Source organism: Cannabis sativa, chromosome 7, assembly GCF_029168945.1.
Source record: "Cannabis sativa cultivar Pink pepper isolate KNU-18-1 chromosome 7, ASM2916894v1, whole genome shotgun sequence".
Lineage (NCBI taxonomy): Eukaryota > Viridiplantae > Streptophyta > Magnoliopsida > Rosales > Cannabaceae > Cannabis > Cannabis sativa.
Genome location: NC_083607.1, coordinates 557583 through 701761, shown reverse-complemented (window position 1 = coordinate 701761; position 144179 = coordinate 557583). Strand labels below are relative to the sequence as shown.

Below are 144179 nucleotides of genomic sequence, written 5' to 3'. Positions count from 1 at the left end.
TAATGAAATATAATATGAGGATATTTTTTATTAATGAATACAAAAAAGAGGTATTTTTCAACTTATGCCTAAAAGTGCCAAGTAGCCATAGTGCCCTTTAGCATTTCTATATTTTTATTTACCCAAATATATATATATATATATATATATATATGGGATTGGGTGCACTCTTAATGGGTACTACCTATGAATGGGTAAAATTAGAAAATTTTGAGTTTTTATGCTTAATTTTTCTATCTAATTAAAAAAAAAAAAATCTCTCATTTTTATATCATATATATGAACTAAGATTGTTCCATCGGTAAAAAAAAATTAAAAAAAAAAAAAGTTTTTAGCAAGAAAAATAAGAAAAGAAAAAGTTGAGTTTGAGTTAAATATTTTTGTATTAACATATTTTTGATATAGTGTAAAAAGGATATTTTTTTATATTTTTTTAATTAAGTAGTTAAATTAAGCATAGAAATTTAAATTTGTGATTTCATTATTCGTTATTAGATCAAAATTCGATGGTTTGATATTTTTAAAATTAATATTTATAGTTAAATTTGTTTAGTAACCATTCATGGGTAATATTTTTAGTATTTATGATATTAAAATTCTTTGTACTCAAAAACTTTATTCTATCACGAACATCAATTTTAATGTTTGCAGTAGAATTTAAATACTGACCCTTGCACATTTTCATTTTATTCGCATGCAACTTATTATTTTGAACTTTGTTTCATGTATGGTAAATTATTCAAAAAATTTCAAAAACTGATAGAATATACTGCTGTATAAATAAAATATTTTTTTTTATTTTTACACTTCAAAGAATTTTTTGTTATATTTTTATCGGAATTCACATAGCAATTAACGGAACAACCTAAATCGCAATTCAAATCCACATAACAACTCACAGAAAAACTACAAGAGCAACCCAAACCGGTAAAATAAAAAATAATATATGGAGTGATTTTCTTAATAAATGTGATATACGTGGTATAGTTCCTCCAAATGAAAAGGTCTCTGCAAACGTTATTTCTAGAAAGTTGTTCACTCACGAATGCTAGTCCTAGAAGGAGTCTTATAGAGTGATAGTCGAGTTCCAAAGGAAGTTCCCGGATGACTATCGTGTCCACTACAGGTCCAGTCTTCAAGGTCCTTACTCTGGGATGGAGTTCCAGTTGGCTAGTTGTCCCTCCTAGAATGGTAGTTCTGAATAGTTGACTTCAGCAGGGCGCAATCCTATTCAGAAGCATCATCAACATGTGCCTTTGGTCCACGAGTCCGGAAGCTCATACATTTTCTCAAAGGCTCTGATACTTAAACTGTAGACTTCGCTCAAAGAGGAGTTGGTTAAGTTAGTTATTTCTAACCTCATTTCTTGCAGCAACTGACTTTATGATCTTGATCCTAAGCCTATAAAACCTACCTTGACTAATTATTTTAGAAAGTGCAAAATTGACACGAGATTCAGAACTTAGTTCAGATTGGGATTGAGAGTTTGAGAGTTTGAGGGAGAAAAGATTGGGAGGTAGAGAGAGAGAGGTGCAGAGAAAGAGAGAGATTGGGTTTTGGGTAGAAGAATCTTCTGTAGATGAAGAAGATTCTTGGGTGTAAGTGTGAGAGTTAAAACACTCAGTGAGAACTCAACAGAGAATCGCGTCTCCACTATATTGTATCTATTCTCGCTCAATCAATAAAGAAGGATTTCAATGGTGTTTCAGAACTGGAGTAGAGTCATAGATCACATCAATGAATCAGACTTGAACCAGTATATATTTTGGTGTTGATTTTCTTTATTTTTTGCATTTATTATTTTTTGATTTGTACGATCTGTTTACCCCTATTTTTTATCCAATTGTTGTACTCATTTTGATCATCTTATATCATTACTGATTGTTTGATTATTTAAAGTATAGTTAAATTGGTTCTACACTATTAGTCATATACAAAATTATTTTTATTTAGTTATTAGTCATTCACTAATGTTGATGATGTTTCATTGATTTTCTTTTGTAGGTTACTTTTTGGATTGATTCACTCTATGTGGCTGAAACAGTTAGTCTTAGCAGATTGTTTAGCAGTTTTTTATGCATTTTTTTAAACACCATTCTTTCTTCATTGAACTTGGTTCTTTGTTAGAGGATTTAGTAAGTTTGATGTTCAGTTTTTCTGGAGTGTCCCTAATTCATGTATGTTGAATGGTCAATGAGGCTGCATATAGATTAGCTCGGTATGCTCTTCGGGTAAATAAAGAACTTGTATTATTTGATGAGATTCTTTCTTTTAGTAGAGATTAATTTATAATACTTGAGGTTGTATGACATTATAATTTATTTTTAAATGTAGTTATTTTGTTGAAAAAAAAAATATATTCTAAAAATATATATATAAATAAATAATATATATTGGGTGATGATGATGAAATCAAGTGTAACTAAGCACAAACAATTAGTTGGTTACAGCTTGACAATGAAAATAAAGCTCCACGCGACAATGCCCTAATAAACACGTACGAAATCATTTATTGGAATAATATTCAAAGCCATGTCAAAATTTGATATGTACACAAACTTTTATTTATATATATATATAAATATATATATATATATTTATATTTATGTTTATATGCGATTAACGTTGTTACAGACTTAATATAATATTTTATTTTTATAGTGAAAACGACTAAGAAGGAAAAGCAGTTATTGTAATATTTGTTTTAGTATTTAAAAGAAATTTTTTTTTTTTATGTATATCGTAATTATTTAAGATATTTTATAAAATTTTAAAAATTTTAAAATAATTTAACTGAAAATAATTTTTTTAATTTTATATGCTTGTGAAATAACACTATTTTTTATATTGTAAATTATTTTAATTTTATTAAATTATTATAATATACATGATTGTGAGAAACTAAAATTTTTGTCCGAATTAGTCAATATCATTTTTTTAAGTATAACATTATATTAAGGGGGACCATCTACTTGCAAGATTCTTTTTTTTTCTTTTGAAATCATCCACTTGCAAGAATTTAATAGGGTAAAACTAATAATAATAATTTAAACAATAGTAAGTAATTAACAAAAATCTAAATTAATATTAGTTACATAATATTTATGTAATGAATAGTCATTAACAAAATTATAATTAAAATTATTGTGATGCTAATAGACTTTTGTAACAAAACACAATTATTTTTTTTTTTTTTTGTTTTGTTTTGTTACTAATAAAGAGTTCTTTTTTTTAATATTTATTAGTTGATTTAAAAAAGTGAGATGTAATTATTATTTATTAAAAAAAAAAAATCCATGTGTGATAAATCATATAAAGGAAAATGATGTATAAAATGTGGAACACATGTATATTATATATATTATTTTTTTTTTTTTTTTTTTTGAGAGAAATTATATATATTCATTTGAAAGCAAGAAAAGCAAGTGTAAGAAGTAACATCCACACCAACAAATATAAATGGGTAGTTTCGAAGAAATGAGAGAGAAATATATATATACGAAATAAAAATATAATAATAATAATAATAAAAAAAGATCTTTTTTCAAAAATAAATGGGAATCTTTTTTATTTATTTTCTTTCATTTTAATTTATTTACAAAGAAAAATGTTTATTTATGTTCTTCACATTTTCTTTCCCTCATATATACGTGTATGGAGTGTTTGGTACACTATGTGTTGACTTGTATTATATTATGTTATTTTAAAATAATATTATATTTAGTATTAATATGTAATAATAGATTGCATTAAATTATACTATGTTCTATGCAAAATAGTACTACACTGTATGTACCCTGTTGTGAAATGTGCTACAAATTAATCTTAAAATATTTTTCCTTGCTATGCAGAATGAATTTGAACTACTAAGATTGAAATATGTAAATAGGTTTCGTGTTAAATTTGCTCAAAATGTCCTCCTAATTAAAAAATAAAAAAATGTTATTCTTTTTAAGGTAAATATTAAAAGGTTTTTTCTTTACTCTAACGCTCGTTAGTATTCTCTTAAAATCTCACCCAACACATCTCGAAAAATTATAAAATTTTACAGGGAGGAAGCCAGGACTGCTGTCAATAACTTTTTCTATCAGACACACATGGAGAGAAAACGTTTATTTTTATCGAAATAGTGAAAATATCACTTTCCTAATTAGTGGTACCCCTTCTTGAAATGTGACTCGGACTCACCTCAAAATATTTTTCTTCGTTGGACAAAATGAATTCGTACTATTAAGAGGTGAATATGTAGATAGGTTTCGAGTTAAATTATTTTAAAATACCCCCCTAAATCAAAATTGAAAATGTTCCATTTAGAAGTAAATTTTAACAAGTTATCTCCTTACTCCTACACTCATAAGATTTCTCTTAAAATCTCATCGTACATATCTTGAAAAATCTTTAAATTACATAGGGAGAAGCCAAGATCGTTATCCAATCACTTTTCTATTATAAATGTGGAGAGGAAACGTAGATTTTTCTAACGCTAGTAATAATTTTTTACTGAAATAGTTACAATCTTACTTTTTTGATACAATTACTCCTTTGTGAAATGTGGCCCGGACCCATCTGATCGTAATATTTTTCTCTGCTAAGCACAATGAATTCGTACTACTAAGACGTAGATAAGTGGATAGATTTCGTGTTAAATTTAGTTAAAATAGCTCCCTAATTCAAAAATAGAAAACGTTCTTCTTTTAAGAGTAAATTTTAACAAGTTTTTTCCTTACTCTTACACCTGTTAGTGTTCTCTTAAAATCTTACCCTACACATCTCAAAAAATTGTAAAATTTCACAAGGAAGCCAAGATCGTTGTCTATCACTTTTCTATCGGACACGTGGAAAGAAATATAGTTTTCAAGCACAAATAATTCTTTTTATCAAAATAGTGAAAATTTCAGTTTTCTGATAGTGGTACCCCTTTGTGAAATGTGGCCAGATTGCATCTCATAATATTTTTTCTCGCTGGGTACAATAAATTTGTACTGCTAAGACGTGAATAAGCAGACAAGTTTTGCATTAAATTTTGTTAAAATAGCCCTCTAATTGAAAAATTAAAAATATTCTTCTTTTTAGGGTAAATTTTTTAAAAAGAAATCCTTACTCTTACACTCGTTAGTGTTATCCTAAAATCTCACCGTACACATCACGAAAAATTGTGAAATTCCACAAGGAGGAAGCCAAGACAGTTGTCTATCACTTTTCAATTGGACATGTGGTGAGAAAATATAGTTTTCAAGCACTAATAATTATTTTTATCGAAATAGTAAAAATCTCACTTTTTTTTATAGTGGTACCCCTTTGTGAAATGTTGTCCGGACCTAATATTTTTCTCTGTTAGGCGCAATGAATTTATACTACTAAGACATCAATATGTAGATAGGTTTCACGTTAAATTTTGTTAAAATGACCCCTTAATAAAAAAATTTAAAAATGTTCTTCTTTTCATGATAAAATTTAATAAGTATTTTTCTTGTTCTTACACTCGTTAGTGTTCTCTTAAAATCTCAGCATACACATCTCAAACAATCGTGAAATTATACATGGAGGAAGCTAAGACTGTTGTCTATCACTTTTTTATTTGACACGTGGAGAGAAAATGTAGTTTTTAAGAACTAATGATAATTTTTATTGACATAGGAAAAATCTCACAATTCTAACAGTGATACCCTTTTGTGAAATGTGGTTCGGACCCATCTCAGAATATTTTTCTCCGCTAGGTATAATGAATTCATACTACTAAGACATGAGTAAGTAGATAGGTTTCACGTTAAATTTGGTTCAAATAGCCCCCTAATTCAAATATTGAATATATTCTTCTTTTTAGGGTAAATTTTAACACGTTTTTTTCTTACACTTACAATCGTTAGTGTTCTCTGAAAATATCACCCTACACATCACGAAAAATTATGAAATTTCACAGGGAAGAAGCCAGGACCGTTGTCTATCACTTTTCAATCAGACACATGGAGAGAAAACGTAGTTTTCAAGCACTAATAATCATTTTTATCGAAATAAATCAAAAGAGAGTTTCTCTCTCCTCTCAATCTCTCTCATTAGGACTGCTATGCTATGGTGTAGGGTGCAAAGAAGAAAGGGCGATTGAAGAAAGTGGTGGCTCCGAGTGCCAAGAAGCAAGGTTTGACGTCGTTAGACGTTATGAAGAAAACTTTTAGGTGTGGATTTGCCTAACATTTTAGAACTAGATCTGGATGTTGAAGAAGAAGAGTTTGATGAGTTGGTGCTCACTCCACACGCGTTCCTCTGGCAGATTCAAAGAGAAGAAAACATTTGAAAAGACTTTTTCTACTTCATGGAAGCGTCTGCTCGTTGTGAGGATGCTTTAATTTTAGGTACCTTTGTTATTCCCCCAATCTTGATATCTGGAAAAATGGTGCAAAATCTGAATTCTATGTTTTAGAACTGAAACGAAAATATACACAATATAGGTAATGGAGTTAAGATTGAAATGGATGATATTTCTAATGAGATTAAATTTTGGAGCTTTACTTTGGTATGTTATGTTCTTAGAGCTAACCCTCCTATATGTGTTTTTGCTAGTTTTATAAGAAGAGTTTGGAAAGAAAAAGTGGATAAGGTTTGACTGATTTCTAATGGTGTGTTTATTGTGCGATTTGTGGATGAGGAAACCAGAGATTGAATTTTGACTAATGGTTTTATTTTCCTAGATAAGAAGCCCATTGTAATGAAAGCATGGGATGCTTCAGTGAACTTCAAGAAGGAGAATGTGAATTATGCTCCAACTTGGGTCCAAATTCATGAATTGGATTTAAGGATTGGAGTGAGAGAGCTCTTTTCAAAATCATTGGGCAAGTTGGGAAACTGATTATGCTAGATGACTTCATGAAAAAGAAATAGCCTTTTAATTTTTCTCAGATTATGATTGAAGTTGGATTGAATCAAGAATTTCTTGAGGAAGTCTCATTCAAGAATGAATGGGATGAAGAATTGATGGTTATAAGTTACATAATGAATGGAAACTGATACTTTGCAATCATTGCAAAGGATTGGGGCACTCTACGAATGATTGTATGAAGAAGAATGTGGAGAATGACCATGTTCGAGCTATATGGGTTCCTGAGAAAAAATTAGAAAAGGAAGTTAAGGTGGATTTAAATGTGGAAGTAGATCAAGAAAGGAATTTAATGGTACGAAATTGAGGAAACGTTAAGAGTATGGTAGCCACACCAACTAAACTTGGAAATAATTTTCAAGTTCTTGGAAAAGTTGGAAAGTGTTCAATGCTTATGGAAACTCAAGGTTGTCGAGATGGAACGAGGGGGAGACATTACTAATTGAGGGGGAGATCCTCCTCTTGGTAATGGATAGAATAATGGCATGGAATGTCTGAGGGCTCAATAAGTCTCAGAAACAAATGGAAGTCAAGAAATTAGTTGATAATATGAAAGTGGGGCTTTTTGGTCTCTTGGAAATGAGGATAAGACCTCATAACTTGGGGGCCTCATATGTTCGAATATTTTTAGGGTGGTTCTTTTCTTCTAATAATGTACGGTGTGACAATGGACATATTTTGATTAGTTGAAATTCAAATATATTTTCTATTAATATTCAATTTTTCACTAATCAACGTATGCATTTTGGAAGCAACCACGATTGCGACTAAGGAGGTATTTCTTATCACCTTTGTCTATCCTTTTTATAATGCTAATGAGAGAGAACCTTTATGGGCAGATCTAAAGCAATTGGCAGCCAACATTAATATCCCGTGATTAATTTTAGATTTTAATGATATTCTTAAGACAGAAAAGAGAGTTAGGAAAAAGGCGCAAGTGATGATCATCAACAGCTTTTCGTGATTGTGTTGAATGATGAAAGTTGGAAGATGTAAAATACACAAGCTTCTTTTTCACTTGGAATAATAAACAAGAGCAAGGGGAGCATGTTTATTCAAAAATTGATTGTGTTTTGGCAAACTAATTTTGGCTAGATAAGTACACTTCGACTGAAGTTATTTTTATGAATGAAAGCTTGTTTGATCACACTCCAACATTTATTATAGTGTATCTTGAATTGACCGAGGGGAAGAAAGCATTTTGATTTTTTAGAATGTGGTAAAAACTAGAGAAGTTTGATGAGGTTTTAAAAGAGAAATGGAATAATTTTCACTTAGGAACAGCTATATATAGGGTGGTCCAGAAGATCGAGAGTCTGAAATGAGTTTTACGCCAACTAACTCTACATGGTTATAGCAACATCCAAGTAGATCCTATGGATAAGGTCCTTATTGACAAAGAAAGAGCTGCCAAAAAGAAATACAATGAGCAATATATCTATCCTTCCTACATCAAAAAGCAAAGCTACATTGGGTTAAGGAGAGAGAGGAAAATTCAGAAATTTTCCATGCAAGCATAAGGCAAAGGAGGGTACAAAATCATATCTACTCGATTCAGGACATGAAAGGCAATTGGGTGTACAATTCAATAGAAATTTTTTATGCTTTTTTACAATTCTACCAACATTTGCTTAGTACTAAAATGCAGAATAGGAAGAGGGTTTTAGGGGGAATGTTCATTTGGGCCGATTTTAAGAGCTGAAGATGCAGATTTTCTCTTGCGAGAATACAATAAGGAAGATGTCAAGGAATCCATATTTTCCATTCCTAGGAGTAAGGCTCCAGGACTTGATGGTTTTGGGGCCTATTTCTACCAAGATAATGTTGGGTTTTGTGCCCTAAATAAAACCTATTTCAATATAATCAGATTTACTAATTAATAAAGATTAGAAATCATTTTATGTTGCATGGTTCACATGATTTATTTCATGTTTACATTTAATGTATGAATTCTGTTAAGTCCAGAACATATGTATTTGTTCATGATTATAGTGTTGTCAGCACAGTGAAATATAATCATGATTATTTGTTCAAAAGTTTAATTTCCTGATTTGTCAGTTTACTGAATTTAGACTGGCATGATAATCAACGATAGGTATACTTACACCTTGGATAAGTGTTATGTCTTTTCCAGGGCATTGTCAAAGTTTACCAGTATCGGATGTATGGAGTATACATTGGAAGGGACCGATATTGAACTTGGATTAGATATGATAAATTTACCGTAATATCTATTCAATTCAATATCACCTAGTTGATCCTAGATCAAATGATCTTAATCCTGACATGGTTAGGTTCGATCTCAAGAGTGTTATTTGTGTTCTTTAATTTGTTAGTTAAGCCTAATTTTTGGTCAGGGTGATACGTACATTTTGGGAACACAATAGTACAATTGAGTGGGAGCGCTAATCATAGATATGGAATCTATAGCTTCTATCCAGACATAGAAGTGAAACGATGATTTCCTTCGAGCTAGGCTAAATAAAAATAATTGATAGAGCACTCATTTTAGTGATTATATTAGTTCACTAAAATATCATTTATAGGTGGCCAAGTATTTTAACGATAAAATACATTGAAAGGGTGTAACGGTAATTTTGTCCTTATGCAATGTAGATCATCTATAGAGGATCAGTGATTATTGGGATTATAACAATGGATAATTAATGGTGTATCTATATCGTGGAACATATAGAGCGTTCTATGTAACTGAGAGTACAATTCCAAGTTCTATGGTGGATGCAATGAGGAATTAATAAGTTAGTGGATTTACTTTGTAAATTCTAGATCTGCTTATTGGAAGCTCGGTTATATAGGCCCATGGTCCCCATACTAGTTGAGAAAAAATACTTGTAAGACTCAGTTAATTGATTTTAGTTAATCAATTATAATTCTAAAACTAGACTATGTCTAGTTTATGAATTTTTTCACTAAGATATGGCTTGATTGTGAAGAAATAGTATTTTGGGGTTTATTTATTAATTAAGAGACTTTATGGAGTCTAATTAATAAATATTATAAATGATAATTTTATTTGATAGTTATTTTAATTATTAAATAAATAGTTTTGGCATTTATAGGGTTGAAGTTGTAAAAAGTGGTATTTGAGAAAAAAAAATAGATAAAATAGTTGAGAAAAATGACAAAGCCCAAACTAATGTAGGACCCACTATGTGGTCGGCCATTAGGGGTCAATTTTACTCTATTTTTATCAATTTTTTATTCCTAATAATTCAGCCCTAACCTTATTGAAGAATAGTATAAAAAGAAGGATATGATCTCATTATCCAACTAATGCCTCCAAAGCTAAAAACCTAGTTTTCTCTCTAGGTTGATGAGGGCTCTTCCTTTTCTTCTTCTTCAATTCGAAACACCATAGCCTCTTCTTCACAAACCAAAATTCAGCCATTAGTGATTGAGTACATGCCCACACATAACAAGTTGGTCCTCAATCATAGTGTGTAAGACTGTGAAGAATCCAAATTCAAGAGAAGGAGTTTCGGGCTCAAATCTTAGTGATACTCTGCTACAGAAAGGATACAAGGGTTAGAGATCTAAGCGGAATGAGTCATTTAATTCCGCTGTAACCACTGTAAGATTTCTCAAATTTTATATGTGTTTATTTACATTATTTTAGAAATTCATATTTAGGATGTTAAACAACATACATGGTAGTAAATCTAGATACTGGTAAAACATATTCCAACAGATAATTGGGATTTAGTGCTAGAGGATGTTTGTATGGAAGTACTAGATTTCTTGCATTTAGGCATGCTTCTAAAGGAGCTCAATACCACAACCTTGACACTGATTTTGAAAGTTCCTTACCCAAAAAATGTTAGCAATTTCAGGCCAATAGCATGTTGTAATGTACTGTACAAAGTTGCTACTTATAAGATGATATGTTCCAAACTGAGCCAGTTTCTACCTTCACTAACATCTCCTAATCAGGGATGGTTTGTGCAAGGTAGGTTTATTGCCCATAACATCATGATTTTTCAAGATTTTGTGCGATATTACGAAAGGAAGAATTCTAAGCCTTATTGTATGATCAAGCTAGATTTTCAAAAGGCTTATGACAACAATCACTTTGGCTTTGTCCTTGTAATCTGAAGAGGAGGTGAGATTGTCTGAATTGTTTGTCATATGGTGCGCGGCACCACTGTCAATGTACCAAGAAGTTGACAAATCTTGACTTGTGGTGGTTTGTGAGATGTGAGCTTGGCGATTTTCAGTTGGGGTGGTGGAAATTGAAGCTCCATTTTCAGCTGGTGGTCCTGTAAAGTTAATATCAAACTTGTGAAAACATTTCACAACCGTGTGACCTGTTCTGCCACAAAGTTGACATATGGGTCTATTTGATCCTTTACCTCTGCCACCATAGTTGGTGTTGCCTGCTCTTTCACCTCTGCTTGATCCACGATAACCACGGCCACCATAACTGTGAGAACCTCGATTGTTGTTGTTCAGTGACATGTTAGCAAGATTAGGTTAAACATTGGTGAGCGATTCTGTAGTTTGCTGGTTGATCCTCATTTCTTGACTTTGGAGCATAAGTTGTACTTCTTGGAGAGTCAGATTCTCGGATCTTGAAGTGAGATTGACAACGACTGCCTCATATTCAGCACCTAATCCTCCAATAATGTACATAATTAGATCATCATCGGAGAGAGATTGACCAGAAGCAGCAAGAGTGTCACTGAATTGCTTCATTTTCAGGATATATTCATCAATGGATAAGGAACCTTTCTTGGTGGATTGCAACAAGCCTTGATCTGAGCAATCTGGCTCTCAATCTTGTAGCAAACAATTGTTCAAAAATAGTCCATATTTTAGCAGAGTTTTGAGAGTTGATGACATGACCCAGCATAGCCTCGGTGGCAGAGTTCATTAACCAATGCATTAGAAACTGATCAAATCTCAGCCATGTGAAGAATGCAGGATTGGAAACATTACCTGCAAGATGTCGAGGAGGTTGTGGATTGGTTCCCAGAATATATCCATCGAGGTTGTATGCGCGAGTAGCAGGAAGAACTAAGGATCTCCATAATGTGTAATTTGATCGATCTAATCTGAGGTTTAATGGCAGTTGTTATTAGGAAGAGCGGCTTCTTGAGCTGGAGCAGCAGTAGGAGCTTGACGATTTGATGGATCTTGATCGCTATTGTTGGCCATTGAGGCTCTGATACCATGAAGAAAACCAGAACAGGGCAAGAAGAAAGGAAAAGAAGGAGAGAAAGGATGAAAGTGAACTGAATGGAAATGAGAAAAAATGATTACTGCTCAATGTGAACTATTGAGGCAATACTTGAATTTATATTGATTTGAGTACAGAAGAGAATACAAGATAACAAACTCAACTGAATTTTACACCCTGACAATTAATTACAACAGTAATAAATAACAGACTAATAACAACCTTAACTAACTGTCAGTATCACTAATATCATCGTCCTCTAATATTCCAATAAATACAATCAGCTTATTTACAAAAAAAAAATACTTTTGCATTAGAAAAAAAAAATGTGACTAAAAAAGATTATTAAGTTTATGTTATTACCCAAAAGTTAATTTGTGACATTTTTTTGTGATTAAAACAAAATTAGGGACCACTTATAAATATAGAGTTTGTAATTTTTATACAATATAATAAGTTCTTTGAATTCTAGATAGAATTAATAATTATAATAATAAAGATGAAACTCATAATAAGATCTTCCTTAATAATTGTTTTCACCAAAAAAAAAAACCTAAAGTACATATTTATACTTGTGATTAAGATATAGATATAATCAATAATGATTAATTATTTGATATTACGTATAATCTCTTATATTATATATATAATTTATTACCAATTGTACTTTATTTTATAACATATAGTACTATAACGTACATAATTATATATACTACTAAGAAAAACTCAACGGGCTAGACTTTCGAGATTGATTTATATCTCGATGGTCAAATGCCCGTTGAATTTGACCTATTTTCGATGGTTAATGATTATTTATAATTTAAAGTTTTTTAATATTATTTAATAATTATGAAGTTACAAAACATAAAGATGATTATATAAATATGGATGATTTTGCATGATCATGATCGAGTGGAGGGTAGAGATTGTCCTTTGAGAAATGATGTGAAAAGTGCTAAGGAGTTGTTTGGTTTAAAGCAAGGCACTGCATGACCAGCTCCTCTAAATGTTGCAAATGTAATTCCTTCGTATTCTTGATACCATCCACTTACCTATAATTATATTTATATATATATAACAACAAATTAAAATAAATATATGTTTATATATTGTTTTTGCTATAAATTATTTATATATGTATATTCCATATTTAATGTCATCATAATATATTCTAACAAATCATCAAATAAAGTTACAACACTTACAACATAAAATTACTTACAAAGCTTTTATTTAAAGCTTTCACCCACTCATTATCTATTGCACAAACACTATTAGCAATACAATTAAAAGTGACTTCAACAATAAGAAGTTTTTGCTCCCAAAAGACTTTATTTCTAGCATGTTAAATGAAATAAATTATGGTTATTATGAATAAATAGCATTATAATAAATATATAATTAAATATATTACCCGTTGATGGTTACTTAAAAAAAAAAAATCAATCCATATACTATTTTTTTAACTTTTTTATATTTTTACGATTTGGGTTGCTCTGGTGGTTGTTATGTGAATTTTCGTAAAAATACAAAAAAAAATGAAATAAAAAAAGAACCTTAAAAAAAATAACTACTATTCACTACGTCAAAAAAAAAAACAAGAAATATTGATTTTAGAAATATTAAACAATTAGATTTTGACCCAATGGTCAATATAATAAAAGAGAAATTTAAGTTTCTATGATTAATTTAGTTACTTAATTACACCAAAAAAAAAAATTATTTTTTTACACTATATCAAAAATATGTTTCAATCAAATGTATTTAACTTTAACTCAATTTTTTTATCTCTTTCAACCGATAGAACAACTCCAGTCATGTCATATAATAGTTCATTTAAGGCTAATTAGTAATTTTTCTCCCTGAACTTTGACATGTAGTAAATCGTGCCCCTTGAATTTTTTTGGGCGTTAAAAATTCCCCCTGAACTATTGAGATTGTTAAATTTAAGGACTTTTGTCTAATTTCATTCAATTTACTGTTTCAGTGATTGTTTATGTACTAAACCATGCTCCCCAAACTTTGATATCTACCAAATCATGCCCCTCAAACTTTGATATGTACTAAATCATGTCCCTCAAACTTTGATATGTACTAAATCATGCCCCTTGAACTTTCATCCATGTTAGAATTCTTTTACTAAAATTAGATAAAAGTCCTTAAATTTAACAATCTCAATAGTTCGGGGAGAATTTTTAACGGCTAAAAAAGTTCAGGAGGCACAATTTAGTACATGTCAAAGTTCAGAGGGAAAAATTACTAATTAGCCTTCATTAAAATGAGAGAAATTTTTTAATTAGATTACAAAACTAAATACAACATCTCAAATTTTTCTAATAATACCTGATTTTGGTAGTACCATGGTCTCCATGTCTTGATAATGGGAAGTCCAAGTGAATTCAAGCTATATCTTGTGGACAGTACTGGAACTCTTCCGTCTGTGTCCCCACTACATGCACGTGACATATATAATTTAGAAAAATTTACGGCATAAATACTGATCTTATTTATTTTGTTGTTAATAAATACCGCAAATTCTAAATATTACGGTAAAAATATTCAAATAAATTACCAATTTCTAAAATTCGATTAGTACCTAATTTAACAATTTTATACATCAAAAAGCTAGGGTTTCTAAAACTTATTATAACTTCAACAAAGGACAATTTGTATACTATATGTATTAAATCGATGATGATTACCTTAATTACTAAACCAAATTAAATTAATTAATTATAATATAATATAATATACCTGTAGACCCATATTCTAAGGCCTGCTGTAATGAGCTTCTTGTATATAGGAAGAACAGATGGCTTGGAATCAATCCATTGGCTAAATATATTGTGACTGAAAATCAACTAAAAAATAATTAACTAAAACACATATGTAATTTAAAATCATGAAATTAAAAATTATATATAATTATTAATTAATTAATTAATTACTTGCAAATGGTCCAATTTCTAGGGTGAACACCATCAGTGACATGAAGAGCTTTTTGAACATCTAATCTGTTGTAAAATGCTTTAGCATAATCATCTAGGCATGGATCATAATATCCACCCAAAATCCTAGGCATCTGCACATATTTATTTATAATGTTTAATTAATATATCAAATAATATAATTATATAGTAGGAATATTATTGTTTGTCCTTACTATGTGACTGTGCATATTGTAGTTATATCGTAGATATTTCATCCGTTTTTGAAAAATTTGAAATAACTCGTAGTATCGAAAAGGTTCAAACATTCATTTGCACTATTACGATGTTAAATTATTTTAAATTTTTAAAAATTTACAAAATATTTTAAATAACTACGATGTACACTGATGCACTCCTTTCATGTTTCTTTAATTTTATAAACGTGTGAAATAGATTGTTTGAATCCTATTTTTTATATTGTAATAAACTATTCTGAATTCAAGTCTGACCTTGGACATAGGCAAGCTAGTTAAGCCTGTGCCTAGGACCCACCTAGTCCAGAGGCCTAAAAAAATTCTTTTTAAAATTACACATTTTTTTATTAATTTTGAAAAATATTATTTTTTTAAAAATAAGGGCTCAAAAATAAATTTTTTCTTATGATCCCACTATTTTTAAACATCAGAAACACAACAAAAAGTGCATCGTAGAAGCACCCTAATTAGTAATTAGGGTTAGATAAGTTATTTAAAATTACCATAGTAGAGGATCTTTTGATGGTCATGATTTGATAGAGAGAAGTAGTAGTATTATTAGTAGTTGATGGTGAGTCATGATCATGATCATGAGGAATGCAAAGAGGTGTGTAGAGGCTGTAAATATCAATCTCTTTATATTGTTTGAGTACTTCATCCACACCATTGGTACAATCTTCATTATCCCAAGTCTTATTGCTATTGAAATCACATTTTTCCTTTATTATTTTGTGAGTTTCATCTGATATCACTGCATGGCTCCATGCATAATCCACAAGCCCTTTCCAATCCTCAGCATCACTTGTTTCAGGATTACCCAACTGTAAAAAAATTAATTCTACTTATTTAAAAGTGATTATATATATTATACACTAAAGATTATTTCAAATAACATACTACATACGCGATCATAAAATTGTGTCACGTTATTTACTATTTTGATACATAAAATATGTATTAAAATACTACGTCTAGTGACGTGACAAAAGCTTTTTGGAAACGAATAATCACACTTATTTCTGATAGCTATTGTCATATTGTCAGGGATGGAAATTGCACTCGTGAGTATGGAGCCCCAAGGACACTACTTGCCCTAGCGTGCTCGCCCTGTTTACCTTTTTTATTCATAATTTTTTTTATTTAAAATAAATGGGTCTCCTGTGGGTATTACCTGCCCCACCTCTGAGAATATGTGGGGTTGGGTCGCGGGGATAGATATTAAAATAGTTAACGAGGATAGAGGAGCACTAATCCTCGCCTATTACCCGTACAATTTTCATCCCTAGTGATCAGTGTTTTCGTATAGGATCACTGTGTGTAATATTTTTGTATTTAGGTGTATACACACATATATTATTTAAAATATACAAATATATTACATGTATATATGACTAACCAGGATACCCTTGAGATTAATATGAAGAGAAGGGTCTTTATTATTTTTGTCATGGATTAGCTCAGCCAGCTCAGGAACATATTTTCCTGTTAATAATAAAAATCATTTTCAAATATATATATAATGAAAAACAAATAAATAAATTATATATATATATATATATATATATATATATATATATACCTGCATAGCTCTCCCCAGCTATGTAAAATGAATGGTTTTTGTAAGAGGGGAACTTTAGGAACCATTCATGGAGGAAAGTATAGGCATCATTTGCTGATGAATATCATATAATAATATTTATTTATATATATAAAAAATATCAGAAAATTATTAATATAAATAAACAAAACTTCATAATCAATATAGTGATTAATAATTAATAATTACCAGTGAATTCATCTCCAAGATTTTCATAATCAGTGGTGGTATTTGAGTAGGAAAAGCCTACCCCAATTGGAGATTCCAAGAATAACATGTTGGCCTCTGATCATCACACAAAAAAAAATTATATTAATTAATTTCAAAATTTAATTCATATGATTATGTTAATTAAAATTAAATACCGAATTTATGTATTTTAATTTAATAATTATTATAAAATAAGTAGTAATGCATACTAGTTTACATATAGCTAAAGCATAACATTGAAATATTATTCTATTATTTTCAATACTTATATATAATTACTTTAAATTTAGATAATTAATAATGAATTAAGTAAATGATATTATTTATTTAATTTAATTTGAATTGATTTGAGTAGTGATTAATTGAGTGGGTTGAGAAATTAACCTTTATTCCATGAAGCTGGATTAAATTTTAGGGAATGGCCATTAGTGTCCACTATGAAAGGACCAATCTCTTGTGTTGCTCCATACCCCACAGAAGAGCACCCAGGACCTAATCATAATTAAACTATTAATTAATTTAATTTGTTGCACCTAAAGAATATTTAATTAAAAAAAATTAATATTTGTATGGTAATCATGATATATAATATTCCATTATGAAAATTTATTTATTTATTTTTGTATTTAATAGTAATATGTAGGATGCATGCATGACTGTCTAAAGATAAGGCAACATGAAAATTAATTATAATACCAAAAAAAATTATGATTAATATATTAAGTTAAGTTGCCTTTTCTCTTTCATATATTTATTATATATATATAGTAATTAATTTTAGGATTAATATTAAAATACATAATGACATGACAATTATTTTTGTAAACCCAAGCTAATCTTGCAAAAGAGAAGATCATAAAAAACCAACGAATAAATTTTGTAAAATTTCCAAAAATAAATTATAAATTTCTACCGAAAGCAAAATGAATAATCATTTGCTTTGAAGCATGACACACGTTGTGTCATGTGTCATGCTTCATAAAAAGTTATAGAACAAAGAAAAAAAACATAGGCTATTGTGAATATTTAATTAGATCAGAAATTAATTTTCTAATATAAAATTAATAGCATATATAAATTAAGATCATCATGATCATGAAAAAAGAAACCCAGTTGAGAGTACATATTAATTATAATTAGAACATGCATGCATGGAAATTAAGATATTATATACATAGATATATAGATATAAATATAGATATAGATATAGATATATATACCTCCATTGAGCCAAAGTACCAAAGGTTTTTGGTGAGGAAGAGAAGAAGCCTCATAGAACCAATAAAAAAGAGCTCTCCCATGAATTTTGTGGACAGTGATAAATCCAGCATAGTGTCTAAAATTATTATACTCATTATTATTATTATTATCATCATCATAATTCTGAGGTTGTCCAGGTAACTTAGTCACAAGATCGTCTTCATAATTATTATTAATATTATTCTCTAATAATTTCTCATGATGAAGATGATCTCTAGACCATAATTTCCAATCCCTAAACCCTAAATTAACACTCTCAACAAATTGCAAATAATAAGTACTAAGCACCAAAGTTAACACAACCAACTTTGACACCAAATTGATCATCATCATCATCATATATTTTTTGGAGTTATAAATATATATATATGGCTATTTATATATACTCATCGCTTGGTATATATAGTGGATATCCACCCAACCATGTCACTATTAAAAAAAATATTTTTAGTCACATTGTGTAGGACTTTTAGTCATAATAAAAAGTTACTTATAACTAAAATATCATATTTAGATATAAGTTATCACTAATTTATTTTTAGTTACACCAAATATTGTGCGACTGAAACTATAAATTGTAATTTTTGTAACTAATACCTTTAGTTATAGATTTTTTGATCACAGTATAAGAATGATGATTTATAATTATAACTTTTTTACTTTTAATTACAAATTTTGTTATGACTAAAAGTTAAAAAAATTATAATGAGTTATACAAAATATATATTTATTAAATGATGCTTTTTTATTATACTTTTTTTTCATGGATTTAGGTAGCTTATTAGGTAGGTAGGTATATATATAGTCATGAGTTTATAGAGTAGTACTATTATTGCATGAACAATCAAGGTTTAGTGGTATATCTCCTTTTTAGTCATGTGGGGGTTCGTTGAATCATATCTATGACTAATATCAATGTCTACCATACAAAAATATAATAAGAAAAAATAAAAAATAAGAAAAAAATGTAGGTACTTTTAGTATTTTTGATATATAGATAAGTTTAATTCAATTTTTTTATATGACGGTGCATATAATATTTTAAAAAATCAAATAGTTTCTATGACATAATGTATTTCAAGTAATTTGAATCATAAATAGACAAACGTGAAAGTAGAAGGGCTTTCAGCAACACTAAATATTTAATTAGGGTCTAGATGAATATTATTTGACATTATTTTATGGTTGGAATATAATTTTATTTTTGCTTAATTTTTATGTATTCTATTTAATTCGTACTTAATTGCTTTTAATTGTCTGATCACCAATTAAATGTCTATGATTTTGATGCGAGATTTTAGAAGTGAGTGTCAATTATATATGCTATAGTGAAATAAAACTGAATTTCGATATAAGACGAGAATATCTGTATGGTTTAGATAGCTTATAAGTTTATGTGTTTAATGTCTGTTGCATGTTTAACTTATTACGAGAGTAGAAAATTAGCATGTAATTGATGAGATTTATATATCTGAGAAAACTATAAATTACCTTAGTAAATCTGCTTTTGCATAGAAATCGGTAATAGGAAGACAATTATATTAGGTCATAATCAATAAATACAATTGAAATCGAAACTCTAATAACTTTAATCATGGTTAATTTTTCTGTTGAATTACTTGCTTTTTAATTTCATTGTCCTTTTAGTGTTTTTAAATTTAATTTTTTCTTAATTTTGAATTCACCAAATAGAAGTAAAGATTTGATTTTAAAGTACTTATATAACTACAATTCTTGTGGGATCGACCTCACTCCTGGTGAGTCTATTACTTATTACTATACGTACACTTGCATGTTAAAAATACCACAACATTTATCTATCTGAAAAATATTAAATTTAGGAAAAGAGTCTGAATATATGCTTTAGTTACCCATAAGAATGTTATTAAGGGTACTTTAAGGTTCATTACTGTATAAGTTGGTATACCATATTGTAGTCAGTGCAATTTAATATTAAATCTCGTATGTTTTAAATTTATTTTATATATTGTAATATATTATAATATATGATTAATTAGCTAGGGTTTGTGAGTCAATTGTTTATTATGTATTTGGTTAGTAGAAGTTAGGTCTTATAACCACTTGAATAATCCCAAAATAATAATATGTGGAAACATAATACCATAAGATGTATGGGTTACTCTTCACATAGTTAATTAGTTTTTCGATGGAATTTCATGTACCTTACTATACAGTCACCCTATTCTGCTTTCTCTACTGCCTTTCTACATTCTGACATGATATCAGAACTAAATAAAACTCTGATGAGTATCTAGTCTAAATTCAATAACCAATTCAAAAAGAAGAACCAAAAAAGTTTCTTGTGATTCTGGAATAGTGAGCTAAAAAAGATCATTGTAAAATAACTAAAATAATCGTGTGTAATTCGGAGATATTGAGCAAAAAACATTATTTGTGATTAAACTGTCAAAAATTAGTGAGCAAAAATAATAATCACTATCTTTAAAGAGATATCAAAAAATCTGAAATTAATAATGTGTAAAAATATAATATTATAAATAACATATGTGAGTTAATTTTCTTACGAATTAATTTTAAAATATAACACCATATCATAAACTCACTTTATTATACTTTCTCGAGCATTGTTCTTCTAACAAGTGTTTATTATCCACTAAAATTTTCCTTTTATTATCCTATTATATATATGTGGTCAAATTATATTAGTATACGTATCCTAATCACTCCCTCCAATTACTTTTTGTTTAGTATTTCTTTAAAATAGAAGAAAAACTAATCCAATACTTATATTCAACATGACCCCATTTTTAGTCATCTAATTTATAATTAATTGAAAGTCAAAGATAAGGTGGAGATTAAGAAGACTAGATCACTCCTCTTTCACCATCTTTTGTTCAGAAAAAAAAAAAAAGAGCAAAAAAATTAATAATTAATAACAAAAGAAAAAGTACAAAACTTAGGGCATATATATAAAAATAGAGTACCATTTTGAATCCTGTGTCTAAACTTAGGGCATGTTTGATAGACAAGATAATATGTTGTAAGGATAGAGGCAAAACAGATGAAAATTGAAAAATTAAGACAAATTTCGAGAAATATAATATAATTTATTTTTAACAAAAAAAAAAAAAGAGAGGCTAGGGAAAGGCCGCCCTAGTATGCACTCGCCTTAATCCTTCCAAGTTTAGGATTATTTTCTCGAGTTTTTTGTTTAGGTGTTTACAAAAGATTAAAAGTTGCTTGAATATAAGATTTTGATTAAATAGTATAGGAATCAAAGACAAAACTCAAAGAATAATTTTTTTTTCATCCATATTATTCTAATCAAGATTTATAATTAAGTATCAAGAAATCTCCATTAAAATAAATTTTAAAAAAAAAAAAAAAACATAGTGAATTAATTATATTTGTCTTCTTTGTTAATATTAATATTTTGGATTTTGTGTTTTTGTAAAAGTTAACATTGGACTCTTTAATTTGTTAAATAGTAAATTGGACCATGTATTTTCTAAAATAGTATTAATAGTACCCTAAACTAATTCTTTTGTAAAATAAAACTTAATAATAACCTGATATAGAGATGCTATGACAAATTTGTTACATTTTTTCTACATCTATTCGTGTTAAAATTATCTTCAAAAGTTAACCATATTATGAAAATTATTGAAAATTGAGTTCAATATCCTATTTATACTATTTTAAAAAATACTGAATTCATTTTATTATTTAATAAATAAAAAGTCCAATCAACAATTTTTATAAAATACACATCCAAGGTATTAATCCATAAAAATATATGTATCTTCTTGATCAAGTGGTTATTAATACCTAATTATATTAATTATTAGATAATTAATATGTGTAGTGGCTATTTTATTCTACCTATCAATAATAATAAGTACGTGGCAACAATTCTATTATATTTTGGTAAACATTCATATACTATATGGAAATGATTATATATCATGAGTACTCATTCTTATATTAACTAAGTGGGAAAATTACAATGCCAACATTAGTTGAATTGTATATATAATTTATAAATATATAGAGTAATTTATGGCGTAAATATATAATTAAGTTTAATTTTTAGTGATAAATAAATATTTAAGTTTAATTTTTTACAATAATAATATTTAAATTATATTTTTTAAAACTTCTGTAAGTACTTGACAATTAAGTGTCAAGTTAATGATCATATGACATATTTCCTAATTAATTAGTTCAGGTTATTAAATTTTTATTTTTTATTTAAAAATTTAATTAAATACACCAATAAAAAAATAATACGTGAATATTTTAACACTTAATGGTTAAGTACTTTCTTCACTACAGGCACATTAGTGATTCAGTCACTTGCTCTTTATGTTGTCAGGAGAACGAATCTACCATTCATGCCTTGTTTCGATGCAAAAGGCCCAGGAGAATATGGCAGCTATCATCTTTTTCGGTTCAAGATTATTTAACTCATAATATGTCTCTAATGGATCTTATGCAAAAAATGTCCCAGGTTTTGTCTTCAAAACAACTTCAGCAGTTTATTTGTATCCTTTGGAGCATCTGGAATGAGAGAAATAAAGAAAGGCATGGATCCAAAACAAAGCCTCCTGAAATGGCTTTGTATTTTGCTTTGGATTATATCGAAGAATATCATTCTGCTCGTGGCCACAACACCTCTGCAGGTTCTGTCACGGCTGCTTCTATAAGGCTTCGACAACATGATATGTCGTGGATGAATCCTCCATCTGGTTGGCTGAAATTGAACACAGATGCAGCTGTAAACACAGTGGACAATGTTACTGGTTTTGGTGCTGTCCTTCGTGATGACAATGGAAAAATCGTGGCTGCTTTGGCCATGCCTTTTCAAGGAGTTTTCAAACCAGAAATCATGGAAGCTTTGGCCTTACTCTACAGTTTGCAATGGCTACAAGAATATAATCTACCAGCCCATTATATAGAAACAGATTCTCTATTGGTTGTCAATGGATTGCAAGCTTCTCATAGGCATTCTTTGGATTTTCATTGTTTGCTAAATAATATCTCACTTTTAGTTTCCAATTTCCCTGAAGCTCAGATCTCGCACATTTATAGATCTGCTAATAATGCGGCTCATTTGTTAGCCAAATATGCTCTCTCGGTGAATACTAAATGTACTTGGTGGAAGGAATTACCCTCTCCAATTAAGCCTGTTGTATTATAACTTTGGTTATTAATAAATTGGCTTTTTCTCAAAAAAAAATGGTTAAGTACTTATAGATTCACAAAAATATAACTTAAGTGTATTATTATCGCAAAAAATTAAATTTAAATATTTATGCTACAAGTTACTTATATATATACGCATATATAGTTACGTGTACAATGATCGTATCATTATATACAGGGTCGGCCAGAGGGTGAAGTAATCGGGGCCTCGACCCCAGGCCCCACAATTTTAGAGGTCTCGAAAAAATTAAAATTAATATATATACATATAAAAACGTATAATATATAAATATTTAACTCAATAAATTACATGAAAAACGTGTGGCATAAATGGTAAGTGGAGCTTTTATTGGCCTTGAGATTCAAGGTTTCATCTTTTTCTCAATCACCTTTTATATTTTTAGTTATTTGTGAAAAGTTTTACTTAGCATTTCAAAAATAAATAAAGGGTAAATACTATTTTGAGTCTTGTGTTTTGCAAAAGTTACCAATTGGACTCTCTATTTTGTTAAATGATAAAATAGACCCTATATTTTTTAAAATGGTAAAAATAGGACCCTGAGCTCAATTTTCAACAATTTTATTTTTTAATAATATAACCAACTTTAAGACAATTTTTAATACGAACAGATACAAAAAATTTAACTAATTTTGTCATAACATCTCTAGATCATATTATTATTAAGTTTTATTTTGACAAAAAATTAGTTCAAGATCTTATTTGTACAATTTTGAAAAATATAGGGTTCATTTTGTCATTTAACAAAACAGAATGTCTAATTAGTAACTTTTGCAAAACATACGATCCAAAATGATATGTATCCATAAATAAATAATAATATTATAACTTAAATATTTTTATTAGACTATATAAAAATATATTAAAGTACTTTTAATTTTAAATATTAACGTACATTTTTAACGATACTATTAATAATTAATAAAATTATATTTATTATCTATTTTTTTAAAATATATATAATTTAAATACATTATTTTTTTTTCAAATGTACTAAAATATATAGCACTTCAATAAAGATGTTCTTAGTAATTAAATATTCCTTGATGGAGTTAGTTTATATTCCAAAAAGTTATTTATTATATAGATAAAAGAATTAAAATTAATATTGTTTCAAAATTTAATTAAAATTTATTTTTAATTTTTATTAAAAGAAAATACCTTATTTCAAATTTCGCTCTAAGTCTCTCAGCATCTTAAGACGGCCTTGATTATATATATGGTGTCTTTTCGATCATTATATATCTAATGAAAGTTATAAAAATATATTAGTACTATTTCATGGTCTTATGAACATGAATTCATATGTACAAACACAACAACTCTCTAGAATAATACTAAACCTAATTAAATCAAATTGTAACGTGTGGCATGCATGCAATCAAATCTATATAATATATTATAAATTTATATATAATATATATTTATATTTGTTTCTATTAGGATATGTATGACACCACTTTATTATCATTATTAAATTATTATTATATATATATAGCCAATAATACTCAGTCAATGATCGATGATCGATCGTTTCACAAAGTGAAGAGACATGTTTTTGGTATATATTCCAAATTAGTGGTGTCCTCTAATATTAATATATATAAAGTAATATAGCAAAAAGAAAAAAATACATATATAATATATATAAATAAAAATAATAATTAATAAAAAGATTATATTAAGAACTATAGGCTGTTGAGAATTTCATCATCACAAAGTGGAAAGATGGAGTTTTGTGGCGAACCTTGTGTGTGGTTAATTATATATATAATGATATATTATGTATATTTATATATAATATGAGTATATATATGTATTGATAATTAATATATATCATAATTAGGGCAAAGTGCTTAAGGGAATGGAAGAAAACCAGCCAATAAAAGTAAATTATTCCTTATTGAATGATGACTTGGATCCCAACTTTTTCTTTTTCTTTTTCTTTTTTTAATTTCATTTTCCAAAGTTGAATTTTATATGATTGGTGTAGTATATATAGGGGACATATAATGGAACACTATTTTTGTTTTCATTGGTGTGAGTATTTCAGTTTTGGACATGTGAAAAAATAATAATTTTTTTTTTTTATATGAAACTATTTTTTAAAAAATTTGTACCGACTCTAAGAAAGAATGTGGCTCGAGGGCAATAGCAAATTTTTTAGATAAACTTACTTGAATGACTATTGCTATTGAGCATCAGTGGTGCCTAGCACCCTTAACACGTGTCACCTTGCGATTGGCTAGTGATATTCACTAAAAGCTATTATATTAAACTATATAGAATCTGATACTTAATTAGACCAATAACGATATTAACACGTAAAAAGGTACTTGGCACTACTGGTGTCTTTTAACATTTCTTTACTTGAATATATGAGAGCAGACTGCTCCCTAATAATTTACAATACTAAGAACAATAAATTTTATTTATACAACTAATTATATGTGTACTACTTATTTTAATTTATATACGCATGCAACTACTATGATATAACAGCTTTAGGGTTATAAAAGTACGTAAACCCCGTAAAATGGTCATTCTAGTACATTTTTATTTGTTCCAATGTAACGTTTCTATTTCAAACTTTTATTGTACCCTTATACTTACGGAATAATGGCTCTTATACACGAGTACGTCACTCTTGCTGCTTCATGGACTAACGACTGGCCCTATAGACCAACATGAGTATTTCCAACGTGCTTTGTCCTCACTCGCACACTTCTTGGAAAAACTTTTCAAGAGGTCATCCATCCTGAAATTACCCCAAGTCAAGGACACTTAACCATGGAGTTCTTTAGTAATGGGCTACTGAAACACAAGATGCACCTTGTTGATATAGGTAGTACCAATTGATCCATTTATGCCCTCTTCAACTGTGTAGTCCCATACCTACACAGTCTCAGAATCATCACACTTGATCTTCCCCAAGCAGTGTGGGATTGCACAGCTTACCCGGTATTTCTCCTTACAAATCACGAGACTACTGACTGTCACAATCACCCCCCTTACGGGATCCGACATCCTCATCGACCACACTGCTGGTTGGGGTAAGGCTATGATATAATCATTTGTAACGTCCCCGCTTCAAGCCTCCATTGGGCGCTTACACCCACAAAATAATGGCGCTCTTATACACGAGTACATCACTCTGGCTGCTTCATGGACTGACGACTGGCCCTACAGACCAACACGAGTGTTTCCAGTGTGCCTTGTCCTCACTCGCACACTTCTTGAAAAAACTTCCCAAGAGGTCACCCATCTTGAAATTACCCCAGGTCAAGGACACTTAACCATGGAGTTCTTACTGAAAAATAAGATGCACCTTGTTGATATTGGTAGTACTAATCAATCCATTTATGCTCTCTTCAACTATGTAGTCACATACATACACAGTCTCAGAATCATCACACTTGACCTTCCCAGGCGGTGTGGGATTGCACAGCTTACCCGATATTTCCCCTTACAGATCACGGAACTTTTGACTGTCACATTCAACATATAAAAGAGTTTATTAGTTTATTTTCTTATAATCGTATATGTTGTAGTTATTTAAAACTAATTGTAAATTTTTTTAAAAAAAAAAAATTGAATAGTTTACATAAGATCAAAAATAAGATTAGTCACTAATCTAAAATAGTACTTTTTAATCAGTCAACACATCATTTAATACCTAAAACTAATACAATTAATTGGTTTAGAACTTTTGCATATGTTTGTAACCTAAGCTACTTTGCATAAGTTTTAACTTGGCGTTGAGCTCTTTTACGTCAGTTTTAAACCAATGCAAAGTAGCATTAATTACAAATGAACGCATATGAGGCACTAAAAAAAAGCCTGCTTAATTAATTGAAACCCGAATATCTAAACATATAACCCTAAGGATTAAATTAGAGCATCTCTCTCTCTCTCTCTCTCTCTCTCTCTCTCTCTCTCTCTCTCTCTCTCTCTCTCTCTCTCTCTCTCTCTCTCTCTCTCTCTCTCTCTCTCTCTCTCTCTCTCTCTCTCTCTCTCTCTCTCTCTCTCTCTCTCTCTCTCTCTCTCTCTCTCTCAAGACCAGCCCAAGCAGTTTGGAGGCTTTGGGTGAAAAATTAAAATTGAGCCTTTTTTAGAAAATAAGTAATTGTATTTCACCTTCAACAATCAACAATTATACATCATAACCTATTATCTCAAGTAGCTCAAGAACCCTACTTTACAACAACTCTTTTAATTAAAATTGAGCCTTTTTTAGAAAATAAGTAATTGTATTTCACCTTCAACAATCAACAATTGTACATCATAACCTATTATCTCAAATAGCTCAAGAACCCTACTTTACAACAACTCAAAAAGATTAGTTAAACCAATACCTATCTTTCTCACCTATCTTTATCTCTAAAGAGTAAAATCTAGTCCTTACAATTTTCTTTACTAAGCTAATAAAACTCTTAACTTGGAACCTCATGATCCCAAAGAGCCTTGTTCTGAGCCCTCCAAATCATATACACATAAGCATTAATAATAAGCATGTAAATATCTTTCTTCAACTTACTTTTTTTGCATCTTCTAATCCAGTTCGCAATCCTAAAGTGGTATTGATTAGTGTCGATTCCTACCCAATTCAACATACGGTCCAAGCATCTTTGGCTGAATGATGAACATCTAAAAAATAGATGTTCATGAGTTTCTTGATCATCACCGTATATGTAACATAAGATTGGAGTTTGAACTCCTTGTTTAAAAAGTGTGTCTCCTATTTTTAACATGTTCAAAGTAGCTAACCAAGCACTATTCTATGTTTAGGGATGATATTTCTCCCATAAACATGATTTGCAAACCAAACTTGCTTGTTAACCTTTGGAAACATGTTGTCGCAAGCTTCTAAAATGGTAAATTTTATTGTTTCAATTTGGTTCCAAATATAAGAATTCAACATATCTCTCACCTTTTATTATTTGAGACCAATACCAGCTACTGTCTTGGTGAAGTTTATACTCCCACCAATTCGAGCCTCTAAGGTAAACTTTATGGACCCACATCACCCACAGGTTATCTTGTTTTTACGCAAAGGACCAAATATGTTTTCTGATGGCTGTTGTGTTCCACTCTTCAAGACAATAAAATCTTAAACCTCCTATCTTTTTTGGTTTGCACACCTCTTTCCACACAACCAGACCAGGAGATCTATAACATGCTGCTTCATGCCAATGATAGTCTCCACAGATTTTATCAATGGATTGGAGAACTCTTTTGGGTAATATCATGACTTGAGCCCAATACGAATGGATTGCCACAAGAATGGAGTTGACAAGAGTAGCCTTTCCAGCATAAGAAAGGTGTCTAGAGCTCAAAATCTTAATTCTTGCAACTATTTTATCAATAAGAATTTTACATTCCACACTAGATATTCTTTTGGAACAAATAGGCACACCAGGATACCTAAATGGCAGCTTATTTTGAACAAAATTGGATTTTTTTCAAGATCTCTTGCACATCTTGGCTATCCATTCTTGTACAAAAGATAATTGACTTGTTTTGTATTTTCTTGTAAGCCTGAAGTAGAGGAGAATCGTTAAACTTCACATAAGAGCCATAATGCACTGAACATCACCATTACAAAATAACAACAGGTCATCAGGAAAGCAAAGATGAGTGAGTTTCAAGGCTTTACACCTATTATGGAAGGTAAAGTTCTCTTAAGCTAAAGTTCTTGAAAAGATTCTAGAAAGATATTCCATACCCAGAACAAAAAATAAAGGAGACATAGGATTGCCTTGATGCAAACCTCTTTTAGAAGAGAAATATCCATGTAAAGTGCCATTAGAAAAGATGGAGAACTTGGGGGTTTTAATACATACCATGATTAGCTTAACAAAATCTTCAAAAAACAAAGAGCTATCAACATCTCTTCTAAGAAATCCCAATGTATAGAATCATAAACCTTCTTTAGATCCATTTTAATCATGCAAGCTGGTTTATCATCGCTCCTTCCATAATGGCAGACGAAGTCTTAACACGTCATTATATATGAGCAATATGTCTTCCATGCACAAAATCTCCTTGATTTTGAGAAACTGGCTATGAAAGAATAATTCTCAACCTTGTACATATCATCTTTGTTGCTGTTTTGTATAGCACGATGCAACATGCTATGGTGCTAAAGTCAGCAACTTATTCTGGACAATTTACCTTTGGAACAAGTGTCAAGGTTGTGTTGTTTATTTCTTTTAGAATTTCTCTTGACTTGAGAAAGGAGAGAACCGCTTCTGTCACATCATGTCCCATAATATTCTAAGCTTTTTTAAAAAAAAATACACCGTTAAACCCGTCAGGACCCGGAGCTTTTGAACTTAAAATAGAGAATAAAGCTTGCTTTGCTTCTTCACAAGTATAAGGTCTTAAAAGATAGTCAATTTGAGCTTTAGTGACCACAGGCCCTTCTCAAACAATTTTCACATTTCCTTTCCTTCTTCTTTTCATTTCTTCCCCAAGTAAACCTGAATAAAAATCAACAAAATTACTAGTTACCTTAGCTGAATCTTCCACCCAATCCCCTTAATCTGTTTGGATAAGCATAAATCTTGCATTGCTCCCATTTTTGTTTAAAGCTTCTGTGGAATAATTTGGTGTTATCATCACCATCTTTGGCCCAAATTATTTTTGCTTTTTGGGAAAGCATAGACATGAGGTTCTTTACAGTAAGTTGTTGTTTGTTCTGAGCCTCTTTTTCCCTCTCTATAAGCTCTAGGTTAAATGGATCTTTATTTAACTCTTCTTGGTATCTCAAGACTTCCTGTAAAGTTTCACTATGAGTAGTTGAGAGATCTCCATACTCTATCTTATTAAAGCCCTTCAACATCTTTTTGACTTTCTTTAATTTTTGCACCATAATGAACATTGGAGTCTAATTTGTTCATTTTAAATCACTTCAACTCTTCTTAAGAAATCAGCATGCTTACACCACAAATTAGAAAACCTGACAGGCTTTTCCCTCCTTGCATAATCGGATAAACTGTAAGCACACTTGGGTTGTGATCACAGTCCACCTCTGGATAAAAAGTAACTTCAGCATTAATGTACTTATCCAATCAACTTTGGTTTGCCAAAATCTTATAAGGCTTTACATAAATTCTAGCAACACCATCTTGTTTGTTATTCCAAGTATGAAACTTACCATTATATTCAAATCCTCTAATTTACAATATTTAAAGAGCCGACTTAGGACTTTGTAATCCTTGGTAGCTCCTTTCAAGCTGATTCTTTCTTCTGATTCCCCAACTGCATTAAAATCCCTTAAAATGATCCACGGATCTTTATATTTCCTTCCAAGATCCTCAAATCTTGCCACAAATCTTCTCACCCTAAAGCCTCATTGTAAGCATAAACAAAGGTTTCCCAAAAGCTTTCCCCCCGTGTTGGAGTAACCCGACAATGGATTATTTAGCTTGTAACTTTTATAATGTCCTCTGTAAAACAATTTTCTTTCCAAGCTAGAATTATCCTACCATTAGGAGATAGAATAAATTTGTCGTTATACACCAACCTGAGAACACATTAATGTATAAGTTTCTCAAACTACTAGACTTAACCTTTGTCTCAAGGAGACCAACTAACCTCGCACTTTTACTTTGAAAAAAATCTTCAAACTTCTTATTGCTCTGGGCTGTTATTGATCCCCCTGACATTCCATGTTAAAATTCTATCCATTAGGGGCTGGAGGAACTCCCCTCCATCATTAATGGCCCCTAAAACACACCAAACTTGTCCCACTTGAAATTCCCCTTCATTTAATTCCTCCAAAGCTTGGAATGAATTTTCCACAGAGGTATTAGTAACTTAATTAAGATTCCTAACTTTCTGAGATTTCACCACAAGTTGAAACTCTTCTCCTTTATTCTCTAAGATCACTTTAGCTTTTAGAACAAATCTGGCCTTAAGCATTCAGACATATTTTGGTGGATCCACTTTCTTACAATATTCTTGGAGGTGCCCATAAACTTTAGACTTCAAGCAAAAAGTTTGTTTCCGTTCATAGAGTATCTCAATTTTGTTAAGTTCGTTATTCTCATTGAAGAATTCTATGTAATTTGGGAACTCCTGATCAACATTCACTTCAATCAAAACTCGAGCATAGAGTAATTTATCTCTATTCCTAGTAGTTGTGTCTTCCTGCACTATTTTCCCAAGGGAGCTTAGTATCTTAGCCATTGTGTTATTACCCCAATATTTCAAATGGAGTTTATGGACCTAAATTTATATTGGAATTTTGGCTAATTCTCTCTGATAATTGCACTGTTCTAACTATGGTTTCATGATCACTGGTTTTCTATCAAAAAATAGGTAACTCCCATCAAGCACTCCATCTCTTTGTTCCTCTGAATTGAACCTAATCAAGAAGACACCATGTTGTAGTAATCCAATCTTATCAATACTCCTATTTTTCCACTCTCCTACAAAAACCCTCCATTACAGATAAAGGGAGATTCGCTCCAAGAATATAGCAACTAAGGAAACAGCCCAATAGCTCACCTCCTCCTCAATATCCTCTCTCAATTTTGATTTTCACTCCATTAGCATTCCCACATTCACCCATAACAGGCCCATCAAATCTCAAAGCAGGTAAAGGAGAATAAAGATTACTAGATCTAGCTTCTTTCCCATGTTTCAAGATAGTCATACAGTCAGCGAAATCCTTACGAATTGATTGCTTTTTAAGTTCCATCTCCAAACCTTCCTCTTGTTTCTTTCTGTCCAACACGTCATCCAGCATCGTCAATTCATCGTCTATGTCAGCTTCAGAGAATTCCATGGAATCATAGTTTAGAGCTTCTGTACAAACCTTCGCTTCTTTGAGAGGCAAACGAGGTCCTTTCGATTTCTTTACAAATGGTTTTGAACCCTTACAAGGTCTCCCCCTCCCGACCATGGCACTAGCTTACGCTGGGGAGAAGAAGGCCTCAATTGCCAAAATCGCAAATATGTGCCCTAGCAGAGCTTGTTTCCCCTTCTCATATTATTTTTCTTATTAAAATTTGACCTTTAAAATCATATGTATTATGACAACAAATTTTTATCAGATTTTTTTTTTTTTTTTGTAAATGAATGTTCGATGTTATGAACATTTATTATGTATACATTATCAAAATAATATTTATTATATTATATATATAATGAGATGATAAAAAAAAAAATGGGTTTTTTAATATAATGTCCCAAGCTACCTCATGCTTAGGTCGGCCCTACTCTTAGTCAACTATCATCCACTCTACTCCGATTAACCAATAATGCTCTCTTTCTCTCTCAAGCCCTTATTTTGTGTATGTTCTCAACAAATGCAAATACTACATAAGATCAAATACAGTTGTAAAGTTGACCAAAACAAATTATAAAGAATTCAAAAACGTAATCCATCTTCCATTGAAAATTAATTTAATTTTGTCTTTTATGATGAAAGTGCCTAATGAATAAATTTAATTTAGTGGTTCAAAAATTAGAGAATTATGGCCTAAGATAAATAAATCATGACTATTAGAGGTTTCATAAATAAATATAAAATAAAATATTACAAGAATTTTAAACCAAACATAGTGCAATGTATATGAGAAGAAATTTGCCCAAAAAAAATACATTGATACCCAGCTCAATCAAGGTCAAGGCCCAATAACCCAATAGCCCAACAAATCAAGTGATATAGTTTAGGCCCATCTGCTACAAGTGTAAAAAGACAATTAAAGTTGGGATTGTTTCAAAAAAAATACAAAAACAACAAAAAAAAAAAAATACAAAAATACGTTGTATGGAATTTTAAATATTTTTCTAATTTTTATAATTTTCTTTACATAAAATACGGTTTTTTGATATATTTTTATGTTATATTTTTGTTAATTTGTTGTTGTTTTTTTATTTGTATGTTATTTTTTTTGTTATTATTTTGATGATGTTTGGATGTTATTTTCTTATTACTTTTATGTAGTTTTCTTGTTGTTTTTATAAAATATTGTAAAAATATAAAAAATAAACGTAAAAATATAAAATTTCTATAAAAAAAAAATAGTATATTATATAATTATCCCATTAAAATTAGTAAATTATTAATATATTTAGAATTTGATCCTTCAAAAAGATATTTAGAGTTTGAGAGTTGTTAAATGCTAAAGGATAAAAGGATACTATGATAGAATTGTATTAGTATAATTTAATATTAAATTTTAAATATTTATTATATTTTTCATATCGAATTTTTTGATATATAGTACTAAGGTAACATTTATTCGATGCAATTTAATAATTCAAAAAAATATAAGTACATAAATAACAGTATAATAATAAATCATGTGAATTTATATACACTTTTAGAGTTAATATTTATATACTTAATACTAACATGGCCGGCTTTAACCATGTGCAAGCTGTGCAATTGCACAGGGCCCAACTAAATAAAAACTAAAATTTTTATCATTTTTAAATTTAAATCCTTTTCAGTTTATTTTTTATTTTTTTAATTAATGACTCACCTCTTTATACCTAGAATCTCTTCCAATTTATGATAGTTTACTATTTTTTTTTCAATCTTTTATATTCCATTCAATATATGTTTGATAGTGGAATATATATATAATATCTTTTAGTTGTTTCAAAAATTGATTAATAAATAATTTTTTTTATCATATATATTTAAATATTTCTATTCAATTTTAAATTTTTCATTTAAAAAAAAAAAAGAGAAAAGAAAATATCAAAAGAGAAAAAAAAAATATACACACGATTAAATATATGAGTTAATGGCAAGACTTTATTTCTTTAAAAAAAAATATCAAATATGAATGAAACATTTTTTTTTAACTAAAACTTCTAGAAGTAAATTTTTAAACTTGATCTACCTAAAAAAATAAATAAAAAAATTGAACTTAGAATTTAATTATACTATTATTTTTATTAAGGGCCAAATTTTTAAGATTGGAACACGGTCTTTAAAATGTTTAAGATGGCCTAATAAATAGGATTTGTCTCACTTAATACTTATAGTTATATAAAATCTCATACTTTAATTATGCATGTGATATATGCCCATACAATCAAACTATTTTAAAAATGCTCTAACACAACTGAATGAAGATATTTGTAAAGATTTTAATACCTTGAGAAAAAAAATTCACAATAAAAATAATTTTATGATTTTAATTTTTTAGTTTTTCTATTAAAATTATGATTTGAACCCTGAAAAATTTGACATGTGGCATGTTATTAATATTTAATATATCAGCTAAAAAGAGAGACTAATAGATTTACGAGAAATGAGACCTTGGGGACTAAAACTGTTATTTTTAAGTTAGGGACTTATCTGTATTAAACAAGAGTTTTTGGGAACTTATGCTACAATTTTTCTTTTTCTTTTTAGGAAGAAGAAGGAAAAGAAGAAAAGAAAAAGAAAAAGGAAAAGGAAAAGGAAAAGGATACGGAAAAAAAAAAAAAATAGAAAGAAAGAAAGAAAAAGAAAAAGGAAATATTTAAATTTTAATTATTTTTTACATTTACTTTTTTTTTTTTTTTTTCTTCTTGTCTTCTTTGCCACGGTCAAGAGGAATCAAATGCACACTTATTCTTTGAGTGTCCTTTTTCAAAGGCTTGTTTGGAGGAAATCAAGAATTGGATGCTTTGGCACACTACCACCGTTTCAGCAACCAATTTGGCAAGATGGATTTCACGGTCCAAGGTGAGTAAATTCAGGAAGAAAGTAATGGCGGCGACATTGGCAAGCTTGATATACCATGTATGGAAAAATAGAAATAACAAGGTATGGAATGATAAATGTGATGATGTAGAGAATGTTGTAAATAGAGTCAAGGAAACTACAAAAGGTAGAATATTTGTGGTATGGCCAAAAAAAGTTAGTAGAATTGATACAACATGGTTTCATACATTGTAAAAAGCATTGATATTTTGAGGTCTTCTATTGGAAGATGCTCTTTGGTTGTAAATTGGTATAGTGAATGAATATACTTGCTGAATTCCCAAAAAAAAAAAAATTAATTTTTTTTATAATTTAAATTATTTTTTTAATATTTATATCATGAATATTAGGTGAACTAATGAAATTTTGTCACATGTACACTTGTGTGCCCCGTGGCTATCCACTTTGGCACTTAACAGATCAAATGGACGGCAGGGCTAGCCTTAGGCATAGGCGGGCTAGGCTCGCGCCTAGGGCCCACTCATTTTAGGGGCCTAAATAAAAAAATATCTTTTAAAAAATATACATATTTTTTTTAATAATTTTTAAAAATACCATTTATCTTTATAGTAAGGACCAAAAAAAATTGCCTATGACCCATTTTAACTCAGGGCCGCCCCTGATTGACGGAATGAGTATAAAGCAAAATGATTACGGAGGTTGGGGAGTTCAGCCCTAATGTTTCCAGTCTAAGGGGTTGATCGTGTTAAACTTCAAAGTTCATAGAATTTAGTCGCAAATTACTTTTTTATATACTTAACTCTTTAATTTTTTTTTCTAAATTTGAGATATCACTTAAAATCTATCGTTAAATGACAATTGAGATTATCACTATTAACATCTATGTACATGTAAGACGTCTAAAATCTCCAATGAAAATATGTCATGTATACATAAGTGTAACACAATGTCAATCCAATTAACATTTAACAGTGAAATTTAACTGGTGTGTCAAATTTGTAAGCAAAAGTATACTTAAACCGGTATTGCCCAAAAAAAAAATCAAATTGTTAAGTTAAGTGTATGAAATTAAAATATAAAAAAATTTCACCTCAAATTACCCAATTAAATATAATAATTTGAATAAATTGTGGCGTAAATATTTAAGTTTAATGTTTGAATGAAGATAAATACATAAGTTTAATTTTTAGCAATAATAATACTTAAATTATATTTCAGTAACTTTTGTATGTACCTAACTATTACAGGTTTGATTGGTTTAGAACTCAAAAACAATTTTTTTTTGTTTTCCAAAACTTAAAAAGTGGAGGTACATATGAGAATTCTTAATTGGTTCAAAATTTTTATCTGAAAAATAATTTTGAGTTTTAAGACAAAAAATGAAATTATTTTTTATTTTCAAATCATTAAATCCAAAATCTCTCCAAATTTTCTTGTACTTTTTTATTTTAAAATTCCCAATCAATCACAATTTTTATTTTTGAAACTCATAAACAATAAATCACACTACAACTAATCATATTTTTTAAAACAATTTTTTACCTACAAAACTCAAATTTTTGTTTCCAAATCACTTTTCAAAAAACACAATTTTTCAATCACAAATCAATCAAACTCTAAATATCAAATTATTATCCACATATTTTTTTTAAATTATTATATTTGAATTATTTTTTAAACAAAAACATAAATTTAATGACATAACCCAATCTAATAATGTTACGGCTATTGACATAATATTTAATGGTTAAATACTTACGAAAATTTTAAAATTAATTTAGATATTATTATCATAAAAAATTAAACTTAAATACTATAAATTATTCTTAATTATAATAATTTTTATGAAATATGTCCAAATTTAATAGAGACTAATAGTAATAATTCTCAATAATATCAATTGTATACACCAAACAAAAAGTCATCTTCCAAAGAAGAAAAAAAAAAAATATATCAAAGATTGAAGCTTTGAGGTCCTCCAACAATGGCGGAGGAGGAGAAAGAGAAGAGCCAAAATCTCTATTACTGGGGAGGAGACATAGAAGAACAAGATTACTACACCCAACAAGGAATCAAAGGCTCATCTTCCTTCTTCACTTCCCCAAGAGGCCTCAAACTCTTCACTCGTTCATGGCTTCCCCAAAACCCTAACAACCCTCCTCGTGCCCTAATCTTCATGATCCATGGCTACGGAAACGACATAAGCTGGACCTTCCAAGCCACGCCGATCTTCCTCGCTCAAAACGGCTACGCATGCTTCGCTCTCGATCTCCAAGGCCACGGCAGATCCGACGGTCTCAAAGCCTTCGTTCCCTCCGTCGATCTAGTCGTCGAAGATTGCCTCTCATTCTTCAATTTCATCAAAAATCAAAACTCCCAATTTCAAAAATTAGGGTTTGAAAAAATCCCTAATTTTCTCTTCGGAGAATCCATGGGAGGAGCAATTTCTCTCTTAATTCACCTCTCTGATCAGAAAGGCTTCGACGGCGCCGTTTTGGTCGCACCCATGTGTAGAATTAGCGAGAAATTGAAACCAAGATGGCCAATTCCTCAAATTCTGACTCAATTTGCTAAATTTTTCCCAACCCTAGCTGTGGTACCGACTGAGGATTTGATGCCCAAATCAGTTAGGGTTGAGGAGAAGAAATTGGTGGCTGATCGGAATCCGATGAGATATAGAGGAAAGCCTAGGCTTGGAACAGTTGTGGAGCTTTTGAGAGTGACTGAGTATTTGAGCTTGAGACTGAAGGAAGTGAAGATTCCATTAATGGTGGTTCATGGTAGTGGTGATGTGGTGACTGACCCTCAGGTGAGTTTAGCATTGGTTGAAGAAGCTAAGAGTGAAGATAAGTGTATAAAGATATATGATGGTATGATGCATTCATTGTTGTTTGGTGAAAGTGATGAGAATGTTGAGATTGTTAGGAATGATATTCTTTCTTGGCTTAATCATAGGTCTAAGAATGATAATGATTCATCTTCATCATCAATCATAATTGATTGATTGATTGAATTAGTTAATTATCTAAAATGGGTTTGGTTGATCAATATCAAAGTTTGATTCTTTGTTGTTTTTTTGATCAATTACATTATGTGTATATTGTTGTGTTTATAGGGGTTTGAGATTTTGATTGCTATAAATGAATATTCTTTTTTGGTTGAATTGAATCATAGGGCTTATACTTCATATTCATCAATAATTTATGATTGAATGAATGGATTTAACTATTGGTTTTGGTTATTATTTTGATTTTTGTTGGAACAAGTACATTTGTGTTATATTGTTTTGTTAATTTGATTGGGAATGTTGATATAGATTGTTATAAATGAATAGTCTTTCTTAATTGAATAATGGGGCTTTATAATCATTATTGAGTGAGTGAATGAATCAATGGGTTAATTTCATTGAGAATGGTTTTGGTTTTGGTTATCAAAGTTTGAATCTTTAATATATGATTTTTGTGCAAAATTACGAGGATTAGTAATGTTAGTGTATTACTAATGGCCAATATACAAACAATCAAATTCATCATTCTTAATATTAAATAATCCACAAATTGATTTAAGCTAAGCACAAAACAACTCATATTGATTGGAAAGAGTAATATCAAACTTGATGGTATTAATGATAATTATTACAATCAATAAATACACTTGATTATTACAAAATACAAAAGAACACAAAAAAAATTAGAAGAAATGAAGTATAAAAAAGGTCCCACCGAGACTTGAACTCGGGTTACTGGATTCAGAGTCCAATGTCCTAACCACTAGACCATGGGACCCTTTTGCTTATTGAAACCTCTCTACTAATTTTCTACCATAATTACTTATTTGAAATTATACTTATATTTCAAACTAAAATTCAGATCATATTTGTTCTTTTTCGAGTCTTTCTTTTTTCATTCTTTGAATTCCAAAACAATATAAAATGGAATGATTTGCTTTGCTCATAAAATGTTTTGATTAAAATGAACTAATCTCTCAAGTAAATTATACAACCAAACCAACAACTCTTTGTCAAAATATAAACCTAATAACAAAAACCAAATGGAATAAGAGACACATCTTCAAATGGTGGGCAATCTATCATTTACATGTAAACAAAAAATGGACTAACAAAAATTATGACCACTTTGTATCTTTAGGTTAAACCTCAAGCAATTGACTCCCCCCCACATCCTATACATTGTGATTTGGAGAAAATAAGGAAGTGGAACAATTTCAATAGAGAGTAAAAAAAATCAAAAATAAAATGGGATCATGTATAAGAACTATGAACATAATAATCTTCGTTGCTTGTTTTGTCAGTAGTAGTAATAGTAGAACCTCTTCTTCTTCATCTTCTTCTACTTCCTTTGGTCCTTTTCAATCAATCTATTTGAGTCAGGGGTTTAATGAAAAACTAACTGCTAATTACCTCTCTGTTAGCAAAATAATATCTGTCGAAACCTGTACGAAGAACAACACATTCATTCCTCCTAATCACATCATGAACAGATATTTCAGATCTTCTACAGTTAGGCGAGATTGACGACCACCGTTTTCATCTTCTCCGAATGCAGAAGCAACCATCTCTCTCTTCTTTTGCTGAGAAAGATGGAAAAAGGACACAATATTGTGAGAACATATTAACTAACTAAGATACCCGAAACTTATGTTTTGGATTCTAAAGCAAGAGACAAAATAAGCGCTCGTAATCAATCGGATTTGTACCTGTAGATCCAAGATCCGATCTTCCACTGTATCTCTCACAGTTAATCGCAAAACTGTAACAGGACGAGTCTGGCCAATTCGATGTGCTCTATCAATTGCCTGATCTTCAGTGGTAGGATTCCACCACAGATCGAGAAGCAAGACATGGCAAGCAGCAACCATGTTGAGACCAAGACTGGCTGCTTTCAAAGACATGATCATAACAGTGACCTGCAAAAAGAGAAAAATAGAGCCGAACATCAGAACCACATCCTTCAAATTTTTGAAAGAAAATGACACCAGAAAGAAAGGAATGGTTTCCACAAACCTCGGGCATGGTGTTAAAATCCTTGACAGCTTTATCTCTGGCTGTTACTGACATCGTTCCATCTAGCCTTCTGTACTTGATTGATGAATCTTTTAGACATGCTTCAAGTAAATCAAGCATCCTCGTCCACTGGGAAAATACAATTGCTTTCTCTCCAGCAACCTTAATCGCGGTACTACACCCTTTATCGGCCGCATCTGAGCTTTGGATATCAGCAATAACCTTTGGCGGTTCAGCTGCACAAGTATCTATTGAGTTCTCAACCGAGCTGACATTTCCATCTAAGGTATTCTGTGCAGAACCATTAAGTGGGGAACTATCCAGTGTTAAACCAATTTGTGGTGAAATACCCGGTGAAGAAGAACCATTTTGTGGGGAACTATTCGGTGTGGAACTAAGTTGTGGGGAACTATCCTGTTGTCCACACAACGACTTTAGGACGTCAAGAGCAGCCTTAATCTTGGAAGAATTATACAGAGGACCGTCATTACAGGACTCTCCTGTTTGAACAACTTCTGAACGAGAACAACCAGCTAAATTATCTACACGAGACTGATCGTTGACGCAGCTGTCTAATGCAGCTTTGGAAAACACTGAAGAGGCATTAAGCCGAGCTTTACAGTTTGTAACAGGGCACCCAGTGTCATCACCAGAAAGTTGTTCACTAAGACATTGGTTGCAAAAGACATGTCCACACTTGGCAACAACTGCATCTTCAGGTGGATCCTATTAAATAATCATCATGTTTTCGTAAGCATTTTCTGGTATATTTGAGCCACATACCTAAACTTATATCAGAATCAACAATGAACAAAAAGGTAAGTAGACTTGATTGTACATACATTGCAGATGCGACAAATTGCCAAAGAAACCTCCAAACATCTCAGAAGATACTCCTGTTCCTCTCGCGGTAGTTTCCTAGCCATCTCAGCTGAAGAATTCCAGAGGGAATTTGAGTCAACACCCTTGACAAGAGAGGGATGATCACACGCTTGTCGAAGACGCAAGAGCATTAACAAAATGTTGACATAATTTTGTTTTACAGTTCCAGCATTCGCATACTCCTGAAAAATAGTCATGTGTCCGAATTTGAACATTACCACCATGAGCAATAGATATGTGCAGCTACTAATTTACATAAGCAGTGCTTTCAAATTTCATACAGTTGAACCACTTCACGTGAGAAAAACAAAGGCATATTCGTAAGAAATAAGAAATAAAAAATATGCCATACTTCAAATTGGGCACGTGAATCAGCCTCTAATCTGGAGTAAAAATCACGTTCTTCCAGCGAAAATTCCACTTTTTTCAATTCTACAGATTTGGGTGGTAAGTTGATGATCGGTTTACCATCAAGAAGTGTACCTGCAGCAAGCCATTATAAAAATGGTGAGCATGCTAATGTATCATTTCCCAATTTTATGGAGCCAAGTTTATTAATTCCAATGTATAACCGTAGCTCACAAGAAGAAGAAAAATAAATCCACGCACAAATACTAAGTTTAACTCTCACCTTTGGTACGTCGTAACATGATTGTCTTCAAGACCGTTTGTAGTTTTTTGTACCCATTTGTTGGACTCTTACTAATTGGGTTCTTAATATACTGACAGAACAATTTGTACGCATCATAAGGGTCATATTTGAGAAATCGGAAGTAGCTATACAGATCATCAATTGCATTTTGAATAGGAGTCCCTGACAAGCACCACCTCCGTTTGGCACGAAGACCCCAACAAGCCCTAGCTACCTGAGTTCTGTGATTCTTGATGCTCTGGGCCTCATCCAGGACAACCCTGAACCATCCCACCTTTGCAAGAGGGCGCACAAGAGACTCGGGCAATGCATTGTCCGATCCCTTTTTATCTGAACGCCTTTTATCAGAACCAGGAGGATTCTTCCTTTTCTGTCCGGCCAACGAATGAGCTTTGGGTTTCCCTTTCTCATCATCATCTTCATCAGCACGAGGTTGCTTTGGTACTTCCATACTCACAATTGAATACGTAGTGAGGACAACATCATACTTAGCAAGCTCATTGGGATCTTTTGTTCGGTTGCTTCCATGGTACACCAATACAGAGAGACTAGCTTTGCTGGTTACCTTATTACGCAACTCATCATCCCATTGCCGCAGAACACTTGTAGGACAAACAATAAGAGTTCCAGCAGCTGGTCTACCCTTAGCAATCACCAAAGGCTTCTTGCTTCTCAATGGAGACTCATTTGACGTTAATGAAAGAGCTTTTGGTTCTTGTTTCACTCCACGATTAACATCATCATCTTCATCCAAATTCAAGGGTTCCACCTCATCTTGTTTCACAGGACAGAGGGATGGAGGTCTCTCTTTAAGTATAAGTGCAATTGTTGATACTGTTTTCCCGAGCCCCTACAGTAAAAAAAAAATAATATGATTCCAGAAAATCAGTATTATTCTTTAAGATCTACATATGATAAGTCATAACTCAAGATAGTGTCAATAAACTATAACAGCGCATCAACCTGATCATCTGCTAGAATCCCCCCTGAACAATGTGTGTTGTCTGTCTCCTTCTGAACCATCCATGACAAGGCAATTCTCTGTGCAAGAAGTAGAGTAAGATTAAAGACAGAATCAAGAAATGAGCACAAATTAGCCAAGCAAAGGAAGACTAATATGATAGAAATAAAAACCGATTTCAAGCCAAGGTTAAATATCATAGAATATCTTGATGAGAAGGAGAGAGCATGTGCAAATTAGAGTTGTATTTGCCCCAAAGGAATACAAGCTCACATTATGATTATATTACAGATATTTTTGGCAAGATTGCCCATTTTTCTTTTCTGATTATTAAGCCTAGATTACCCGAAACATTAGAGACAATTCAGCACTTCAACATTTTAACACGTACCAGGCAGTAATAATTCCAGGCACACGTGCTTATCAACTAAAATTATCTTTTTAGACAAATTTAGTCACACTTCACAAGTATTGCCAATAATCTACATATGTGAGTTACCATATATCTACTAAAGAGGGGAAAGTTTGTTCTTCTCCAATATGACTAAGAGTTAGAAGGAAAAGAAAAAGGGGGGAGCAATTTAAACCTGATGACGAAGAAGAGGAACAGTTAAAGATCCATCTGGTGGACTGATTTCTGTCTTTGGCTGTGAAAGATCCTGCATATGCAAGATGAAAGCTCAGTTAATCAAAAGTATCAAATCGTAACATAGAAATGATAAATATTATTTAGGAAACCAGCTCAAGGAAGTAGTCTATCAAAAGTACTTGTGCAATATTAACTTAAAATATTTACAAACAAATATCATAAGATCCTTGGCAAAACCCTACCACAGTGAACTCAAAAGAAAAAGAAGAGCGAGAGATCAATGTTAATGATGTTAAAGAAACATTTGGGACCATAACTTAACCAGTCCATCACAAAATGTATATTTAATAGACGTAACAATTTGGAAGACAGATTCAGAATGTACATTAAGAACAATGTCTAATCTAAATCTACACGAGTGTGGTTGCACATAGTTTCTGTCCCTAATTGCATGGGTAATAAAAAAAGTAGAGATATGCATAAAACACTTGGAACCGGAATAAGGAAATGCATGATATAGATTTCTAACAAGTTTAAATAGCACGGTAAAATTTAGCAAAGAGCTGTTTGCATACCATGGCCACACTGCCCAGACTAATGAATGTTATGAGAACAGGTAACTATCTAAGTAATAATTACACTTTTACACAATAACAAAAAAAAAACAAATACGTATTAATAGCAAAGTCCAACGACTTCAACAGCAAGTGGATATATAAATGCAAAACTAACAAGGCGAACCTGCAATAATCGTAGGATTACACGCTCATCTTTTGCCTTGACCCTTCCTCCAACTCCCACGTGATTGTCAACGCTTGTAGAATAATTTGAAGTAACAATGGTATTCTTAAAAGCTACAGGCCGATTTAAGGGAGCAGAACGAGGAGCAGGATGACTTATATCTTCAATAATGCATATATCAGAATCATCCTCCACAATAGATTTCTCTGAAAAATTACTATGACTTGATTCTGGACTGACCTTAGAAACATGAGAACCCACATTATAAGATTGATTATAACTTGGAGTGAAATGTTGGCCAAAGGGCATATATTGTCCTGGGGCATTTAAACTGAAATTTCCAATATTTTTAGGGGATGCTGAGCTCATAAAGTTGGGAGGGTGACAGAGTTTCCTAGATGCAAAAATCATGTCTTCTTTCAAATCCATTAGTTGCTCAGCCTTCTGAGTAGACAAAGAGGAAACAGAAAATGATGGGTTAAAGTCATTGGAAAACATTTTGGTGTCTGACGAGCAGGGTTGCTCTCTGCTAACAGCTTCATCAAACCTATTAACAGGAGGCCATATAGATCTACTAGGCACAAGCATATGTTCGGGTTTCTCATCTTTTACTCTCTCTTCACTGTAAATGTATGATTGAGAAGAAGAGAACGGCTGTGTTGGTAACTTCTCATCAATATGATAGCCATTGACATCATAATAAGAGCTTTGCATAGGTGAAATGTAATCATTAGCTTTAGCTTCATATTGATGATTCCATCCCGGAACATCCAAGTAATTATTCATTGCAACCCCTGTCCCATATTTCTCAACTCTTCCCAAATGACCATTCAATTTCAGTTTAGTACTTGAGCATACACTTTCTGTTTGAAATTCCTCATCCTTCACATTATTCTTCAGCCCATCATTGGTTGTCAAAATTTGAGAACTATAACTATGAAGGAGATGATCATCTATTCCACTATCATATTGAAAAGCTGGATGATAGCCACTCATATTATCACCACTTAGACAGATAGAAGACTCATTAGAACTCATGTCTCGCGGAAACATATCATGCAAATGCATCGTATTTTCTCGAGAAAACATATTTTCTGGTGATCCCACTGTATCTATATTTTCTCCATATGTATCATGCTTGCTCAAATTTACACCAATGTTCTTAGGACCAGGGTATGGAAAAACACCTGCAAGCATAAGAAATATTAGTTATAGCGACTCATAATATGCAATGCCATACAATATATTGCCAAGAACATATTAGGAATGCCACTTCTAATGCCCTACAAATATGCCCAAAAACATACACTGGCGATTGATTTCAGGTACTGTATTCCTGAATTGAGTCTCAGTTTCTTCCTGCGAAGTATCATCATCAAAATTGTTGCCAAAGTCTGGAATGCTTTCAGCATCTCTTTGAGGAAAACTAGATGTTGTGCTGCAAGTGGGTAGTGAAAAACCAGCACTCTCTGTTAAGCAAGTTCCGTTACCTGGAACTAGAGAAAACAAGTCTTTTATACTTGCAGAATTAGTATTCTCAGGAGACCCTTGAACCCTGTTGTTGCCTGACAAATCATCACATGGCGTCAAGCCCAAGGAACCACTTGAGAACCCTACATTACGATTTGAAGCTCCTGAGTTATACAAAGAGTTCACTGGACCGGGACACATTAAGTCAGTCTCTGCAAAATATAGATAATAAGATACTATCAGTATCTGAGAAGACATCTATAAAACATAGGGCATTCAAAATAACAAAGTGAATCTGCATAGTTTGCTCTACACTACCTAGCTCAGTATTCTCTGCATTGTTAATGGCACCAAGAACTGCTTCACCCGATGCACTTTTTAATGAATCCTCTGAACAAGTCTGCCATTGAATTACCCAAAAAGTTAACCATCAAACTTCAAACAAATCCATACATTATATAAAACAAATAATTAAAAAGGAAGCTCTCTGCTGTAAACTTCAGGCAACACTCAATTTTGAAAACAAATAAAAACAAAACAAACCACAACATGGGGAAAAATACCAGGGTGCAGATCAAGAATGTATTTATTAACATTGTTAAAAATCCAAATGTTGGATTAATCTACAATAGTTTATACAAAAACAAAATTTGAGCAATGGTTGGTCCCTAACCAATCTCAAAACTGAAATAAGAAGCCAATGAACAACTGCCTCCTCTCTATGACATTTTATGATGAATGTCATCATAAATATAACCATAAATAAGAACCATCAGAGCAATGTGCACTTGCAATTCATTTACACTTTCACCCCATTCAGCACACTAGAATGAGTTTAAGTATGAGAAAAGCACCAACTTTCTCTACTCTCTGCTGTTCTTCACCATTTCCTCTAACACAATTTACCAATTTACTCTCAAAACAACCCAACCATATAAATCATTCAATAACCTAAACCATACCCATATTCAAAATCATTACAGTTCAAATCCTCCATACCACTTTAACAATCGGTACAAAGAGCTCTAAACAAAAACCCACGACAAATATTCCAAAATCACTCAAAAACATTCATCTCCTAACGTGAAATTGAGTAAGTTCAGAGTAATGATTTTCCAAATACCTACCTGTAAAAGTTCAGATAACTCCTTATCATCATCGTCCTTCTCATCAATTATATCAAACAACGTATCCAAATCAATAGACATACTCCCATATTCCGGATCATCTTCATTAAACTGAAACTCCTCAAAACCACTCAAACTCTTATTATCCATCACAAAATTCGAACTCTCCTCCGCCATCATCAACATCAATCAATCAATCCAATCCAATCTTCTTTGAATAAAGAAAACCCTAATCGCTCCGACGATTCCAGTTTTGACAAAATAACCGAACTTTTTCCACGAAATTTACCAACCAAAACACAATCAACAATTCGAATCAAAGCAAAACAAAATACAAAATCAAAATCTCTGATTGGTTTCCAAGAAAGTTCCCAAATTGATTTTTTTTTTTTTTTTTTTTTTGGTTTTGAGTATGAGAGAATGACAAAGTCGTAAGATCGTGAAAAATATGGTGTGCGTACGATTAAATAAAGGATTAGTCATATGTGTGCGTAGGTTAACGACTTTTTCTCTTTATTTGGTCTTTTTTATTTTTTATTATTTTTTTTTTGAAATTTAAAAAAATAAATTTAAATTTTAAAATTGTTTTTTTTATTGGGTAGCGTGAGGAAGGTCGGTCAGGTCAGGTCAGGTGCGTAAATTAGAGGGAATGGGCTACTGTGCGCCGTGTTTTCATATTGTGAAACCGAAACCAGAATGACGTGGACTAACCGATGATTACGGTGTCACGCGAATTTTAGCGCGTGCGTTGATTTATTCCTAAATCAATCATATTAATTAGAGTTAAAAATAAATATAGATTTGATTAGAAATAAGAAGTAATTCGTAGAAGGCTAAAAAGATCAAATTAGTATTTGGAAGTAATTAATCATGTTGTAAAAGATTTGTTTAATGAGAAAGTGGCGGAGTGGTGGTATTTTTGATATTTTTCTTTTTGATTAAGTTTTTTTAAAGATTATTAGTATTAAGGTTTTGACTATTTTGGCGAGTATATAGTTAAGAATGGGTTTAAATTGTTAAAGTAAAACCAAAATGGTAGTGTGGGCGAGGAGGTTGTGGCTGTTAGTGGGTATCTTCGTACGAGAGTTTAATTGAAGACTAAATATGTGGATGTTTCTTTGTTGTGTCTAGTTTGTCATGAGGCATGTGAATTAATTTTGTATTATTTAGTTGCCTATAATTTTACACAGAATTGTTGACGGGTAGCGAGTTTCGCTATGATTCCAGTTGATGTAGGAACGTTTGGAGACTGCTTTCTTCACTTATTCTCACGACTAATGAGGAACAAAGCGTTTAGGCGGTGATGTTGGTTTGGGCAATTTGGTTCGCACGGAACTCTTGTGGAAAGATAAGAAAAGTCGAGCAGAGTTCGTTACCAATTTGGTTTGTTTCACTCTTGCTTAGTGGAGAAAAGCTCAAGTAAGAAGTTAGTTTCCTTCGTTTGATACTTGATATCTTTCGGATGGAGCTGAGCTATGGTTTAAACTAGGTTATAAGAAACTCAAGGTAAACATTGATGTTGTGTTGTCTAACAAGGAAGAGAGGCATGATTTTAGTGGGGTTGCTCAGGATCACCAGGGTTGGGTCATGACTGGGATTTTGGGACTGCGTATTGCGCAAGTTCTTTTAGAGATTGTTGAAGTCGTGGAGTGCTTTTGTAGTTGAAGCATATGATTTTCTGGGTGTTAGTATTATCGAACTTGATTGTGTGGTATTGATACAAGTTGTTAGAATTTTAAATGTTTGGACATCCATTTTTGGTGTGTCGTTGAGGATTGTAAACAGTATCTTTTTTTAGTGATATCTCTTTACGTTTTGTCAAACGATCTACTAATTGAGTTGCTCACTTTATAGTTAAAGCATCTTGTTTATATTTGATCGTATTTTTTGGACTCCAATTTTTTTTTTTTATGTTGCTGATATTATTAAGACTGAGTTGGTCTAATTTAATGAAATTTACAGTAAAAAAAAAATCTATTACTATATTTTTTCATATGATATTTTGTAATATTTATAAATAATAATAAAAATGTTTATTTGGTCCACCCGCAATTGGAAGGAAATAGTTAACTTTTATTTTTTTTATTTATTTATTTTTTATTTGAAGGAGTAATTAAATTTAAGAACAATAATTATTAGAGTAATTTGTGGTGTAAATATTTAAGTTTGATTTTAGATTATAAATTAATATCTAAATTTATTTTTTAACTGTAATTTCTGAGTGTTATATATTTAAATTAATTTTTATATAAAAAGTAAAAAATTTAATGACATAGATCAATTAACAATTCTTCCATAGTTATTGAATTGACATTTAATTAGAAGTTAAATATATATTTATGTCCTAAATTATTGTAATAATAATAATAATAAATAAAAAAGAATAAGAATAATTAAATTGAGTTCGTAGTTGATTGGGGCCAAATCAGAAATTTCAATGGCAGAGCAGAAAAATACATTGAAAACACCAATTCTCTTTGATTTTATCTCCAAAAACATTTCTATATATGTCACATCAAATTCATTGCTATCCCTTAATAATAATAATAATAAAGTATGAAATAATTATTATTCTTATTTTTGGCAACCTATTTATGGATTTTATTGACAACAAAACAATCATAATTCATTCACTCACGTTTTCTCTTTTTCTGTTTCTATATATATTTTGGGTGCATCAATTTTTATTTTATATAAATTTTATATCTTTAATTATATTAAGTTTTTTTTTTTCTAATTCATATGCTTAAAAAATATATCTATTGAACAAAAATAAATTATATTTTAAATATTATGACAAAAAAATTATATGAAATTTTCTTTAAAAAAAATAAAAATATATATATACATGAGTGAGTTAGAAAAAATTATAAAAATAAAATCAAAATAAATATTAAAATTAACATAAAATAATGTGAGAAAAAAAATTTAAAAAATATATTAAGAGTAATTTTTAAAAATTATTTAAGTTTATATTTTTTTTAATAATGAGTTATATTTATTATTTTATAGGTGCAAATAGAACTCCCCAAAACAAAAAACTCAAGAATACACTAGTAATTATAAGAAAAACAGCACAATCGTTTCTAAATAATTACCTATTTTGTTTCTTATGGCCACTAAAATTTAGGTTAGACCCTTGTTATTAATACTGAAAATAAAATTTAAATATTTTATTACAAGCATAATTATTTTTTTATATGTGTAGTAAATAGTTTTTTTTTTTTTTGAAGAAAAGCGTGCATGCATTAGATTAAAAACCGTCAGACCTCGCGGTCATTACAAAATATATTTTCGGGCATAGAGGAAAGAGGCACAAAGCCGAACCTCTGATGGGAAAAGGCCCACTTGGCCACATTATGGGCCATAAAATTACATTGTCTACTAACAAATTCAAAAGTACAACCAGAAAATAAAGGGGAGGTCATTTTACAAAAAGAGACGTAGTTATCAATCTCCCACCGGGAATCCTGTCCGTTAAGAGCGTTGATCACCACTCTCGAATCACTTTCCAAAATAGTTTGAACATTATTTTCGATACTATAAATATAAACTATTCGTATTTTTTAAAATTTTTACAAGAAACATAAATTTATCAAAACACCGATCATAGAAACATAAACAATCATGGAAGGTATAGAAAAACAATTAAGGGTACCAAATTACTCTTAATTTTTAAGGGAGTACTATAAATTTACCCTAAAAAAGATAAAATGAGATTTAATCAATTTTTTTTTTTAATTTAAGCGTTTATATATTACAATCATGCATACTCGAACTCATAACTTCCAACACATACGCATTCTCTTATGGCCACTTGAGCTAGCCTCAAATTACTACAAATAAAAATTACAGGACCATTCACACTTAGTTGCTATTAAAACAGGGCATCCGATTCAATCTAAATATTTTTCTCCTCATTTGATCAAATCTAACTTTCATAAGAGCACTCCCAATAGATGAACTAAAATAACTCAATCTTTAAATTATAGAGAAAAAATTATAAAATTGAGCTTCTAACAAGTGAGGTAAACCTTAGCTATTTAACATATTTTTTTAGCTTAATGAATAGTGTTTAGTTAAATGTAGAAATAACTATTCATTGAGTTAAATATATTTTAATATTATTTTCTTTAACTTTTTTATATATGTGTGTAATATTATATGAATTATTAATATAAAATGAATAAAATATATTAAAATTATAATATTTAAATGATATAGAGAAAAAATAAAGAAGCTGATGTATGATATAATATAAAAATTTGAGATAAAATAGATAAAATAGAGTTTTAATAATGTATTTAAAAAAATAGAGTAGAGAAATTGTTAAGAGTACTTTAATAATATATACAACCACTTGAGCTAAGTGGTCATAGGTGGGTGTGTGAATGTTAGAGGTTCTGGGTTCGAGTCCGAACTAAAACATGATTGTAATATATAAACGCTTAAATCAAAAAAAAAATAATAATAATATATACATTTTCTATATGTGTATTTTTTAATATTATATAAAGGCATTCCTTCAAAAAAAAAAAATATATATTATATAAAGGCATGAAAATTTTGACTTTACAGCCGCCATTACATAATAATATATATAATAATAATAATAATTTGTATATAGGGAGAGAACACAAGTATGCATGCTTCTTGGGCAAGTAGAAATGAAGAAGACTTTTATGTAATGACTTTGATGTGTGAATACATACAAAAATCAACCTTAGAATATTAAATGATAGTATGAACCTAAATTTTCTTACTCTATTATTCTATTCTATTCTATTAAAAAATTAATAATATTATTATTTTAGAATAAGAACATTAACTAGATACTCTCTCTCTCACACACAAATTGGCCTAATTGTCTTTAAATAGTAAGCTCAATTCACACTACAAAAGGAAGAATTAGCTCCTTTTTTTTTTCCTAATAAAGAGTAAATTGTTTAAAGTTATTGTTATTTACTTATTTTCCCCTTATAATTTGTTTATTGTGAAATCATTAGTCATTCAAATTCATGAGTACTTTGATCTTAAAAAAATTAATGGTACATTAAACTCTTGTTTGCTCTTAATTTTCACTACATCTTGACTAGAAATGTTTTTGTTTGACTACTTAAAACTTAAAAAGATAAGGAGATATTCTCTAAAAACAAATAAAAATAATGTGAAAAATATACTAAAGGTGACGACAAATACTATTTTTTCAACAAACAAAACAAATAAATATTCAATTCTCTCGTCGAACAACTCGAATCCATCTAAGAAGCACCACCAAAAACAAGAGAGAAGACGACTTAATTAGTCGTCGAGTGCCAAACCAATCCAATCCAATCTACTACCGAGACAATCATCGAACAAAGCTATCAAAGCTATCACGATACCATTTTCATACAAAAATGAGATAACAAGTGATTAAAATATCATTTCTAGGTGAATAAGCACCAAACTCCAACCAATCAAAGAGACAACTAGGGGTGTTCAAGGATTGGTTTGGTCCGAATTTTCATAAATTTTGAACCAAACCAGTATAACCGTTTTTTCAATATTAGAAACCAAACCAGACCAAAAAATTTCTCAAACCAAACCATTAAAAACGGTTTGGTTTGGTTCGAAACCACGGTTTATGTGGAATTGATAATTATTCATATTTTTTTTAGTAATTGTACTATTTTTACTAAGTTTTTAATTTTATTTTTCAAAATATATATTTAACATGATAAGTGTGAGAGGTGCCAGACCTCTTAGCCATAAACCAGAACAGGGAGAACAGAGGAGAAAGAGGAAGAAAGAAGGAGAAAGAAAGAGGAGAGAAAAGAAGCCTCTGATTACATTGATTAAGCAATAGTTACAAGAGTTATTTATACCAGAAAAACACTGAACTAAAGCTTAACAAACAGACTAACAATATAACCAATCTGTTGCTAACAAACAACAGAAAACAAACCAACAATCTAACAGAAATAACAGAAAGGACAGGCTGTCCTAACACGCCCCCTCAAACTTAGAATTGGAGGGATCACCAATTGTAAGTTTGTGTCTGAAAGAGGAGAATAATTGGCTAGAGATTGGTTTGGTGAGGCCATCAGCAATTTGATCAATAGCTGGAACATGCTTAACTTGAACCAAATGCTGCAAAATCTTTTCTCGAACAAAATATAGATCCAGTTCAATATGCTTCGTGCGAGCATGAAGAACGGGATTAGCAGTGAGCAACACCGTGCTGAGATTATCGCACCAGATGGTAGGTGGCCGAGGCAGGTGAACGTGCAACTCTGTAAAAAGTGAGTGCAGCCAGCTGATTTCTGTGACAGTTTGTGCGAGGCTACGAAACTCAGCTTCAGTACTGCTCCGGGATACAGTGTGTTGCTTTTTACACTGCCAAGCAACAATATTGCAGCCAAAAAATATGGCAAAACCAGATGTTGAGCGACGATCATCAGGATCGGTAGCCCAATCGGCATCACAGAAAGCAGTGAGGTCAAGAGTTGGGGATTTTCTGAGATGCAAGCCATAGTTGATAGTGCCACTAAGATATCTTAGAATGCGTTTAACGGCATTCCAGTGAGTTTCCAAGGGGTTGGCCATGAATTGGCAAACCTTGTTGACACTAAATGAAATTTCAGGGCGAGTAATGACCAAGTACTGCAAAGCACCAACAATGGACCGGTATAGATGCGGATTAGCCACAGGTGGACTACCATAGGCAGAAAGCTTGAGTCCACTAACCATTGGAGTATTGGACGGCTTAGCAGCATCCATTTCAGCCCGATGTAATAGATCCCTGATATATTTAGACTGAGATAAGTGAAGACCAGCTGGTGTAGAAGTTACCTCTATGCCAAGAAAGAAATTCAAATCCCCCAAGTCTTTTAGAGCAAACTTGGCATTGAGAGCTTCTGTATAATGAGTTATGAGCTTAGGATCACTTCCCGTGATGATGATATCATCAACATAGACAAGAATAACAGTCATGGATAAGGGAGTATGTCTGATAAAGAGACTATGATCGGATTTCGAAGACACAAATCCCAGGGATAAGAGGCAGTGTTGTAATTTGTCAAACCATGCTCGAGGAGCTTGTTTGAGTCCATACAATGCTTTGTGAAGCTTGCAAACTAGATCAGGTGATTCGGGATCCTCAAACCCAGGAGGCTGCACCATGTACACTTCTTCTTGGAGATCACCATTGAGAAAAGCATTGTTGACATCAAGTTGCTTGATGGTCCATTCCTTTGTGAGAGCAAGAGTGAGAACAACTCGGATTGTGACCGGTTTGACAACTGGACTGAAAGTTTCTGTGTAGTCAAAACCAGGTTGTTGGTGAAAGCCCTTGGCAACTAATCTTGCCTTCAATTTATGAACACTGCCATCTGGATTTTCCTTCTTTCTATACACCCATTTACACCCAATAGCAGTCCTTCCAGGTGGTAACCGAACTAGAGTGTATGTTTTATTCCGTTTTAGTGCTAGAACCTCATCTGCCATAGCTTTGTTCCAATGAATCTGCTGAAGAGCCTGCTGTAATGTAGTTGGAATTTCAGTGACAATATAAGCTTTGGGCTTCTTAATTCCACTCTTAGCACGGGTTTGCATCTTATGAGAGTTGACTGGGAGAGAGACAGATGGCAAAACAGGTGCTGGAAGAGACACAGCAGCTGCTGGTGCAGCATTTTGTGGAGGCACAGCAATTGCAGCTTCAGGTTCTGCAATGTGAGGAGGGTCTCGAGACTCAGGATCAAGAACTGGAGTATCTTGAGAGCTGATTGCAGGATTGGCACCAGTTGGACCACGTGCAACAACACTTGCAGGAGCTATGGAGCGTGGAAGAGATGCTTCATTTTCATCAGGATTTGCACCACTTGCAGCAACAGGCAAACAAGGAAAACCAGTAACATTAGAGTGCACAGCAGTATTATCAATATTAGTAGGAAACAATGATGCAATAGAGTAAGAAATAGGTGCAATGGGAATGGTACTGGTTGTAGTTGCCAAAGGGTCAGAAGATGAAGAAGGTGATGAATGAAAAATGTGAGAGGGAAAGGATTGTTCATCGAATATAACATCACGAGAGATGTAAACACGGCCAGATTGGTCCAAGCATTTATAGCCTTTGTGATTGAGGCTATACCCAATAAAGACACAAGGAGAGGAGCGAAATTCAAGCTTATGCTTATTGTAAGGTCTAATATTGGGGAAACAGCTACAACCAAACACTTTTAGCTTTGAATAATCTGGGGTGAGACCAAAAAGAACTTCTATTGGTGATTTAAAGGATAACACAGCTGTTGGAAGTCGATTATGCAGATAAACAGCCGTGCGAAAAGCTTCATCCCAGTATTTAAGAGGTAATTTGGCTTGAGCTAGAAGTGTTAAACCATTTTCTACAATATGCCTATGTTTTCTTTCCGCTATACCATTTTGCTCATGAGTGGTAGGACATGGTTTTCTATGCACTATACCAGCTGCCTGTAAAGTATTGGTAAAGGATCGATATTCCCCTCCCCAATCGGACTGAAACATTTTGATTTTGGTGCCAAGTTGCAGCTCTACTTCGGCTTTAAAAATGTGAAATGTTTTGATGGCATCTGATTTGTTTTTAAGCAAATAGAGCCAAGTAAACCGAGAGTAGGCGTCAACAAAATGGATATAGTACTTATATCCATTATGAGATGGCACAAAAGATGGACCCCAAAGATCGGAGTGAATCAATTGTAGAGGTGCTGTAAAATTAGTTTCAGAGAATTTGGGAAAAGGAAGTTTGTGAATTTTTCCTAAACAACAAGCATTGCACACAAATTGAGTCATTTTATTTATATTCGAAAGATTACAATGAGACAGAACAGACTTGACAACCCTCTCAGAAGGGTGACCAAGTCTATTGTGCCAAAGCTCATACTCATTATTTGACTTATTACAATTGACACAAACTGAGGAGTAACAAGTTTGAGAGGCAGCAGGGACATTGTTGACACAAGTGGAGGCTGTGTTGGCATAGGCAGAGACAGCTGGAGTAACAGAATGCTTGGAGACACTTGAAGATGGGCAAGGGGATGGGGAGGCAGAGAGCTGAAACTGACTAGAGTCAAAAGTATACAGGCCATTGTGATGTCTCCCAGTCAGCAGAGTAGTATTGCTCGCCTGATCCTTGACATAACAAGTGTTGGGATAGAAAACAAAGTACACATTATTATCTGAGGCAAATTTGGAAACACTAAGAAGGTTCTTGGTTATTTCAGGGACATGGAGTAATTTGCTTAAGATTAAAGGTTTTGAACAAGAATTAGAGTGCAAATAAGTGTTACCAGTTTGGGAGATTGGTAAGGCAGCTCCATTGCCAACAAACAATTGATCTGGCCCTTCTTGTTCAGTCGGTGTCATGATGTTATTGCTGTGAGGAGTGCAATGATTGGTAGCTCCTGAATCGGGATACCAGTTATCATCTTGATCCTGAGTTGTATGAGCAATATTAGCCTGCGGATGAGAAGAATCAGTAGCTGGAAAAACACCAGTGAAACTTTTATCAAATCTATAGAAACAATCAATGACAGTGTGTCCCATTCGATGACACAGTTGGCATTGAAGTTTGTTTGATGAGGCAGGGAATCGAAGGCCTCTTCCACGAGTCATAGCAGGGGCCTGAGTATTGGCAGTAGTCCCACGAGAGAAATGACCACGAAAATTGCCTCTGTTGTGAGAAAAATTTTGATTGTTGGAGCTGCTAGGCCAATATTGACCCCTAGAGTAGGTAGGAGACCTGTAGTTGCGACTGGTTTGTGCAAAATAAGCTTCCATGTAAGGATCTTGGTCTGCAGTAGCCAAATTTGCACTAGGTTCAACTTCTTGATCCTCCTTCTCAATTCGAGATTCGGATGCAAGAAGGAGAGCTTCAATTTCCCCAACTGTATAGCCTTCGATCCGAGTATTGGTTGAGATGATAAAAGTATCATATTCATTTGGTAAGCCCTTGAAGATGGCTGCTATATGGTCACGATCAGACAAAATTTCCCCAACCGAAGCTAAAAGATCAACATGCTGCTTCACTTTGAGGAGGTAATCGTTGAGATTCAGAGTTCCTTTCTTTAGCTTTTGAAGTTTGGTTCTGAACTCAAGGATTTTAGAGGAGACCTTCAAGGTGAAGTGCTGTTCGAGAGCTTTCCAGATCTGTTTTGCAGAGTTGCAGCCCACCATTCGAGTTAATAGACTCTCGGACATAGATGATAGAAGCCAAGACACAAGAAGCTGATCTTGAACTTCCCAATTTAGGTATTCAGGATTGAAGTTCGAAGTCGCCCGATCAGATTCGCTCAGAAATTGCATCGGAGGAGGATCTTCAATGAATTTCTGCAGTCTGTTTCCACGAATTGCAGCAAGAATCTGCTGTTTCCACAGCAGATAGTTGTGATCGTTGAGCTTGATCGAAATCGTGTGGTTGAAGTGAACTGTAGTGTCTTCTTGATCCCTGGTGCGATTTCGATGATTCGAAGTGGGAGCTCCTTGAGGTGAAGACTGCGAGTTCGAGTTTCCAGGACCTACTGTGGCCATGTTCGCCATTAATGGCGGCCATGGCTCTGATACCATGTGAGAGGTGCCAGACCTCTTAGCCATAAACCAGAACAGGGAGAACAGAGGAGAAAGAGGAAGAAAGAAGGAGAAAGAAAGAGGAGAGAAAAGAAGCCTCTGATTACATTGATTAAGCAATTGTTACAAGAGTTATTTATACCAGAAAAACACTGAACTAAAGCTTAACAAACAGACTAACAATATAACCAATCTGTTGCTAACAAACAACAGAAAACAAACCAACAATCTAACAGAAATAACAGAAAGGACAGGCTGTCCTAACAATAAGTAATAGATCTATAAGATATAAATAATAATATAAAAACATTCTCAAAAGTCAAACATAACATAAAAATCTAAAATTTATGCAATAAAAAACTTGACACACAAAAAAGTTCTAAATTATACATATAGTCATATATAAAAAAATATATAAATTAATTATTTATTATAAACGGTCCGGTCCGGTTTAACCGTTAATTATATATTACGAACCGCAACCGAACCATTACGATGTAAACGGTCCGGATTGACCAAACCATCATAAACGGTTTCTCCGATTAGGGTTTACAATGGTTCGGATTGTAGTGGTCCGGATTTAAACTGCGATTTCCCAATTTATACGAACAGCCCTAGAGACAACACAACCTCTCACCACAACACCACCAACACAAAAGTTCAAGTGGTGCTGTGGCTAAGTGAAAGATTTTATATAAAAATCTATTATTTGTTTTTAAACTTTTTAAAGAAAAAAAAAACCTTTATATTTGTAACTTTTTTTTAATAATTGGTAAGGTAAGTATACAAGAAAATTCGTTAAAAGAGTGTTTCAAAGAAATTCTATATATATATATATATATATATATATTTTAAGAAGAACATTTTAGTCTAATTTTCTTTTCACAATCGCATATGTTGTAATTGTTTAGGACCATTTATAAATTTTTAGAAAGTTTTGAATATTGTACAATGCCAAAAAAATTTCTTATACGTTTGGTAAGTAACAGTTTAAATCTTATTTTCAGTACTGTAAACTATTCATAATTTTTCTAAAATTTATAAGTAATCTTAAATAACTATAACGTACACAATCATGAAAAAAAAAAAACCTAAAAAAAGTTCTCCTAAAACAAATAAAAACTCTACCAAAATGAGCATTTATGAGATCTACTACAAAAAAAAAAAAAAAAAAAAAGATAATTACATAAGGCACCATTTTTTATAAAAAAATTACATTTTTATGTTTAAAGAATTTTTTTTTTACATTTTTACGGTTTTTATAAAAACAATATGAAAACAACAAAAAAACTACATCAAAGTAACATGAAAATAACATCAAAACAACAACAAAAAATAACATACAGATTACAAAAATCATCAACAAATTAACAAAAGTACAACATAAAAAACCGTATTTTTATAAATAAAATAAAAAAATTGTAAAAATATTTAAAATTCTATGAAACTGTATTTTTGTAATTTTTTTGTTATTTTTGTGTATTTGTGAAATAATACCAAAAAAAATTCTAATTGGTTTAGGGTCTTGGTACCTAAAACTTCGGGGCTTTAAAATGTTGAGCCAGAAAAAAAAGAAGTTTCCAGCCCAAGCATGATACTGGGCCGGGCTGGGCCCAGAGCTCAGAGAGCATAATTAGGGTCAACCCGGATAACAGAAATCGGGTTTAGCTCCGAATAAAAAAGAGCTGAACCAAAACGGGGAAGGAAAATCTGACCAGTGAGATCGCCGGAGTACGAAACAGGCAAGAAACCCACTCGATTCCAAGTATTATCCACTTCAATTCCACACCATAGATTCAGGTATTTTCTTCGAAATTCTTAATCGCTTCTTTTTCCAAGTTTTTCATTACATTTCGTTCGCTGTTTTTTATTATTTTGTTTTTTAGAATTTTTAGGGCTAGGGTAAGGGAATTTAGTGTTCTTGCAAATGATTAGTAGGTGGTGAAAATTGATGGTGTTTTGGGATTAGATAACACTGTGGATTTGAAGATTTTTAATTTTTTGGAATTTGGAATTTGAATTGGATTTTGTGTGAAATGCAGAGTGAGATTTAAGAAGAAATGGGATTGAGGGCGGTGAACTGATGTCATTGTTCTGGATTGTGATTCGTCAACTTGCAGAGATCGAAGAAATGGTAAATTTTAATTAGGTTCTGTTTGTTTTAATTTTGGACTTGATTTTCTTGTTTAAGATTATTAAACCAAACTAAGAAAAATAAGAAGAAGAATGATGTAATGATACCCTCATTTTGGTTTGATTGAGTTTGAGTGTCAAACTTTGACTTTCAAACTTAGAATTTCCATGGCAAGGAATTGAAGTAGTTTGAGTTCAGTTACTGATGATTAGTTTAGTTCTATTGAGGCTCTCTACCTATGTGTTTGTTGAACCGAGCAATGATATGTGAACACATAAATCAGTAATTTACTAATTTTAACCGATCATCTTTATTTAAGATGAGTCTCACTCGTTAAAAGTGACTTGCTTATACACATACATGTGTGTGTTTGATTGAGTATGTTTCTTTTCTTTCAAATTACTTGGTTATAGGCTACGTCGAAGAAAGTGATTACTAGGGAAGAGTGGGAGAAGAAGCTCAATGATGTAAGGATTAGGAAAGAAGACATGAATAGGTTGGTGATGAATTTTCTTGTCACTGAAGGGTATGTTGATGCTGCTGAGAAATTCCGGGCAGAATCTGGAACTGAACGTATCCTTTATTTTATGTCTTTGTTTTTGTTGTGAAATGTAATCAGTGGGGGAACTAGAAATTTTGCTTTGATTATATGGTATTTGGATGGAATGGATTTTGTGTTTCTCCTTATGAAGAAATAGCAGATATAGATCTTGCAACGATTACTGATCGAATGGCTGTTAAGAAGGCTGTACAATGTGGCAATGTTGAGGATGCTATTGAGAAAGTGAATGATCTAAATCCAGAGGTAATAAGATTGTTCTTGTTTTTGCAACCTTTCAAACTCTTCTTCTTTTTTTGTATTTGTCTCAGGTTGATGATTGTAACATAAAGATAACTATATTTTTCACTCCTTACTTCAAATTCTTGTTCTCTTTGCAAAAAGGTTACACTGAGAGCAACCATTGTTTTCATATTTCACTAAATTTTTGGATATCTCCAAAATTTTGTGTGCAGATATTGGATACAAATCCCCAGTTGTTTTTCCATCTTCAACAGCAAAGGTTAATCGAACTAATCAGAAATGGAAAAGTCGAAGAGGCTCTCGAGTTTGCTCAGGAAGAGTTAGCACCAAGGGGGGAAGAAAATGTAAGATTTCACATTCTATAAAATATGTTAAGTGAATACCAATGTCATTCTTTTTCAATAGGAAGTTCTATCTGGATTTGGTGGTCTTCAGCCGTATTTACTCACCTGAAGCTCAGTGCCAATAAAAAATAACTGTGCAAGAATAGTTTTGTTTTCATGAGAAGCTTTTATGATTGTATTCCTATGTATCCGCCATTAGTCTTAAGACATGGCGAAAGTAACATCCGATTTTTATCTATTGTCTTTAACAGCAAAGCTTTTTAGAAGAGTTGGAGAAAACGGTCGCTCTTCTAGCTTTTGAAGATGTCTCAAACTGTCCTGTTGGTGAGCTTTTGAACATATCGCAGCGCCTCAAGACAGCAAGCGAAGTAAATGCAGCCATCCTAACTAGCCAGAGTCATGAAAAAGGTTGGTATCTCTGTTCTTCTAATTATCTTTGACATCGCAAATTAATTGGAGAATGTATGTATTTGGTTGCATGAGATGTTAAGTTGATTATCATTATATATAAAAACTAAAAAGGAAGTAACATTTAGTCACCAAGATGTAATGAATATCCTTAAGTGTAAATATGTATTATATTTCACATAAAGTTTGTCATTGTGACTAAAAGTACTTTATTACAGATCTCAAGGACTCTAATGCGCATGCACATACACACACACACAAAAAGCAAAACCCAAATAACTAAAGAGATTATTAGCCCTATTGACATTAGAGATATAATTTCATAATTTAATTGTATTGGAAGTTGGTCTCTTGTGTTTTATAATATAGGCTTGCCATGCCTATGGTAGAGTAATTTTCACTTAAGTGAAACTTAAAAGTCTTTAGATCTCGCTAACAGTAACACCACCTCATCCGTTCCACGTAATTTAGTTTAGTATAGAATATCAGTAACCAACCACAAGCGCCACCACTGGTACCTAATAACAATGCTATTAAATTTTGTGTGTTTGATATGTGATTATGATAAAACTTTATTTCTTCTGATAAGAGTTTTCTTTTTCTTTTCGAAACAAACAGATCCTAAGCTTCCAAGTTTGTTGAAGATGCTTATATGGGCACAGAATCAGCTTGATGAGAAAGCAGCATATCCTAGGATAAACGATTTATCCAAAGCCACATTAGAAGACCCTTCAGTTTGATTAAAAAGAAAGAACTCAACTTGTTGTTGTTATGATGATGATGATGATTGATTGAATTGATATGATATGAGATACTTTTGAGTTTCCAAATTCATGTATGTACCTTAATTGATGAAAATGAAAAAGAAAAAAAAAAGTGACTCTTGTCTCTCATTTTCCTCTTGAATGTAACATCACTATTTTCATGTCATTTCTCTTCTTTATCTATTTTCATTAACAATAAATAGAAAAGAAAAGAAATATTAGAGAGAAAACATTGGAAGGAAGAGAAGAAAATCATAACTAACTACAAAAGAGAATCTTCAACTTAATTTCTTCCCATATATATATATATATCACTCTTTCACTTACTCACACTCACATTTGATCCAAAGAACATAAACCCATTGAATGTTTTTGATATCAGAAGATGAAGATGAAGAACCATCATCAAAGTTAAGAGCATAGCTAGAAGGGTCATACTGAAATGAGAAATGTCTTTTGGAGCCATTATTCTTGGTAGCTTTCTTCAATGCAGCTTTCAGTCTAAAAAAGAGGCTCTTCAAACTCAACTGCTGAAGCTTCTTCTTCTTCTTACTGTTTACATTATTAAACCAGAACAAATTTCCAACATAACCCATTTTTTCATATGAGAGCTTTAGAAGCTAAAATCCCCAACTGAGTTGACAAATGGGTGTTGACTGAGAGAGAGAGAGAGAGAGAGAGAGAGAGAGAGAGAGAGAGAGAGAAGAGGTTTAAAAAAGTGGTAATGGGCAAAATGAGAGTAACAAGAAAAAGAAAGGGTTTTTAAAGAGCTTGGAATGGAATGAAATGACATGAAAAGAAGGAAAAAAATCCAAACTTTTGAAAAGGGTAATTAGATATAAAGATGAAAGGGAGCAAGAAGAAGTAAAGTTTTGATTTTTAATTCTTTTATTGTTTCAAAGGTGTAATCTTTATTTTGTGGGTTTCAAAGAAGCTATGCTGCTCTTCTGCAGGCCTCAACTGTTGCCCCCCCACAGTGATCTCTATTTTCTTTTCCTTTCTTTCTTTTTCCTGGAAAATCACATTGGGATGCTCAAATTCCATCATCATCACCCAAAGACACTACAAACTAGAGAGAGAAAGAAGGAAGGGGGTGTTTGTTGTGTTGTGTTATCAACAACATCAGAATGTGGTTGTAGATAATCATTGATTATTATGAAGAGTGAATGAGTGCATCTATATATATATTAGTATTGTTATTAAGTATTAGTAGTATCTAATATTTTTTTATAAGTAGTGTTTTATGATTGATTAATGAAATTTTTTATAAATTATTTTATTAAATTATATAGAACCGATATTTAATTACACTAAGAATGGTACTAACTACTAAGCACTAATAATATTTTTTTAGCAATTATATATAATGTGTAGATTAACTTTTTGTTGTTATTTATTCTTTTCTCCCATATTATATTCCTTTGAATGGTCACTATCTCAAATCTGAATTGATTTTTAACTAAATAATAATAATTGTAAAAATTAATCTAATCACACAATATTCTATTCTATTCCATTTATTCATTCAATTCTTTTTTTTTTTTTTAAGTTTTTTAAGTTTCAGTTCTTTTTTGTTTTACTTAATAAATATGTGTTGTGTTTTTCTGCACTCCTATTTAATGAGGTAGTTAACCTTAGATTCTTTCTCATGTGTGTTTTCTATTTTTTGCTATTTTTCTTTTTTCTTCTTTTCCTAATAAGTTAAACTTTATTTAATGAAATATACAAATTTAAGTTTTTTTTTTAGGTGAGCCATCATTTTATGTCTATTATGTGAATTTTCTTTTTGTTTTTATTACGAAAAATGTTAAAAAGTATTAGTGCTTGACATCTTTTTACGTATTAATATTACTATTAGTATAATTAAGTATCATATCTAATATAAGTTAATGTAATAATTTTTAAAAAGTATCGCTAACGAATTGTAAAACAATATGTCTAGAATGTGCTAGACTGCTGGTGTCTAATAATAATATTCTTTTATTATTTAGAGAGATTACAAGTTATATTAAAATTTTTATATTGTATGGTAATAGGCATAGAGTTTTATCTCAAAACTAATTATCAATAAAAAAAATAGTTTATTTATGGATTTTATTTTCGCACATTAGTAATATTTTTACTATAAATTTTTACTAAATTATAATACTTTTGATGTGTTTTGGTAAAAAAGAATTACAAGGAAGTTGGGTTAAGAAAAATAATAATGTCAATCAAATTCTTGAATTAAACCATCTTTTTTTTACTAAATAAACCATATTTGTTATTAAAAAACAATACTTTATAGAAGAACATTACTATAATGAAATAAATTAATGTATATGAGATTTGATATTAATTATATCAATAGCGATATGATATATTGGAGGATGTTAAATAATACCAGTGTCTTTTAATATATCTCTTTCTCTATATACAAGAGAATTGATAAAATACACTAGTAATACTTAACACCACCTAAATATCATATTATTATTGATGTAATTAAATATTAAGTCTCACATAATTGAGTGTAATTGCATTTGTAAAGAGAATTGCCAAAAGGCACAGCATTTAGCACTTTCCTCGGTGTCATATCGCTATTGGTATAATTAAATATCAAATCTCATATAACTTGAGAAAATAACTTTTAAAGTATATCACTAACTAATCATGAATATTCTTTTCTAAAATATCACTAATAATTTATAAGAGTGCCTTACCTTGTACAAGTTTACTATTAACATTATTATATTAAATTTTGTTCTAAAATTTTTTATTACCCTATACTAATCTAAAAAGGTTTCACAAGTGATTTTCTAAAAATTTGTGAAGTTCAAGGTCATGCTCAACAATGATCAATCAAATCAACATATTATATAAATACATTTCTAATGCTTTGGACTTCTTTAGTAATAGTCTTAATATTTTCTCTTTATTACTATAATTTACTTTTTTATTATTTTTATTACAATCTGGTCCTCTTTTTCTTTTTCTTTTTGTCATTTAGTCCAAAGCCATTTTGCCTTCCCAATATGCTCATGCAGTTTCCTTTTTGTCTCTCTCACTTTGCCTCTGAATATAACATGTTTTTTTCCTCTTAGGTTTAGCCCAATCTCACATGACCTGTCATTCTAATCAAAATAAAACCAATAAAAAAAAAACATTCTTATTGAGCACCAATAATATCCATCATCTTTTATAAGTGGCGCCTTACGATTAAGCGATATTTTTTAAAATTATATTTTGATATTTAATTACACCAATAACAATATGACACCGAAAAATATACTAGACACTAATAATATTTTTTTTTAGCAATTCTCTACAATAAAAAGTTTAAAATTAAAAATTCAATCTTTTTTAGTGGGGTTTGATCAAAAATTCTATTTGGCATTTCATTCAAAATTTGATTGGTCCCCATTAGGGCACAAATTTTTGGACCCCATTATTGGAGACTTGTCTTGATCAATTGTTTTCATATTCCAGCTTAGGAATAAGTATAAAAACAAAATAATGAGACACTATAAGTGACCTAAGATAACTTATAGGATAAAAAAAATTATACATAGGAAAGTTAATGTAAGAGTGATTCATACCATTGATTCTTTATCATGTTTTTGCTATTTTTATCAAAATATTCTGTACTTTTTCACTTTATATTTTATGATGTAAAAAAATTATTTGAGCTTGATTCCTTTAATGATTCTCTTATGATGTTGTGTTTTCAAGTACTTTTGTTTGTAACAATTCTTAGCATCAAAACTCTAAAACTTCTAACCTATTGTGTTTGTTTCTATGATTCTTTCACTCTTTAAACCATTTTGTTCTTGTGTCATTTTTTTACGGTTTCAATTTTAATCGCAATTATGTCATGGCAAAGAATGAATTTTGTTCGATTTAAAATTGCTAATATATAACGAAATTTGTTCTCAAACAGTACGAAATTAATATCGATATTATTGTATCTTAAGTCTTGTTATTATGTTAGGCATTGAAATTAATGATTTCATTTTGTAAGTTTTTTTTTTAGTTTAGAGAATTTTAATGTGTGTGTGTGGTGTTCACGGTGGTATTTTTTTTATACTTGTTGTCATATTTATCAGTTGTGTCTCTCTTTTTTATGATTTTTATATTTTTATTGACTTTGGTCTTTGATAAAATGTTATCACAAGTTTGTGTTGAACTTTTAAGAGTATCCTTAATTTATATTGTTCATGGATTAGTGTACCTGTTATTTGAAGGGATAATTACATTAAATATTAATTTTTGTAAAAAAAATTATATTTTTACACTTAATTTTTTTTTTATTTACATTTAAAAATATTTATAAAAACACAAAAAATCACATAAAAATAACAAAAAATAATGGGGGTTTTTTATTTTTACACATCAAAATAGTTTTTTTGCATTTTTACGAAATTATACGTAGAAACCCCTATTGCAACTAGCGCTGCAACCTAAATTGGAACAAAAAATCGTATAAAAACTCCTATTGCATCTAGCGCTGCAACTACTTTAGAAACCCAAACTGTAAATTTGAAAGAAAAAAAAAAGTTAAAAAAATAGTATATGAGTACAAATAATAAAAAATTAACAATAAAATAACAAGAGTACAACATAAAAATATCAATGTAAATAAAATCTAAAAAACTATATAAAAAAAAAGTTAAAAATTCCGTACCAACCGTATTTTTGTAATTTTTTTTTTTTTTTTTGTATTTTTTGGAAATTATTCCTTTTTTGAATGGACTATATAACAGATATCTCTTATTTTTTTAAAAAAGTATATCTTTAAGTTGTATGACGTTATCATTACCACCCACAAAAATAAAAATCCCAAAACTATGTTATATTATGCATTATAATTAATGATTTCATTTGAACAAATTATGGATTTATAATAATAATAATAATAATAATAATAATAATAATAATAAAAGAAATAACCCCCTTAAAATGTTAGTATGTGGAATCCACCAATGACTTGTTATATTTGGGCTTTGGTTATCTAATTTGGACTAAACTCTCATCAAAAGCCCAAAACTATCTGCAAGCCCAAACATCATCATTATCACCCTTCTTCTTCTTCTTCTTCTTTTTTTTTTTTTTTTTTTGAACAATCAACAATCATCATTATTATCCAAGAAGTAAAGAAAATAATTATTGATACTAGAACTTTTAGGATTTTGGAGAAGAAAAAAACCATGATCCACAAAAACCAAGAAATTCAACTATAATAATTTCAAATTTATAATGAAGTATATAATTTGAAAAAGAAGAAAAATCCCACATTATGAGTGGAATTTTATTATTGTTAGTATAATTTATTGAGTAATTTGTGACATAAATACTTAAGTTTAATACTCAATTATAAATAAATATTTAAATTTAATTTTTAACGGTAATAATACTTAATACTTAAGTTATAATTTTAGAACTTTTGTAAGTACCTGGCTATCAAGTGAAGTAAATTGCCACGTGACAATTCCTAATTGGTACAAGTCATGATTTTTTTTTTTAAAAAAAATTAATTTAAATATATCAATAAGAAAATGACATGTGGATAATGACTTGACATTTAACAGTCAAGTACTTACAGAATTCTAGAAATATAACTTAGATATTATTACCGCCAAAAATTAATTTATATATTTATTTACAACTGATAATTAAACTTAAATACTTATGCCGTAGATTATTTTAATTTATTTTTTTAAATTTTTTTTTTAAAAAAAATTATTATAATTTACTCTTTTTTTTTAAAAGGAAAAATTATTAACATTTACATTACAGTTCCAAATTTCAATTAACAAAAAGTTAGTGTCTAAGCTGGTTGGTTGGATTTGCAGCTAGTCACATGCCTTAATGACTTTTAGTTAAATTAAATTAATTTAATCAATTAAAGATAAAAATAAGACTTTATTATAATGTCTCCAAAGTATGAGGCATGGTGTGTAAAAAAAAAACATATCAAATCAAAGGATGAGATCCTATCCTAGGTGCAATATTTATACTCTTTTCATAATTAATTAGAATATTTGTTACTTTATTAGCTTTAATTAACATTAAAATTTCTTGATAATCAAACCCAATTCCATGACAAAATCTTTAATCCTTAATTTTTTTTATAGGGTTAATGATAGAAAAGGGTGAGAGATTCAAGGTGTGAAATGAATCTTCTTGTGGATTTGCTCACTTTAATTGTTTTTAATTAATTATTATTAATAATTAATTAAAATAAAACATTTTTAAGTAGTTTTTATAGTGCATGCTTCCATATCTCTTTGTCTGAATTTATATAATGATAATCATATATATTGTTTCATTGAATTCTTGCTATGAGTTAAAAACAATAAACAACTCAAAAAATATTAGTTAATATTGCATGTTTTTTTTTTTGAAAGGATTAATATTGTATGTTGTAATGTGTAAATACTCGTTTGTAACGCCAGTCCGGCCGTATTAAGTCGTATTGTATTGTATTTTATGCAATTTTTTTATATAAAATTATATGTGGAATTAACTTTTATGGACACCTAAATATATAATATTTTAGTATACATTAAAGTTTAGCATAGTATTATATAAAAATATGATATATAATCCAATTCAATATAATACAATACAATACGACCTAATACGACGTTCCAAACGAGCCGAAGATGAGTGTTTATTGCAATTTCTTATTATAGTATTTTAGTTAACTTTTACGTTTGAAATTATATGTCGAAATATTATTTTTAATTTTTTTTCATAGTAGTTTTTTTTTATAATTACGGTATCATTTTTGTAAATTTTTAAAAAATTCTGAATAATTTACATAGAACCAAAAATAGAATTCATGATATTCAAGTTTACCACACGTGTTTAAAAAATTTCAAACTCATTTTCGGCACAGTAAACTATTCGAAATTTTTCTAAAATTTACAAGTATGATATTGTAAGTATCACGAATACCGTCGTGGAAAAAAATAGAAAAAAATATTTCAACATATATTTTTAGGCACACAAGTTGTAATAAAAATGTAACGCCCTGTCCAACAGGGACGCCACGTGTGTGCACTTTATTTAAAATACCAATAATTATATAAGATGTAATTATACTAAAAGTGTGGGTAATTAAAATTTTGATAGTTAAAAACTCATCCTTTAAACTATTTAACAAAAGATAAGTAACACGATTTATGGGGTCCCCCTGTTTCCAAAATATTTACAAACTGGTTTCAAAGTATTTTACAACATAAACTTTATATTTTCCAAAATACAATCAAAATAGAGCATCCCGTAACTGGCCGCTCGCGCCGGTATGTACATTGCTGCTGTGACCATAACTCATGGTTGTTCGACTTTAGCTTTTCCTTTACCTGCACCATAAAGCACCAGTGAGTCACAGAGACTCAGCAAGAAAGTGATCAAAACAGTAATCGAAAGAAAATAATTATCCACTTATTCTCATGCCATTATGTTTACTCACTATTCAATAATAATAAGCATTCCCTTAAACATCATACATTTCTGGTACTTAATAAAGTACCACTTTTACCACTCGTTACATACGAGCTGAATATGTCACTATCGTTGCCCGATAACGCAAACGATAAGTAAGAAACCTAACCGCGGTTTCAAGAGTAATTACTCATAACGGTAATAACCGTTTCCAACCCTAGGTAATAACCTAGGCTTAATAAGCTTTAATCAACATCATGATAATAATCAAGGTCACCTCCATTCATTCATTGATTTTTAACCACATATGGTGCTTACCACTTTTCTTACCTTAATTCAGAAGTCAAGAATATGGCCGACCTGGGTGGAAAAACAAGCTAGGCAATCCCGGTCCTATGTCACGACAATTGAGAAACACAAATAAATACCTTAACATAATATTCCGGATTAAAACCCTAATTTAGAAATCAAACGCAACCTAACTCCCAACAACCCCAATATAGGTCAAGCATCCCATATTTAATTTAAAACGAGATAGCACACAACTCCCCGGTCAAAAGAACATAAAACAAACCCGAAGAAATTCTCCCCGCAGTAACCGGCCGATTCTCGGTATACTGTAACCCATCCGGCCGACCTAGTTCCGCGGCACTGTGAACAATAGTTCCTTTTCACCAAAATTCGATCCAAAACCCTTCCAAACCTATCCAAACTTTCCAGAACAGTTTATTAACATACATATGACATAACCTAAGCTGCAAAACACAATGGTTCAATCTCTAGCTTGAAATCACATACTCAAGTGAAGAAATCAAGTTTCTTTTAGCTTCCTCACTCTCCAATCAATCCCAACAGCCATGAATTCAATCCAAACATGCATTAACAAACCATATTTAACTTGGATAACAAACCTACACCCTCACTAAACCTACAGCTTTGAAAATTTTCAAGAAAGTAACAAAATCTAGCTTGAAAACCTAAGAAAACACCAAAACTAAATGGATGAACTTACCTAGGTGCAAGGTTAACTTGGAGATGGAGTTTAGCTCAAGAATTTGAAGAAAAAGAAGTGAGTTCTTCCCTGGTTCCAGCTGCTACAGCAATCGGCAGAAGGAGAAGAAGAGGAAAAGCTTGGAGATGTGTTTTTTTTTTGAAAAAAAAGTGGTTTCTTGCCTTGGAAGGCAACTTCTTAAATAAGGGTTTTCTCTTTTTTTTTTTTTTTTTTTTCCTTTGCAGCCACAAAATAAATAAGTAAAGAAAAGGGATTGCCAAAAATAAAATGACTAAACTATCCCTCAAAATAACCTAAACTTAAATTATAACCTAGGGGCATTTTGGTAATTTTACTAATTCCCCCAATTCGACATTCTAATAAAATTCTAACTTAATCCGGGATATTCTCAAAATAATCCTTTCATTTAATGTCGTGACATTGCTAACCACAAAGCTAAATTTCCACAATTACCGGGCCCAAAATAACGTATTTACTTAAATAATTTCTCAAAAATTCCTCTAAGTAAGATCATAATCCTACTTCATTTTCCAAGTAATTACATATTTAATAAAATATGTCCATTTAAATATTATTTATTTTCTGGGATATTACAACTATCCCCCACTTATAGGAATTTCGTCCTCGAAATTTACCTGAAAAGCTCGGGATACAACTCCCGCATCTGCGACTCTAATTCCCAAGTCGCTTCTTCAACTTTGCTATTCCGCCACAACACTTTGACTAGTGGAATAGTCTTGTTTCGCAACACCTTTTCTTTCCTGTCTAAGATCTGTACTGGTTGTTCTTCATATGACAGGTCGGTTTGAAGCTCAATGTCTTCATAACTTAAAATATGAGTTGTATCAGATACATATTTCCGAAGCATCGAGACATGAAACACATTATGAACCCCAGATAAGGCAGGAGGTAGAGCCAACCGATAAGCTACCTGACCTACTTTCTCAAGAATCTCAAATGGACCAATAAATCTGGGACTCAACTTTCCTTTCTTCCCGAACCTTCGAATTCCCTTCATTGGGGATACCCGAAGAAAAACAAAATCCCCAACTTGGAACTCAACATCTCTACGCTTTGGATCCGCGTAGCTTTTCTGTCTACTTTGGGAAGCAAGCATACGAGCTCGAATCTTCTCAATAGCCTCGCTCGTTCTTTGGACAGCTTCAGGTCCAAGATACCTACGTTCACCGACCTCATCCCGGTGAATAGGTGATCGACATTTCCTTCCATAAAGCATCTCATACGGAGCCATGCCAATGGTACTTTGATAACTATTGTTATAAGAAAATTCAATCAGAGGTAGGTACTTGTTCCAAGAACCTTCAAAGTCCATTATACATGCCCTCAACATATCCTCAAGTATCTGAATAGTTCTTTCGGATTGACCATCGGTTGAGGATGAAAAGGCATCTTGAATCTTAACTTAGTACCCATTGCTTGCCGTAAGCTTCCCCGAACTTGGATGTAAATTTTGGATCTCGATCCGAAACTATCGACTTTGGGGCACCATGAAGTCGAACTATTTCCTTAATATACAAATCAGCATATTGATCCACTGTATACGTTGTCCTCACCGGGAGAAAGTGTGCAGACTTCGTATATCGATCCACTATCACCCAAATAGAATCATAATACCCTACTGTTCTGGGTAATCCCACTACAAAATCCATGGTGATGTCTTCCCATTTCCATTCGGGAATCTTTAGAGGTGAAGCAAACCCGCCGCCTTTGGTGTTCGCTTTAATTTGTTGACGAAAGGTTAAACATTTTGACACATATTCAACAATATCCCTCTTCATACCGGCCACCGGTATAAAGCTTTCACGTCATGATACATCTTGGTTGTTCCCGGTGTAAGGAGTACGGTGTAGTATGAGATTCATCAAGAATCTCTTGTCCGATTTCTTTGTCAACCTACATACGTATTCGTTTTTGTATCGCAACAACCCATCGGATAAGCATGAAAAGTCTCTTGCCAATCCGGCCTCTAACTTCTCCTTATGTCCCCGTAGCTCAAGGTCACCTTGTTGGGCTACTCTAATTCTTTCCAACGATTAGATTGTATGGTGATATTAGCAAGTTTTCCAATTACAAATTCAATTCCCGCTCTCGTCATATCCTCGGCCAACTTGGGCGAGATTTCCTTTAGTTCACAAACTTGCCTGGTCCTTTCCGACTTAGAGCATCCGCTACCACATTTGCTTTACCGGGGTGGTAGAGAATCTCGCAGTCATAATCCTTGACCGGTTCTAACCATCGTCGTTGCCTCATATTTAAATCCTTCGAGTGAAAAAGTACTTGAGGCTTTTGTGATCCGTATAAATTTCACACTTCTCACCGTACGAGATAGTGACGCCAAACTTTTAGTGCAAAGACAACCGCCGCTAATTCAATATCATGGGTAGGATATCGTTGCTCATACTCCTTCAATTGCTGGATGCATAAGCAATCACTTTCCCCGATTGCATAAGAACACAACCTAACCCTTGTTTGGACGCATCACAATAAATCGAAACTTTTCGTCACCTTTTGGTAAGGTTAGCACGGGAGCGGTAATCAACCTTTGCTTCAATTCTTGGAAACTACCTTCACACTTGTCGGTTCAAACAAACTTACAATTCTTTCGGGTCAACTCGGTTAAAGGCGTAGAAATCTTTGCAAAGCCCTCAACAAATCTTCGGTAATACCTGCTAACCCCAGAAACTTCTAACCTCGATTCTTGACTTAGGTCGAGGCCGATCACGCAACTGCTTCAATCTTTACCGGATCCACTAAAATACCATCTTTACTCACCACATGCCCCAAGAAACTCACCCGAGGTAACCAAAATTCACATTTCTTAAATTTGGCATACAACTTATGCTCCCCGAGACGTTGTAATACCATTCGAAGATGTCTTTCGTGAGTCTCTTCCGAGTCCGAATAAATTAGAATATCATCGATAAAGACAATAACAAAATCATCCGTAAAATCTCCGAACACTCGGTTCATCAAGTCCATAAATGCCGCCGGGCATTTGTCAATCCGAAGGACATTACCAAGAATTCATAATGACCATACCGGTCCGAAAAGGCTGTCTTGGGAATATCCTCCTCTCGAATCCTCGGTTGGTGATAACCGGATCGAAGATCAATTTTAGAAAAGACAGCTTTACCCCCGCAACTGATCAAACAAATCATCTATCCTTGGCAGAGGGTACTTGTTCTTCACTGTCAATTTGTTTAACTCCCGATAATCTATACACATTCGTAATGTTCCATCTTTCTTTTTCACAAACAAAACTGGTGCACCCCAAGGTGAAGTACTAGGTCTAGTAAATTTTAAATCCATCATCCCCTGTAATTGAACTTTTAACTCTTTCAAATTTCCGCAGTGCCATCTGTAGGGAGCTTTCGACACGGAGCTCGGCTCCCGGTATTAAATCAATTTCACGTTTTGGTGGCAACCACGGTAACTCTTAAGGAATACATCCGTAAATTCTCGAACCACTCGGGACATGCTCCGTCCCGCTAGTGGTTCCCTGGAAATATCCACAACACTTGCTAAGAAACCAATGCACCCTTCACACAACAAATCCCTTGCCTTAAGGGCTGAAATTAAGGGAATCCGAGATCCTTGCATCTTACTCACAAATACAAAAGGGTCCTCGCCCTCAGGCTGAAAAGTTACCATCTTTCTTTTACAATCAATGGTAGCGTTGTATTTAGCAAGCCAATCCATTCCCAAAATAACATCAAAATCCTCCGCATTTAATTCTATCGATCAATCGATAACTCTCTTCCTTCCACAAACACTCGGAAGGGATCGAACCCACCCGCCGGAGATAACCAACTCCCCGAAAGTAGGCAACAAGGTTCCAAAACCTCTAGAAAGCACATCACTAGGTTTATTCCACCGCTCAATTATTCTACTTGAAATATAAGAATGCGTCGCACCGAATCAATTAATACAAATAATAAAGTACCAAAGAATGAAAGCCGACTGTCACGGTAGATGGACCGACGCCTCAGCTTGAGTCATGGCAAACACTCGAGCAGGAGCGGGTGTATCATCCTTCTTTTGCTCTAACCGTAGCAATTGTGGGCAATTTCTCTTCATATGACCCACCATTCCACAGTGGAAACAGGCCCTAGCCTGACACTCGCCTGTGTGATGCCTTTTACACCTCGGACATTCAGAAAAGTTCGCCGGTTTTCATTCCCACTACGACGGAAACCTTGGTTACCCCGGAATCTTTTGTTTGGGCTCGGTGCCGATGTTTCACTAGGTCTTTCCCCGCGGTCACCAAGATCGCACTTCTACCCGAACCAAAGACTCCGCCGATTGTTTCCATGAATCTCTTCGGCAATATTTTTCTTTCGTATCCGAGCCTCTCGCACCCTCGAAACTAAAGCCAACTCAACTATCCGAGCATAAGTTCGGGCAACCCCGTTGTTTAGAAGCAACAATCACATCCCGGCGATGTGTTCATCCAGCCCCCGAATAAACTTGGCTTTTCTAAAGAATCCGGTAGCCACCTCATCCGAGGCAAACTTTGCCGCCGATCGAACTTAGTAGCATACTCGTCACGGTCATACTACCCCGAGTTAACCGTATAAACTCTTCTCGCCTTTGCGCCTTAATAGACTCATTATAATACTTTTCAAAAAACAAGGCCCGAAAAGTTTCCTGTGTCATATTATTCAGATCATGGCCCTGTGATACAATCTCCCACCAAATACGGGCATCATCTCGTAGCATATAGGTAGCACACCTGACCCGGTCATTATCTTCAACTCGCATAAAATCAAAAATGGATGTTATCATACTCATCCATTGCTCTGCTTTGAGTGGATCAGCACCACCCTCAAACACTGGCGGGTTCTGCTTCCTGAACCGTTCATATAATGGTTCCAAACGATTTCCCGCATCCGTGGCACTACTAGAGGTGCCGAGGATCAGATTCGCATTTAGAGGCCGTGCTCGTCGCTCTCTTAATTCTCCGATTTGTTCACCCCGCTCGCCGAATAGTTTCTTGCATAGCAAGATATAACTCGTTCCCAATTAGGTGGTGGTAAAGGGTTCTCACCTTCACCAAGACGAGCCCAGTAGCTCGCGGGCACCCCTACGTCCGCCTAGTGGTGCATAACTATACACCTGCGATCACATTCCAAGTAATAACAATACTGATAAGTATTTCCATATATTATAATCCTTCCCACAACATTCTGATATCGACATAATTCAAATAACCAGATAATCAGAAAATTAACAAACTATCTTTTAACTTAAAACTTACTAAACCATGAGTCAATCAGGTCCTTGCAGCCAATGTACATATCAAACCAGTCTTCAGGATCTAAAACCTTGGCGCTCTGATACCATGTTGTAACGCCCTGTCCAACAGGGACGCCACGTGTGTGCACTTTATTTAAAATACCAATAATTATATAAGATGTAATTATACTAAAAGTGTGGGTAATTAAAATTTTGATAGTTAAAAACTCATCCTTTAAACTATTTAACAAAAGATAAGTAACACGATTTATGGGGTCCCCCTGTTTCCAAAATATTTACAAACTGGTTTCAAAGTATTTTACAACATAAACTTTATATTTTCCAAAATACAATCAAAATAGAGCATCCCGTAAAACTGGCCGCCCAGCCGGTATGTACATTGCCGCCGTGACCATAACTCATGGTTGTTCGACTTTAGCTTTTCCTTTACCCGCACCATAAAGCACCGTGAGTCACGAGACTCGAAGAAAGTGATCAAAACAGTAATCGAAAGAAAATAATTATCCACTTATTCTCATGCCATTATGTTTACTCACTATTCAATAATAATAAGCATTCCCTTAAACATCATACATTTCTGGTACTTAATAAAGTACCACTTTTACCACTCGTTACATACGAGCTGAATATGTCACTATCGTTGCCCGATAACGCAAACGATAAGTAAGAAACCTAACCGCGGTTTCAAGAGTAATTACTCATAACGGTAATAACCGTTTCCAACCCTAGGTAATAACCTAGGCTTAATAAGCTTTAATCAACATCATGATAATAATCAAGGTCACCTCCATTCATTCATTGATTTTTAACCACATATGGTGCTTACCACTTTTCTTACCTTAATTCAGAAGTCAAGAATATGGCCGACCTGGGTGGAAAAACAAGCTAGGCAATCCCGGTCCTATGTCACGACAATTGAGAAACACAAATAAATACCTTAACATAATATTCCGGATTAAAACCCTAATTTAGAAATCAAACGCAACCTAACTCCCAACAACCTCAATTTAGGTCAAGCATCCCATATTTAATTTAAAACAGATAGCACACAACTCCCCGGGTCAAAACTGAACATAAAACAAACCCGAAGAAATTCTCCCCTGCAGTAACCGGTCGGCCGGTTTCCGGTATACCGTAACCCATCCGGCCGACCTGCTTCGCGCACTGTGAACAATAGTTCCTTTTCACCAAAATTCGATCCAAAACCCTTCCAAACCTATCCAAACTTTCCAGAACAGTTTATTAACATACATATGACATAACCTAAGCTGCAAAACACAATGGTTCAATCTCTAGCTTGAAATCACATACTCAAGTGAAGAAATCAAGTTTCTTTTAGCTTCCTCACTCTCCAATCAATCCCAACAGCCATGAATTCAATCCAAACATGCATTAACAAACCATATTTAACTTGGATAACAAACCTACACCCTCACTAAACCTACAGCTTTGAAAATTTTCAAGAAAGTAACAAAATCTAGCTTGAAAACCTAAGAAAACACCAAAACTAAATGGATGAACTTACCTAGGTGCAAGGTTAACTTGGAGATGGAGTTTAGCTCAAGAATTTGAAGAAAAAGAAGTGAGTTCTTCCCTGGTTCCAGCTGCTACAGCAATCGGCAAAAGGAGAAGAAGAGGAAAAGCTTGGAGATGTGTTTTTTTTTTGAAAAAAAAGTGGTTTCTTGCCTTGGAAGGCAACTTCTTAAATAAGGGTTTTCTCTTTTTTTTTTTTTTTTTTTCCTTTGCAGCCACAAAATAAATAAGTAAAGAAAAGGGATTGCCAAAAATAAAATGACTAAACTATCCCTCAAAATAACCTAAACTTAAATTATAACCTAGGGGCATTTTGGTAATTTTACTAATTCCCCCAATCCGACATTCTAATAAAATTCTAACTTAATCCGGGATATTCTCAAAATAATCCTTTCATTTAATGTCGTGACATTGCTAACCACAAAGCTAAATTTCCACAATTACCGGGCCCAAAATAACGTATTTACTTAAATAATTTCTCAAAAATTCCTCTAAGTAAGATCATAATCCTACTTCATTTTCCAAGTAATTACATATTTAATAAAATATGTCCATTTAAATATTATTTATTTTCTGGGATATTACAAAAAAGTTGACAGTAGCATATATTTCTCAATGTATAAAAATTAGTGTTAACATTGTTTTAATAATTATAATTTATTTATACAAAAGAAAGGATAAATATAATTTTGGACTATGTGTTTTGCAAAAGTTATTAATTGGACCATCTATTTTTTTAAATGACAAAAGTGACCTTATATTTTTCAAAATGGTAAAAATAGAACTCTGAGTTCAATTTTTAACAATTTTATTTTTTAATATAACCAACTTTAAAACAATTTATAACACGAATAAATACAGAAAATAAAATCAGTTTTGTCATAATATCTCTAGATCATATTATTATTAAGTTTTATTTTGACAAAAAATCAGTTCAGGGTCCTATTTGAACAATTTTAAAAAATACAGGGTCCATTTTATTTAACAAAATAAAATGTCTAATTAATAATTTTTGCAAAATACATGGTCCAAAATAATATTTACCCAGAAATAATGTGTGTAAATTTTTCAATTTTTGTGTATATCATTTATAAATATTTAAATTACATATTCATCTTATTTTCAAAAATGATACATTATTATAAAAAAATCCAAAAACTCTTTTTATAAATATTTTAAGAAAAATTTAACACTTAATCCATCATTTTAATAAAATTAACATGAAGTCCCTTGACTTAAAAACAATTAAAAATAAACCCCAACTAAAAATTTCACTTTATAATTCGTCACAAACTATGATCGATCCTTCAATCGATAATTACACTGAATATCATAAATAAATTAATAAAGAATCGAAATAGAATATGCTTTTCAATAAATCAAAACAATTCATTTTTAATTTTGTCTTAATTAATTTCTCGATGCCATCGTATATAAATTCTACTCTTTACGAAATGGACAAGAAAATTAGCCAAAAAATTAATAATAATTATCTAATTTTTTTAATATTAATTAAATTATCACAAGGTAAAAATCTTTGGTATTAACCCCTAAAAGAAACTCTAAACATTACTTTGTAATAAACGCTATACACATCTCTATAAAATTATTAATTATTTCATTATTACAATTCCGAATGCCAAATGTACTAAACTCTTATTAAGAAAAGAATCACCACTCCTCTTTGCTACCAAAATCTCCCTAGACACTCCAATAATGGGATCATTCCCTTCCCCATCGCTTTCCTTGTCCCCCTCATCATCACCGGATAACTCTTTATCGGGTAAAATTAGGGTTTATTTAGCCTTTCGATTTAGAGAAGCAAAACCAAATGTTAATGTATCTGATATCATGATATATTGCTATGACATTTCGGACAATTCGTGGAGCTTTGTCACATTGGTTCCGTGCATAATTGAGAATCAAGGTGTAAAAGATTTTGCTATGGTTTCACTTGGTGATTCGATTTACATTATTGGGGGCAAACTATTTCATCAAAAACAAGATCATACGTCAGAAGAAGATGATAGTGTATCATCTTCGGTGTTGCGCTATAATGTGTGTACGAACCAATGGTCTAATTGTGCCTCGATGGCCCTTCCAAGGTACGATTTTGCCTACACTGTTTGTGAAAATAAAATCTACGTGGCAGGAGGAAAATCCACGTTGAATAGTGTAGTCGGAGTCTCATCTGCTGAAGTGTACGATCCTAATCTCGACAAGTGGATTCATTTGCCTGACATGAGCACTTTGAGATACAAATGTGTCGCGGTGACGTGGATGGGAAAGATCCACGTGGTTGGTGGGTTTGCCTTAAAAACCAATTCTGACGTAACACCACATAATTTTATGGCAGAGAGATGTTCAGTTGAAGTATATGACACGAAGACACGTCAGTGGGGCCTAATGAGGGGAATGTGGCAATTGGATATTCCACCTAATCAAATTGTTGTTGTTAATGGAAAATTGCTAAGCTCAGGAGATTGCTTAAAAGTGTGGAAAGGTCACATAGAGGCATATGATTTGGAACAAAATATTTGGAATGAATTGGAAGGGTCTAGACTAAATTGTGAACATGGAATTACCAATAATAGTACCACAATTCAACAATTATATCTCACAATTGCACCTATTGGAAACTCTTTGTACTTTTTGGCGGGTTATCGAATGGACGGTGATGATTTACCGAGAATGAAATCAACGGTCTTTAAATTTGACACGTCGGCTTCAAATGATGGATGGATGAGATTTGAGACAATAGAAGAGGAAGGAGAGAAAGTACTTTGCAGCCATTGTTGTGTGGTTCAACTCTCCTAACCATCTTAACCTTTTTAACATTATTAAAAAAAAAAGTTGTCTTAAGGTATTATTTAGTTATAGTATAAGTTTTTATTTGGTTTTTTCTATGCTTTTTTCTAAAATTATAAATAAATTATTGCATTGGTTTTATGTTTTTTTTTTTGTTAATGTTCAAATAAATTTTGAAACCTTACTAAATATAAATAGAAGTTATCTCATCACCTTCTTTTATGTTTATGCCACATATTATGGTACTTATTTGTGTCATGAGCAATGGATGATCTTTTAACTTAGTTTTGTTTTTCTTCTTCTTCAAACTCAAAGAAAAAATATACAAATATATTAAACAAAGATATAAATTAAAAGCCAAATAAAAAACAATAATGACAAACAATAAACTCCAATAATGTATATAAAATTCTTATTAAGGATGAAAAATTATAATATTCATGTTTCATTTAATAATTGCAGAATAAAAAATTGTCCTCATTTTTACCTCGTTTTTTGTTTAATTGGGAATTCTCGCCTGATTAAGCTAGGTACTCACAAGTCTCAGAGAAGTATTATATAAAGTTTTTGTCTCTCGAACTTTAACATGTACCAAATAATATTTCTTAAAATTTTTAGGTCGTTAAAAATGTTCTCCAAACTATTGAGATCATCAAATTTAAGGACTTTTTGTCCAATTTTACTAACAGAAGTCTAACGTGAATGAATGTTCAAGGAGTATAATTTGGTACATGTCAAAATTCGGGAAGTATAATTTTATAAATATCAAATTGTTTGGGGGTTACGATTTAGTACATACACAATCGTTATATTAGTAAAATTTAATAAAATCGACATAAGTCTTTAAATCAAACAATCTCAATAGTTCAAGAAAAAATTTTAACGTAAAATTTGACAGCAAAATTTAATACATATCAAAATTTAGAGGGCAAAAATCATAACTCACTATTGTTTTTTTATACTAAAAGTATAATAATAATAAAAGAATGAAGATGGTGGTTAACATATCTAGTCCAAACAATTTCTTTAAGAAAAAAATTAAAAGATTGCACTTTGTGTTGGCTAAGTTTAGCAATTATATTACTTTTAATAATTGAAAAATAAAGTGTTCATAAGTAGCCGGCAAAGTTAGGTTGCTTGATCTTATTTGATATAATGCTAGTTTTTATATTAAACTAATTTTATACAAAGAAAAAGTATGGCAAAAATAAGAGACCAAACTATAAATGGGCATGTGAGCACTTCTTTTAATTTTTAAAAAGTCCTCATTATAATTATTTTTTGCCAAAACTAGAAAGAAAGAGAAAAAATAATTAACACCCCAAAATCATAATTACTTTTTTTTTTTGCTAAAATAATTATCACTACTTCTTGTTAAACTACTTTCAATCAAAATCTTTAGTCCACTTACTTTAGCTTTATAAATACCATAATCCATCATAGAAAAAAAATTATAATAATATAATTAAAGCAGTGTTGATTACAACCTCTTATTATAATTTTTTAGTCAGTTTTCACGCTTAAAATTATATGTTGAAATATTTTTTTCAATTTTTTTTCATAGTGATATTTTTTATAGTTACAATATCGTCTTCGTGAATTTTAAAAAAAAATTCAAATAGTTTACAATACCGAAAATAGAGTTCATGATATTTTAGTTTACAACGTGTATTCAAAAAATTTTAAATCTATTTTTAGCACTGTAAACTATTCGAAATTTTAAGAAAATTTACAAGAATGATATTGTGAGTATAACGAACACCGCTATGAAGAAAAATATTTCGGTATGTGTTTCTAGACACAAAAATTAATTAAGAGGTTCACAGTAACACTTTTTTAATATTAAATAAAGAAGTTTCTTATCTAAATTTCCTAAAAGTACCATGACTTAAAATGATGATATTTTCTCACACTTTCACTTTTTCAATTTACCATTATTATTAGTTGAGTGGACCTCAAACACTAGCAAATCCCATCAAAAATTATTTTTGTCTTTTGGGCTTGATGTCCCACACAAAACCCACAACCCACTAAGAATATGGGCCCTTTGATGGGGCAAAGAAAGCCCAAATGGGGTAAGAAGAGCCTTTCTTTACGAAACAAAAGAAATGTCCAAGTCAACCCAATCTAGTCGGTCGGTTGGATTGGTCCATCCCTTTCATGGGCCATGGCCCATTAATCTTGGCCCACTTTTAGTGAAATGAAGTTTTCTTGCCTCATTTTTTATTTTTTTTTTAAAAAAAGAAGAAAAAAAAAGTTTTTCTTGCCATGCCATGGCTATGTGTCTAAAATTAGGGCATGTTTGGTAGACAAGATAATATGTTGCAAGGACGGAGGCAAAACACTATCTCATGAGATCAAATACATCATTTGAAAATCGAAAAATTAAGATAAATTGCGAGAAATATAATAAAATTTATTTTTTAAGAAAAAAAAGCGAGAGGGCAAGGGGAAAGGCCACCCTAGTATGCATGTATGTAACTCGGTCCTTCCGAGTTAGGGATTATTTTATCGAGTTTTTTGTTTGGGTGTTTACAAAAGATTAAAAGTAGTTGCTTGAGTATGAGACTTTGATTAAATAGTATAGGAATCAAAGGCAAAACACAATGAATAAATTTATTTTTTATGCATATTATTCTAATCAAGATTTCTAATTAGGTATCAAGAAATCTCCATCAAAATAAATAATAAAAAAACATAATGAATTAATTCTTTATCTTCTTTGTCAATACTATTTTGAATTCTATGTTTTATAAAAATTAACGATTGAACTTTCTGTAAATGACAAATTAGACTTTGTATTTTACAATATAATACTAAATAGTATTCTGAACTGATTTTTTATCAAAATAAAACTTAATAATAATACGTTTTAAAGATTTTATGACAAAACTAGCGTATTCTGTATCCATTCGTGCTAGAAATTATTTTAAAGTTGGTTATATTAAAAAAAAATATTAAAAATTGAGTTTGAGGTCTTATTTATACTATTTAAAAAAAAATATATAATTAATTTTGCCATTTAACAAAATAAAAATTCAAATTAATAATTTTTATAATATATAAAATTTAGAATTATATTAACTATTTATCACATTTTTTAGAAGAAAGTCTTGAATGTTCCTATATTTGTCCAAGAAAAGAACTTTCATCTTTGTACATTAATTAAATGATAATTCTCTCAATTATTTTAAAAATTGATAAAAAGTAAAATTATTTTATTATTGAAGATATAATTACAATGTGTGTCTAATAGTAAAGTGAATGGTTTGAGTCAAAAGTAGTCATAGAAAAGAAACTTTTGACATTTGAGAGACCCTCAAAAGAAGAGAAGAGAATACAAATAGACTAATAGTCTAATAGTATAAGTCTAGTATAGTACTTTTTAGTACTTCTTACACCTACTTATTAGTACAATACAACACATAAAAATAAATAATTAAATATTGGGATTTGATTCCTTTGTTCACGTGACCAATTTAAACACTTTGTCTTTTTGGTGTAAGAGAAAGAAAGAATGGAAGAAATGGTAATATATAATATATGAAGAAATATTAAAAGGTACAAGAGTAGTGCTACTGTCAACCTTTTGTTGTAATCTTTTAGTTAATTTTTATGCTAAAAAATAAATCTTGAAATATTTTTTTTAATTTTTTTTTATAGGGGTGTTCGTTATGCTTACAACATCATTCCTGTAAATTTTAAAAAAATTTCGAATAATTTACAGTATCAAAAATACGTTTGAAGTTTTTTGAACGCGCATGGTAAATTGGAGTATTAGGAACTCTATTTTCGATACTGTAAACTATTCGGAATTTTTCAAAAATATACAGGGATCATACTGTAACTATAACGAATATCGCTATAAAAAAATTGAAAAAAAATACTGCTATGTAATTAGCACTCCTCAAAGTAAATAAGTATTAAAAAATATCGCTAACTAATTATAGAACGCTACTTATAAAATGTGGTGGACACTACTCAAAAAATAAGAATCTTATTTGTACATATTAGAAAGAATGAAAAGTGTTATATTTTGTGACAACAAAGATGGAAAGAATGGGCATGCAAAAACATCAAGTCATGTTATTGTTTGTTATTATTAACAATTTTCTACTCTTTCACACGCAATCACACGTGCCATTGTCATTAACTCGCACGCGCGGACAACACACTTTGACAAGACCTTTGACTTTGACCCACACCAAAGTTACTCCAAGTTTTTTCACATATTATTTAAGAAAAATGATACAAAAAATTGGTGCTGAAATATAAATATAAATGTAATTAAGTATACCGTCTTAAATAATTTAAGGTAATAATTTTTAAAAAATATCACTAATTAATTATAAGGTAATACATTTAGAAAGTACTAAGTACTAGTGATGTTCAACAATAATGTTCTATTATTTAAGAAAAATACTAAAGGACACTTTTATGAGCAGGCCCGACTTTAGGTATAGGTAGATTACGCTTGTGCCTAGGATCTACTTAGTTCAAGAGCCCAACAGGGTCGATCTTGAGAGTAGGCGAGCCAAGCATGTGTCTTGAGCCCTGAGTGTAATTATAAAAAAAATATTATAGTATATAGATAAAATATTAAATAAGAATAAAATGTAACAAATATTGTTAGGGTGTAGTTGCAAAGGATCTTACTTTAAGTCAAAATATCGATTCTCAACCTTTACTTTTCTAATTTTTAAAAAAATATTTATTGTGTAGCTATGAAAGATTGAACCTTAAAGCTCTTAAAGTTTTTAAAAGTTTTATTATTACATTAAAGCTCTAAAACTATCATTTTTATAATAATTAAACTATATATAGGGGTCCTGAAATTTAATTTTACTTTCCCATATACATTAAGATCGACCATGGGACCAAAAAAAATTCTTTTTAAAATTACACATTTTATTTTACTAATTTTGAAAAATATTACATTTTATTCTAAATAAGGGTCCAAAAATAATTTTTTCTTATGACTCACTAAATTTTAGGGCTGACCCTGCTTGTGAGGAATTGTTATTGGTGTAATTCAATATCAGATCTTATTTATTTTAATTTAATGAAGATTAGAGAGAATCACTAAGTAATTATATGTTGTCATTCTATACTGGTGCTAGGCATCTTAGTGTCTCATAGCAATGCTCGTTGGTATTTAATATTAAAGAAATGTGAAATGACACCTTAAGGTACTAAGCATCACAATACGTGACATACTATTATTAGTATATTTTAATATTAGGTCCCATATATTTTAATTTAATAAATAATATGAGGAACTACTAACCAATAATAAAATGACACATCAGTATAACATTAGACATCTCAAGATGTCAAATAATAATACTCTTAATATTACAATACAAGATTCTTAACAAAAAAAAAAGAAAGGAAATGAAACATTACGATATGAGGCGACTTTCGAATGATTTGGTAAGTGATATTGTATTCGTGCAATAATTATTAATTAAAATAAATAAAATTTGATATTTAATTATATCAATAACATTTGTGACGGTGCTAGATAATTTCGCTAAAAACTTAATAGTAGTAAAATTACCATTACAATTTAGGTTTGATTTTGAAAATTTATAATGTAAATACCATTAAATTATTTATATAAAAATAAAATTATACTTATATACCTTATTTATACTAATAAATTTTAAATAAGTAGGCTTATATAAATACACCACTCCTCTTTAAATTAAACATCACTATATCATTCTTATTATTATTTATATTACAATTCATTACTATAACAGTTACTATTCTATTATCAGGGTCAGAAATTGAAGACAGACAGAAAGAAAATCATTTACCATAGTACAACTTAAAAATATATTGTTTACTAATTATTCTCATATAAAATTGATGCCACATGACATGAATCGAAAAGACGATTGGTTAGCGATTTGACACGATTAGAAAAAGTAGCCCAATTGGAGACCATGGTAGGGTTTAAGGGCTTGAAAATGTGGGGGAGAACACACTTAGTTCAACATGGTGCAAGTGGGATGGGAAGGAAGATTGCACAACACAACACACTCTTTCTCTTTGACATTTAGTCCAACAAAATAGATGCATAAGGAAAAATGTTTCCTTTTTTTTTTTTTTTATATTGTGGGGTCTCAATTCTCAATTAATAGGGTTAAAACTTATTCTTGAAAGAAATTGTGTTTGTCTTATTAGGCACCCATTTAATCCTAAGTTCTTATGTTATACAAGTGAAATTTAACATTTTTATATTAGATACTTGGCCAAACAAACAACACAAGTAGAGGTTAGAAGGAAGTTTGAGTATCTATTTCTCTAATATATATTAATATATATACATTGACATGATACAATAATTATTATAATTTGAAAAATTTACCTACAAGCCAGTCTTCAAAAAAAAAAAAAATTAATTGTTTTTCATTTTTAATTATAACACTATAAATTACACTTTTCACTTTTTTTATTATATATATATAAAAGTTATAGATAATATTAATCTTAAAATAAAAAGTAAAATTATAGTAGTCTACAGTGACACACTATATAATAGAACACCGTGTTAGAGAGTCTCACATTGATAATGTGTTGAAACCAAATACTATATATAAGATGCATGGACTACTCCTCTCATTGTCAATTAATTTTGAGATAAAATCTCATACATTTTACCATACACTCATTTATTCTACTACTTTAACCATAAAACAAAGCAACAAAATGGTATATATAATAGTGTTGGGTTAAAGATAAATATTATACACTATATATATATATATATGATATAGGCAGTCTGATTGGAACTACTTGAATGAAAATTGTTTTTGTCTTAGGTGCCCATTTCATCCTAAGTTTTTTTTTTTTTTTTTTCATAACTCATCCTAAGTTCTTATGTTATACATATACAAGTGAAATTTAACATTTTTATATTAGATTCTTGGCCAACAAACAACACAAGTAGATGTTATAAGTTTGAGTGTGTATTTCTTTAATAAATTATTTGTGTTTGTTATTGCAAGAGGTAGAAGTAGAACCCAATTGGGAAACTCCAAATGTCTTTTTTTTTTATTATTAAAAATATTATGGATAAGATTATCGTGGTTGTTTTCTTATATGAGAAATTATATATATATTTTTTTTGATATGATTGTATATATTATATTTATTAACACATAATACTATATGAATAATTTTTAGTAACAAAATTAAAGTTAAATTTTTTAATGTGCGTATAAATTTATTTTCAACATAATAAAATATATATTTTTATAAAATTAATAATATATTTATTGTAACTTTAATAGAAATCCTCATACAACTAAAACTTATAATTTCTCTAAAAATAAAAAGAAATTCATCCAAGATCTACTTATCATATAAATTATTTTTAGTTCTATCTTTAATTATTATTATTATTTTTTTGTTTTAATTATAAAAAAAAAGGGTTAATTAAAAGTAATGGTGAAGGAGTTGTGATGTAATAATGGTGTGTGGCATTATGGGATGACTCATAATCATCATGATCACCTTTACTTACTTGGTGAAAGTGAGAGTGTATAATAAGGGACCACAACTTGATGCCATTTTCATTTTCAATATCACAATCAAAACAAACAACAACACATCATAGTACTTTGTTTTAATCTCCTCCATCTTAATATTTCATAACATAACATAATATACATCTTAGAATTTTACACATATGCCCTTTTTCAATACTCTTAATTTGTACATTGCCCAATTCCTTAAAACCCTACAAAAATGACATTACTAACCAAAGGTTTCAACTTTGTCTTGCTCAAGGATGAAATTTCGTTTCGTTCGGTCTATTATTTGTTTGATCTAAGATTTGATCGATCGATCGATTATTAATTATTGAAATTTGAAACATATATAAAATCAAGTCCAAGAAAATGTACCCTTTCTTTTTAAACCTAAATACACATGCTTTTGTACGACACTAATAAAAGTGTACAATGACATAAATTAATAGCATGTGATACTTAAAATACATTCAATTCTCTTTTGATATTTTTTTTTTCAATATTATGAAAAGAAGAATGTGTGTGGAGTAGCATGTGTTGGCATGGCCCTAGTGTCAATGACTAAATTATCCAATGACCAATTTATGATTTCTTCTAAATAAGCTTTAGAAGTTTCATTAGTGATCATCTTAAGTCATTTCTAACTGGCCTATAAAATGTCAAAAATAGTATAGTTTCACACTAAATAAATAATCCAACTAGATTATTGCATACCTAAACCTATAAATAAGATTGTCTATAATAGTATTTCACAAAATTTAGTGGACATTGTAGATCACGATAAGATTATTTTCTTTAGTTTTTAAATTAAATAATAGTTGAATAATTAAATTTCTTGGATATATATGTATTATTTGTATTTATATATGTATATAATAATAAATAATTTATTTTTAGTATTATAGTTCAAAATAAAAATAAATTTATTGCTAAAATTATATTTTTTTTTAATATTAGTTTAACATCAAAGTTTGGTCTCATCGAGTTTTCTATTGGGAGAACATAAAGGAATAAAATATATTTGGTTTTTGGGCCAATTTTGTGTTAAGATAAGAAAAGGGGTCACATATAAATTAAATTCATATATTTGCATGGGAATGGGGTATTGTTGTTATGTCTAATAAAGAAAATGCAAAAGATTAAAAGAAAGATATGGTAATGGTTGGCCATGATTGTGAAATTAGGCATTCAAAATTGGCCCACAAATTAATTAGATAAGAGCTTTGGAATAATTGAGGAACAATTTTTCGAATGGATGCATTCAAGTTATTTTTGTGCCAAAAGTATCAAAAAATATATATTATCATATTTTAGTATTTATTTTATTAAATTTATATTATGTATTTGATGATATGTTAAGTTATCCATCAATAATTTTCTATAATTTAAAAATATTTTTTAAAAAGTTATTTTTTACATTATAAATTATTTAAAATGTATATTATGACCACAATAGGTCATATAATCAATAATCTATTTTTTCAATAAAATACTAATTAATTTTTTAATATTATTTCATTTTATCCATAATTAAAATTATAGTTTATCATTTCTTTTTTTTTAAAAAAAAAAAAAAGAAAACTAAGTATGTATAAATTATAGAAAAATTCTATATTACTCCAAAGGACCGATATCGTTCTGTTTAGAAAAAAATTTTAATATAATTTTTTTTATACTTATTTAAGATTAACTGTAAACTTCAAAAACTATGAATAGTTTACAATAAATTAAAGTTCAAATAGTTATTTATTATATTTACATACATATATATACAACTAAAATATTTTCCTAAATACTTAAACAAATAAAAAAAAATATACCAAAATAATTTTGTTTAAGGTTGTACAATCAAATTAACCTAAATTATAATATATGATCAAATAAAGTATATATCTTTGTGCATAAAATTGTTTCTTCTTGTGATTTTTCTAAACAAACATGGTTAAAAACCAAAGCTAATTAAAGTCAATTATCTTCATAGACAAAAATGCAACCTTCATAATTTTCTTGTTTTTTTAAGAAATAAATAAGAGGATAAATATTATTTTGGATATTAAATATTTTATAAAAATTATTTATTAGATCATTATTTATTTTGTTAAATAACAATTTAAATTTGTATTTTTTTAAATGGTATAAAATAGTACTCTAAACTCAATTTTTGTTAAAATAAAACTTAATAATAACTTGATTAGAGGTGTTATGACCAGATTAATTGTATTTTTTGCATATATTCTTGCTAGAAATGGGTCGATTTTAGGTTGGTAATATTAAAAAAATAATTAAAGAAAATTGAACTTAATGTATTATTATGTATCATTTTATAAAATACATAATCGATTTATCATTTAACAAAATAGGAAGCTGATCATTAACTTTTGCAAAACACAAGGTCAAAAATAATATTAAAGTAAGTTTACATAACACCCCTTAAAAGGATATTTCAGTGGACTCTTTATCTGTTTTAATATACAAAAGAGTTTTTTAGTCATTTTTTTATCATAATCACGTACGTTATAGTTATTTAGACCATTTATAAATTTTCAGAAAATTTTGAATAGTTTACAATGTCAAAAATAATCCTAACTTACATATTTTGTAACACGAGCAATTATTTTTCTTATACATATGGTAAGTAACTGTTTAAACCCAATTTTTAGTACTATAAATTATTTATAATTTCTTAAAAATTTATAAGTAATCCTAAATGGCTGCAACATATACAATCATAAAAAAATAACTATTTTTTTTTTTTTTCTGAATGATAAAATAAATAAAGAAAATATCAAAACGACCTTTTAGATGTCTACTACAAAATTTCCAGTAGTATTTTTTTTAATGAATAATTTCTAATAATATTTACACTAAATAAAAATTCAACCTTTATTTTTTTTTTTTGAAAGGAAGCGTTCAATAGATAGAGACAGCTAAATCTCGAGGTTATTACAAAAGATATTCTTAAGAATAAACGAGATAAATAATTGACCAAACTGAAACTCAATTTACCATATTATGGGTTATAAAGTTACAAATTATAATAATACTACAAAATAAGCAAGCAATAAAGAGTATTGTTATTAAGCACTAATGGTGATCAATTACTTCTATAAGTAGCGTCCTATAACTAATTAATGATATTTTTTAAAAGTTATTCTCTTAAATTATACGAGATCTAATATTTAATTATACTAATAGTAATATAATATTTAAAAAAATGATAAACATCAATAATAGTTTTTAAGAAGAGTATTTTTATTAGGCACCAGTAGTGCCTAGCACCTTCTCGGCATGTCGCATTGTGATTGATTAGCGATACTTCCTAAAAATTATTATACTAAATTATATGAGACCTAATACTTAATTAGACCAATAGTAATATTAACACATAAGAGAGTACCATTTGCACCCTTTTTGCACACTTTAGCATTTAATAATTCTCAATAACAAAAGATACCATAAAGTTACAAGTTACAAGTTTACAACCTTTATTTTTTTTTATTCATATATTTTCTCTTTCTATACTAAAATATATAAATAACACTAATATGTCAAGCCAAAGGATCGATCCAAATTCCAAAGCTTTTTCCTTTCTTCCACCCTTTGGTGACCACCACTTCTCTCTCTCTCTCTCTCTCTCTCTCTCTCTCTCTCTCTCTCTCTCTCTCTCTAGATTACAGCTTGTTCATGGTTAAAGAACTGAACTTTATTCCAATTAAAGTGTTAATGAAGTGAAAGAGAAGCAAAAAATGGGTGAAGAAGAACATGGGTATCTTCCATGGCCACCTATTGGAGCTCCACTAAACATGGAAAGAGATGACAATGGAAGAAGCTTTGATAGCTCTGTCAATGCAGTTTCATTTGGGTTTGTAGCAACTGCTATTTTGATTTCCATGTTCTTAGTTATGGCTATCTTTGAAAAATTCCTTAGACCCAATTCTCCACCGGCTTTAGCCCCTTCCTCCGGTCACCGGAGAAATGGTGATATTGAAAATGGCCAGTTAGGGTATAATGGTAAATTTGCTCATTCTTCTCCAAAGGTTAGAACTTTATATCTTATCTCATTCTTATCAATTATGGGTCTGTCTCCATTTTTTATAATCAGCTCTAAATTTACATAAAAATTCAATCTTGAAAAGTGAAAACCCCCAAAAAGGAGAATTTGGTATTTTCGTAAGAAATCTTTGACAAAGTTTTTTCCTTTGTGTTTGTGAACTTTCACATTGGTCATTTTCCATTATTGACAGCTTTTTTTTCCAACATCTTTTCATGTTTAAAGATGTTTTATTTTGTTGTGATTATTGATTATATCTAAGAATTAGAATAAGTAAAAAGTATAAAATCATAAAAACCGGATTTAATCAGAACTCCCCGGTTAAGCGTGTTTGGACGAGAGCAGTACTCCTTATCTATTGAAAAAGAAAAAAAAACCAAAAACCAATCAACAAATAGACTTCAATTCATTCACATTTGGTTTTGTGTTTTTGAATAATTTTTTTTTATGAGACAAACACCTTTATTATCTTTGTGTGAAGTCATTGCTTTTCAAATAACTAATGCTGTCTAGTAATTATGAATGTTGTTGTTTTTAGAGAGAGAGAGAGGTCCCATTAAAGTAGTTGTCTGTTGAGTAGTTGGGTATTTGGTCCCAAACAAAATTGGGTTTTGGGACTGTTTGTACTAGCTCTATCATGACCCACCATTGTGTTTTTTGGCCTTTGGTTACATCACTACCAAGCTTTTATGATACTAATCTCTCATGGCCTATACACACAAACACACCTGGTCAACCCTTCTTTGTAAATTGTAAACATGTTTTTTTAAGTCCTTTTCTTCTTATTTATTAAAACTATTTTGCCTTCATTTTCTTGTTCCAATCCAATTTTCTCTACTAATATTCTAATATTGTTTGTTGTTGTTGTTATGGCCTTTTTTCATACTTATGAAAGACATGAAGAACTATTCATTTTTCAAGTTAAATTTAGAGCCTTCATTTTTGCCTTATCTGAAATCCAATTACCTCTAGTGAATGAAGAAAGCTAGTTATGGAAATTGTTGAAATGAGTTTTTCATTTCATTTCTTACTTTAATAAGGTATGAACTAGTCTATCATGTAGAGCAAGACGATCAGTAACTTTTACAAAATACTTGTTGTAATAATCTCAAGTCGGTTATATTTCCATAGATATCGAAATCCATGGATTTTCGATTCTCTATGGAAAAAGATATATTGCTTAAAGTAAATTGGTATCTCGAAAATTTGAACTTTAATTTCTTGGAGCCCTCATTTTTGCCTAATTTGAAATCAATTACCTCTAGTGGAAAATTTTTTGAGCTAAATTTGATGAACTTGTAATTCTTGATCCTCAATTGTCTTAATTTTGAGCTAAGGGAGGAAATTTTCATGTTTATGAATTGATTTTCGAGATGGTTAGTTGACATCGAATGCCTTCGAGTGTCTATTTCGACCCGAAGAACTGTTCCTTTTTTCGGGTTTGTTTTGTTTTTACAAGCAAAATTGGAAATTAGCCTTATATGGTTTGTGTTAAAGTTCTTTATGCAAATGTTTGTGTTTGATTATTTCCCATATATTTGGACTTTTAGACAACACTTCTTCATAGCTTTTTTAGGTAAGAATTAAGTAAATGGATTCATCTATTGATTATTTTCCTCTAGTGGGGTCTTTTAATATCCATTAAATTTTACTTATGTATATACTAATTATCACTTAAGAAAGTGAAAAAGCCAAAGATTATAACATGAATCACCACAAAAATATCAAATTATTGGCTTTACATTTGTTTAGTATTAATTTGCATTATTTTCTTTCCAAACAAACCATTCTATCAAGGAAATCCAAGATCACATTAGCATTAATTATGGATAATTATGTTTATCAAGTTTGTGTTTTTAAATTGTGACTAATGACCCACTTTATTATTAGTGCTCTAATTAGTTTTGCATAATTTAGTTAGTAGATGAAATAAATAAATGGCTCATTAGTGGAAATCTACATACATAGCTCATTATTGTGTCAATCTCCAAATAATGCATCTTTTAGATCATTTTGGTGCTTATTTTATTGTGTTGTCTAATCCAATTCTTCTCTTAACCCTTGTAGATGACATTTTACTCAAGTGGAATATCGGTGTTGATGCCCGGAGATGAAATTCCGACGTTTATTGCTCAACCGGCCCCCATGGTACGGTGTCCACCCGAACGCATTTCATGGCCGCAACATCATCAAGCTTCGTTTCCAAACCCTCCCTCGAGCTCGTCTAGGGTACAAGTTGAAAACCGAACGTGACAAGTCCTATTGTTTCTTTTTTTTATCGCGATTTTCTCGAAATTGAATCATGCTTAGAGCTTTTTGATTTTTGTATATATCATTCATATGTATTAGCCAGGCTAAATGCACTTTGTTTTTGACCATGTTAATTTCATCATGGTTCTTTTTAGATGATTCCCAAATTTTGATTTTGTGATGGATTGTATGATTTTCTCCATCATAATGATCAATCTTTCAATGTAAAAAAAGAAAAAGAAAATGTAATTAAGCTGGCTTATTATGGTATTAAAGAGAGAGGTAGGTTCCAATTTTAAACTTTTGTATTTATTTATTAATTTTTTTTCGCAATAACAGTTTCATTGATAAGAGAGTAAATACTATTTTCAATTTTGTGTTTTACAAAAGTGATAAATTGGTATAAATAGGATTTTGTGTGCAATTTTCAATTATTTTTTTAATATAATTAATTTGAAGACAATTTCTAGCATGTAATCAATTTTATTATAATACTTTTAAATTGAGCTATTATAAAGTTTTATAGTGGTAAAAAATCAATTCCATTTTATTTTTACTATTTTAAAAGATACATAATTTATTTTATTATATAACAAAACATATATGATTCATAATTTTTATAAAAATACAGGAATAAAATAGTATTTACTCTTACAAAAAATATTCATAATCCTTGAGAAAAGAAGTGTTATCATTCTAATCATCTTTATAAACATTAACATTGTTTAGCCATATACAAACAAAAGCCCAATTTATAGTTTGGATTAAAGCCCAATTGTAAGTGCCCAATTTATAGGTTTGTTGAGCCTAATTATTATGTTATAAATTCATTGGTCACTTAGTTGGCTAATTTTTATTTTTATGGTTTTTTTTTGGCAAAGTTTACAAAAAAAAAATGTTCTTGTGGGAAAATTACTCATTATATATATTTTTTTTCATATTTTTAATTCTTGTTTTTTAATTTTCCTATAAAATAACTAATTAAAAAAATTATATTTTTGCACAAATTATATAAAAATTCATAAAATGTGTAATTTTAATTCTTAGTTTGATGTCCCAACCCCACACAAAAAATTGGTCTACTCTATTGTTATCAATGCAAATATTTTGATAACAACTAAAGTAAAGAAAATATCTATGGAAAGTCAACATGTAACTATAATAAATCCTTTAACATGAAGCTAACTCCTTGAGATTAATAACTCAATGTAATTTTCCAAAAAAAAAAAAAAAAATCAATGTATTTGTTTATACAATATAAAAGGAATTAGCTTTTCCATAAGAATTTTTGAAAAATTATATTTAAATTTGTAATAATTTATATAATTCTTAACTTAATCACAAAATATATATTTTTTTATAAAAAAAAAAATATTTATATAATAGTTATCCAAATTAAAAAATAATTTTTCTTAAGTTAAAACTTTTACTTTGCTTATATTTTTATCTATATATGTATAAGTAGAAGCTTACCTAAAGGGCCGATAAGCTATGCCTATTATCTTGTATTCTTTAAAATAATATTAATAAAAAAATTATTTATTATAATAATAATAAGGCTCATGCTAACTTTTTTTCTTTGTCACCTAATTTGGTTGTCAATTAGGCTTATGATTATCTCTCTCTCGATAGGTTATCTTAAAGTTAATACTGATACATCTCAATCCTATTCTAGTCTTGATATGGTTGTTCGTGACCATTATGAAAGTGTTCTTGCTTCAGTAGTTTGGCGTCTGGAAGGTCGTTTTGACCTGAAAGTGGCAGGGGATTTTGCTCTTCGAAAAGCTATGTTCACTGCCAGCTTTTTGAGTATGATTACATCATCTTTGAGCTAGATTGTTTCATTGTTGTTCAAAAGCTTCAAAAACAAGTTACTCTTAAATTCTTCATTGGGGCTTGTCTTATCTAACTTTAGTTGTGTTATTTTCAGCTTCAATCATGTTTGTTTTAAGCAGTGTTCTAAATCTTTTAATATTGTTGTCTACATCTTAGTTAAATTCGCATTAATTGCAACTTGTAACAATGTATGGTATAGTCGAGTTATTCAAGTTGTATTAATTAGAAAATTAAATAAATCGTGATACAAAATTTGTATATAATCTTAAGCACAATTATAATTATATAAGAATTAGGTATACATAAGTGATTGATCCATATCAATTATCTTAATTTGATAGTGCAATACTATCAATTAAGTCTTTCTCCTTAAATCTCTATATCAGAAGTATTTTTATTTACATGATTATCAAAATGTATACAATTATGATAAGACAATATGTACTTATAGAATTTGGGTTTGAGACTTAGCTATATAACTGTAGTTGGACTCGATCTGCTTATCAAATGCTTTAGTTAACTAGAAAAGTTCACACTTTTACTTTAACTAGACTTTACACACACAGATGCTAAGCTCATTAACTATTGATCACTAACAATACGAGCTAACATAGCAAAAAATTATTAAATCAACCTATATTTTATTAAAACTAATAAAAGTTAATGTAAGCTTAAGTCTAATAGTATTTTTTTTTTACGTAGTGATTAGAATTACTCGTAAATTTACAATGCAAAAATTTACAATGCAAAAATTTACACACATCGCAATTAGTCTTACCTTATAGAAGATACTATTATTTAATAAATTCTCCCCTACCTTTTGTTAATTTCATTGCTCTTAGTGTTAATAATTGACACCCTTTTCCTCAAAAAAATAAAATAATAATAATAATAATAACATTTTGTTTCAACTATTTTGGCATGTATTGAATAAAATGGAAAGTAGAGAAACCCGCCGTGATTGGCTTTGGCACCATGCATTGTTCCTTAGTTGACATATGAGATTCACAAATACATTTTATTTATTTATTTATTTTAGTAAAATTCATTCAACATTAATTCGGAACAAAGCTTTATATGCAAAATAATAATTTTTTAGGAGAATTATCCTATATATTATTTTTTTAACTTTTTTTTTAAATTTACGGTTTGAATTTCTAAAGTGGTTGCAGCGCTAGTTGCAATAAGGGTTTCTATACGATTTTTTGTTGCAATTTAAGTTGCAGCGCTAGTTGCAATAAGAGTTTTCAGATAGAATGCCGTAAAAAAAAATGATTTGAAGTGTAAAAATGAAAAAGCCTTCTTTTTTTATCAATTATATTTATTTAATTTAAATTTATTATTTTGAACGTACTTATATATAATATTGGAGCTTTTTTATTTTTACATTTTAAAACAATTTTTTTACGGAATTCTACACAGATTCTCATATAGAAACTGACAGAATAACTTAAATTGCAACTAAAATTTGTATAACAATCCACATAGAAACTCTTGAAACAACTCAAATTACAAATTTAAAAAAAAAATTAAAAAATAATATATAAAGTAATTCTCCTACAATATCTTAATGCATACTTAGTTTCTAAATAAATACCAAAATTAGTACATATTTTATTTCAATAAATTACACCGAATCCAAAATACAATAATATGATTTGGTTTGGTTTTTGTGGGTGGGAGGACCAACTTTAATTATTCAAGTCTATTCCACACATGATGTATTGCTGTCCCATTTGGCTACATGGTCAAAAAGAGGATATAACTTCCTTTTCCACACATCACAATGCTTCTTCTAACCTCACTCCAAATTATTATTCATAAATGTTCAATAGTAGTAGTGGGGTCTAGTACCACTTAATTACGTTATATTATTATTGGTATAATTTAATATCGAGTTTTTACTTTTTTTATTCCCCTAATGATATTGATACCTAAGGCTAACTCCAATAAAACTATTTGTATATTAAAATTTATCGGTCAAGTGGAGTCAAATAGAGTCATAAAATAATATTTTATAGCATATATCAAAAATAGATTACAACTAGTCCTCACACCACTTAAAGATATTATATTATTATGGGTAAATACTATTTTAGACCCTGTGTTTTGTAAAAGTTACAGATTGGACCCTGTGTTTTGTTAAATGACAAAATTGACCTTGTATTTTCTAAAATAGTAAAAATAGGACCCTAAGCTTAATTTTTGACAACTTCTTTTTTTAATACAACCAACTTGAAGACAATACTTAATACGAACAGATACAATAAATGTAAACAGTTTTGTCATAGCACTTTTAGATCGGATTATAATTAAACTTTATTTTGACAAAAAATCAATTCAGGGTCCTATATGTACTATTTTAGAAAATACAGGGTCCATTTTGTCATTTAACAAAATACAGAGTCCAATTGGTAACTTTTGTAAAACAAAAGGTCCAAAATGGTATTTACCCTATTATTATTGGTATAATTTAATATCACTTTTCACATTTGTTTTTTATGTCATGAATGATATTAGTGAATTTTATTAACTTTTATTGGCGAAGTAGAATCAAATAAGGTCATAAAATATTTTATTTTATAGTAGACACCAGAAATTAGTTACAGCCACTCGAGTTGCTCTAATACCACTTAAAATGTTATATTATTATTGAAATAATTTAATGACAGTATTCATATTTACTTTTTGTGCCTATGATAAATTGATTTTATATACAACCTCGCAAATTATAAATCCATGAGAGAAGAAAGGATATCAACTAAGCACACAAGTTCTCTATTCATTTTAAGAGCATTTTGAACTAGTCTATCTCCATTATTATTAGTTGAACGACGAGTTTGAACTAAGAATTATAGAAAACTAGACAACAAATTTGCAGTTCTTTTAACAAAGATTCAAGATCATCAAAAAAAATGAATTACGCTTAAAAAGACAAACATTAACAACCGCTAAACAATTAAACTCAAATTATAAATAAAACCCAATAATTAGAGCGCAATCCATTCACATTATGTTACTCAATAACTATTATAGAATGGCCAACAAGCTACAACATAAAAACATCCACATCATAATAATATTTTCACTTAATAATTATTATAAAAAATTACTAACTACTCATAAATAATAGAGTAATTTGCGGCATAAATACCTAAGTTTAACTCCCAGTTGTAAATAAATACCTAAGTTTAATTTTTGGCGGTAATAATACCTAAGTTATAATTCTGGAACTTTTGTAGGTACCTGATTATTAATTGTTAAGTAAATTACCACGTGGCAATTCTTAATTGGTCCAAGTCATTAAATTTTTATTTTTTTTAAAAAAATCAATTAAAATATACCAATAAGAAAATGACACGTGGATAATGACATAATATTTTAACGGTTAGGTACCTACAGAGTTCCAAAAATATAACTTAGGTATTATTACCGCCAAAAATTAAACTTAAGTATTTATTTATAACTGGGAATTAAACTTAAATATTTATGCCACAAATTACTCTAAATAATATATAACTTACTTTATATTAATGTTATAATGTTAGACAATACTTAATAACAATTCTCCCATATTATTAACCATCATTCTTTCTCATCTATACATATATTATGATATTTATCCTAAAGAGAATTGCTAAAGTGTAATTATAGTGTAATTTAATATATATATATATATTTTTAATTTAATAATTATTTTAAAAAAAATCAATAAGCTATATGTCTAATACACTCAATATTTTGTCCAAAAACTAATTCACAAAAGTGACACACAAAAGTATCTAATGTCACATAATAACATTAGAAAAATATCTATTATTTTCATTCTTTATTATTTTAAAAGAAATTATTAATTTAATATTGTAGCAATATAATAATAAAAACTAGGGCAGAGTAAACATGGGAGTCCCACAAAGTATAAGATATGTAAATAATTCACATGGAAAAACGACAAACGGATTAAAACATCATTGGAGTTTGGATATGGAATCCTAGGGCTCAATACACCTAATATATCAAACTAAATCAAGAATAATCAACTCTCTCAAAAAAAAAAAAAAAAAACAAAACAAAAAGAATAATCAACATCTCATATTATTTTATTATTAGAAAATTACTAAAAAAATATTATTGGTATTTAACAACTACTCAGTGTCATACTGTAATTAAATATCGAGTGTTATATAACTTAAGAAAATAATTTTTAAACAGTATTATTAATTAATCGCGAAACGCTACTTATAAAATATCTTGAATATTATTAGTGCTTAATAACAATACTCTCATTATTAAGTAATAATAATGCATATACTATCTACATTTATAACAATACTTACCATTATATCACTACTTGAGTATTTGCAAAAACAACATACCCAAATGAATCAATTAATGAAATCTCATGTTATGGGAATTTATTATTGTTTGCTTTTGCAACAATGCACTTGAATTTCAATAAATTAGAAACTTGTTCCAAATTATAATTTAAAATAGTGTAGTGCAAACTTTTTTTTTTATCTGAAGAAGGGGATTGGGTGGTGCAGATCTCTTCCTCATCCTTTTAGTCATTTTGGCAATCTCGAGGACTACGTGTTAACAATATAGGTTTTATATCTCAACTTTTTTTAATTGGGTCATCGATAATCACCTCAAAAATTCCCATCACACAAATGACATCAATTTAAATTCCTTTCAAGAAGGGCTATGGTAGATTTCGAACCCTTGATCCAAGCAAGAGAGGATGCCAGTAAAGACAATCCCTACCACTACACCACACAACTCGCAGTTAGTGTAGTGCAAACTTGTGATATCTTTTTTGTCATATAATAATATAATCAAACTTTTGAATAGTTAAAGAATAAATGAATGGAAATTTATATAGTACATCTTCTTAAAGGGTGTTTTGGTAAATTCGCGTATGTGGTAATTATTTAAGACCACTTTAATAACTTGTAGTATCGAAAATAATTTATAAGTATTTTAAATAACTATAATGAACACTTTCACACAAATAACTAAACTAAAAAACTCTTCGCTTGTTGAAACGGATAATAATTTGTTTATAACTAATTAAAACTAGTAATATACTACACAATAATTTTTTTAAGGCCGATCTTAGACTAAAACAGATATTAAAAAATCTCAACAAAAGCAAGATCGACGATTTAATCCTTCTCACTATTAAACATAAACCCTAATACTCATCCCGATCAAGATAAGTCTCTCGAAGAATCTTTTTGAGAGACTATCTAAATCGGGATGAAAAATATTTTTAAATAATTATCCTTTTTTTTCCCACACAAGAAACAAAAAGAAAAATCTACATAAAATTTCTTAGTAGAAGTTGAAGAAGTACAATGCAAGAAAGGCAAGAGTGAAAAAAAGAAAAAAGTGGGTTCAGATTCAGAAATCACAGACTGACCAAATCTTTCCCGAATTCCCAAATTGACCTTCACTTTCATAATTATTTACATTTAAACCCCCACATCCAAAAAAACCACACTAAACTCCGGCAACTGTTTTTCCCCACCGGAAAACTCATACATACATACATACATATATATATACACACACAATTATATGTATATATATAAATATAATCATCATAGAAATATAAAACATTCCAATGAAACTAATGGGTTATCAAGTGACTCATCTGTATTATTATTATTAGCATTATTAGTTCTTCTTATTGTTCTCGGGTCAACGAGACTCGACTTGACCCGACCCGGTGATCTGCAAGCTCTTCCGGCCGATTGGCTCCGACCCACGTTCGATCTGGTAGTTGCCGGAGACCTCGACCTCCGTGGAGCTGATACTTCACCGGAATATTCCCTTCTCCGGTAATGCGGCAGAGGAGGCGGTGGAGGCCCACGCCACTGACTGTTGTGGCTGTCTCTGACCCGACCCGACCCGAACCCGGTCCCATTTCTTCGACCCGGCGACTGGTTGGATCTGACTACTCCTCTTCCCAAATCTCCAGAAAACGATCGGTGATAATTCTTCAACGGCGAAGAGTGTCTGTAAACCCTAGCTCCGGTGACTTCGTCGTCTTCGTCTCTGGTCAGAGTCGTGGTGGCTGAGACGCTCTCGCTCTCCTCCTCTTCTTCTCCGACCGAGATCTCTTCTTCTTCTTCTTCCTCGTGGTAAAACGGCGGCGTTTTGTGGATCTTGATTTTGTCTTCGTCTGTTAATTTAACAATGGGTAAGGGTTTGGGATTAGGGATGTTGTTGTTGTTCTTCTTTAGTTCTTGTTCTTGTTCTATGAGTTTTGGTTTGGGGTTTGGGGTTTCGGAGAGGACTTCTTTGACGGTTTCTTCCGGTGGTGGTGGTGGTGGCTCTGTTGATCGGTCGTCGGAATTTGGAATCTGAGGTGATGAGTCGCCATTTTTTCCGGTTGTACTAGCACAGCAACCCATTGGAACGGTGTCGTTTTCGGTTTGAAAGGTTAAAAGAGCATTTGTGTTATGAGTAAAACGGTGTCGTTTTTTAGGGAACGCTGTCGTTTTTGTGGTGGAGGAATTAGTAATGGAACGAGAGAAAGAAGAGAGTGAGTGAGTGAGGTTTCTCTTTTGGTTATGAAGAGAGAGTAGTGAGTCAATGTGTGTGTATATATATAAATATTTATATATATATATATATATGCATTTATTATTGTATTTATTATTATAGCATTTTTTTACATCTCACAACTACTCATGGTCACGGCTATGAACAAATATATAACCTATACATATACCCCTATAGAAATACTAAGAGGCACATTAAATTTGACATAATTATCACCTATAATTATAAGTGTATTTTAATATAATTATATATACAAAAGAAAATTGCTAAATTGTGTTGTTACTATCTAGTATTTTTTTTAGTGTCACAGTATATTGTTGTTGGGTAAGTAGTTTTTTACGATTAGTATAGCGGCATTCTTTAAAAGTTATTTTTTTAAGTTACATAGAATCTGATACTTAATTAAACTAACAGAAGTATGACACTAATAAAGGTGTTAGACACTAATAATATTTTTTAGTAATTTTCTATATATAATAGAGATAATATGAGAAATGCTAAAATATATTGATAGTGTTTAGTACTCTTTTAACTATATAATTTATATGAATATTGCTAATTAATTAGAAGATGCTATCAAATCTTATATAATTTAATATAATAACTAATCACAATACACTAACTAAAATAGTAATACTCAAACAGTCATACCTCAAACATAATAATAATAATAATAATAATAATAATAATAATAAGGGTAAATACTATTTTGGACCTTGTGTTTTGCAAAAGTTACAGATTGGACCCTGTGTTTTGTTAAATGACAAAATAGATCTTGTATTTTCTTAAATAGTAAAAATAGGACCCTGAGCTTAATTTTTAATAACTTTTTTTTTAATACAACCAACTTGAAGACAATGCTTAATACGAACAGATACAAAAAAATGTAAACAGTTTTGTCATAACACTTTTAGATTGGATTATAATTAAATTTTATTTTGACAAAAAATCAATTCAGGGTCCTATATATTTGTACTATTTTAGAAAATACAGGGTCCATTTTGTCATTTAACAAAATACAGAGTCCAATTGGTAACTTTTGTAAAACAGAGGGTCCAAAATAGTATTTACCCTACTAATAATAATAATAATAATAATAATAATAATAATAATAATAATAATAATAATAGCTATTGTTCATAAATACTACTAAAGATCATGAAAAAAGTGATTGAAATCATTTTTATTTTATTTTTATGTTTATATACAGTTTAAAGCCATTCTAACTTTTAAGCAAGATTCTTTTTGAATTTTTTATATACGATTTAAATTTGATTTTATTCTATTTTTATTTATGTTTTTGTTTTAAATAAGAAATTTTTTTTCAAGATGAAATATTTGTTTATTTATTAAATATTTGATATATTATTTAATTATTTTGAGGTGGTTTGTAAGATAATAAATAATAATTGGTGAATGAGATGATTTTGTTGGAGAGAAAAAGAGAAAGATGAGTATTGATTGTTAAGATGGGGTGCACGTAAATATTTGCACAGCCCTATTATATGCCTATGTCACAAGCAATATGTACTACTGCTCAGTAAGTACTGTCAGTCTTAATAAGTATGGACTATGCTCAACTTTTTTATACTTTTCACACTCCATTCCCTACTCAACAACTTTACACTATGCTAGTCTCTACTCTAACTCTACTACCAAATCTATGAGATAGTGTCTTAAGAATACTATTAGAGTTACTCTAATGCAATACTAAAATCTACAAAATAGCCAAGTTTATATACAAAATTGCTTCAATATAACTTTAAAGGGTAAATATTTTTTAGACCACGTGTTTTACAAAAGTTACAAATTGAACATTTTATTTTGGCGAATGATAAAATGGACTCTGTATTTTTTAAAATTGTACAAATAGGACCTTGTACTTTTTTTTTTATCAAAATAAAACTTAATAATGATATGATCTAGAGATATTATGATAAAACTGGTTACATTTTTTGTATCTATTCGTGTTAGAAATTGTCTTAAAGTTAGTCATATCGCTATTGCTATAATTTAGTATTGGATCTCATATAACTTAGAAAATAGTTTTTACAGGATATCGCTAACTAATTGTATGGTGTCACCTATAGAAGGTGCTGGGAACCAATAATGTAATAGCAATGCTTAAATGCTTAAAGTTGTTCATCAAACCACCTGCACCACACCGTACCGCAAAAAAAATGCGGTTTGAAATTCTTTGCGGTGCGATCGCGGTTTAAATTTTTCCTAAACTGTGTGGTGCGGTGCCGTTTGCAGTTTTGAATTATTAATATGCGGTTTAAAACGCACCACACCACACATTATAAAAATTCCAATTTTTATATTTATTTAGGTCTAATATGTGAAGGTCTAGCCTAAAATCAACTAATTATTGTCTTATTGAAATTTAATTTTATTTTCATATTTATTTTCAAGTCTTATGGTATTTTTGACAAGTGTTACTCAAGTTTTGTTGTATTTGTAATAGTTTAATTATTTGGTGATAGTCCAAACCGCAAAAACTGTACGGCACTGCACTATTTTTGCGGTGCAATTTCTGCAGTTTTTTAATTTTGCGGTGGGGTTACGGTTTCATAAATTGAAAAAATTCCATGTGCGGGTTGGTTTGAAAAAATAATCAAAAACCGCACCACTCGCACCGTGGACACTCCTAACAATGCTCTTATAAAAATTATTATGTATTTTTAATAGATGCTTCGTAGTGTTGTAAATATAAGTCAGATTTTGTGAGACGGTATGAAACTGGCACGAACACGACATGACATAAGAAAATATGTGCTTAGACACAATACGACACAACACGAAAAAAAATATAGGCTTAGACATAACACGACACGACAAGCACGAAAACATAACATGTAAACACGAATAAATTGGCTCGAAAATATGATGTATTAAAAAGCCTAAATTTTGAATAGTTTACAATGTCAAAAATAATATTTAAATAGTTACTTACTAAGCGTATAAAGAAAAAAAAAAGAGTTGCTCGTGTAACAAAATATGTTATTTTATTTTTAATATTGTAAATTACTTAAAATTTTTTGAAAATTTACAGGTAATCTTAAATAACTATTACATAAATGATCATGAAAAAAATTAGACTAAAAAACTTTATTAGATGTCTAAACATAGAGGGGGTCTACCGAAATACCCTATTAGAGGGTGTCCCTATAACTTTTAATAATTAGTATTTTATACCATATTTAATTTCCAAAAATAGAAAGTAAAATTTAATTAAGATGAATTAACAATGTCTAAATCAAACTAAAATTTACTTGTGAAATCATGAATCATAATTTGATGAGTGGGTCCCATAATCTCTAACATCACATGAGTCATGAGTGGGTTCCAATATATAGATCTAACATAGAATAAAAGTTCATCCATATGACCTATTATATAAAAAGGAATAGAATAATTAAACACAATAAAAATAATAATTAAGGCTAAGAGAATCTACTATCAAAGATTGATTGAAAACATAAATGTGTTTTATTATTATATAATCATTAATGAAATTAAAGTCCCTATATATATCTAAAGTATTTATACTAATTTACGGTATAAATATTTAAATTTAATTCTGAGTTGTAAATAAATATTTAACTTTTATTTTTAGTAGTAATAATACTTAAGTTATAATTGTAGAACTTTTGTAGGTACCTAGATATTAAGTATCAAGTAAATTCTCACATGATAATTTCTGATTGGTTCAAGTCATTAATTTTTTTTTAAAAAAAATAGTTTAAATATACCAATAAAAAATAATATGTGGATAATAACTTAAAATTTAACAGTCAAGTACTTGCAGAGTTTTAAAAATATAACTTAAATATTATTACTGATAAAAATTAAACTTAAATATTTATTTACAATTAAAAATTAAATTTAAATATTTATGCTGAAATTACTCTAATATTAATTCATGGTCGCTTTGGTCCCCACCCATTTTAATAAAAATTCTCAACAATTATGTATAGTGAAGGTAGTGATGTATCCTTCTATACATATTAAAATAATAAATATTATAAGGGTATTTACGGTACTCAAATATTGCTTGTGTAGCTTTTTGTGTTTTTTTTCTTCGTTTTTTTTTTTTTTTTTTACATTGTATTTATAGTAGATTTGTTATCATTTTTTAAAAGGGTTATAATTTTTTTTCGTTGTATGTGTGTTTTTTTTTATAAGCATGTGTACACGAAATGTAATTTAATTTCGGTATCATAAAACATTTTGAATTTTTTAGAAAATGAGTAGAATGTCTATGATAATTACAATACACTTAAATGTAAAAAATACGAGAGATAGGTACATTGGCGCTTTCTTTTTCGAGAGAAATATCGTAAAACTCCTTAATATTGTAGAAAATTACTAAAAATGAGACAATATAGTCTAACAATATATAAAGTGTCATATTATTATTAGTGTAATTAATGTAATATTAGATCCTATTTTATATATCTTAATTTTATAATTGCGATAAATTGTTAACCATAAAACCTATTCTCGTACATATTGGACATTATGAATATGATAAAATGTATTAATGTTGCCTAATATTCTTTAAGGTATAATATTGTTATTGATGCAATATAGTATAGATTTTATATAATTTAATGTAATAATAACTTTTAAAGAATATTGCTAACCAATCATAATATAACACATTTAGAAGGTGTTAGGCACTAGGACTGGTCTTGAAATATAGTTTCATATGAAAAAAAAAAAACAATATTTTTGAGATCTTATTTAGAAAAAAATATGGTATTTTTTAAAATCCGAAAAAAATAAACCCTTAGGCTAAGTGAGCTCTAAGCACATACTTAATAGAAGAAATTACAATTGTATATACATTTTATTTTACATGTATTAATTTTTACTTTTATTTTTATATTTTTAAAGATATATACACTTTTATAGATGATGCCCAATACTCTTAAGTTAATGTAAATTATGTGCTAGAGTTAAGTAAAAAGTAAGAGTATATTGAACAACTCACTCACAAAAGTAGATATATTTCAATAAAATATAGGGGAATTACCCAATATACTATTTTTTTAACTTTATTTTCAAATTTACGGTTTGAGTTTCTAAAGTGGTTGCAGCGCTAGTTGCAATAGGAGTTTCTGTACGATTTTTTGTTGCAATTTAAGTTGCAGTGCTAGTTGCAATTGAAGTTTCTATGTAGAATTCTGCAAAAATGCAAAAAAAAAAAAAAAAATTGTTTTGAAGTGTAAAAATGAAAAAGACCCTAAAATATAATATGAGAGTATTTTTTATTAATGTGTATAAAAATGAGATATTTTTATTATTTCGGATTGTATTAATCTTATACGGTCCTTTTCTAATTTTCATATTTCAGTTCAATTTGTTAAACGATCTGGGAACCAAGCGGCTAACTGATTAGCTCGTTCTTCTGGTTCATGTCCTGATCGTATTTCCAGTAGGGAGTCTGTCCCTTCTGATTTGGAAGCTATTTTGTTAGCTGCTATAATAAAAATTGCAATCTTTGTTTCAAAAAAAAAAAAATAGCCAAACCTGCTAGACACCAATGATGCTGAAAATGCTCATACAAAATTAATATTACATTTATGAGTAGTAGTTTAAAATAGTGGTGAAACCTTTAACTATTTCTTTACATACTCATTAATAATATTAGTGAATTGAGTGTAGATATAAGAAGTATGTACGTACGTAATCTGCATGTATTTATTATAATGTATAGTAATAACATAGTACGTATATTAATTTATCACAATCACACAAAAACTAATTATTTGCTCATAACATTTCTAACTTATTATTACTACAATAAAAAGGCCATTTGGTTATATAAAATATACATTTTTATTATTACCATGAAAAATGTAAATTTTCCAAAATACCATAAAATGAGTACTTTTCTCACTTTTAACTAATTAATATGGTCCAACTCTCTATTTTTGCAGCCCAAACTTGTTAACACTAATATGAATATACTTTGGACCTTTTCATCACAAGCTTTGGGTGTTCATCTAATTTAATCCGCACTATTTCGCTCATAGTGCATCCGATTTTCACTTTGTGGATTAAATTGAATTAGATCATCCCGATTAAATTAAATCAGCTATTTTATGAACACCCCTAGTTTAGATGTCTTTTTTTAATCTTATACCAAAATACCTATATAAATATTAATTAATGTTAGTCAAATTTATCAAACTAACTATTTAAAATACTAAAATATATAAAATAACCTCACTTAATTTACTATATACGACCATGATAATCGCACAACATAAATTTATAGTCATTTTACACCATAATAGTCGTTTATGGTCGCACAATGTAATTTATAATCATTTTTGCGACCATAAATTATTTTGCTCATAATTTTTTCTATAAAGTTATTTTACTAATAAAAAATTTCATAAAAACTGTTTTTTATAAAACACTATTAATGTTAATTGTTATATGTGTGTACCTAAACTTAATTTTTTTCTTCTTATTTTATTGCCTAATGCAAGTTACTTATAATGTATACCTTACCAAATACCAATAGTTTTGATTAATTAATACATATCTTCAAGTCTATAATTGGAGCCCTAATTAACAATAATGTTGGCTACACCCTATACTTGTTTATCTTAATTAATAAATTATAATTTACAATAAATACTATAAAGAGTGTTTGTGAAGTGTGACTAAATAGAAATACTAAAGGACACTCACAGTATCTAACAATATCTAAAAGTTTATACTATTACTGGTAAGATTTAATTTAAATCTCGTATATATTTTTTATAATTATTATAAAAAAATCATTAATAATCTGTAAAACGTTATCTTATAATGTTGTTGGGCACTTCCAATTATACTAACAATGTTCATGACTAAACGAATTAGGTAAAATTGTAAGGAGAATGACCATTTAGACATAATTAAAGCTAACTACATACTTAAAGAGAATTGTTAAAAGACATTGTTAGTGCTTAGTATTATTTTCGATGTCATACTGTTATTGGTATAAATAAGTAGCGGATATTATATAACTTAAGAAAATAATTTTTGAGGAATATCACTAACTAATCGTAAGATACCACCTATAAATAATATATATATATATATATTAAATACTACTGATAACTAATAGCAATACTCATACTTAAATACTTATTAGCATTAATTAATCATTTGGTCATAGATTTGTCATTACATATAGAGAGAGAAATATGGGGCTAGGTTTGTCAATCATAGAAGACTATAAAAATTTAATCTAATAATCTTTGTGGCAAATTTAAGTGGTTGGGTACTAATCTAATTTAAGTAACTAGAGAGCTCTATATAATATAAATAATATATATTTATATATATAAATATATAGAACATGCTACATTAAATGATGAGCCGTGATATTAGAATATAAGAACATTTTTCTTTCAATAAAAAACAAATTTTGTGAACCATTATTAATCTACACAATGTGTTCACTTATAATTCTTTTTAGATCCAAGTTTTTTATAAATAAAATAAAATAATTATATTTAAAAAAAATAATTATTATTATTAGGGATTGACAAAGAATGAATAATGTACAAGCCAAAATTTATAATTAGATTCCGTGTTTTAAGGAATTGACATTATGAAATAAGAGTAAATTAAGGAAATAATTATCTATATTTTTTTGTTCAAAAAAAAAAATATCTATATTTTTATTTTTAAAAAATATTATTTTTACTAATTAACACATTAGTCATATTTTTTATAATTACATTTATTGTTTCAAGAACTTAAGTCACTCAACACTATGAAGTAAAATTAGATAAAGGAAATAGTTTATCTTTTTTATCTTTCATTTTTTTTAATTATTATTATTATTTTTGTTAATTGAAAATGTAATAAAGAATATTTTGTAAAATGCAATGATAAGCATGCATGTCAACATGTGTCGTTGGCTATAGTTTAACATAAGATAAATTGCGGCATAAATACTTAATATTTCCGATTTTATATACTTAAATATTTAATGTTTATTTTTTGTGACAAAAATACCTAATGTTACAATTCTCTTACACCGTTACTACCACTTCCGTTATTAACTCATAAATATGGACACGTAGATGACTCAAATGCATTACATTTATTTAGTTTATTTTAAAATTATATATTCTTAATATAAAAAACTAAATATTACTTGGTTTTTAAGATAATAAGAGAGATGCAATACTAAATTACCATAGTTGAGTGAACCAGTGTAGTATATGGAACATGATTATGAATTGAAGTGCCAATATCATGTAAAAATTGTTAATGAGAACAAGTTTTTTTTTTTTTTTAAAAAAAAATAGCATTTAGTTTATGATATTAAGAATATTAAGTTTTAAAATAAAATAAAAATAAATGCAATGCATTTGAACACTTCACGCGTCCATATTTATGAGTTAACAGAAGCGATAGTAACGGTGTAAGAGAATTGTAACATTAGGTATTTTTGCTTCCAAAAATAAACATTAGGTATTTAAGTGTATAAAATCTGAAACATTAGGTATTTATACCGCAATTTAACTGTTTAACATAAGTACCCAAAATAAACATTGGGTTTATACCACTTACAAACTTAAAACTTTAGGTACTTATGTCGCTATTTATCCTAATAATAATAATAATAATAATAATAATAATAATAATAATAATAAAGTTTTCAAAATTTTATGGTTGCAATTGAATGAAAAAAAAATATACATAATAATTTTATTTATATGACCTTATAAAAAGAAAATAAGGTTTCTCATTTATAAATTTATAGTTATAAGAGGTTATTTTCTTTTTTTTTTTTTTTGGCCAGGAGCGTCGATCTTCTTTGGGTATAAGTTTGGTCAGGGTTATATTTTGCTATTGCGATTAAATTTTGCTACTGTGATTAGTCTTGTCTCTATGACATGGTTTTTGAGTGTTTTAGTATTGCCTCTGTGACATAGTTTTAAGTATTTTAGTGTTATCTGGTGAAATGGTTTTGTTTTTTTATTTCGTTGTTAGTTTTTATTTATTTTTCGATAACTTGCCATCAAATCGCTGTTAATGTTTGGGAATAACAAGTTCTATGCAATTAAATGAGTTGTTAGTAGTGCAGTTACGTACTTTGCACAATAGTAGAATGCTCAAGCTATGAGATTAAATGAACTTTTTGCAACAGTTTTCTACTATTGTGTCTTATGAGCAGTAGATGAAACTGTTATTAAGGTTAACTGTGATGTTATACTTTTTTTTTTCATTTGATTTTATTTTAGTTTTTTAGAATTAGACGATTGATTATTTAGCTCGTTTTTCTAATTCTGATTCATATATATTTTTTTTTGAGTCAAAGTAAAAATTTTATTCAAACACTTTCAGCCATTACAATAGACTTGAAATCAGCAGAAACATTATGCTGATTAAAAACACAATCTGACGAAAAACAAGACTCTCTAGCGAGACGATGAGCAGCCCTATTTGCAGATCGTTTAATAAATTTTAAAGAAACATTATTCAAAGACGAAATTAAAGCCCGACAATCACCAACAAGTAATCCAAAATGAGAAGGCATTAAAATTGAGCTATCAATAGCTTGCACCACCACCAAAGCATCAGTTTCTATTACTACACTGGACCATTGTTTTATTTCTATCCAACTCAAGGCCTCCTTAATCCCAATTGTCTCAGCAATTTCGGGCTTAACCACCCCAAACCGAGAAGCAGAAATAGCTTCAAGGAGAATTCTATTCGTATCACGGGCCACACACCCAAAGCCAAATTTTTGTTTCTAATGAGAAATATATTTTAATTAGATTGTAAGCTGTTAATTTAGCTAATTGTTATATATTAATAAAATTACATAATTTATTAAAAAATAAATAAATGCAAAGACACTAAAATAGATAAGTTTCACCAATTAATGACAAAATTATATTAGTCCCAAGATGAGCCCTTTTAACTATTTTTTTTAAAGTAAAATTTGACATGTCCCTCCATTTCTTATTTATATAATTTTTTAATTGCATAGTTATTTTATTAAACAAAAAAATCCCAAATTAGAACAGGCTCCCTCATTGTAAATTGTAAAAAAATTCCAAACATGCTAAGAAAATTAAAGAGTTTTTTTTTTTTTTTTTGGAAAAGAAAACAAATTTGTAAAGTCAACAAATTTTTTTGTAGAAATGATCAAAAACTATAATTATGTAATTTTTTATGTATCACTTTTTTTTTTTTTGAGGAAAAAAACTGTTATTATAAATCAAATCATAGAGTCATTTACAATAACAGAATTTATAGGCGGAGGAATACAATCCGACCAAAAACAATCTTCATCCACCCCTAGTGCAAATTTTGCCAAACCATGAGCGGCCGTATTAGCCGTCCGTTTGACATGAGAAACATTTACATTTGGGAAAAAGGATAAAAGACTTGAAACATCCATAATAATATCATTAAAAGTAGAACATGCTGCAGTTGGAATATAAAGAGCATTTTTGACCCGTAGAGCATCTGTCTCAATTTGGAGTTGAGGGAATTGGAAATGTAAAGCATAATGCACACCATGGAAAAGAGCAAGTGCTTCCATCTCATGAGGTTCAAAACTGCCCAGTAATTTCTTGGAAAAAGCAGCAACAACCATCCCCATAGAGTCTCGAAAAACAGCCCCTAGACCTGTAGCTTTAGTCGACCGATCGACTGCTGCATCAATATTTAGCTTAACTACACCAGATGGCGGGGGCTTCCAGGGAACATTCGGACGGCAAGAGGCAGTGTGTGGAGCAGAATTAGTTGCCGTAGATGCACCAGAAATTTGGGGAGACTGCTGGTATTTCAGTTGAGCTGATCGAAAATGCCGCATGTAATTTGTGGCAAAAAGGGACAGCTCCTTTGCAGACTTTGCCTTGTGACCATGTACCACTCGATTTCGCTCTGTCCATAATGACCATAAGTTGCATATAATCTGTTCAAGTTCAGCTTGAGAGTGAAGATTCGATAAGTGAATCAAATAATCCCCCTTACGCATTGAGGAAGCTTTAGACCAGTCAAAAGTGAAACCAGAGAATTTCCACATAGCCTTAGCATACTTGCAACCAAAAAAAGCATGACCAACTGTTTCCCAAGCCTGTCGACAAATCGAACATGTGGAATCGGTGATAATTTTCCTTTTCACCAGAGCAGTAGCTACAGGAAGGGCATCGTTGAAGACGCGCCAAGCAAAGATTTTTACTTTCTGAGGCAGCTGAAGTGCCCAAAAAAACTTCCACCATGAACTTTGTGACAAAGAGCTCGAACAATCATCAACATCCGCAAGAGAAGAAGCTAAATGGTAACCGGTCTGGACAGTATATATTCCTGAGGAGTGGTGATGCCAAGCTAAAGTATCAGTATTCCTGAAAAAACTCAAAGGAATTGTTAGAATGCGATCGACATCCGGCTGTGAGAACCATTGCTGCAGAAGGCCTATATCCCATTGTCGATTTTCTTTTATGAGATTAGAGACCACACCATTTATTGGTCCCTCATAGTGGAAAGGGAGGAAAGTTGAGTTCCCTGGGATCCAAGGATCAGTAGCACACAAAACACGGCACCCCTCACCTATTTTCCACCTTAAACCCGATGAGAGAAGCTGCTTGCCCCAATGGATACCTTGCCAAGTGAGAGATGGGGAGTGTCCAAGATTGGCTTCAAGGAAAGAGTTTTGAGAATAGTAACGACTTTTGAGAAGCTTTGCAAGGAGTGTATCAGGATAGGCATGTAGTCTCCAAGCTTGTTTTGCAAGAAGAGCTTGATTGAAGTGCACAAAAGAACGAAAACCCATACCACCGCTATCCTTCCTTTGGCATAAAAGTTTCCATGAGCGCCAATGAATTTTGGAACCATTCTCATTCATTCCCCACCAAAAATTTGCCATCATAGACTCAACTTGGTTGCAAAAATACATAGGCAAGCGAAAACAACTCATAGCATACGTAGGAATGGATTGGACTACTGCTTTGAGAAGAACTTCCCGACCTCCGGCTGAGAAAATCTTCTCATTCCATGTATGCATAAGCCTCCATATTTTTTCCTTAATACCGCTGAACATCTCCTTTTTATCTCTGCCCGAGTATGATGGTAGCCCCAAATACTTTTCATGGCATTCACAAATGGGCATAGACAAAGTCCTATGGAAAAAAACTTGAGCAGCAAGAGTAGTATTGGGTGAGAAAGACATAACTGATTTCTCTGGGTTGAGGACTTGACCTGAGGCGCGATGGTAAAGATCTAAGACACGCTTGATAGCAAGGCAAGAACTTTCAGTAGCTTGACAAAAAAGAAGGCTGTCATCTGCGAAAAGTAGGTGCGATATTGGTGGTGCTTGCCTGGTGAGTTTAAAACCTTGGAGATGTCCCTCGGATTGTTCATAATGAAGTAAGCGTGATAACCCTTCCGAACAAATGAGAAAGAGATATGGGGACAGCGGGCATCCTTGCCGAAGACCCCTTGAAGGAGTAAGAGAGCCCGTGACTTCACCGTTCAGCAGAAACGTAAAAGTGTTAGTGGTAAGACAACCCATAATCAAATCAATCCATTTGGTAGAGAAACCCATTTTTGTCATGACCTCCTTGATGAAACGCCATTCTACTCGATCAAAAGCCTTACTCATATCCAGCTTTAGAGTAGCAACACCACAACGACCCGCTGTTTTATTTTTAATGGCATGGACAAGTTCAAAGGCCACAAGAATGTTGTCTGTGATCAACCGGTTGGGTAAGAAAGCACTTTGCGTTTCAGATATAACAATAGGGAGGACATTCTTAAAGCGACCAACAATGACCTTAGTTACAAGCTTTGAGATGACATTGCAAAGACTGATCGGTCGATAGTCTTGTACCCTTTGAGGATTTTTAATCTTTGGTATGAGGGTAATAATTGTCTTATTCAAACTTGTTGGATCAGCACCATCATTGAGGACACTTAGAACTGCGTTTGTAACTGCTTCACCCACAACAGACCAATTTTGTTGATAAAACATGGAGGACATTCCATCAATACCAGGACTCTTATCGGGTGCCATTGAATGTAAAGCACTTTCAATTTCAGCAGCACAAAACGGCTTGGTGAGCTCATAATTCATGTCATCAGTGACCATGTTTGGAATTGCATTCAAAGTTTGAGAAAGGGCTTCTTCATCAATGGTATCCGCACTAAAAATGGAGGCAAAATAATCATGTATTGCGGCTGCCATAGCAGTTTTGGAGTGAACCCGATCCCCTGCTTCAGTAAGACGAGATTTGATCTTGTTATTTGACTTTCTTGCAGAGGCTTTAGCATGAAAAAATTTTGTGTTGCGATCACCCGAATTAAGCCAATCTACTCGTGAACGCTGCTGCCAGTAAATTTCTTCTTGCTCCAAAAGATCGTCAAGAATAGCTTCAGTGCGTTGTAGTTCATTCATAGTATCTTGAGATCGATGATTGAGGTTGTTTAGAGCAGAGACACGGGCTTGAGAAGCAGCTATGTTCTTCTTCATACTGCCATATTTGTGCTGGTGCCATTTTTGTAAAGAAGTGGCACATGAATCCAGGTTTAGTAACACAGTTTGTATCGGGTCAACATGTGAGTGAGTATTCCAGGAATTTATAATCAAATCTTTGCATTCGGGATCAGAAAGCCACAATTTTTCGAACCTGAACCTGCTTCTTCTTTTTTCTTGCTGTACCGTGGTATCCAAAGGGGTAATAGTTGCAGAAATGGCTCTATGATCCGAGCTGTAGTAGTCATGGTGCTGCACAGTTGGGATACTAAAAGTAGACCCCCAAAGAGAGTTAACAAAGCACCAATCTAACCTTTCTTTGATGGTATTGGTGGCGAAGTGATTTTTGATCCAAGTGTATGGTTCCCCTTCAAAGGGAGTCTCATGGAGAGAGCAGTGATCAAGGACTTTACGAAAAGTCTCCATTTGCGACTCATTGCGGAGGCCACCCCCAGATTTGTTGGCATTAGAAATTATCTCATTAAAGTCCCCAATTGCAAGCCATGGGAGGTGTGGAGCTACATCAGCCAGCCTTTTAAGAAGAGTCCAGGAAGCATCTTTATTATGGCTGTGTGGTGAACCATAAAAGGCAGTAAAATGAAGACAAGGTTCAAAGCCACTTCTGATATAGCAATCGAAAAAAGTGTGTCCATAATTTAGAAGAGTGACATCAATACCATCATGCCAAAGGAGCATCAAACCGCCACTCATACCAACTCTAGGAGACTCAAGGCCATTATTAAAACGTAAAGACTGTCGAAAACGGGAAATAGAATTGCTAGGAAGCTTTGTTTCCATGAGAAACAAAACATGGGGCGATTGTTGAGTAACAAGCAATCGTAGGTGTCTGAATGCGTTCGGGTTCCCCAAACCCCGCGCATTCCAGCTTAAGATTTTCATGGTGAATGGCGAGGTTGCGAAGCAACCGTCGCCGGACAGTCAAAAGAATCAATAGAATCCTCGTCTAAAGAAACCATAGATTCAGGGACAACTTCAAAGGTGGAGTGGGAAGCCGATTGACCCCCAATACCACGACAGCGCTTAAGGATTTTCCTCATGGAGAGAGCATCACAATGTCGCTTGATGGTAGGGGCAGGAGGAGTGTTTTCTTTCCCACTTGCAGCAGCAGTAATGCTATGGGGAAAAACTGAGGTTATGGTGGCAGTAGTAGGGAGTGAGGAAAAGGTTGGATTCATGGGTGAAGGTGGCCATGGTTTGGATGAGGAAATTGGTAGTGTAGTAGATGTGGATGGTGGATAAGTAGCGAAAATATTTGGAGAAGAACCAATAGCACCCGTATCTGGTACAAAGATATGGGAAAAATCAGCCACTATATTGGAAGGATGGGGGTGTTGATTGTTAAAACTTGTGGATGGCGTAGAATGGCCTGAGTAAAAAGGAGTGTTTATTTTTGGATCAAAGGGAGCCCCGAGTATGTTTTTGCCTTTGTTTAAAGGCAAAGGTGGACTGTGTGTTATAGAAGAGGAGGTTGATTGGGTTATGGAAATGTTGGTAGGAGTAGGGAAAGAGGAAGATGTTTGGTCAAGTGTGTGTTTAAGGCAGGGCTGTGAAGATGTTGAGATTGTGGGCATGGTGATGGTTGTGAGGGGGCTAGTGGAGATTGCAAGGGTGAAGGGGCCTTCATTGACATGCAGCGACTTAGGATGAGGCTTATTGCTGGTGTGTAGTTGTGGAACAGCAGAGGTAAGTGATTGGCGAGCCAACCGTGTCAAAAGAGGCCAAGCATTGGTCTTAGAAAAATCCGTACGGTATCGATCATAGCCATTCGTTGGGAGTCTTGCACCCTTAAGCCAAGGCCCATAAGGGAGATCATCATCATTTCCGTTATCCATTCTTTCCATAAATTTGGGACAATGTTCAAAGGGGTGTCCAAGGATGCCACATTCAAAACAAAACTCAGGCAAGCGCTCGTATCGGTAATCAATCCAAAACTCATCTTTAATAGTTGGCAATCGGATCATTTGACCACGCGGAAGTGGCCTAGTGACACATAGCTTAACTCGGACCCTAAGAAAAGGCCCCCATCCTTCATTCGTAGAATCCTCAAAAACTTCCATGAATTGCCCAATGGTGTTTCCAAGTGCTTCAGCAAGTGCAGTGGTTTTGCTGAGGAAAGGTAGCCTATAGATTTGAACCCAGAAAGGAGTGAAAATCAAATCCTCCGTTGAGACATTTTGCAGAACATCTGGCGTGAGTAAAACGATTAAGTGGTTCTGAAAATGCCAAGGCTCCTTTGTAAGGACTCTTCTTCTATCTCCTTCACACCCAAACGAGACATGAAACATATCTATTTTGAATTCAGTGATGGTTACAGGAAACCGGCCTCTCCAATGGCCAGGCATTTGGTCATAAAAACCTGGTTTGTAAATTGGCTTTGAGGAAATGACACGGGCTATGAGGGAGAAAGGCGAGGTATTAGGGGTGGAAACCGGAGGTAAGGAGATAATGTTTCTCTCCTCATCAGTAAGGGATAGGGTGGATTGTAGTGAATCAGTAAAGTGGTCCATTGCAACAAAAGAATTGCGATCGGAAGCAGAGAAAAAAAAAAAAAAAAAAAAACCAAAAAAAAACCAGGAAAAAAACCTGGAAACAGGGGAGGAGCAAGGCGGAAGAGGGAGGAGGGAAAAGGCGGGAGCAGTTAAGGAAACTTAGTATTCAAAAAAACTAGATGGATAACAGTTGAAAAGAAAAAATATAGTTAAAAATACATAACTGATACAGACCCTCATATGGGCACTTCTAAGATTTATGTATCACTTTAATTGGCCTTAAATTTATATTTATTATTACAATGCAAGTGAAATTACTATAAATTACAATATGTATTCATTACATACATATCTTTTTAAATAATTTAGATAATAAATTTTATGTAAGGGAATAAACACATACCAAGAAACATGCCCATATTGATTTTGTTCGATAAAGGTTTGTACTTTATACAAAAATCTTTAAAAAAGAAAAATGAGTAAGTTTGTTTCAGTACTTAAGAAAATTTTTTAATTAATTTTTTTTTAATAATCATATATATTATAGTTATTTAAAAATACAGTAAATTTTTAAAAAATTTCGAATAGTTTACAATACCGAAAATAAAATTTACATATTTTATTATAGCGCGATTATTTTTTCTTAAACATATAGTAAGTAACTGTTTAAATTTTATTTTTAATATTATAAATTATTTAGAATTTTTCGAAAATTTATATGTGATTTTAAATTAAAAAAATCTATCAGAAAAACTCGAGATTCACTAAAGAAATTTCTAAATTTGTATAGAAAATTGCTAAAAGGCTATATAACACCCTTTTTAGTGTCATATTGCTATTAGTATATTAAGTATTAAATATGGTATAACTTAAAAAAAAAAAAAAAAAAAGATATAAACCTAATAATCATGCTCATCTATAAGATATTAATCATGCTCATCTATAAGATATTTACATAGCATTATATAATTTCTTTCTTAAAAAAGAATAAAATGAGAAACATTTCTTTACAATTTTAAACTTAGTAACGGGTCTCTCGAGACACTAAAGAAGAAAAAGGAGACAACTTTGATTGAATATAAAAGAAAAAGACAGTTTCTTTTTTCAAAATTTCAAAACTTTCTTTTCTTCAACATACATACATATATATACATTAAAAATTTAGTCTTGTGATATATTGTATAAAAGGGTTGATTTATATTTATACACAGAAAAAAGTTCAGTGATTATCTCAACCCAACTCTGTCTTTTTCCTTTTCTTTCTCTCTCTTCTTTGTTTGGCTCCTAGTAAGAGTATTACACTCATCTTTCTTCATCAAGTCCTGGATTTTGGTCAGGAATCTGTTACCCTTTTCTTATCCCAACTTTCATTTTGAAGGGTTTCCTTTGTTTTCTCCTGATATGCTCAACTGAAATGAAAGTTTCGATTTTTACTTTTGTTTAATGAGTTTTTAGAGATATGGGTTATTTGAAGTATGAGATGATGTTCTTCTTCTTCATGGGTTTGGTGTTGATTTTCAAGGCTCCATTTTGTAATGGATTGACTGACCCAGGAGATGGTAAAGTATTGTTATTGTTTTTTTTGTTTGTTTCTTGGGAAAGTTTACATTTTTATGAGTGAAAATTGTTTGTTTTGTAGTTGTGGCTATGAATAACTTGTACATTTCTTTAGGCTATCCTCCTCTTAGAGGATGGCTTCTTGTTGGTGGAGACCCATGTGGTGAAAATTGGGAAGGAGTTGAATGTGTTTTCTCAAATATAACATCAATGTAAGGTTTTTGAGTTTTGATTATTTGTTTTATAAGATGGTTTTGGTTTTTCATTGGTTGGTATTGTTTGATTTACTTTCTTGTGTTGTGTTTACAGAAATCTTAGTAATGCTAATTTGGGAGGTGAATTGGGTGATAGCTTGCAATTCCTTGGCTCAGTTATACATTTGTAAGGAACCATTTATGTTTTGTGATATAATTTTCTTTAATGTTTTTAATTAGTGTCTAATCTTAGTTGATATGTGTCCAAGCATGGATTTTGTTTAGAATAAATAATATTTTTTTTCCTCGGTGCAAATAATTAAGTTTAATTTCATGTACATATAAATTAAGAGTGTATGTGGAATAGTTTGGTCGGTTTATGTTACATATTATTCAATCTAATGTAAAAATTGAGTTACAAAAATATAAGTGCAACCCGCTCAATCAAGAAAAAAGTAATTAATAACCTGTCTAATGAAATTGGTCGGTTTGATCGGGTTAATCCACCCAAACCGACAATTAATGTTCTATTTTATTTACATTCAATTATTATATTTTAATTAATTGTAATAATAATACAAATATATATAAACTGATTTTAAAATATGTATGTATGTAAATAGTATGATATATAACTATATATAATAAAATATATATATAAAATCCTCGTAATCGGGTTGGTTAATTTAGTTCGGGTTAATTGAGCTGGTTGGTATTATTTTCAACCGCTCAAAATTAAAAATTGAGCGGATTACATTTTCGTCGAGTTATTCAATTTGCATTATTTATTGGAGTTATCTTTATTTAGTTTAGGCGGGTTATTAGGTAATAATACTCAAGTTATATTTTTGGAACTTTAGTAGATATTTAAGTGTTAAGTGTCAAGCCAGTGACCACATGACAATCAAGTCATTAAATTTTTATTTTTTATTTAAAAATTCATTTAAATATACCAATAAAAAAAATAACAAGGGGATATTAACTTGACACTTATTTGTAATTAGGAGTTAAACTTAAGTATTTACGCCGCAAATTACTCTTCTTAAAATGCATATACATACTTCCTTAATGTTTTAATGTCTATTGTTAATTGTAATATGTCCAAGCATGGATTTTGTTTACTTCTTGAATCACTTTTCAAATGTTTAAAATTGATATTTAAAGAAAGAAAAATCATTGTTCTTCTTTTCTTTTCAAAGCTGAGTTTCTAGTAATGATTCTTGTTGCTTGTAATGACTATGGTGCAGAGATTTCAGTAACAATCATATTGGAGGGATTATTCCTTCTGCTTTGCCTCCAACCGTCCGAAATTTGTATGTTCCGAACTTCACTTCACTCCATTCATGTGTAAACATACTAAAGAAAAGTTTTTGTTAGTACTTTTTATGTTGTTTTGAGAAACTCTTATACTAATCTCTTTCAATTAATGTATTCTGAATCAAATTTGGTGCTTTTTCTTTCCTGTTTTTAGTTCTCTTTCGGGTAATCAGTTTACAGGAAGCATCCCAATCGCCTTCTCAACCTTAAGTCAGCTGTTGTACTTGTAAGTCTCAAACGAAACCGAAAGAGCATGTTGTTAACAAGCTATGTCTTTTAAAGTACTTAACACTCTATTTTTTCATAGGTTGATCGATAACAATCGTCTTGTTGGACCTATACCAGATGTATTTCAGCAGCTTACTAGCTTAGTGATTCTGTAAGCATTGTTTAAATTGGTTGTTTCGGTTTCCCCTACTACATTTTCCTAAGGTTTTGAATGGGATGATATGCCTATGTTTCAGGGATTTATCAACTAACAGCTTAGATGGGCAATTGCCTCCCTCAATGGGAAATATGTTAGCACTTTCAACACTGTGAGTTTCGAGTTAGACAACAACATAACATACTATTTTCTACTTGTATTTGCTATATTCTTTGTTTCAACTCATTGTAATTCATGAAATTCAATGCAGGCACTTGCAGAACAACCGGCTTGGTGGTACTCTTGATGTCTTACAAGATCTTCCCCTTCAAGACTTGTATAGTGTTTTTCGTTCTTTTGTTAATAAACCCTTTTCGGTTAAGGAACAAGAATTGTTTTGTGAATTTGGTTAGGCAACTCATATGCATTTATTTTAAACAGGAACATAGAGAACAATCTATTCTCAGGGCCAATTCCCCCCAAGTTGTTAACAGTTCCAAATTTCAGGTAAAACCAACTTCCTTCTCATTTGTGTTTTAAGGAGTGTTTACGAGAATAAACCACATGCCTGACCATTTGAGCTTTAGTGTTGCTCGAATTGTGTATTGTTTGGTATGACTAAATTCTTTATGTTGGCTTGTTTGTTGCAGAAAAGAAGGAAATCCATTCAATACAACAATAATTTTATCGCCGTTGGAAGCACCTACTCCATCACCATCAGCACAATCTCCAACTTCTTCTGAAGAACTACCTTGGAAACGTCCCATTGGACCTTCTTCTCCCATCAAAACAATGCCCGGTCAATCTAAGAAGTTCTTAACTGCGAAGGCGATCATTTGGATTGCGATTGCAGGGGTTTCGATAGTTATTGCATTATTACTATGCATTACATTATCAAGATGTGTTAGAGCAAAACGAAGGGATAAAATTGCTAAAGAACAATACTTTGATTCCTACAAGAGTTCAAGTGAGAAGCCTAAACCCGACGAATCTTCAAATGAGACTCTTGTTCGGCCACAAGAAAGAACAAGTTTACCACCGAAGCTGCAACATCATGACCAACAACGCTTCATGAATTCGAAAAGAAGTGTTCGAAGTTCAAAGGATATGAGGGATAGTGAGATTGACATGACAGACACAGAAGATGATATTTTTCTCCCACCACCTCCTCCACCGCCTTTTTCAGTTGAGAATAGTGGACAAATCCCGGGAGTACCTTCCTCAATCGAACGTCCTTTGCATTCTCAACACTTGAATTCAATGAGAGTGTTCACCATTGCATCACTTCAGCAGTATACAAATAGTTTCTCCCAGGAGAATTTTCTTGGAACGGGAATACTTGGTAGCGTCTATAAGGCCGAGCTTCCTGATGGAAAGGTATAATTTCTTCCAATCATTTTAGATATCAGCTTCTGATTCAAATGTCTAATACTCTATTTTGTTTTCAGCTTCTGGCAGTGAAGAAATTGGATTACAACAATAATATAGCGATTAAGCAACGAAGTGATGAAGAATTCTTCGAATTGGTGTCAAATATTTCCAAACTTCAACATCCAAATATTGTGGAGCTCGTTGGTTACTGCGCTGAGCACGGTCAGCAGTTGCTTGTGTATGAGTATTGCTTAAACGGGACTCTTCATGATGCATTGCAGATTCACGACGAAATCCATAAAAAGCTTTCGTGGAATAGGCGAATTCAGATAGCACTTGGAGCTGCAAAAGCCTTAGAGTAAGTTGAGATAGAATGTTACCTTGAGTAGTATTTTGAAATGCATTTTTTATGATTTTTTTCGGTTTTTATGTCAAGGTATTTGCATGGAGTTTGCCAACCGCCAGTAGTTCATCGAAATTTCAAATCGGTTAATCTTCTTCTTAATGAAAAGCTCGAAACCCTTGTCTCGGATTGTGGATTGGCTCCTTTGCTTTCATCTTTCACATTGAGTCAAGTAAGAAACATAAGACCTTTTAGTAATGAAACTTAGGCAAAATATTAAGTATTTATTTTGGATGTGTGTTGCTTTGTAGATGTCTGGAGGCCATAATTCGTACGGTTATAGCGCGCTAGAATTTGAATCAGGTAGTTACACTTGTCAGAGCGATGTTTACGGTTTTGGAGTTGTTTTGTTAGAACTACTCACGGGGCGAAAATCCTATGACAGGTAAAGTACTCTTGGATGAAACATTTTCCTTAAAATATTGTCAAGAGCGTCTTATGAAATTTGTTTTAAAAAATTCGATAGGTCAAGGCCTCGCGGGGAACAATACCTAGTTAGATGGGCGGTCCCTAAGCTTCATGATATTGATGCATTGTCAAGGATGGTTGATCCTTCTCTTAATGGATCTTTTTCTATGAAATCTTTGTCAAGATTCGCCGATATAATCTCCTCATGCATACAGGTACCGAAATATAAATTTGTTTCGCCTTTACATATTTGAGTAATCAGTGAAAATTGACCTCGAAAGAGTGTCAATGCAAAGAATGCCAAGTTTTTCGGGTTTAGGTACTTATGTTTGCTCTTTTGATTTCAGAGGGAACCCGAATTTAGGCCTCCAATTTCTGAGATTGTCCAAGAACTGTTGCAAGTGATTTAGAAAAGGCGCGGTTTATTAACCGATTAAGCGTTGACTTTGACCGAGTGATTTTGTGTGTGCAAATTGTATGTTTAGTTTTGATCAAGTTTAGAGTGAGTTTTTCTAGTGGGAAATTCATGATCTAAATTGTGTTTAAACATAACAATGTAGTAATTATTTTTTTCAAGTGAGTTGCTAATGATTCTTTGTGGATATTGTTAGTTATGAAGTGTTTGGTAATGTTGTAAAAATACAAAAGAAAAATTAAACTAATTAATGTGAGTGTTTTTATTTATTATATTCTTTGGAATTTGGATAGTTTGGCTTTGGTTGGATCTTTTATTTTATTTATAATTATTTTAAATTTCATTAAATTTTACTACAATTTTCTATGTATTTTTCTTTTTGAAAAATTAAATCTTAATTTATTGATTCAATCGAAATATAAGAAAATGTAAAAAAAAAATCTTTTAAAATTTAATTTAATGTTTGATACCAGATCTATGCAATTTTACAAATTTGATGTGTATGAAAGTTGTGTTAGATTAATGAGATTGTGAGATTAGAAAATTAATTTTATTCTCCATATTTAGATGAGTTTTGCAGTTTAACAAATATAAAATATTGAGTAATTTAAAACATAAATATTTAAGTTTAATTTTTACGGTAATGATACTTAAGTAATATTTTTAAAATTTTAATTAGAATTTGACCATTAAGTGTTAAGTAAATAGCTGCGTAGCATTCTTTAATTAGTCTAAGTGATTAGTATTTTATTTTTTATTTAAAATATATACTAATAAAAAATGACACGTTGATAATAACATGACACTTAACGGTCAAGTAACTAATCAACACTTAAACAAATATTTATATGTAATTGAAAGAAAAACTTAAGTATTTGAATCACATATTACTATAAAATATTTTATGCTAAAATGGATCTAAAGATGTTTTTGAGTTCATATTATTTATAGCCTTATATTATGGTCATTTTACAAAATAAATAATAATAATAATAATAGAAAAAGTGAATAGATTAGATCTGAATCTATTTTTTGTAGTGTATGATTGAAGTTACTTTTTTCAGAGTAGGGTCATTTTCATAATAAGGTTAAATAAATAGTGTTTATGTACTATTGAGAAATTTTAGTGTGTGAATGAAAAATTACAACTAATAAATGAGAAATTTTTTTTTTTTATATTTTTTTTATTAGTCGAACTTGTAATTTTGCCACTCACAATGTGGCTAGATGGGTCTTTGCTCATCATATGTTTGGATCTATCCCGGTTTCGGTGTTATCGGAGAACCTATTATGTAATGACCATGAGGTCTAGTCTCCTTTGTTTTAATGATATCACGCTAATTTCAAAAAAAAAAAAAAAAAAATTAGTGTGTGAATGAATATTTATTGGTATTTAGATAATAATTATAATTATTTTTTTAATATTATATTATACATCTTAAATATTTACCTTATCATGCAAATTTTTAAAGAACTTTAAACAATTTTAAATCATCAAAAATAAGGTTTGAATCGTATATTTTATTTTATATGTATGAAAAATAAATTATTAGAACTTAAATTTTTATATGTAAAGTTTTAGAATAATTATTTTTAAATTATATAAGTACTTAAAATTTTAAATTTATAAGTGTCATAAATTTAATATTTATTTTAAGTGGCGTGAGTGTTAATTACTAAATATTTATAAAACTGTAATTTTTCTCTAATTTTATCAGTAAATATTTCATTTTGAACTTATTAAAAGAACATTTGGAAGTAACTGATACTACATGTTTTTGTCTAAATCTAATAATTTAGAATCTAGATCTTATATGTATCCAGTGGCGGACCCAAAATTTAATTGGAGGGTGGGCGTAAATTTTTTTATATATATAAACATATTCCAAAAAATAAGTAAATCTAAAGAAAAACACAATTCAATATTTCAATTTCCAATTAAAAAGATATTAAATATCAAGCACTAAAAATCTTCTAATAGAAAAAAAAAAAAGCAATCTAAAACGATGTTCAAAATATATAACATACTCAATATCCTAAAATTTGAACAAATATATCAATTTTTGAGCTCATATCTTTAGAATTGTCCTCAACGAGTTTTCATGTTTTGAAAACGATGAATAATAAGCTGGTTGTCAATAGCATTGAATACATCCTTTTTGAGATATACTGTCAAACTATCATTCAATTATTGATCTCCCATTTTATTGTGGGTAATTAAAATAATTAAAAGATCTTTTTAGTTAAAAAGTAAAAATAAATATTTTTTTTTTCAGCATGGGCTTAAGCCCACACTGGTCCTTCATTGGGTCCGCCAGTATATGTATCATGTCTCGTTTGGAACGCCGTATTAAATACATACTAACGAAATTAAAAAAAAAAAAAAAAACAATTTTACTAACATTTGAAAATTTGTACTACTATTTGTCTTAAATAAATATATACCAGAACATAAAGAGATGGATCAACACACCCTATTTTTCAAATTATTAATATATATAAGATTAAGATGTATGGTGAAAAAAATAACAAAAGTTTGAGACATAAATTATTGGTTACCATGATTCTAGTATGGGATGTCGGTCAATTTTTTTTTTTAAAAAATAGAAATAATTAATTATTATTATTATTATTATTATTATTATTATTATTATTATTATTATTATTATTATTATTATTTATGACTGAAGTGAAGACTGTAAAGTTAGGACAAAAATCAGTGGTGTTTTTTTCTCACATGTCACAACATTATAAAAATCGAATAAAACCATTATATTGCTTTTCATTTATATATTATTTTATATAAATATATGAACTTTTTTTACATGTTGTAATATTCCATATGATAAAACCCTCATTTAACAATTTATTATTGTCGTTTAATGTTAACTAATTAAATCTAATATTTTAGAAAATATATACACATTATAAAAGTTTGCATATAATGATTGGTTATTGATTGAGTTAAGTTAATTATAAAACCAATAAAAATTAGACACTTGTGTTGAGTTTTTACTCGTTCAAAAAATGTTCTTAAATTTTAAATTTTGAGTTTATAAATAAAATATTAAAAGACATTTTAAGGTATTAAATATCACAAAAAATAGTGTATTATTATTAGTACATTTTAATATTAAATCTTACACAAATTAATTTAATAAATAATAAAAAAAATTGTTAATTAATTATGATAATTATGATGTAACACATGCATAAGTATAGTATTTAACACTGTAATATCAATGCCTCTTTATAAATCTATTAGATGATCTTTTGAATTATATTTTTAATAATAAAAATTCTATGAGTTTATTATAATTATTTGTATTTAATTTGTAGATTTTTTTTACTAATTAAATTCACCCTAAACCTCAAAAGAAATATAATTCTAAATTCATTATAAATAGTTTTTAAATTATTATAATTATCAAATAAGAGATATTTTTTTTAATTTATTGAATTCTAGAATTTGGTTTAATAATATAAATTCTATTTGTACTAGTTGTGTGAGATGATGAATCTTAGTTATTAGCACTATTTATTAATTAAGTTAAAGAAAAAAAATTATTATTATAATATATCATTAAAAAATAAATAATATATATTATATTTTGTATGCATAGCCACTAAAGTGACCAAGTCTATCATACCCCTCCATAAATATATATTTTTAAAAAATATAGAATATATATTTTTTTATAAAAATATTAGCAAAATAAATATGGATAATGATCTTTAAGTCAATAGGTACAACTATTTTTTTTTTTATATATATAATTAGTTATTATTGCTAGTTGTTAATTTTGATAGAAGACTTTCACATGCCCTAATAAACAAGGGTACCAACCAAATTTAATTATTTTTTACTTTTTTGAAAGGAAAGTTATTATTTCTTTATTTATATTTTTGGCAAAGGAAAGTTATTATTCAATTTTTTTTGGTAATTTATAAAAAAAAAAAAAAATTGACATGTGTTTTCTTCTAGTTAACTAATTGTGATTTGGACACATACCTAACTTTAATTGGAATGTATGTGAAACTCATACATCAAATTCTTATATTTATTAACTAAATAATTAAATGGTATTAATATGAGACATATATAGAAGTACAATGTTTTATTAATCAAACTATAATTATTGTTAATAATTAAAATCTATGATTATGACCCACAATTCTAACTAATCAAATACCCATTTTATTAATTAAGTTAGAATTAATAATAATAATAATAAATAATACCATAAGAATTTTTCTCTCTATTTATAAATGAATTAATAAATAAATAGAAAATAGTTTTGGTTTCTTAAAAGGATTGATAGTTTGTTGTGTGTTCCTTCAATATGAAGTAAATTATTGGATAATAAACCATAAATAACATCATTTCATGGGTCCAAATTAGTTGTTGTAATCACATGAGTAAAAATTAATTAATATTCCAAAACCATATTATTGACTTCATCAGATGCAATTCAATAAATATTATGTGAAAGTATCATAATTTTTTATAACTCCATAATAATCTTAGGGTTTTTCAAAAATAAAAGTATATTTATTTTTATTGATTTTTTTTATCCCACACTAGATATACATATACAAAAAATTCATTAAAAAAAGGTATAAAATGATTTATTATATATATATATCTATTTATTTTGTAAAATGGCCTCAAAAAAATATCGAAGATTTTCAGCTTCCTTTTTAGTATTAAACATGATATCGAGCGTGTCTAAAATATCATTTTGCGAAAAGAAATGTATTTAATGTATTCAAAACATTTTTTTTGATAACTTAATTATTCAAAGCTTAAAAGAGTAATAAAAATATGATAAAAAAAACATTGATTTTTTTTAAAGCTAATAATATGGTAAAAATCATTGAAAAATATTACATAAAGAAGAGTAATTAGTAAAAATATACTACTATTTCAATATTAATTTATGCTAAATTATTTTTAATTTTGTTACAAAATAGTCTCTAAAAAGATTTTTTCTGATTTTCAACAGCTTTCTAGTATTAAACAAGATATCGATCCTATTTAAAAAATAATAATTTTGTGAAAAAAAGAAAATACTTTACTAAACATTCCTTATATAGAATTATATTACATGTAATACAACTAATCAAGACTTAAAATAATACATTAAGCAAAACCTTGATTTTCTTTGTTAAACTAATTAAATAGTAAGTGATTTTATTAAAATAAAATAATAATAAAAAAGAATAATAATATGGTAAGTGACAGGTCCTTATCCAAATTAAAAAAAAACACAAAACACTCATATCTAGTTGTCCTTTAATACAATATTTTTTCAAAGTCTACCACTTCTTATTTTCTAACATACAAAATTTTAAAATTTTCACTTTTTTTATCTAAAATAAAATAAATAATTATAAAAACAACCTAAGCCACCAGAACAAGCTTATTATAAAAATATAAATTTATAAATAAATATTAATTTATATATACAATAAAAAGTAATTCGTAGCAAAATATCGAAATTTAACTCCAAACTATAAATAAATATCTAAGTTTAATTTTTTTGCTATTGTAACTCTCCTAACTGTTAAATGTCAAGTTATTATCCACGTGTCATTTTTTTATTGATATATAAAAATTATTTTTTTAGAAAAATAAAAATTTAATCGCTTAGACCAATCATTACCACGTAAAAATTAACTTAATACTTAACCATAAATATTTATTTACAATAGAAGTTCAACTTAAATATTTTTATTACAAATTACATAACAAAATATTTATTTATTTTTCTTCTTAAAAGTTTTTGGGTCTCCACTCTTCTCCTCTTTCTCCACATCATCACCACCACAGAATAAACCGAGGGTATTTTCGTCATTTCCCACAACCCCCAAAGCCGAAAGAAAGAAAGAAGAAAGAACCCATTTTTATTTTCTCAAGAAAATTATAAAAAAAAAATCCAAAAATAAAAAAATAAAAATCACTTTTTTATTTTTTTTTTCTTTCTTTCTCTCTGAGCTGAATCTGCAAAAATTTTCTGGGAAAAATTCTTTCTTTCTTTCTTTGTTGAATCTCCAATTGGTTACTTTATTTTTTTTCTTTCCAGTGGAAAATTCAAGTGTGAGAAAGAAGAGTACTAAAGAGTATCGTTGCTTTGCTTGAATTTGAATCTTTCTTTGTTCGGTTCTTATCTTTGCCGGAAGGTTTTTGTTCTCAGACTCCGACGCCGGAAGGGTTTTTTTTCAGCTTCTTCTATGGCGAAGCGTGGATATAAGCTACGTATCCTTTTTATTTTCTTGAAGTTATGATTTAGCTGAAAACTGAGCTTTGTTTCGATATATTCATAATCTTCTTTTCATGTTTCAGTGTTTTGTGTTCAGAGCAATCTGTTGTTGTTTTTGTTTTGGAAGAACTTTAATTTTCTGTTTGGTTAGTGAGAAAATGTTAGGAAAATGGTGAAAGTATTGGACTTTAATTAATTTTCAGTTTAATGAAGATAAGGTTTTTAATCAATAAATCTATCTATTGATTTGGGTAGTTAGATTTTTTCATCAGAAAAAAAAAGGTCTAAAAATAGAGTTTTCTTTTTATATTTATATAGTGTGTGTGTGTGTGTGTATAAATGTATTTTCCTTGACTAATTATGAAAAAAATTAAAGAGGAATTTTCAGCTCATTCAGGGAATGTAAATTGTCTAAGTATTGGAAAAAAGGGTTGTAGACATTTTGTGACAGGAGGGGATGATCAGAAAGTTAATGTTTGGCCAATTGGAAAATCAACTTCCTTAACTGTAAGTTTATTGTTGTTATTTATATTTGAATTTAGTGCAAACTTATAATAAAAAAACATGATGATTTTTGTTTATGAATGTGCATTGCAGTGTCTAACTGGTCATACAAGCCCTGTTGAGTGTGTTGGTTTTGATTCAACAGAAGTTTTAGTCCTTGGTGGAGCTTCTAATGGTGTCATTAAGCAATGGGATTTAGAAGAATCAAAAAGTAAGTTGGCTCGCAATCATTAATTTGGTATTAGAATTTTGATACAAGATAGCTCTAAAGAACTTAGATGTAAACTTAGAATAGTTTTGATTCAAGACTTGTTTGGTTTAGGTTACTTAATCGTTTTTTCAGATAGAATTGTGCGATTCTCGATACACATTTGAAATACAGGTTTGGATATGAGGTGATAATTACATATGAATTACTAATATCTTGTTTGTCAAAATAGTTAGTAATTACACGAGAAAATAATATTCGTTTAGTAGTTAATATTTAAAATTGAAATTTTTTTAGTAATGTAATTACACTATTCTCGAAGAGTGTAACAGGAACCCCTCAATTATCTCCAATTACACAGTTACAGTACACAACGGTTTTCCAAATGCCTCCTTAGAGATTTTGTAGGTGAAAACTTGTTGTCTAGAAGCATTGTTGTATAATGGTGAGAGGTTTTGGTGTTATTTGTTTGTAGACTTTAATGTACTTCTTCTTGTTATTGAAGTGTAGTGGTTCGCACGCTTTCTGGACACAGATCCAACTGTACTGCTGTTGAATTTCATCCTTTTGGCGAGTTCTTTGCATCTGGTTCGATGGATACCAATTTAAGGGTATGGGATATTAGAAAGAAAGGGTGCATTCATACGTACAGGGGTCATACTAAAGGCGTAAGCACCATTAAATTCACTCCTGATGGGCGGTGGGTTGTTTCTGGTGGGCTTGATAATGTCGTAAAGGTAATAGTTGCTCTTGAGCTCGATCAATCGTGACAACATTTATTATAATCAACAAAGACTTACCACTATTATGTAGGTGTGGGATCTTACTGCTGGAAAACTCTTGCACGAGTTTAAGTTCCACGAAGGAGCGGTTCAGTCCTTAGATTTTCATCCTCTGGAATTTCTTTTGGCCACAGGTGAGCAACTACCTGACCTTCTGCTAGTGTTATCAGAATAATATCGCTCGGGGAAATTTTATTAACTTATGCCGTATTTGTACAATTCCTTTTTCCAGGTTCAGCAGACAGAACTGTCAAATTCTGGGATTTGGAAACCTTTGAATTGATTGGATCAACCCGACCTGAGGTACATAATTATTCTATTGTCTCGAAGTGAAAGTGTTTCGATTAACAATGTGTTCGGTATTCTCTAACTAGGGCGAAACCAATTTTGGTTCTTGACACGAATATTACATTGTTCGGTAATATTAATTTTAAACACATTTTTCTTTCAAGGCAACGGGAGTCCGTGTGATTGGCTTTCATCCAGATGGTAGGACTTTGTTTGCTGGACTAGAAGATAGTTTGAAGGTTTGGATTTGTTTCCTATCTTAACATCTTCAAGGATTGTACCGAATAGAACAATACTTCATTATTTAGCTTTTTGTTTCTTTCTCGGTAGGTCTATTCGTGGGAGCCGGTTCTTTGTCATGACACTGTTGATATGGGATGGTCAACTCTTGGTGACTTGTGCATTCATGAAGGAAAACTGTTGGGATGCTCATACTACCAAAATTCTGTTGGAGTTTGGGTAGCGGATATATCGGTAATTACCTTAATCTTTTTCTCGCGCGTCGTTAGAATTTTTAGTTGCAGTCTTTACTTACTAAATCTTTTGTTTGTATCAGCATATTGAACCATATGGAGATGCTTCTCAAAATGATTGCACCGAGCCGAAGCTTAATCTTAAACTCCAAGAGAGCTCAGAGAGAGCGCCGACCATAGTAAGGACTTCAAGTTTGCGATCTCGGTCTCCTGATTATGAGACAAAGGAAATAAAGAACATATATGTGGACTGTAAGTTATTTGTTTCATTTCTATGCACTAGAATTCTTAAGCCTCTAAACCAGATTTCGGGAATTTATTGTTGCTTGTGAAAATGTGTTCTTGTCTTAGCTGCTGGAGGAAAGCCTGTTGCTCGGCCGAAAATTGAGTCTTTAACTTCTCCAAAAGTGTCACCCCATTTGGATACAAAGGAAACGGATGATTTGGTGACAAAGAAGCCAAGTCAAGCAGTTAATAAATCTTTGTTTGTGCCAAGCGTTGTACCCCGTCAGAGTTCTGATGGGAAAGATTCGGCCAATTCTACGAGTGAATCTATTACCTTTTCGAGGACTAAACGTGGTATGTTACTTAGACCGGCTCATGTAAGAAGACCATCAAACAGCAGAAATGATGTGGAAAAGTTGTCGGTGTCATCTACTATCGAATCATCGCCTGTTAGCAAATTAATGAATAAATTAGATGGAGCAGCGGACTCGAACTGTGAAACAAAAACTGTTATAGAAGATAGAGTGGAAAAACATTCTGCTGCTATTGATTGTGTAACCGAAAAGCTTGACAAAGTTCTATCTCCTCCGAGGACACCTGCTAGTCAAGAAAAAGAAACAACTCAAACAAGTAAGTTCTAGTTTTTGTTCTTGTATAACCACTATTCGCGTTGTTTCTACCGCTGATTTTAGCTGATCACGTTAGCCTCTTTGATGTCTCAGGTAATAAAGCCTTGAATTCCAGCAAAGATAAGCCTGTAAAATATGTCAATGGAGGTTTGCCACTTGTTACCTACTCTATCCCTTTTTCTCTAGATACCAATCAGTATCTGTGTACTAAATATAACCGCTGTTCCCATTTGACAGTTGCAGTTGTTCCGGGAAGAACTCGATCCCTTGTTGAAAGGTTTGAAAAAAGAGAGAAAGTTAATGGTAATGAAGATCAAGCTGGGGGTGTAGCTATCTGTGCAGTTCCTGAAATTGATAAAACACCTCCTCCTATGAAGGTAAATAATTACTCCTCCGGAAGAAAATCTCCACTATAATATGTTTTTAAGTCTATTCAGATTCAATCAAATTATATATTGGATGTTAAATCTTACCATCCAATCCGAGTTAATTTCAGTCATCCAATTGATCCAACATCAAATGGATGTTGGATTGGATCGGTTCTATCCATTGGATGTATTTTATGTATATTTATTGGTTTAATTTGAATTTATTCAATATTTTAGACCTATTATTTATCGGATCGGATCGATTCCATCAAGTATTTTAGATTCTGTATCTATTGGATTGAATTGGATCTATCCAATCCAAAAATAATAAAATTTTAATGTTAATTTTTATGTATATATATATTTTTTTATGTATAATAATATAATATTTAATTACTTATTCAAACTAAATGAAAATATTAATTAATTCGATTAGATTTTTGGTGACTCCATCCAACATTCGATCTGATCCAATTGGATATTCAAAATTAACATCCAATCCGATCTGTTTACAATTGGATATACAATATTTGGTGGTCGGTTGTAATTGGATTGGATCGATTTATGCACATCTTTAAATTGACTTTGATTTTTTTTTTTTAAACTCAGAAATACTTCCATACATGTCTAGCTATGACTGCTATTGTTTTATACTTTATATAGTTTCGAAATTATCCAGATTTTCTGTGTTGCATCAACGGTTTTTTTCCTACAAGTTTTTAAGTGCCGGGAAATTTATTATTTTTCGGTTACTAGCAGAAAGAAGAACCTCGAATTCCTACCAGAAATGAAGAACCTCATATTCTTACCTGGAATGAAGAGCCTCAAATTCCTACCAGGGTTGTTGAAAAACCTCAAACTCCTCCCACCAAGAATGAAGAACCTCAAATTCATACCAGGATCGAAAAACCTCGAACTCCTCCCACCAAGAATGAAGAACCTCAAATTCCTACAAGGATTGAAAAACCTCGAACTCCTCCCACCAAGAATGAAGAGCCGCCTCAAATTCCTACCAGGATCGAAAGACCTCAAATTCCCACCAGAAATGTAAGACCTCAAATTCCCATCAGAAATGGAAAACCTCAAATTCCCACCACCAGGAATGAAAAGCCTCCAATTCCCACCAGGAATGAAGAACTTCAAGTTCAAATTCCGACCATTAGGAATGAAAAACCTCCAATTCCAACCGGGATTGAAGAACCTCAAATTCCCATTAGGAGTTTTGCCTCTGCAGATGTTAGGGATGGTACTGAAGACCTTATGCAAACTCATGATGTATTCTTGAGCACCCTTCGTTCTCGCTTGACAAAATTACAGGTATACTGAAAGCCGATACAATTTCTATTCACATTGACATTTGAATACTTTTACTTTTGGCAAAAAGAAAGAAAAGGAATTAGGCCTGATGACCGAAAAATACAGGTGGTGCGGCATTTTTGGGAACGAAAAGATATTAAAGGTGCTATTAATGCCATGAGGAAGTTACCGGATCATTCTGTGAGTATCTTGGAAGAGTTCATTTGTCTTTGCTTATTCTGTTCGATGTGATTAATCAACCGACATTGACTTTATACTAATCATTTACGAGTTGTTTGATTAATGAGAATTTGATGCAGGTACAAGCAGATGTAATCAATGTTCTCATAGACAAAATGGATATCGTTACGCTAGATGTGTTCTCTTGCTTGCTTCCGGTGCTTATCGGTTTACTTGATAGCAAAACAGAAAGGTACTAATTTGGTGAATAGATCTTTATGTCATTCCAATTAGAACAATCTTTAAAATTCATGAAACTCGACAGGCACACTACACTGTCAATGGAGATACTAATTAAGCTTGTAGCAGTGTTCGGTCCAGTGATAACCTCAGCCATTTCAACACCACGAGCAGTCGGTGTTGATCTTCATGCAGAGCAAAGGTGCAACCTTTTTTTTTACTACATTTAGGCTTTCGATTTCTTTTTCTCAGCTTAGGCGAATGAATGAGCGAACGAGAAGTTTAACCTGAAATTTTTTCTTGATTTAGGGTGGAATGCTGCAAGCAATGTTCTAACCATCTGCAACAAGTCCTGAAGATTCTTCCATCACTTGTGAGGTTAGGATAACATTGAGACTTTGATTATATAATATTGGGCTTATACCATGCAAAAGTTACCGATTCAACTCCTTATTGTTAAATGACAAATTGGACCATTTATTTTTCGAAATTATAATCTGAGCTAGTTTTTTGTCGAAAATAAATTAAATAATAACCTAATCTAAAGGTTCTAAAGCAAGTCTGATTACATGTTCTGCATCTATTCGTATTAGAAATTGTTTCAAGTTGGTTATATTAAAAGAGAAATTGTTGAAAATTGAGCTCGGAGTATTATTTTGTACTATTTTGAAAAATACAAGATCTAATTTTCTATTTAACAAAAGAGAGGATTTGATTTGTAACTTTTGTAAAAATACAGGTTCTAAAATAATATTAATCCTATAATATTTAGAACAATCATAAATCTATAAAATATTTAAAAATAAATATTTTTTCACAAAATTCTTCATCTAACTAAAAAGAAAATATTTTGATATTGTTATATTAAATACTATCATTTCTTGTCTTCTTATCATTTTTAGGAAGGGTGGTTTGGTGGGCAGAAGTGCTCAGGAATTGAATCTAGTTCTTCAAGCATAACCGATCCACAACAGTGTCTAACCGAAGCAAAATAGGTAGGGTGGTTTGGCCCTGGCATCCGATGATGATGATGATGACCGGGTGCTATGAACAACGAGCGGGTAGCGGGTTCAGCTCGAGTTATGTTTTCTCAAATTTCACAATTTTGGTCCTAATTCCTCCCATATCTCTTATTGTCGTCTTCTTCTTCGGGTATTGCTATTATGATGATGATTTTTATCTGAGAGATACAACTCGGGAGTTACTGCGCGTGGCTAGGCTTAAAAACCGAATGTACTAGGGTAGGGCGCCATGGCGAAGAAGAAAAGTGCCCGATCGGTTGGTTGGTTCGCGCAGTGCGGTGCGGTGAGATCTCCTAATTTTGATTCTTTGATTTTGGAGATTGTTAATTTGTATGTAATGTTCTTCAATCAAGTACATATTTTTGTAATACTGTATTGCTCTTTTTTAATGGTATATAATATAATATAAATATATATATGAAAGAAAAATTATATTTTCTTCGAACTCTTGTGTGATATATTTATATTTTTTCAGCTTGAATTGTTATGTGTTTTTACTTAGATTATTAATGCAAATTACTTGTGTAGCACAAAATAATGGAATTTATACTGAATTTATTGTCACAACATGTATAATAAATACATATTTAACTCTTTTTTTTTTTAAACATATTTATGTAACTTGTTATTTTTTTTGTTTTGAAAATAAATATAAAATTGACCCATTAAAAAAATTAATTTATTAGGTTGGACGGATTAATTTAATTTCATCTCATTATGTATACCAATGGCAAATAATTTTTTTTTATTATATAATGGCAAATAATGATATTTATTATTTAATGCACCATTGAATTTGAATAGTACAAAATTATGAGCCAAAAAATAATGTCTTAAAACTTGTTTCTTTGGATTTTATATAGATTATTTGAGTCTATATCCACTTGTTTTCATTTGAAGATTTCATGCAATGGGAAAAATATAACATAATAGATTAATCAAACAAATAACCAATTTATAAACAAAAATAAAATATTTAGTATTTTTGCTCTCCATTTATTTATTTATTGATTATTTATTAATAAAATTCTCGGTAAATAGTTAGAGTTTCTTCTCAAAAAATAAAATAAAATGGAACAAAAGATTATCTGGTGTGGCTCATCTCTTTGAGTTTAAGCGTACCCATAAGAGCTCTAACCCTAACCTTGCTCACAAATATTCACCAAAACCTTTTAAGGCGGGTTGGCTCCACCTACGATGGGGTACACGTTACATGAATAACCTTGAAATGGATGTCAAGAGTGGTTAGACTAATATATTTTGTCCTCACATTTAAGAATCATTTAAGAGCCACACAGATTCAAACTTAAGATCTTCAGTTTAGAAAATTACTTGGGAGTTAGCACTTTGATATTAGACTATTCACTCAGTAAGTTAGTTCCCAAACTTTAAACACTACTAAATTATATATCTTAAAGCTTGTTTGGTAGGTCATATAAAAATTATATCTTAATACAATATTTGTTATAAGAAAATTATAATAAGAATCATAGTACTTAATACGTAAAAAATAGTTTGTATTAATTTACACTATAATAATAAAAAATGGTCTGAGGCTAGAGCACGAGGTTGAGGGTTGTGGTCGAAATTTGAGTCTGCGTCCAAGTTCAAGTTCAGTGTCTGAGTCCAAGTTTAGGGGTTGGAGTCTAGGTTTAGGTTCAAGATCGGGATCAGGCTTTGGGTCTAGGTCGAGGTTCGCATCCAAGGCCAGGGTTGGAGTTAGTGTTCAGGTTTAGGGTCAAAGTTCGCATTCGAGTCGGGGCCAAAATTGGGTCCATGGTTCGAGATTAGGTTAGAAGAGACACATTCAAATTTATAATAAATATTATATAATTTTACACAACTTACTAATAATTATATTAAAATAAAACTATACAATACAAAAAAAAAAAAAAAAACACAATAGTACAATACTATACAATACATATCACACCTAACAAAGGTTCATAAACATCATGCAATTCATGTGTAATTAGGACTAGTCATGAGTCGTCACTGTAAAACTGAAATTGTGTGGACCCCACATATTTATTCAAAATATAAATAATAAATAATAAATTTTCAAAAAACAACAATAAATATATTAGACCCACTCTTATCTACCAATAATGTCCTTTTCTTCTCATTTATTTATTTATTTTAAAAAAATAATATTTACAATAATTACTTTGAAAACAATTAATAACAATAATTCAATTTAATTAATCACAATATTTATATATTTTTATCATTATAAACTATTATTAAATTTTTGAAAATGATAAGTATTTTTAAATAATTATAATATAATTAATAAAAATTTCTACCAATACCAAAATTAATTATAATATTACTTGTAAAAATAAGTAAAAAAAAGAGTAATTTAACTCTTGGACTTAATTTTAATTTTTATAGTAATATTTAAATTATATTTTTAAATTTTATTACTGTTTTATTAATATATTTAAATTATTTTTTTAAAAAAATAAAAATTTAATAATCTAAACGACTTCCACGTAACAATTTAATTAACATTTAAATTAGTTTAAAAAATTAATAAAAATAGATTTTTTAAAAAATTAATAATAATAATAATAATAAAATTAATTAAGCTTCAAAAACGCCATTGTTGAAAGCTTCGTCGTCTTCGTCTTCATCTTCGTCTTCGTCTTCTCCCATGCTAAGCTTCTCGCTCTCGTTCTCCTCCGATGCTCTCTCACTTTCTCTCTAATACCGATTCTACCCCTGCCGTTACTACCGGCACCACCTCCTCCGACGACATCGCTAACGACGTCGTATCTTCCTCTACATCTTCTTCTTCGTCTTCGGGAACGATTTCTAAGCTTTCAGAGATGTGGAGTTACTTATGGATTCCGTTCTTGATTTCCTTATCCAAAGACATCGTTCCAACCACCACAAAGGCCGCCGCTCACTCTTCTTCGTCCATTCTCTTGCCTAGTCAGACTGATCGTAGCTGTTCTTCGCCTGATCAGAAACTTTATTATCGACCGGTCATCGGAATACTCAGTCATCCCGGCGATGGTGCCTCTGGTAGACTTAGTAACGCTACTAACGCTTCTTACATCGCTGCTTCGTATGTGAAGTTCGTTGAATCAGCTGGTGCTCGTGTTATTCCTCTTATCTATAACGAACCTATCGAAGTTCTTTACCAGGTCAACTTTTTTTCTCTTTACTAATTTCAGAATCTTTCGATTAATTTCATATTCAAATTTAATTATTTAATTAGAGAGGAGTTTAGTATAAAATTTTATCCTGAGCATTATTATAAACACAGTTAGTTTACTTTTTTCTTTTATTAATTTGAGAATTTTCTGATTGGTTTCATCGAATCAAGTCGTTTATTTTTCTTTCTAAGCAATGAATATTAAGACAATATGGAAAATCCTGCAACCAAACTAGTTGTGGAGCTACAATGGATTAGGGATACTCTTGAAAATTTGGATAATAAAATTGCTATATAGGGTCATCAACTAGCAAATCATCCAAGATCATTGAATAAGGAAGGAATGTCTCTTAGTAAAAGCAGAGAATAGTGTTGGTGAAGTTTGATGAAGTGATATAAATTTAGATTTAGTGCAATTGTGAATGAATGTCGAATGATTACGTATTGTCTTACTTTATCCAGCTGCATTGCATTGCAGAAGCTTAATCTTGTTAATGGAGTGCTTTTCACTGGTGGTTGGGCGAAAAGTGGGTTGTACTTTGATGTTGCTCAAAAAATATTTCAGGTAATTGTGTAACTAGTTGATGATATGCATAGTGTTTTGATTTCATATATGGGGTTTGTTTCGGAATGAGCAATGGATATTCAAACTGAATTTTTGATATTTTCAAATGGGAATTGCAGTCCCTGGTGACAGTTTGTTGTAAAGTATTTGAAAAGATAATTTGTTGTTTCTTTATTTGTTTTTTGCAGAAAGTTTTGGAGAAGAATGATGCCGGGGACCATTTCCCATTATACGCCATCTGCTTAGGTTTTGAGATTCTAACAATGTCCATTAGCAGGGTAATTTTTCATAACTATGTTCTGCTGCAACACTGAGTTTTATAGTCTCATATCTATTATTTATTCTTTCTCTAGTTTCTATTCTTGATTTTGGGATTGGCCTATTGAGAGAGAGAGCTTCAGATTGTAAGAAAATATCCTCATTTTGAGCTAGATGAATTGCAATGTGCATTCAATTCTAATTTATGTAACATTACAACATTTGATCTTTCGTTTTGCTTTTCCTTTGAAACATTTATTTTGAGACAGTCATGTAATATGCTGTTTTCTCTTACTTTGGGATGAAATATTTCGATAATAGGACATGAAAATCCTTGAACCCTTCAGTGCTTCAGATGCAGCGACTCCACTAAACTTCCTCCCGAATGTGAATATCGAAGGAACTGTTTTTAATAGGTACTTAATTATTAACCACATTCATTGTTGTGACTTGTGAGTAGTTAAGACTTTTTCTTTTCTTTTCTTTTCTTTTCTTGGTAATCAAATTCTTTTGCAGATTTCCTTCAGATTTGCTTGCTAAGTTACAAACAGATTGTCTAGTCATGCAAAACCATCGTGTAAGTTTCAATTCTTGAAAACGTTTCTTTGCCTAGCCATGCATAGAATTATATCTCTCATCAAAACTTATTCGAGATTTCAATGTTAACAGTATGGTATATCCCCAGAAAGATTTCAGAAGAACCGCGAACTAACCAGCTTCTTTAGGATCTTAACAACTTGTACCGATGAAGAGGATAAGGTACTTGAATGTGTTCTTGTTGGAAGCTTGGTTCATTCAAGGATCATATTTTTTCAGCAGTTCTGATTTGTTTATCATTAATTTCAGGTATATGTGTCTACAGTACAGGGACACCATTATCCTGTTACTGGATTTCAATGGCATCCAGAGGTATTTTACTATAATGTGTTCCCAAGCAACTTGTTGTATAAAATGCACGAAACAAGCTTCTTTTCTTTTCTTCGATTTTGTGGGCATTTTACTATGTTTTTTAGGGTAATGAGTAATGGACATAATTACATGCATGATAAGATTAATTCCACGTTTCATTCAATACAAGATTTAAGATCGATGGAGGTTTGTGCAGGAAAGTAGTTGCATGTGTTTGACTGTGCACTTGAATTTGTATTTTAATTTCTTTTTCGAGTCTTCGGGACATTTCTCCATTGTCATATGCAGTGTCTAGATTGTTTACCAAATGTTATGTGTTTCAAAAAGCTAATGCCATTTTAGCTTTCCCCCAAAATCGTAATAGACATGCTCAATATCCTTTGGTCTCTGATACACCATATTCTGTGCAGAAAAATGCTTTCGAATGGGGCTTGACTAGAATTCCACACTCAGAGGATGCCATTCAGGTGACACAGCACGCGGCAAACTATTTGGTCAGGTTAGAATCTAGCTGCACTGAACCGTAACATGATCATGTTCTGTGCTCGATGCTTGTTTCCAGGCTATTGTTTTCAAAATCATAGAATAGAAAATCAAAATGTTCAATATTCAATAGTTCAGCATGTAAGTTTATGCCATGCTCAGACAGAGGAATAGAAAATCGAAAAGGGTAGAAAGTAGAAACCCATTTTAAGATAAGTGTGAAACTAAGAAGAGAATTTTATATTTGGTTGGAAAGAAAGGAAAAAAACATTAAAGTATCCAAACTCATGTTCATGGACAATTATCATTTTGTAATCAAATCCAGCGACAAATCTCTTAATTCCATTCCCTCATTCCACTTTTCTACTCCATTTAACTTAGATGGCATTTAGTTGGGAGGAATGAAAACATAAGAATAGGAATGGAAAGGAATCAAATTTAAAATGGAATAGTCATTCCATTCCAATACTTTAAACTGAAACCAAACAAGGGAATGGAATGAAAATTATTTCATTTCCATTCTATTTCATTACCTCCAACCAAACGCTACCTTAGTCTTTTCTTATTAATTTTGTTAAACGTTCTGTAAACAAAGCTGCACATTGTCTTGCTCGTAGCTCTTGTTTGTATCCAGATCGTATTTTTAGTGAGGATGATGTTCCTCCTGCGTTTCTTTCTATTGTAATGGTTGAATCTTCTTATTAATAAAGTTACCATTTTCCTTCAAAAAAAAAAAAACAATACTTAAAATTATAAGTTCAAAAAGAAAGAAAGTAAAGATAGATACATTCTCTTCAACTTACTCGAACCGTATATTTGCTATGCAGCGAGGCGAGGAAGTCCCTAAACAGACCACCTACTCAAAAAGTTCTTGACAATCTCATCTACAATTACAGCCCTACATTTTGTGGGAAAGCCGGGTGAGCCCGAAATACTCTCGAAACTATTCTAAGATCACTGTCCAAAGATTTTGTTCCAATTTTTACTTAATTTTTGATAAGTTGGTTGGACTCTACAAATTATTTTGGACAAGTGATCTTTTTGTTTTTTTTTCTTCTAATTTTGATTTCAATGTGAAATATGAATTTGATTGCAGGAAGGGATATGATGAAGTTTACATCTTCACACGATCTAATATGTGAATCTTTGTATAATAATTATTATAAAATTGTATGTTATATTGTGAATTACTGTATAATGGCAGATATGTTAATTGTTAAGGACATTATTAACTCTCTTTTAAAGTTTTAACATTTATTTAAACATTTTAAGACATTTTTCTTAAGTTTGATTGCTCTTATTATGTATAATGTTTGGCCCAACTTTCAAGATCTTCTGCTTTCAAAAAAAACAATACTTGATGTGTTGTCAAAATAAAGAACTTTGATGATTAAGATAGAGTAATAGGTGAAAAATGATTATTTACAATATCAATATATATTTATATTTTATTAGAATAATTTGCGGTATATAAATTTAAGTTTTAACTTTCGATGGCAGAAAAATACTTAAATTTAATATTTGACGGTAATAATATTTAAGTTATATTTTTAAAATTTCTGTAAGTATCTAGTTGTTAAGTGTCAAGTTAATAACTTTAATTTATTCATGTCATTAATTTTTTATTTTTTATTTAAAAATTAATTTAAATATACCAATAAGAAAATAACATGTGAATAATAATTTGACACTTAACGGTCAGTTACTTAAATAAATTCTAGGATTATAACTTAGATATTATTATTGTAAAAAATTAAACTTAATTATTTATCTGCAAGAAAGTTAAATTTAAGTATTTACACTGAATGCTAAAATGCACCTATCAATGAAACATCTCTAATCATTGCAATATGCCACTTTGTGGTGATGTTAGGTACTAGTGGTATTGTGTAGCAATACCCAAGAAAAATGATAAATGTTAAAGAGTACTCGTGGTGGCGTATAGTACTATAAGGACTTAAGAATTGTAATATATCTAATTAACTATCGACTTTTACTTATTTTAATTTAATAAATATTAATAATTTTTCTTAGAGTGCTACTTCACAATAATGTTAGATCGTAATAGAGAAATGCTAAAACACTAGTGCCTAACAACAATAACATCACTTAGTGTCATCATTGGCGATGGATGGAGAATACATGAAGTAAGGGCAAATTATGAATAAATTTATTTAGGTAAATAGTGATATAAGTACTCAATTTTAAATTTATAAGCAGCGTAAACTCATTATTTATTTTTAGCGGCATAAATACCTAATGTTTGTAAAATAATAATTTTTTTACAGTTT

General features: G+C 30.6%; 11 protein-coding genes and 1 non-coding gene across 14 annotated transcripts; 7 read left to right on the top strand and 5 right to left on the bottom strand.

Moving 5' to 3' along the window:
- Nucleotides 1–10088: 10088 nt before the first annotated feature.
- On the bottom strand, nt 10089–11372 carry LOC133029253 (uncharacterized). The gene is made up of 2 exons (XM_061101723.1): nt 11242–11372; nt 10089–11148 (listed from the first exon to the last, which is right to left on the bottom strand). Exons 1-2 carry the CDS (start codon nt 11345–11347, stop codon nt 10928–10930), a joined length of 327 nt encoding a protein of 108 aa, XP_060957706.1. The 5' UTR covers nt 11348–11372; the 3' UTR covers nt 10089–10927.
- Nucleotides 11373–12718: 1346 nt separating this feature from the next.
- LOC115696230 (serine carboxypeptidase-like 32) lies at nt 12719–18696 on the bottom strand. The gene is made up of 10 exons (XM_030623135.2): nt 18280–18696; nt 17444–17551; nt 17039–17134; nt 16832–16924; nt 16649–16734; nt 15756–16073; nt 15017–15150; nt 14823–14918; nt 14412–14517; nt 12719–13120 (listed from the first exon to the last, which is right to left on the bottom strand). The coding sequence occupies exons 1-10, from the start codon at nt 18656–18658 to the stop codon at nt 12971–12973; spliced, it is 1566 nt and encodes a 521-aa protein (XP_030478995.2). The 5' UTR covers nt 18659–18696; the 3' UTR covers nt 12719–12970.
- An 18356-nt stretch (nt 18697–37052) lies between these two features.
- Nucleotides 37053–38370, top strand: LOC115697497 (caffeoylshikimate esterase). The gene has a single exon (XM_030624523.2). It carries the CDS (start codon nt 37187–37189, stop codon nt 38204–38206), a length of 1020 nt encoding a protein of 339 aa, XP_030480383.2. The 5' UTR covers nt 37053–37186; the 3' UTR covers nt 38207–38370.
- A 545-nt stretch (nt 38371–38915) lies between these two features.
- On the bottom strand, nt 38916–38987 carry TRNAQ-CUG (transfer RNA glutamine (anticodon CUG)). Its single transcript has one exon. It is a non-coding gene; the product is annotated as a tRNA-Gln (tRNA).
- A 266-nt stretch (nt 38988–39253) lies between these two features.
- On the bottom strand, nt 39254–47123 carry LOC115697496 (helicase-like transcription factor CHR28). Its single transcript, XM_030624522.2, has 12 exons — nt 46648–47123; nt 45839–45920; nt 45358–45732; nt 44051–45237; nt 43308–43379; nt 42723–42800; nt 41739–42609; nt 41460–41590; nt 41068–41289; nt 40226–40951; nt 39919–40128; nt 39254–39792 (listed from the first exon to the last, which is right to left on the bottom strand). The coding sequence occupies exons 1-12, from the start codon at nt 46831–46833 to the stop codon at nt 39688–39690; spliced, it is 4245 nt and encodes a 1414-aa protein (XP_030480382.2). The 5' UTR covers nt 46834–47123; the 3' UTR covers nt 39254–39687.
- An 11691-nt stretch (nt 47124–58814) lies between these two features.
- Nucleotides 58815–62832, top strand: LOC115698015 (protein GID8 homolog). Its single transcript, XM_030625194.2, has 7 exons — nt 58815–59028; nt 59271–59362; nt 59776–59935; nt 60061–60167; nt 60377–60508; nt 60760–60916; nt 61535–62832. Exons 2-7 carry the CDS (start codon nt 59312–59314, stop codon nt 61654–61656), a joined length of 729 nt encoding a protein of 242 aa, XP_030481054.1. The 5' UTR covers nt 58815–59028; nt 59271–59311; the 3' UTR covers nt 61657–62832.
- A 15368-nt stretch (nt 62833–78200) lies between these two features.
- LOC115697630 (uncharacterized) lies at nt 78201–80243 on the top strand. Its single transcript, XM_030624711.2, has one exon. The coding sequence runs from the start codon at nt 78647–78649 to the stop codon at nt 79745–79747; it is 1101 nt and encodes a 366-aa protein (XP_030480571.2). The 5' UTR covers nt 78201–78646; the 3' UTR covers nt 79748–80243.
- A 10594-nt stretch (nt 80244–90837) lies between these two features.
- Nucleotides 90838–93880, top strand: LOC115696937 (uncharacterized). The gene is made up of 2 exons (XM_030623832.2): nt 90838–91316; nt 93398–93880. The coding sequence occupies exons 1-2, from the start codon at nt 91026–91028 to the stop codon at nt 93581–93583; spliced, it is 477 nt and encodes a 158-aa protein (XP_030479692.1). The 5' UTR covers nt 90838–91025; the 3' UTR covers nt 93584–93880.
- A 6845-nt stretch (nt 93881–100725) lies between these two features.
- Nucleotides 100726–102017, bottom strand: LOC115698074 (uncharacterized). The gene has a single exon (XM_030625257.2). The coding sequence runs from the start codon at nt 101833–101835 to the stop codon at nt 101020–101022; it is 816 nt and encodes a 271-aa protein (XP_030481117.1). The 5' UTR covers nt 101836–102017; the 3' UTR covers nt 100726–101019.
- Nucleotides 102018–119034: 17017 nt separating this feature from the next.
- LOC115697792 (protein STRUBBELIG-RECEPTOR FAMILY 3) lies at nt 119035–124304 on the top strand. The gene is made up of 15 exons (XM_030624917.2): nt 119035–119562; nt 119643–119772; nt 119870–119941; nt 121002–121067; nt 121226–121297; nt 121379–121450; nt 121536–121607; nt 121707–121772; nt 121877–121942; nt 122086–122812; nt 122884–123164; nt 123243–123381; nt 123461–123594; nt 123676–123832; nt 123965–124304. The coding sequence occupies exons 1-15, from the start codon at nt 119463–119465 to the stop codon at nt 124025–124027; spliced, it is 2217 nt and encodes a 738-aa protein (XP_030480777.2). The 5' UTR covers nt 119035–119462; the 3' UTR covers nt 124028–124304.
- Nucleotides 124305–129954: 5650 nt separating this feature from the next.
- Nucleotides 129955–136955, top strand: LOC115697424 (katanin p80 WD40 repeat-containing subunit B1 homolog KTN80.1). 3 transcript variants are annotated; one of them, XM_030624421.2, is made up of 18 exons: nt 129955–130291; nt 130672–130802; nt 130893–131010; nt 131518–131744; nt 131821–131923; nt 132022–132092; nt 132242–132316; nt 132408–132551; nt 132634–132802; nt 132902–133405; nt 133498–133551; nt 133642–133781; nt 134532–135089; nt 135195–135269; nt 135389–135501; nt 135574–135690; nt 135798–135866; nt 136391–136955. In XM_030624421.2, exons 1-18 carry the CDS (start codon nt 130267–130269, stop codon nt 136446–136448), a joined length of 2751 nt encoding a protein of 916 aa, XP_030480281.2. In that variant the 5' UTR covers nt 129955–130266; the 3' UTR covers nt 136449–136955. The 3 variants fall into 3 exon arrangements, with proteins under 3 accessions (XP_030480281.2, XP_030480280.2, XP_030480283.2); XM_030624420.2 differs by having other exon boundaries at nt 129958–130291; nt 134529–135089; XM_030624423.2 differs by lacking the exon at nt 129955–130291 and having other exon boundaries at nt 131513–131744; nt 134529–135089.
- A 2129-nt stretch (nt 136956–139084) lies between these two features.
- Nucleotides 139085–143173, top strand: LOC115698128 (gamma-glutamyl hydrolase 2). Its single transcript, XM_030625302.2, has 10 exons — nt 139085–139662; nt 140152–140238; nt 140427–140516; nt 140818–140912; nt 141013–141073; nt 141166–141255; nt 141343–141405; nt 141816–141904; nt 142716–142808; nt 142985–143173. The coding sequence occupies exons 1-10, from the start codon at nt 139198–139200 to the stop codon at nt 143028–143030; spliced, it is 1179 nt and encodes a 392-aa protein (XP_030481162.1). The 5' UTR covers nt 139085–139197; the 3' UTR covers nt 143031–143173.
- Nucleotides 143174–144179: the final 1006 nt, after the last annotated feature.

Bases quoted from the DNA above. Each gene is read 5' to 3' on its own strand.
- LOC115697424 (XM_030624420.2), top strand. From the start codon at position 130,267: ATGGCGAAGCGTGGATATAAGCTAC. The intron at 135,090-135,194 runs GTATACTGAAAG...CGAAAAATACAG, and splicing joins CTCGCTTGACAAAATTACAG to GTGGTGCGGCATTTTTGGGA. The intron at 135,270-135,388 runs GTGAGTATCTTG...AATTTGATGCAG, and splicing joins GGAAGTTACCGGATCATTCT to GTACAAGCAGATGTAATCAA.
- LOC115697497 (XM_030624523.2), top strand. From the start codon at position 37,187: ATGGCGGAGGAGGAGAAAGAGAAGAGCCAAAATCTCTATTACTGGGGA.
- LOC115698015 (XM_030625194.2), top strand. From the start codon at position 59,312: ATGTCATTGTTCTGGATTGTGATTCGTCAACTTGCAGAGATCGAAGAA. The intron at 59,363-59,775 runs GTAAATTTTAAT...ACTTGGTTATAG, and splicing joins TTGCAGAGATCGAAGAAATG to GCTACGTCGAAGAAAGTGAT. The intron at 60,917-61,534 runs GTTGGTATCTCT...CGAAACAAACAG, and splicing joins TAGCCAGAGTCATGAAAAAG to ATCCTAAGCTTCCAAGTTTG.
- LOC115697792 (XM_030624917.2), top strand. From the start codon at position 119,463: ATGGGTTATTTGAAGTATGAGATGATGTTCTTCTTCTTCATGGGTTTG. The intron at 121,451-121,535 runs GTAAGCATTGTT...CCTATGTTTCAG, and splicing joins CTTACTAGCTTAGTGATTCT to GGATTTATCAACTAACAGCT. The intron at 121,943-122,085 runs GTAAAACCAACT...TGTTTGTTGCAG, and splicing joins TTAACAGTTCCAAATTTCAG to AAAAGAAGGAAATCCATTCA.
- LOC115696937 (XM_030623832.2), top strand. From the start codon at position 91,026: ATGGGTGAAGAAGAACATGGGTATCTTCCATGGCCACCTATTGGAGCT. The intron at 91,317-93,397 runs GTTAGAACTTTA...TAACCCTTGTAG, and splicing joins TTGCTCATTCTTCTCCAAAG to ATGACATTTTACTCAAGTGG.
- LOC115698128 (XM_030625302.2), top strand. From the start codon at position 139,198: ATGCTCTCTCACTTTCTCTCTAATACCGATTCTACCCCTGCCGTTACT. The intron at 141,406-141,815 runs GTATTTTACTAT...TATTCTGTGCAG, and splicing joins GATTTCAATGGCATCCAGAG to AAAAATGCTTTCGAATGGGG. The intron at 142,809-142,984 runs GTGAGCCCGAAA...ATTTGATTGCAG, and splicing joins ACATTTTGTGGGAAAGCCGG to GAAGGGATATGATGAAGTTT.
- LOC115697630 (XM_030624711.2), top strand. From the start codon at position 78,647: ATGGGATCATTCCCTTCCCCATCGCTTTCCTTGTCCCCCTCATCATCA.
- LOC115698074 (XM_030625257.2), bottom strand. From the start codon at position 101,835: ATGGGTTGCTGTGCTAGTACAACCGGAAAAAATGGCGACTCATCACCT.
- LOC133029253 (XM_061101723.1), bottom strand. From the start codon at position 11,347: ATGTCACTGAACAACAACAATCGAGGTTCTCACAGTTATGGTGGCCGT. The intron at 11,149-11,241 runs GTAAAGGATCAA...TTAACTTTACAG, and splicing joins CACCAACTATGGTGGCAGAG to GACCACCAGCTGAAAATGGA.
- LOC115696230 (XM_030623135.2), bottom strand. From the start codon at position 18,658: ATGATGATGATGATGATCAATTTGGTGTCAAAGTTGGTTGTGTTAACT. The intron at 16,925-17,038 runs GTAATTATTAAT...GATATTCATCAG, and splicing joins TCTTGGAGATGAATTCACTG to CAAATGATGCCTATACTTTC. The intron at 15,151-15,755 runs GTAATTTTAAAT...AAATATGTGCAG, and splicing joins TCAAAAGATCCTCTACTATG to ATGCCTAGGATTTTGGGTGG.
- LOC115697496 (XM_030624522.2), bottom strand. From the start codon at position 46,833: ATGTTGATGATGGCGGAGGAGAGTTCGAATTTTGTGATGGATAATAAG. The intron at 45,733-45,838 runs GTAGTGTAGAGC...TATATTTTGCAG, and splicing joins TGCAGAGAATACTGAGCTAG to AGACTGACTTAATGTGTCCC. The intron at 41,591-41,738 runs GTGAGAGTTAAA...GGCTTGCTGCAG, and splicing joins CATGTTACGACGTACCAAAG to GTACACTTCTTGATGGTAAA.